Consider the following 121,896-nt stretch of genomic DNA (forward strand, 5'->3'; position numbering starts at 1 on the left):
AAAATAATCCCCTGTATTCTTTTGACAAGTCAGGAAAATTTAATTAGTCTCTATGGGATTTTCATGTTCAATGATAGTCAGGGAAGCTGACACGAGTGTACCATTAGAATAAAGAGGACAATCTAATGGAGAGATTGTAATATTTTAAGTAGCCTAATGCCATACAAGAATATAATTTCTATTGTACTGTATTGCCTGTGTATGTGAATATTGAATTAATTTTCATTCCTGCCATAAAATACTCATTGGCTAAATTTTCTTTCTCGTGCCAGATCAATACCATCTGTAAATAGCAGATTAGATCAGAATCTGCTTTCCCAGATTCTCTGAATATATACATGCACAATGCCAGGGGAAAAAGGAGCATATTTCTCTCTGTGCAAGGAAGCAGCTTGCTTAGAAATCTGCAAGATTACCTGAACATCCTGTTTTAGAAATTCCAAATTTAGAAATTCTTCAATTTTCTTCCCTTTAGCTTTTTTTCCATGCTTTTGCTGTTTGAATTGGGTTTGTTCCTCTTGACACTGGTATCTGCTGATACACAATGCCCTGCCCATCCATTGATCACGGCTCGTTGTGAGGTTCCTTCAAATAAATGGCAGATCCTTGTTTAATGTACAGTGCCATATCACATACTAAATACAACTTTTCAAGAAAACATCATTAATCTTGGACTTCCATTTCAGTTTTCTATCTTGATCTGTAACAGGGCAATACCCAATCCTTGCTCAGAAGGCTCGTCCTTGATTCTCATACTTAGAGGTCACAGAAGGTTTCTCAGACAGGATGGTTTTTTTACCTGCACTATCTGGACTGGTATTGCCAGTCCTCCTTTTCTATGGTTTGTAACTACCAATTCCAAAACAGTGTAACTGGGGCTTCAGCTTAGATGTTTCTCAGCATGTAAAATGACCAGTACGATTTATTTTCACTTTCTGCCAGCAACTCTACTTACATGGAAATGCTGGAGAGCTGGTTGCATGAGACAACGAGCACAGTTTCAGCTTGGGGACTTTTTCATCTCACTTCTTTTCTCTCTGCTTCTCACATACAGCGAGATTTGGTTTGTTGACAGTGCTAATAAGGAAGCTGCAGAACTGTTGAGTGAAGGTAGTTGCTCGTTAAACTGATAATTGCATAAAAGAAAATGCAGAGCTTAGAGTCACAAGTAAACCAGAAATTAAATAAATATATATGTTTATGTCTTCAGAGAAAACCACTGACAAAATTAGTGACAAATATAATGATATAGTGACAAAATTAGGGAGAAGTGAGGAGCATCATAAATCTTAAGTCGGTCTGCCAAAACTGTGGGGCTTTGCGTGGTTGGAGGCGGTGGGGATTAGGCTCTCCAGCTGTTCTCCCTGTTGTCACATACACCAATAGCTGGTTTTCTCTAGAGACTTTGCAAACGCTAATGTTATTTTTGTTCCATAATTTTATACCCTCGAGTTCACACGTAAGGAACAAAAATGAGTTTGATAAACAGGACTTATTAAGGCTCTGCTGATCAGCGAAGATGAATGTGGTTAATAATTTACCATTATTTTATTATTCAAAATAGTGTCTTTAGTATCAAAGATTTATATGATATGTTATGGAGATTTTCCCAATGGTAAAAAACAAATGATGTAATTTAGGCAAAATTACTCGTGTAACTCAAATCTGAGGTTTAACTGACACAAGGCCCTGTGACAGTCCTTTGTACTGGAAAGAAATTTGACATGAGAGCAGAACTGGGATTTCTTGTATGACTGCTAACAACAAAGAGGAGTTTGAGGTATGCTTGCAAATGGAATCTTCAAAGGCAATGTCCAAAAATAGTTTCAAGGCAGTGCTTCTTTTGTGGAAATTCTTATTTACTGTAATCAGAACTGGTTTGGACCGAGGTCTCTTCCACAGACTGTTCTGACACTAACTAAAAGAATATGCAGTCATTCTGAGGTAGAACTGAAAAGTAAAATTCTTCAGGATGTTAACATTCTGAAGACATTTGTTTCCAAGCTATCGTGGCATGGATTTTAAAGAGTGAGCTTACTATTAGTGCGTCAATAACAAAAGCTACATTCTGCCAACTGTATTATCCTGATTAATTTTGCTAAGACTTTCCATAAAATTAATGTTTCAGATGCCACATATCTGCAATATTCTGTTATGTATTATCTGTATTATTTAATGCAAAATACAGAAGATAATGTACACAAGAGCCAGTATCAAGCAATAACATCAAAAGTAGTTGTATTTTATTAAGCATTTCTACAGGATCACAAAAAAGAAACCCTAAAAGAGTGAAAGGTTTATGTCATTGAATTCAAAATTGGGAAGTGACAATTTTTGACAAAATGATTTATCTTGACCAAGCTATGTTTTGTGCCGACTTTATAGACCTCAAGCTCATCATCATCATCATCACCAACCTGACACCACACTGACTATTAGTGCTGCATGAAAGATCTTTTTAAGAAAGGTTTCACTCTTGGTCACTCTGTTATGGTCAGATTATTCTAGCTCTTTTAATGTACTGTTTCCAGTGTGTTAAGATTGCAAAGAGATATGAAAGTGAATGCTAAGTAATTCATTCCAAAGGTCAGGTTTTCTTCTGAATGCAGTGTTTCCATCAACATAATCCTGTTGATTTTGACAGAGTTGCTTCTGATTAAGACATGTGGGACTGGGGAGTCTTGAGACCATACATTTGATTGCAATATGGCCATAGCAATAATGGTGTACTCCATGATTTCTGCAGTAATTTTTCGGGTCTTTTTTTTTTTTTTTTCAGCTATTAGAAATTGTTTTTGAAGTCAAATGAATTCAAAAAGTATTTTTTTCACAGAAAGTTATTTGCTCCTGAGTCCTATATGAGTTATCACCATTCAATGAACATTAACTGGGTATTGAACAAGATCGTTGTCTGAAGGGTATACCTGCAGCATTGCTGCATCCGGATCCATTCAGCTCACTGCAAAGAAGTTACAAAAGGCACTAGAAAAGCTTATGGATGGTAACTCTGTCTGTGATCTCGTATATAGGTAGTCTACTGAACAGTTATAAGAGTTGACAGGCTATATTTGAGGTAGGATGACCCCATACAGAATCATAGAATCACCAAGGTTGGAAAAGGCCTCTAAGATCATCCAGTCCAACTGTATACATACATTTTACATACATACACATACACATACACATACACATATACATATACATATACATATACATATACATATACATATACATATACATATAAGCAGTCTGACAAAATGGTGTCTGACATGGAAGAGTGTTTGAAACAAAGGTGTTGGAATTTAATTCCTCCATGCAGAAAAAATGGCACTCAGTGACATTGCTGGACACTTGATGAATATTTATGGAGACCAAGCAGTGGGATATAAGAACAGTGGGACAGGAGGTGGTGTGTTTCAGCTGTGGTGACAATGACATGAAAGACAAACTACGTTCCGGACAGCCATCACACAACTGGCACAGATTTTCAGGAGTGCAGCATGAAGATTCTAGTTCATCACTGGTGAAAATGCATAGCTAATAGTGGTGACCATGTTGAAGAATAGTGTTTCGTAGCTGAGAATTCGTTCTACCAAAGAGTGTTATTGTGCTCTTTGTACCTGTTGTAGTTTCCATGGAAATAAAAAGGAGGCATTACTTTCAGAGTGACCTACATGTTTAAGTGCAATTTCCTGTACTTCAATTTGTGCTTCTTGTCCTTTCCCTGGATGCCACTGAGATACAACTTCCTGGATACTGCTATGGCACCAAGCAGCATGGCAACTAATCTTGGTGGCATCTGTGGGTGCCCCTGTAGTCCAAATAATCTAGAGGAATAACAGTAACAGTCATGCAGGATTTATCTCCCTAGCATTCCCAGAGTTTTCTAGTACTTTAGTTAAATTGAACGAATTATTCCTTCAACACCCTAGATGTTGGTCAAAATGTGGTCTACAATTGATGGAGTGGTAACTGGCAACATCACCGCGGAGGAATGACAGGACTTCCTTGGATCCTGGAGCTCATTCTGTGCCATCAAGGGGGGGTTGGCAGTGAGAGAAGGACAAAATGAGACTAGGGCACTGGGGTAACAACACCTGTGTGGAGCAGGGCACCTCCTGCCAGATCACAGCTGTCCACTGTGGGAGCTGTGGTGCTCTGCAGAACTGAGTTGGCTCACTAATCTTCTGTCCTTATCTTTTGCCTGAAGTTTGCCATAAAGATGAAACTGAGCTTTATCTGTCAGGAAAGAATGAAATCATCCCTAAGGTTAGCAAAGTGCTTACAGACCCTTTGGGAAGAAAAGTGCTACGTAAATAGAAGCTGATTCCTACAGGTTATTAATAGATGTATCTCAAAAGTAATGTGCAAACTACAAAGGAAAGATCATTCTGAATTAAATTACCATAATTTTTTTCATTGCTGTCTCTTTTCAGGAGACCTGGATAATACTGCTAACGATGACAGGTTGAATAAAAGACAGGGTTTGTGTGGGCCGGAGGTGGGAACAGAGCAGACTAATTATATCTTTTTTAACCTTTGCACGCATCAGGGACTGGGCAGGATAAAAAATGAATTATGTATCTAGCAACTGAGCTGTTATCCCAGTGGAGGCTGCAGTGGTGCCCAGGTCATTCAGAAACATGATTGAAGCTGTCCTATTTCTTCTGGATCTAAATATTTAACAAAACATTAAGCAAAATGGATATTTTCTGCATACTTAACATAAGGCTCATGTTGTTCTTCCACAGACAAACCAAAACAGATTCATCTTAATTGCTTTTACCTCAACAATGCAGAAGGTGAAAGGCAAGCGCTGCACTGGTATAGCAGAACTGGAAGTACTATTTTTCGGTGTATGGTTTGAAACATCCTGGGTTTAAAAGGTTAAAGAAGATGACACTGCTATTACAGTCACTCAGATGTGTCATTTGAACATTTTATCATGTGATATTTATTCCATGTGTTGTGACATGAAGTTTTGTTCAAGGGTTGTAACCTGATGGGAAGGTGTGAAGGGGCCTTGCATACTTGGATCTCTCAGAAGGCAGCGGGTGTCTGACTGGGAGGAGGAAGAGCATCTTTGTCAGCAGTCATTATGGACACGTGGATACATTTGCTCCCAGGAAATAACAAGTATTTTCTCTCTGATCGTAACTTTCTTCCCAAAAATTCAAACTGTAACTCAAGCTATGTGATCTATTATTGATAGCCCACAGCTCTACCTCTGCAACGGGTTTATGACAAAAATTGAATTCATATCTCAAGAAAAGAACTTGACCCTCCAGTGCTGAATTTTTTCCAGACTGTATTCCTACAATTTTGCAGCACCATCTGTGCCCCACGACAAATCAAAGTTCTTTATAACATGCAGAGGGCTTGTCATGAGCAGAGCTTTTTGTGTTACCTCGTCACCGTTCAGCTAGTCAGTCCCTTTCCCAGCTGAGCTTTTGGGAGCTGAACTCTGGAGGGTGAATGAGGTAACATAAGAATCTGAACCCAGATTTCACTCAGCTTGTACTGGTTTCCTGTGTCTAATTTGTCCAGTCCAGCATTTATTAACTGAGTAATCCTAGGCAAGGAAGAGCTTCACAACTTCTGCAGCCTGAGCTCATTTACCTAATTTTATTCTTTGTTGTCACAAGGAAGTAGCTTGAATTCTGTCAGTGTTTTGAAAAGAGGTCACAGAATGTGTTGTATTTGGTTGTTACTGACTTACAGAAGAGGAAGGAATGATATTTCACTGGAATAGTTTTCCGTGATGGAGTGTAGAAGATTCTGTTAGCTTAGATTTCCTTGTGGTTAACCTGATACCTCAGAGATGAGTAGCCATAATTTTTTTAAGCAGTGCAAAAAAACCCACAGAAAATGAAGTGGAAATACTGAGTTGAGTATTTAGCAAGATAAATTATGTGTCTGGAAGGTCACATTTTGCTGAATTGAAATTTCCTCCATTTCTGATCTTTTTAATCTGTGGAGCCTTCTATATTTGCAGTAAAGAACTTGTAATTTTGTAATTATTTAAACACTGAGTGTTGGATAATCAGCTGCCACCTGAGTGACTCCTCACTAAGCTGCTAATAATGGCCAAATTAAGCAGTAGTCAGTGCCAGTATCTGAAAGAAGGCTAAGTCAGTTTTTATAAGACATCCTGATAGAGCAGATCTCTCTCTCTATATTTATATATATATATATAATTATATAATTGTAATTTGGATAATAGTGCATAACATAAATGCTCATGTTAGGAATTAACCAGTCTTAATGTCATTATTTCTTCTGTAGAGGTATCTGCCATGCACCTGCTCTCATGGTCTTCAAAAGAAAACCTGTTCTGGAGGCCTCATCACCACTGAGAGAGACAAGCATCCATGATGGTACCCATATCTCCTGGATTTGGTTGTAAGTCATGTATTTTGTTCATGTATCATGTTTAGTATAGTGAACTGAATGGAATGAAACTCCCGAGCTTGTCAAAATCCATCTGTTTAAACATCTATAGCCCACCTGCCACACCAAGTATTTGAATACAGTCCAATACTGCACAGTATGATGCTTTATGACTAGAGATGTGAGCTCAACCTTTTATGTAAGCCCTATTTTTTAAATCTTCACTGGACTGGCTTAACCAGATTACTTGAGAAGCCACTTTGGTACCTTCTGTGATAGCAGTGTTCTGCGGGATGTGGAATCAGGAGGTGGGAGGGTGGTAGAGCTGGTGAATGCAGCCATCTCCTCATGAAGCGAAGGGATTCGCAGGTAGTGACACACTTGTGTCACTGATACACATAGTTCTAGGGAAAAAAAAGCAAAGAAAAATGCAGTAAGCATGCTTATCACAAACCTGATCACTACTGCCCACAGGTACCAAACTTTATAAGATAGATAAACAGATAGAAGCAACACAGGAATCAGTGTCACATCCAGAATGACCTGACAGCTTACCTGTGTTATCAGGTTACTGTGTGCCAGCAGAGGGGAGTTGTGACTGTTGGCCTTAGCTATAGAGAAACAGGTGATAGCAGCAGAGCAGATTTAGGACAGAAATCACCAGAAATGTTTAGGGAGACTAAGAAATCTGAAATGCATTTGACATTCTTGAAAGACAAAATACATAGCTGTTGTTGCCTTGTCTGCTCTTCAGAGGTCTTTTAGATGACTTTGCTGCTTGATTCCATTGAACTGGCACTCAAAGTAAGCAGAATTGTGCTAGCTGTTCTCCATTCCCAGACAGATGCTTGTACTACCCAGAAATATCACATTTGTAAGTGAAGAAAATTAGCCCCCCCCCCAAAAAAATAATAATAATTATACTGTATATATATCGTAGATGGTTTGAGTGGGGAGTTACACTGAAATTAGATCACCAGGTGCTCCTTTCAGCACAGGTACAATTTCCCAGACTTGCAGGTTACTCCCAGAGCCTGGTGTTGCTTTCTTTGTAGGGGCCAACCTGTCTCAAAAAGACACTTGAGACTGTACGATGCCTTCACTGCAGCTGCAAACTGCTGCAAAGCAGGAGCAGGCTGTGTAGGTAGAGCAACTTGGTGATGTAATGTGGATGTGATGTGATGTGGATCAGTACAGCTTCCTGCCAGTACCAGGGATACCACTATGGCTGGCACGCAGTAATTGAAACCACTGGGTTTTTTTTCAGCAAGTTTTTTTTCTGAATGGGAAGTTCAATCCTGAATTTCTCCTTAAAATAAATAAACATAATTCCAGTTTACAGTTCCAAATAAAATCTGAGAAAACAACATATAAACCACACATGCACAGCTCTCTCTTGAAGAGAATGGCTTTTCTTTTTGGGGCACCAGTAGAGCCTTTGTACTTCAGCCATCTTCCCAAGCAGCATTTTTAATTAAAGTTATAACTTGTCCCAGGGAAGAATCCAGAAAATATCTGAACCTTTTCTTTCTTTCATCAATCCTCTGCCCTAGGAAAGAAGATAATGAACTTCAAAAAAAAGTGGTCATTGTGAACTACTTCATTGCATTTGGGAGCCTGGGGTTAGTGCAGACAGGGGTTTTTGTCTAGGAACAATATTTTGAGCTGATAAGGAAGGCAAGCTTGCTTTCTACATCTATTGAGTTCTTAGGCAGAAGTAAAGACATCAGTAGCACTGTGGCATTTAGTCAATATTTGCTGAAAGTTTCTAAAAATGGGTGGTAAATGCAAAGGTGCAGCTGTGGTACATGGTCAGCAAGATGTGTGCTGCCTCCTATCTGCAAGAGGAGCTCCTTGTCAAAGTAGCCATGACTTGCAGCATGCATGGGCTGCCTGTCAGCAGCCAGAGACTTCGCTTTCAGTACCTCACAGGAGACATGCAAAGCATGAACACCTTTTTCTCCTTGCTTGGCTACATCACCACTATTCAGGAGTAATTACAACCCCCACACAGCCCATTATGGTACAGAATTTTAAATCCAATCAGATTGTTCCCCCTGTCAAATTATTTCTCGCTCCTAAACTTCCTAATCAACTCTCACAATCTAAATTAGTTCCTATCGCTTCATTTTCTTTGATTGCTTTGCTGCTGCAGAGGGGTCAGATGGAAGAAATCTGTGGAAAGAGCAGGGGAGCTGAAGAGCCTCCTTTTATCTTTGCCCATCAAGAAATGCCATCGTTGGTGGCCTGAGACTTGCAGACTTTCAGCAGGCCCTAGCTGCAACTAGGGCTGTTTCCTTCCTTTAAGAAAAAGGAATCATAAAAGGAACAGGAAAGCTGAGGGGGCTGAGGAGATGAGAAGTAAACCAGCTCACACAGTTGCCAGTTACTATATATATTTGGACTAGGTCTTCTCCACTTGTCCCAGCATAAATCAGGCATGGCACTGGTGAACACAAGAGGAGGAAGATAATAGTGTATAATTCTCTCCCTGCTGAAAATGAAAGACCTGCTAGCTAATTTCCAAGGATTGTTTAAGTACTTGTGGTCTCCTGCTTTGTGCCTGATACTCTGCAGCTCAGCTTTCTGTTTGCTGAGCCACTAGTCACAGCTTAGACCTGCCTGCCCTTGCCATGGGTTGGCATGGAGCATGAAGAGGATCCACAGGGCATGGTGCTCCCACCATGCAAGGCAGTGGGCTTCACAAAAACAAAACATGGCCAGAAATGGGCTTTGGTGGAGATGAAGGCTTATGGTTTGAAGAGCTTGCCTTGTCCCCACAGGAAGGAGAGGTGCCTCCAGAGAGCAGTTCTTTTCCTGTTGATGGCTCAGAACTTCTGCTGAAGTTAGGGGAGTTTTGTAGTGGAAAGAGGGTTAAAATAAAACATTGCCCAGGTATATGAACTTACAAGTAAACCCTAAATTCTGGTTTACGAGTCTCATAGAATTTCAATGTTTCTATAGCTTATCCTTTTTCATATGACTGCCATTTGTTGTGTTTTCGTTGTTTGTTGTTATTGTTCTTTAATTTCACATGGAATTCAAGGATATTAAACCCCCACTTTAGTATGGCAGATATGTTTACAGAACATGACTTGCTGATAAAGGGCTTAGAGTTACCTACATCAGCTGACATGCTGACTTGCCCTGAATGGCTTTTGTTTGAAGTTTGGCTTGATGCTTGAGATCTTCCTTTCCTTCTCAAGAAATAAGAGTATTGAGTCACTGAGGGCGCTACAATATTGGATTGTTAAGGGTACACACAGAGACATCAAGTCACAGGTGATTGCAGAGAGAGTGGGGTTGGTCTCTTCTTAGTGGTGACAGGTGACAGGATGAGGGGAGATGGCCTCAAGTTGCTCCAAGGTAAGTTTAGGTTGGATATCAGGAAAAATTTCTTTACAGAAACAGTTGTTAAGCACTGGAATGGGCTCCCTGGGGAGGTGGTTGAGTCACCATCCCTGGATGTGTTTAAAAACCATTTAGATGTGGTGCTCAGGGACATGATTTAGCGGAGGGATGTTAGGGCTAGGGTAGTAATGGTTAGGTTGCATTTCAACTTGATGATCTTTAAGGCCTTTGGGATAGTTAATTTTATTCATAAAGGCTCATATAATGCTGAGTTTTGGATTTTTGATGAAAATAGTGTTGATAATACATCAGTATTTCAGTTGTTGCTGAGCGGTGCATGCACAGAGCTGAAGACTTTTCTGCTTCTCGTGCTGCCCTGCCTGCAAGGGGCTCAGGGTGCACAAGATATTGTAGGGGAGGAGAACCAGGATAGCTAACCCAAAATAGCCAAAGGGATATCCTGTACCATACAGTGCTCTGCTGAACAATACAGCTGAGAAGTAAGGGAACATTTGGAGTGATGGCGTTTGTCTTCCCAAGAAAAGCTTGATAGACCCTGCTTTCTTGGGAATGGCTGAGTATCTACCTGCTGATGGGAAGCAGTGAATGATTTTCCTGTTTTGCTTTGTTTGCATGGCACCTCCAGCTTTATCTAGTAAACTTTCTTTATCTCAACTCATGAGTTTTGCACTTCTACCTTTCTGATTATCTCCCCCACCTCACCCAGGGGGAGTGAACAAGCAGCTGGATGGTGCTGAGCTGCTGCTGGGTTGAAGCACAACAGATGAACTCCTAAACTGTAGTCCCTTTCTTCAGGATAGGAAACAGTATCTATAATAAGCTCAAATTCAGTTCTGCCATTGGGCATACCTTGTGTATCGGCAGATCCAGAAACAAAGAAGTAATCTAATTCAAAATATGCCTATATTTGTACATTTTTGATGGGCACATCTAGAGTTTTCCTACATTGTGAGTCTCTTGTTGTGTATTTATACTGTTCTATGAAATTTCCGTTAATACCACCAGTCATTCAACCTTGAGCAGTTACAGTAACTGCACAGGACACAGCAAGGAAAACTTTCTATTAATGTATAGTAAGTTGGAAACATATGTGGTAACATGTTACAAAACAATAGATTTAAAACAACGCAAACCACAAAACTGAGGAAGCCAGTCTAAAATTACACTGATTCTGGTTAAAGACAGAATATGAAAGGACAGGGAAATCAAAGATGGCCTGTTGTGTTCATTGTAGGTAGACCTTAGTTTTGAAAAACCAAACAAACAAGTGAAAAACAAACACCAATAATTGCTCAACATGCTTTGTCTGTGAGGAGAATCATGTTAAGATATTGCCCTTCTGATCCAGAACCAGGGCTGAGTGCAAGTTCTCAGTCTCTGCTCACAAACAGATCGGCAGCTTGTTACAGCAGATGACTTAAAGGACTCCAAGTTTGACTTGGAGAAGATTTCCAAAAGGAGGTCATTACTGTTGGGTGGTCACGCTGCTACCAAGTATACATCTTCTGTGTCAAGATGTTCTCTCCTGTCTCCAGCCATGCCACCCAAGGACAACATTGATTCTCATAGCTTTCCTGGGACTCTCAGTTACCTACTATCTGGAGGTGTCTGTCTGCCCTCTGCTCTGTTCTGTCATTTCATACTGCATGTTTATGGCAATACTCCCTCAAAATGTAAGGAGACTTGCTAAATACTGGATGCATCTCTTTTACAATTTCCTGATCATTTTCTGAAGTTCAGCTACTGCTTTTTATGTTGATTCTTGCAATGAACATCTCTCTTTATGCTGTGACTTCTGTGGTATATATAAGCAAATATTTAGTGTACATGTCACAAATTATTTTGGTTTTATTCAGTGATTAAATTGTTGAATTGGATGGATACGACAATATCTCGTTTTGCCATCAGATTATGTTCTGCTTGTATTTTCTCTCTCCATTGTAATAGTATTTGGAATATTTTTGGCAATATGCTGCAACCTCTGCTGGTGTTACTAAATTTATAACATACACTTGATATATAGTGGCCCATTAGACAAAGGAATATCTTTGCATCCTCTTTCACAGAAAAATTATTGCACAATTTGAGTGTCTTTATTTGAAATGTTCTTCAACACTAGCCCACACAGGACATTCAGTTCCACCGATCACACACCCATGTAGAATCTGGGTAGCTATGCCACAGTGCTTCATCTTGTGCTTAATTTTGAACATTAACAAAAGAAAAATATGAATCTTCTCATGCATTTACTATCCTTATTTCTGGCTTGCAAAAGGAGAGACAACCAAGAAGTGCCAAAAGCAGGAATATTTGCTGGATGCCAGATGTATTCCTGCCAAGAACACAGATATATAAAAAGTAGACAGTTGAATAGTTATGGACATCTTAGCTCGTATAATAAATAAATCACAGAATCTTAGAATCAGAGAATCACCAAGGTTGGAAAAGACCTCCAAGATCATCCATTCCAACTGTCCACCTATCACCAATATTTCCCTCTGAACTCTGTCTCTCAGTACAACATCTAAACATTCCTTGAGCATCTCCAGGGGTGGTAACTCCACCACCTCCCTGGGCAGGCTGTGCCAGCACCTGACCACTGTCTCAGAGAAGTAGTGTATCCTAGTGTCCAACCTAAACCTCCCCTCGCACAGCTTGAGGCCATTCGCTCTCATCCCATCACTGTTACCTGGGAGCAGAGGCCAACCTCCACCTCAGCACAGCCTCCTTTCAGGCAGCTGTAGAGAGCAATCAGGTCTCCCCTGAGTCCTCCAGACTGAACAATCCCAGCCCCCTCAGACGCCCCCCATAAGACTTGTGCTCCAGACCCCTCAGCTTTGTTGCCCTTCTCTGGACACGCTTTAGGGCTTCAATGTCTTTCCTGCAGTGAGGAGCCCAAAACTGAACGCAGCACTTGAGGTGCAGCCTCACCAAGGAGGCTGAGTACAGAGGGATGGTCACTTCCCTGCTGCTGCTGCCCACACTGCTGTTTATGTTACTGGGACCATAGCTTTGTAAAATAATGTAAGTGTAAAAAACATCACTATTCAACAACTTTAGGACGTATATGAGCATAAAATATTCTTATTCCTTTGATAATAATGTGTAATATCCATACCTACATATTGATATATACATTATACATGTTGAGCAAAACTAGTTTTTGACTAGCAGCTGGGGCATTTCATTCTGTTTCACTACCTTTTCGAACAAACAGATGTTTTCTTAGCAATGCAAGCAAGCTACATTGACATTCTGTTCAGAGGTACAGTTTCTCAAAGATATTTAGGCAACTTTGATGTCCATGGGAATTTGTTACTTAAAATATGGTAGAAGACATGGACATAAAATCCTCTCAAAACAACCAGGGTGAAGCCATGCAGCCTTTCTTCAAATCCACTAAATTTGGAAACAGCATAATTTTGTCTGATAACTATTTTCCATATTTGGGGGGAAGAAAGTAATAAAGAAAAACATGGGTTTACATGGGTGGATAGTGACAGTACAAGGGGAATGGTTTTAAACTGAGGCAGGGGAAGTTTAGGTTAGATATTAGGAGGAAGTTTTTCGCACAGAGGTGGTGAGGCACTGGAACAGGTTGCCCAAGGAGGCTGTGGATGCCCCATCCCTGGAGGCATTCAAGGCCAGGCTGGATATGGCTCTGGGCAGCCTGGTCTGCTGGTTGGCGACCTGCACATAGCAGGGGGTTGAAACTAGGTGATAATTGTGGTCCTTTTCAACCCAGGCCATTCTATGATTCTATGATTCTATGAAAATTGAAGGAAAAAAAAAAAAAAAAAACACACAAAAAAAAAAACAACAAGGAGAAGGGAAAGCAGAGAACAAGAGTGAAGAGTACTTAAATGCCAAAGAAAATGGAAATCAATTCTTGCAAGACAGGAGAAAGCTGCAGAGGAAGATGAGATCAAAAATATGGTCAAAGAAAAGTCCCTAAAAAACAGAAGCTGCAAAATAAAATTTCAAATTTAGCCATTACTTTCAAGATGTTATCAGCCACTGCTAGTCTGTTGTCATGGGGAGAAAAAGGCATTACAACATCAAAGGAAACAAGGAATGTAATAAAGAAAGAAATTAGAAGAGTAATTTGCATCTATTTGGTGGTATAATCTTCAGAGGCACTTTTGCTAATTAGCAGGTTTGGGCGGTACATATCAGAGTATTCAGAGACTGGTGGAAATCTCCTGAGATGTTTCTAGGCAGCCATTTGGATGGCCACAGAACAGTTTTGGAACCTCATAACTTATCAGCAAAATGAGTTATTTTTTTCTTCATCACTTGAAACCTGACAGTCAGAAGGAAAAAAGAACAGTCTCTTGCAGGAGCATGTTTCTTTGAGCAAACATAATACAGAAAAGCTCATCTTCCAGAACGTTTGATAAGAGGATGGTAATGGCACACCTCTATTCACTGTGTGACTGTATTTGAGTGTACCTAGTTTTGGCTGTGACCGTTTGTTCTTCTCGTGTATTGTGCTTTTTATTCCTTTTTCTATTTTACTTTTATGGGTGTTTAGAGGTCTAGATGTCTGTTCTGAAGTAAGTAGATAAATGAATAATACATAAAGGGACAGAGAAAGTAATTCCCTGCTTCACAGAAGTCATTGGAGACAGAACAGCAGCAAATTTAGTGGACCTTCTGATACTCTTCATCACATCAGATGTTATTTAGATTAATTTTTATTCATCATTAGCATCTAAAATCTCCAGTGGCAAAAGTTGAGCACTTAAATGCTTATGTGAATCCAAAAAGAGGTCTTTGGTATTCAGAGACTTCTTTACATGTATCAGTTCCTCTGAAACTGAGGTTCGAGTGAAACTTAATTTGTTTCCCTATCTACTTTTTTCTTTTTTTAACCAGACATAGAACCTTTCTTCCTTTGTGTAGGGACTTCAGTTCAGATGCTTTTTCCTTCCTTTCTGTTTTGTATTTCCTTCATTTGTGTCTGTCTGTCTCTAGATTGTCCATCTCCCTGGGTGTGTATCCCATTACAGATCATACCTTGTCTCTGCCCTTTCATTAGGTGGATAATTCCCTGCTGCCGTTTCACCTGAAAATGGTACCTTCTTCCAAGCCAATCTCTTATCCCTGCTGGAGTCAATTTGAGTCAGAAGGTCTAAAATCATCCCAGAGGACAACTCCACTGAGGTAAATACAGTGAATTTAACTCTGTTTCCCTTGTGTTTCAAAAATGATTTTTTTGTTTGTTTGTTTAATCTCAGATGAATATACTTGTTTTGAAAATGTATTTTCATTGAAAAGTATGATCAGAAGAGCTTGTTCATTCCTTTTGACTAACACCTATTCTTTTCACACAGCAGCTGTATGTACCAAATGCAGGAATATTTTTTTGAATCAAAGCAAGCAGACTGCTTTCACAGTTTACTTGCTTTTCCCCTCATTACTGATCTTCTGCTGTAACCACGGATCTGTCTGTAATGCTGAGTTTTATATGTATTACACTTTGTATTGCTGAAAAAATGCTGAACAAACTTGCCTGAGTATCAGACGGAGATTGTTCAAAGGATATGACTGAAACAGAGGTAGGTATACACCACTCCATAAATAAACCTTCCTGAGCGTAAGCTGTGACCATTCCTCTCTCCATCTGAACACTTCAAGCTTTTCAGAAAGCTGCTTTTATGTAAGATTAGAGAGCTGTCTCCATGACATAGTGCTTTGCTTCTCTTCACCATTAGTTGGGCGTTAGTTGTTCTGGCTGTAAATAGACAGGCACAGATGGTACCACAACTCTCAGAGCCTCCACACATCTTGCACTGCAGGGATTTTTGTTATTCTTGTTATCTCTCTAGCAGCTCCTACTCTCCTCTAACAGTTTGTTGAGAAGAAAAGTGAAGGCTAAAGAATAATCGGTCCTTTTGCTCTCTAGGATTGCTGATGTCTTTAGACAGGACTGCAGCATTCATCTCGGCTTTATCCTTTGTTAGGGGAACCCAACCGTGGACTCTTCCATGAAGCAAACTTTCTTCCAGCCTCACACCAGGTGGAGTCAGTCCTCCCCAAGAGGCAGATGCCCCAATGGCCTTAACCTGCAGCTCTCAAAGGCACGCAGCCTCTCTGCACATCTTCCCTCAGTGCCCTGCAGCTCTGATCACCACACTGCAAAGAAACACAGCAGGCTTGCATCTTGAAAGAGTGCCTCAGTGCACAAGAACAGTGTTTGCAGGAACAATTAGCAGCACTGAATCTAGAAAGGATAAAAAAGACATGACAGAGTTGTAGCTCCCCAGTGCGCTTCATGGAGAAGGTAGATTAGGTGACCCTCTTTAGTCTTTCACATAACACAAAAACAAGATGTTAACTTAAAGCAACAAATTGAAATCAGATAAAAGGAAATCAATCTTATAAAGAGTACAATTAGCCTCCTACTACAGGAGCCAAGAACTTAGCAAGGTTTTAAAACAGATTGGATGTTTGTTTAAATGATTAAAGTGTTTGCATGGTACTTTCTCTGTTCTCTCTTTTGTAAGCTGATTGGATTCTGTTTTTCTAAAAAGGCAAATAACTAGTGCCTGGGTAAGAAGAAGGCAAAATTCCTATTTGTTTAATATTAGGTTTTTCATCATCTTCCTCTATAGCATTGGAGAATACAAGCAGTCAGAGACATGGCAATGGATGGAGTTTTCACCTGCTTCTGGATAGTAGTTTCTGCATTGTCATATATAAGGCTACTGAAGAGTGGTCAAGGTTAGCCAGTGTGTTCATAAACAGTTCAGCTCAGAGTCATTGAATGGCTTAGGTTGGAAGGGTCATTTAATGATCATCTAGTTCAACCAACCAGCCTCCACTAGACCTGGTTGCCCAAAGCCCCATCCGGGCTGACCAGAGACACCTCCAGGGATAGGGCAACCACAGCTTCTCTGGGCAGCCTGTGCCAGTTCCTCACCACCCTCATCATTCACCTTTTTAGTAAGACTCACTCAGTAAGATTCACTCACCAAAGGCCTTCAGTGTTACAGCACACTCGTAAATAGCTGCAGGTCCAAAACAAAAAGCCCTCCTTTTACACTGGAGTACATCCATGTACATCAGCCCTCAGTGTTCCTCGGAGACCAGTGGGCAAGAAGAAGTGGTGTCAGTGGGTGCTCCTGGTGGGCCAAGACTTCCACGCACAGAGCTCCTCTTCTGTGCCACTCTGCTCTGGTCTGGGGAGTTTATCTACATCAGTTTTTATCAGCCCAGCACAGGCCCTGGCTTCGTTGAGACTGCAATATCCTGTAACAGAGGACAGGTTTGCAGGAGAGGAGGCCGTGATGAAAGTACTGCAAAAAGGAAGATCATGGCTCACCCCTTTTTTAATGAAAAGACCGATGGAGAACTGTCCATCAAAAGGATGAGACAACTAAGTGATAGATGAACTTCCCAGAATCATAGTGTTTCAACAGGAAAAAAAAACAAACACAAAAATCATCTTAAAATTAAATACGAGCCGTGAATGCCATGCAGAAATCTATGACAATTGGAAGAGGAAGCAGTTGAAGGCATGAAAAGCCTGATGAGATTATAAATAAAATGATATATTGCATTATACCACGCTCCTGCAATTCATGTTTCCTCAGCTATTCAGTAAAGACTGCTGTCAGCTCACCACTTATCTGCTGCAGACTTTGGCTGTCTCTCAGTTCCCTGATAAATGAGACAGTTTGGACAAAGACATGCAGAAATAGAGTGTGTTTCATTTCTTTGCAGATCCCAATCTCTGTGGCAAAGCGGGGTGAAATCCTGATGGTGTGAATGGTTCAGGATATGCCAAACTGGGCTGGAAAAGCCAAGTTGAGAAGCAGGTCTTTGCAAATGTAAAGACAAACAAGGATGCAATTCACTTGATTGGTGGTGATAGGTTTGAAGTGCATGGAATAATCAGTTTGGAATGCCAATAATCAGTTTGTTCAGGCTTTTCTGCATCAGTTTTGTTGGTGACTGTACAGTTACTCTCAGGGAAGCTCACCCTGCTGCACAGCTTGGGAAATGACCAATCCTTCTGTTCCTGGTGCCTTCAAATTATAACCAGCTGCCTTCCTAGAGCACGTGCACTAGCTGGACACACACGGTTAGGATCAATACAGAGTTGCAGAGAGAAATTTACGGATATCAATTCTCAGTGCAATAAAAGCAACAGTTAAATCTCTTCTTTATCGGTTTGTCTCACCAGCGTGTCCTACTTCATCTTTCAGAGTTAATTCTGTTGTAGAAAAGCCTGCCTTTTGCTGCACTACCAATGGGCCTGCAGTGAGGTTAGCTTTGGAGACTGTGATGGAGGTCTTCAGTACTTCTGTTTTCTCTCTGATTTATACACACCGATTTCTGCTGACAAATAGAACGGGGCTTTAGAGCCAGGTACGTGCCTACTGCTTAAACCCCAATGCTTTGCTACTGAAGTGAGCTGCTTGCAGGAGTTGCTAGGTAACTGTACCCTTCTCGTGGCTTATGGGAGCGAGCGAGAGAATTCTGGTGATGTCATGCTTCACATTCATCTTTCATCTTTTCAAAGAGTTTTCTCTCAATTTCTACAGGAACAGGTGCATGGGGGAGTTTTTCAGTAAGTTAGAGCTTCCCCGCTCCATCGTGCTGGTGCAGCTTAATTTCACTCTTGTGCAACACTGCAATAATGCAAAATTGGCCTGAGCTCCTGAAAGTGTGATTTTAAGAGAGCAGTTCTGTCTGTTCAGGCCTCTTGAATCTTCTAGACACTGATTCAAGAGCTAACTCCTTGGAAACACAGACATCTCCAACAGCTGCTCCGCTGCCTGTATCTGAACAAAATGGTGGCTTCCTCAGTAAAAGGCAATGGGAGCTTTGTGATTATACTTTTCAAGAATGCAAAAAATCCAAATATTAAGTACTCAAAACAGACTGAACCTGTGACTTCTGCCCCTGTCAGTACTAACCATATGCCTAATTTGTATTAGTAGGAGTCAAGTTATATTGATATGTAGCATTATAAGTGTAGTTCATCTTTAACAAGGCAGATGAGAATAGATAAACAGGATGGTTTGAACGTGGTGTGGTGAGTACGGGATGGATGAGCAGGAAATCACGGAACTGTGGGAGATCTAGTGAGGTGTGTGCATCCAGCTTCCCTAGCCTGGAGGGGAGGTACATTCAAAATGTGGTGTGTCTGAAGGCTGTCCGGGTGGCTCTCTGACCTAATGGGAAGGCAAGGCATGGAGGCAGGGTCTGGTCACAGCTGTGTGTCCAGTTTTGACTCCCACTGGGGCTCTGCAGAGATATTTGTCGTTTTTCCTGGTTTGTTACCTAGTCTGAGCTATCTGTGCTGTCCTCTCTGGTAGTCTTGTCACCTTTCTGCAGTGGCCATCATGCACATTGGCATTGGCAGGAGTATCACACTGCAGCAGTAGCTGGTGAGAATAGCATTAAGAGCAGAAAAATCAAGCCCTCCAGCTTGTAACAGTTGTGCATCCTCTTGGTGCCGCTGCCTTCATCCCCGCCAGTCCCAGCTGGATCTACCAGTTGCTCTCTCTGTTTGCTTGCCTGATTCGATCTTCCTTTTCTTTCTCGCTGCCTCTTGCCATCCTTCCCCCACACTTCCCCATGTGTGAGAATTTCTAATCAATGCAGAGCACAATCCCAGGCGAGCGCTGTGCCGGGCTGCTGTGGCAATTAGCTAACGTTTGGAGTGTGCTGAGCGGCACTATCTCCAGCATGCTATTTTAAGATGCTGTCTTGATCATGTATAAAGGTCTACCTGGCAGGAAAGGAACTGAGACAGAGAATACAGCTGACGTTCCCTAGACGCCGAGCAAATGCTGGGCTAAATGTGTTGTTTAGAACAGGGAAGTCAATTTTCTGCAGGTAAAGTGCATGCTGTCATTCATTAGGATGGGCACAGACCACTGGGAGATATGCAATGCCCCACTGACAGCAAGTGCCTCAATGTCCTCGCATATTCGGTCTGAATGGACAAGGACCCCCCTCCTTTGGAGACGAACTGTAAGACACCTTTCTGCTTTGTGTCACTTCCACAGAAGCCATCAGGGGTGATTTGCATAAATATGCAAATGGTAATCAAACCTGGGTAGTTCGGCTGGTTTGTGATACATTTTTTGTGCATGCTACGCATACAAAAATACAATAGGTGTTCACTCTGTTTAGACCTGCTCAAGGTCACCAAATTGAAGAGGGACCAAAGAAACAGAAGGCAAAATTGTATCCCAGTTTTTGGTAGCATACCTCTCCGGGGACATTATACTGTTACTGTAAAGGCCAGAAAGAGTGCAAAGAGATCTGCTGGTCCTCTGATAATTGTTCCCTTCTCCTGGCTGCAGTTTTTTAACTAGTTGAGAGCAGTAAGAGAATAAGAAAGACTACAGTTGCTGATGGAATTAGTATTTTTTACATACCAAGTCGCTCCAGTAAATCTAATTTACAGGCAAGCTGGAGTTTATCAAGAATTAAGTGACCAAGGTCCCTTGCACTTTGGGGAATTCATCGTTTCTGTCTGATTCTCTGCTCATTTTGATGGTTCCGACCAAAGATTAACACACACTTCACATGGCTTTCCATTGTTTTATAGAGATTACAGGAGGTTTTTCTGTGGCAGTCCTACAATGACAGAGTAGAGAGCTCCAGATTTGTACAGAATGGTAGCATATATAACTTCAGCGATGCCTGTTCACATATCTTCAAAATTGGGAACTAGAGATTTGATGACTTTTCAGAAGAAGTGAAGTAAATGAAGGCCAGTGTAAGAACTGAACCAAAATGAGAACTTAAATATCATTCTCTTAATTATCTGACATAATCCTGCCAGTTTTGTTTTAATAAATTACTTAAGTGCCAGCTAAAAGACAGTCAATTACCTAGAAATCTGGTAATAATTAATTGAGCTCTCTAAAAAACAGCCCTCACCAGTGATACAGTTAAATATTTATGACTTACGACTCGTGGTGATACGTTCTCAAGGCAGATGATAGGATCATACATAAAACAAATCAGGCATCCGCAGCTCAGGAAGTTTCTATTAAAGCCCACAGTTCTGAGGGTCTCCTGACTGAATTTCTAACACCATCACTTTCAGGAATAGAGTTTTTCACTGTTTGGTCCTTCCCTGAAAATGATTCCTTTTGGATATTCAGATTCATGCCAGCTTCATATCTTAGTTTGAAGAGTGCATGTATCAGTGTGGTATCTGCTGATGGGGAAAGTGCAGCACTACTGGTGAAGGCATTGAGTTAGGAGGGTATAGGCAGCACAGAATTTCAAATGTTGAGGGCCAACAATAAATGCTTCACTGTGCAACTTAATGATGGTGTTCAGACATATTCATAGGCATTCTTCATTAAAAGATAAATTTCTCTCTTACGCTGGTTTGAGTAATCTGATTTTTCCAAACAAATGACATGTTAATAAATGCTAGATAACCTACTGCAGAAATTAGAAGCAGTGTTTAATAGTACCCTTTCTTGGGATTAAGGTTTAGAAAATTGTCTGCCAAGTATTCTGTTCTGTTCTCATTTCTTCATACAGAGACAGCTTGTAGAAACAGCAACAACTTTTTATGCTCCAGAGCAAACAACTTATCCCCACGACTGCATATTAGAATCAGCTATTTTTAATAGTTCAATTTGTGCTTCCATCATGACAGTTGCATTATTGCTTTTGTCAAGAAAGCTATGCCTGCCCTTCAGGATTTTCAGTGTTGCAGAGGTGGTGCTATCAGCCTGAGTGCCTCCAAAGTGGAGGTTGGAAGTAAGATCCACGCTGTTCTTCCCTAAGCTGCAAGTTACCCAGATGGTTTTTACTACAAAAGTATAACACTGAGATGAAAACAAAATGCACCATTAAGTTAAGAAGTTAAGAAGTTAACTGGAGTTAAGAAGTGACTGGGCAGCACTCTTGACATAAGGTCTGATTTTTGGGTGGTCCTGTGTGGAGCCAGGATTTGAAGTCAGTGACCCCTGAGGGTCCCTTCCAACTCGGGTGTTCTATAATTCTGTAATTCTCAGTGCCCTTCCTCCCAGCCCCAAGCATTGTTCCCAGCTGTTTATTCAGCCCTTCCAAACAAAACCTTTCGGCAGGGGCGACTGCCCCAGCCCCACACATTCCCCAGGAGTGCTGCAGAGCAGCAAGGCTGGGGGACACACGCCCAGGCCCCCCTGCAAACACAGTGCAGTAGGCGAGGATGCTGCAGCTACTTCCTCCAGCAAGAGCTGCTGCTGGAGTGGGTTACAGCCCCCAGGGAAGGTGATGATGGGCTGCAATTTATTTTTATACCCTCTGCTTCATCTGTATCCATCTGCACACTGATAAAAGAACAGCTGCTTTTAATCTTACATTTGATGCCAGGCCTGATGGGGCGACCACTCAGGAGCTGTGGGTGCTATCCTTATCAGGCCGATGACACCCAAAGGGCAGCTATTATGCTTATGTGCAGTGTGAGCTGTGGGTCTTTTTGTGGCCAATTTGTGGCAGTAGCAGTTGGGGCCTGGGAGACAGAAAGGCTTTAGTCAATTCCCTTGCTAAATGCTTCGATCCGCTCACCGGAGGTGTGCAGAGGGCTGTTTGGATCTGCTTCGACACCAAAGGTTTTATTTCCAGAGACTGTCGCACAGTGATACAAACTGCCAGGGGAGTTTAGGCACAGATGATTAATGCACTATAAGGTAACCTTTGGACTAGCAGAGCAGCTATTCCCCTGGAAAGAGTGCCTTGTAGTAGCTCATTTATATAAGAGTAGTAAGACACTCTGGCCTGGGACGTACCACGATTTGAATTCACTGTTTTCATTAAAAAATGTGAGAGGGAGTGGGCATGAGGCTTCTCAGCACAGGATTTGAAATGCAGAGCAACACACACTGCAGAGGAGACTGTGCAGCCCATAGAGATGAGGCTGTGGGCCAGCTGTCCGCTCTCCCTGCAGGTAGGCCAGCAAAGAAAGCATGTTCCATAGACTAATAAGCCTGTCAGCTTATTTCAAAGAAGTGAAGAGGGGAGTTTCATTAAAATTGAGTGTAAAAACATTCAAACAGATTTACTGTGTAGAAAGGGGAAGAGGTAAATGCAGGAGAAAAAAAAACAACTACTTCAGTCTTCCCTGAGATGTGTAGATAAGTATGAAAAGTTGTTCCTCCTTCTTTCTGCTGACTTCTACTAGAAGTTCGTAATTCCTTCCTAAAGCTTGCCTGCCACATAGCTCTGTGTAGGACTGTGGAGGCAGTGCAGAGTTAAGCCAACTCCAATGGACAATGGGCGAGTGGCTGGGAAAGAGACAGGTGGAATGTGTAGAGCTAGTGTGATATGAGAGACTGGAAAGGAGCTACTTCCTTGTTTTGTCAAAAAAAGAGAAGTTTTTATAAGGGCTGCACAGTCTGAGCTTGTACCTAGGTAACATTAGTACATATTCTTTCTGAAGGTAATGGGTTGTATTAGGAAAACGATCAGAAGAGGTCCTTTTCCACTCATAATATACAGAAGGGTTGAATGGAATGTTTTCTGGACAAATAGTAAATGTGTAAGCTGAGAACCACTGGTTTGCTGACTTAATTTTCCTTTTGAAAGAAAGACAATGTGCAGAAATGAACATAAGCATCCTTCAAGCTAGTGGCAATGAAAAACAAGCTAGTGGCAATGAAAACATTGGTAAGAGGGATTCGCACTTAAAACACAAGTTCTTTTATTTCTCTGCTACTTTTTTTCTCAGGTTGCTTGTACAATATTTTTTCCTACAATAACCTTACAGAGCAAAGGCTAATCTGAAAAAATTCTGCTCGTCAAGCATTGCTTTTCTCCAATAAGTGCGTCCTGTTGGAGCTGCAGTGTTTCTCTCTGGTTGTTTGATTGCTCATCTATGAAAGCATGTAGCCAGTCCTCCCAGCTTAAATAAGGTTGACAGGAGGCCCTTCAAGATCCTGTTCTTCTGTTCTCTGGCTTGCATGCTTGCTCTGGACTAGTAATTCCCAACAAAGCTATATATCTTATTTTGTCTTATTACTATAGAGGTTCAAAAAAGGAAAGAAAGAAATCAGAGGGTGTTGAGCTGTGCCAGTGAAGAAACAAGTGCAGTCATCAAAGAACTTGGTCATTAATTTCCACTGCAAAACAATGTTTTCATTACTCTGCTTTCCTTTTGCAGCCAGAACTAGCTAGGGAAAGATCGAGCTGTTTACGTGGAACTTAAAATGGATGGCTGAGGCAGTGCTTTTTTAAATAATTGTTGTGTATTGCTGACTGATTTTCTACTAAACAGGCAAGTTACTTAAATGATGCTGTGATATTCACACTTTGTCTTCTGTTTGGTTCCAGGAAATTTGTCTCATGAGGATTAGAAACACTGCCATCTGCAATACAGACATTTCTATCAGTGGATGTGATCAGGAAAACCTAGTGTTTGTCAGTAATTGCTTCTAAAAATAGGCACTGTCTCTTAAAAGTGAAATAGGAGGGTGACAAGAAGCTTTAAAACAATTCTTCTTGTTAGTGGGAGAGAATAACCCACATCTGTGACTGTGTTGCCAGGCCAGTCCTATGGCAGTGGCGGAGGATGCTAAGCCCCCGCCAGCCCAAATGCAGCCTTTGTACCTCAGTCCCACGTGGCACCATGGCTGCAGACCCTCCCCCCATGCTCCATTTTCTCACACGACAGAGAGGAGCTGCATCAGTATGGGGCAGGGGAATGGCACAGGCACACAAGTTGTTGGGCTGGGAAGGGCAAGGTAGCATGGACCAGGTCAAGGGGCAGGATTAGACCTTCTCTTCATCCAACCCATTGGATGGTTGGGAGGACCAACCCATGCAGCCTTTACCTCCTCCAAGGGGCCTTCCAGATTCTCTTTTGTAAATGCTAACAACAGAGTTAATCAGAGCTTGTTGTCAGTGAAGTAACATGGGATAGCTTTTTCCTGTCTTTGCAATGGGTCTTCTGTGCTGCCAAGAGACAACTGACACTGACTTCTTAATACACTTGCTCTGATAATAAGGTTTTTGTCACTATTGTCCAAACTGCTCAACTCACATTTCTGATAGGACAAAGAACATGTCACTCAGCCTCTACTCTGTGCTCACTCTACATGAGTAGCACTCTAAAATAATCCACTTCTATTTCACAGCAAAGAAACTGATGGGAGTGAAAAAAAAGTGCTTGCAGCTCTCTAATAGGGCTCAACAAGGTTGTGAGCACAATGTGGGTATTCCTTTATTTCAGGGAGCAGGAAACATACCGACTGTCCTTCTTTCTGTATGCATTTCTAGCTCCAATCTCAGAAACAAAGGATGGAGGAGTTTTCATGGTGGGACTCTGTGCAAAGCAGGGGGGAGCAGCCCTGCTGCCAGCTGAGGCAAGCAATACTGGTGCATCACCTGTGCTTGCTTCACTGCATGCACTGCTGCTGCACACTGCACAGCATCCTCTGGGCAGCAATACCAAATCAGAGCTGTGAACTATGGAGGAAGGGCTTCTGATGGCAGATGGCAGACTCTGAGCTGTGCACGCTTTTAAATTAGTGTAGTTTCAAATCACTTTAATCTGCTTTGGTTCTCGTGGCTTGCCCAGGCTGCAAAAGGTATGAAAACAACAGAAAGGCAGCTGCCTGCACATCTGGCAAGCACCTGCATGATACAGTGCAGGAGAGAGCTGAGAGTAATTGGTGGGAATTTAGCAGAAGAAAGCAATGACCAGTTGTCTAAAAGAATGTCCTTACAAAGCAGTGATCTAATCACAGAAAGCAATAAGACACCACTCGCACCAGGTGCTCTGGGTGAAGAGAAACAGTCTGCATTGGCTGGATCCATTTATCAGCCTCCAGCCCCACAGTGCTGGGGCAGCCATTTCATTTCAGCAGCCCTGCAGCCTGAGGCCGGCGTGGTGACCGTTTCTGTCTCTAGCAGCCTGATCCACTACAGCCCATATAAATCAGTGGGAATTATTCTCGTGGAAAACTGAGGTCTTGGAAGAGGCTCTTGAAATATAGCAGATATATCAGCAGCAGTGTTGGCACCACATAAAGGGCAGAGCGAATAATAATAGCAACAAAGAACTCCCAGCATCCAGAAAGCGCAGCAGAGGTCAGGCTGTGCATGAAGACAGTTGTTATGAGAGATTTAAATGTTTTGAAGGAAAGCACAGCAGGGCAGTCACGTCTGCTGCAGCCGCAGCCCCTGCTCCTGGGCGCTGGCTGAGGCTGCTGCTGCCCACTGCACCCATAGCACCTGCCCACCGTTCTCCATTCAAACTGTGTTTCCAGGGTTGCTTTATGCACTCCCCATAGCCCATGGCCCCGCTGTACGTGCTTCACTCTGTACTGATGGGCTGTGAAAGCTGAAGCCTGCTCCTAAGCAGCCTGTTCCAAGGGCCCCAGCAGCCTGTGCTCTGCTTGATCCTGCTCCCCTCTCCAGCAGCTGCCTCAGCCAATTTTAGCTGGGTTTCCTGTGGAAATTCAGCCAGAAGTTGGGAATTGGAGCTGCAAGTTGCCACCATCCAACCTCCCCCTCACACTCCAAAACCCCCAGTGGCATGCCAGAACAGATAGCGACCAGACACAAGAGAATGGAGCTGTGTCAGGGGACGGGCAATTGGGGGTTAGGGATGGGGTCTGTGCCAGAGGCATGGACAGTCTGCCCAGGGCAGTGGCCCCAAGTACCAGAGTTCAGAAAGTGAACAGCGGCTCTCAGACATTGCATTTGGGTTTTGGGTGGTCCTGTGTTGAGCCAGGGGGTGGGCTCAGCTATCCTTTTAGGTACTTTCCAACTTGGGATATTCTCTATTTCTGTGAGCTGAGAGCCCGGCCCTATGCCTATTGGTCACCTGTATTCCACCTTTCCCCCTAATCCTTCTGTAGTGCTCCAAGCAAGCCCAGATGAACACATTAACATAGCTATCTTCCCTGCACAGTGGCTCTTTGGAATCTGAACAGACTGCAATGTTCTCAAATGTGTCTGTGCTTCAGTGGATTATTTTTGAATTTATTCAACAAATAATTCCTGGTCTGTACCCTGACTCACTGAGTGCTGAACTTCTCTTAAGTAATGCATGCTAATCATCATCTGTTCTGCATTTTATAGCTAGTAGTGGTGAAAGATGAAAGCCCAGCACTGCCTATTATACTGGGGCTACAGTCAGATATAAAAAAAAAAAATCCTCCAAGATGACATCTGTTGTAGCCAAAGTTCATGTATTCCTTCATGAAAATTCAACTACATTAAAAAAAAAAGAGATTTGCTATAGATGGAGGATGATTCATGCTTAAATACACAGCAGAATGTCACTCACTCTTCCCCTTAGTCCTTGCTGTTTTGTGAGTCCAGCCAGGGAAGAACTATGATCAGTGCTAACAAATGTACATTTTCTCACCTTGCCCTTCAGCATTTCATCAGAGATAACACTAAAGTCTGGTGTTCTTTTGACATCACACAAATTGCATTCTCGGTCTCTGTACTCTTCTTTCCCGGCCTGTTTTATCTTTCAGTGCTCAGCAAATCTTTACATGAAGCTAGATGTTTAGCTGCAAAAAATGAAGTGTATGGAGGATATGCATGAATACAGAAAGTAGCAGGTCTGTCACTGAATGGTCCTTTTTGGAGAAATTGGCCCCATTTCAGTGGGTAGTGAACAGCTGCCTCCCAGCTGAGGTTTATCAGCTAAAGGCACAGTAACAACAAATCTAACAGAAGGAAGAGGGAGAGCTGTGAAAACTGGAGGGCTTCTTTCTGTCTGTGTTCTGGCAATGACTTGGCATTATGGACCAGACGAGGATGCTCAGGCCCATGCAGCTAGCAGGCCTACTCCCAGCAGCATCACCTGCTGTGAAGGATTGACACTGTTGGTGCCAAGTAGTAAAAGAAGCCAAAGCTGAAACACTGAGATGAGTTCCCAGGCTGACTGATATCTGGCACAGCCTCCTGTATCCCTGAGCTGCAGAAGTAGGTGAGAAATTTATGCAAGAGATTGTAACATTTCTGTCCAGGTAGCAGGTGCTTGATTGGGCAGATCCTGGCTAATAGCTCCTGGACAAGAGTGTTTTCCCATTGATTTTGGTTGCTGCAGTCCCTTAGTACCTTGGCTGGGGTCTCCTGCTCCACCTGTGCAGTGTCACCAGCTGACATAGAAACTGAAAAGACGTGCTGGATAGGGGAGGAGAAAAGGTGCTATTGCAGGCTTTGCCATCTTCCTCTTCAAATACCTGCAAAGTGAGGTGGGACTGTCTTTCCTTTCTTCTTCATTACATATTTCTGAGGACTACAACTTACTGTAATTCAGAATGAAGCTATTGAAGTTTTGTGGGGGAAGATTAGTATGCTAAAACACGAGCAGACCTCCAAGACATTTGCAGCAGGATTGTCAGTGAGCTGATGATAGGAGACACCAGGTTGTGAGAATGAAACAGGAAATGTGACAGCTGTGGAGGTATACAACAGCAACTGTGGAAGAAAAAACCTGGGCCTGAGATCTCACAGATAGAAGAGCCAGTGGGAAGGCATTAGGAGGAGAGTACACAGAAATGGAAACCATCCACCATTGCCCAGAGGAGTTGGGCTGAGATCGTGTGAGACAATTTTTTAACATCCTGCCTATCTCACCACTTAAACTGAGAGTTTTTGTCTGCTGGAAGCAAAGTGGCACTAGCATATGCCCAGTTGGTTGGTTTGGTTTTGTTTTTTTTTCCCTAGCCATGTCAGATTTCATGTACGTGTGAATTTCACAGCAGGACTGGATCCTCAGGGGGACACCTGAGCTGGGATTCCACAGAGCTCCAGTCAAGGACTGGTCAAGGACTGCACCACTACGCACTTCACGCTGTGCAAGGGAGCCAGGGTGCTGCAAAGGAACCATGGAGACTACTTTGAAGTTAAGTTCTGATCTTTTTTGTCCTTTCATGACTCAGGACATTCTGAGGTTTGTTTTGTTTTGATTTGATTTTTACATAGTTCTGGTAATTTAATGATTCTTAGTGGGAATGAAAATGTTATTTACAAAAATTCCATGCAAAAAAGTGACAATTAACTGCCAGCAATTTTTATAAGGTACACTGCAGTCAGAGCTACCAGAGGACTAAATAAAACTGAGGACTATCCCTGCAGATACATGAGGAAAATCATTCCTGGCCTCTCACAAATTGCAATTTAGTGTGCTGGCAAAACACCAAAGTGCCGGTGCTCATACACAGCCAGTAAAAGCACTGCAACAGTTTTTCATGTATTTCTCTAGTAAGGGTTGTTGTTAATGGAACAGGATGTTCTAGTAACCTTTTAAAAGGTTAGACTAATTCAGTTGTTTGTCTTTGTGAGGACCAAGCTGTGTTAGTCCAGCTATGGGGGAGTAAGCAAAGAGAGGCAGCATAGAGTGGAGCTGAGCAGTGTTTTAAGGTGTTTTCATTAAACTGTCATTTTAAAAAACAGGTGAGTTGACCAGTGTGGGGAATTTTGACTGCTGGTGGGACCAAGGGAGCAGATGGATGCAAGGTTGTTGTCTCACCCCAGCATCCCTGAGCCAGGCCATACCTGCACAGCCCTCCTACCATACTGGGATAAGAGGGATACAGAGGATGAATAATTCAGCTGCAAATCAGCTCTCCAACTGCTTTTATTTTTTCCCCTAGGTATCTATTTTTAATTTAGATACTCCCACACGTGTTTTTGGTAGATTAGAGACAAGAGAAATAAGAGAAGAAGGCTCTGACGCAGGCAGGAAATAGAGCCTGGGGGTGGTGGAGGTTGAACTGCACTGGCCTGCCTGGAGCAGGGCTGGTGTGGCCATCCTGCAAAGGACAACATGGTCCTGTGATGGGCTGAGCACCCCTTGGTCCTTTCTCCATCAGTGGGAGCTGAAGGTGCTCAGCTCTACTTACCTGGATTTAAACCTTTATGGTGGCAGTTAGAAAGAAATAGTGATCAGCAGAGATGCTCTGCCATAGGCATGGACTTCAGGGGAGCTGGGTTCAGTTTTGAGGTCTGCTACACATCTCTTCCGTGTAGACCTCAGAAATCTTCTATCTTGTAGTTCCAGATTTGTTAATGAGAAAATCACTACCACTGCTTCTTTTGATCTGCCGTGTCTAGCTATAATCTCGGGGGAAGACACCATCACTGCTTGTTTACAGCTTTAGATTATTCATGAGGGAGCCTATTCTGCTGTGTGGTAGCATCTTCCTGTTGTATTTTTTAATCATGAACATCAGAAGGACAGAGTCATTGGAAGGGTTTGAGAGCACAAAAAGATTTAGTGCAGCATGTCTTAGTTTCAGCTGGGAGAGAATTGTTTTCTTCAGTGTCTGGAATGACGCTGTGTTTTGGTTCTAGAAGAACAACAATGTTGATAACACACCTCTTTTTATAGTTGCCTGCTAAGCAGTGTTGTACAGAGCCAAGGCCCTTCTCAGAGAAGGGCCAAAGAGCTGGAAGAAAACAGAATTAGGACAGCTGAATTAAACTGCCCAAAGGGATATTCCATACCATATGATGTCACGTGGAAGGAGTTTTGAAGGGAATTCGAGTGCATGTGGCTTTCTTCTGCTGACTGGGGGGCCAGCTGGGCATTGGTCAGGGGGTGGTAAGCAATTGCTTGTGCAGCCTTTGGCAGGATCTGTTGTGACAGGACAAGGGGAAACAGTTTCAAACTGAAAGAGGGGAGATTTAGATGGGATATAGGGAAAAAAAATTCTTCTTGGTGAAGCATAGGAACAGGTTCCTCAGAGATGTGGTAGATGCCCTGTCCCTGGAGATGGGCCTCTGAGCATCCTGATCTAGCTGTAGATGTAGGGAGTTGGATTAGATGACCTTTAAAGATCCCTTCCAACTCAAGTGATTCTATGATTCTATAATTGTAAATTTAATGACTAATTGTTCACAAAGCCTGATGATGAGTTTTAACCATGTGATATCCAGGAGACCAGAACAAAAAGCACTTTTACTCTCTTTTCAGTGGATAGGTAATTAGTCAACCAGCTAAATAACCAATAAACTCTAGTTACCATGTACCTGTGTCTTCCTTACTTCTAGGAAAATGAGTCCCAATAAACACATGCCACATGGTAGCTTCTCACACCAACATTTTACAAACACTAGCTACAATTTGAAAATACAGAACAATGTGCCAGACATTCAAAAGATTTATCTTTCTTAAAACATGAATTTTATCTCCACAAACTACAATTACGTGCAGCCCCTGAACAGTAAGTCTGCAGAACTGAAACTGTCTAACTCGAGGCAGAGAATCCTTGGAGGCACTAAAGCAGGAATGGATTTGTTTATATCATTAGAAAGCGAAGACTGTCTAGTATCCTAAGGGATATAAAGCATTCAGTGTGCATCTGGTATTTCACAAGATACTGAGCCATAGGACTGCCCAAGAATCACCTTTTGCATATGCATTATGGACCATTTTAGAGTTCCTAAATTTTCATTAAAAATTGAATTTCATTTCTCCTCTCTAATGGCGCGTCTAAAGGCATGCTGCAGACTTCCTACACACCTTTTTATCTTCCTATTTCTCCATCGCTCTTTCCAGATTTATGGAAAGATAGGCACTAAAAATCCTGAAGAGTCCTTAAGGAATCTGAGCATGCCATTAATGTAAAAGCAGTGCTAATGTGTGCTGGAAATTCTAGGTATCAAGCTGCTTTCTATTTGTTACTCGTCTACTGGACTTCCATATGGTAAAGAGTAGAAAACAATGTTTAAATTAGTGCAAGGTAACAATGTAAGTATTGGGTTTGCAAAATGTCAAAACTGTAAACATTATATGCATTGCTTAGTCTTAGCACTGCTAGAAGGAAATAATACAGCCAGAAAAACCTGCAGAAGCATGAAGACTCAAGAGTAGGAATCTGTATGTTGTTATTTACAGAGTATCTGAATGGTGTCTTGGCATTTTGTTCACTCTGAGCAAGTTGTTTTTCACAGGGTCAGGCTGAACTAAAGAAAGTTTGATTTGATTGCTGAAGCAATCCTGAATTCCTTACACAGGACACAAAGCAGGACACTTCGGCAGGTCACCTGAGCATCGCTGTGGGTCTGCACAGCTAGAGGCAAACTTGCCTTGAATTCCAGACTACAATTTGTCTTTGTTTATTTATGAGAACAGAATCTAAAATGAGCCTTGCTCTCCAAAGAGACACTCTCAACCATTGAAAAATTGCAGCCATGTAAAAAGCCTTTGGTGAAATACAAGTGCTTAGGATTTAAAATATTCTTTTTTTTAGATATAGCAAATAAATCTCAAACATCTTCTATTAAGCAGCAATATACTCCATTCTCTTATATAGTTTCTGTGATATCTTTATTTTCAGCTAGAAATAGAGTGGTGGGTTTGATAACATCAAATCCTGAAAATGTGGAGTCGGTATGGAAGCATTACAGTGCATTTGATTCTCTTAATAGTCTTATCATTGGGAAACAAAAGGATTTCTATCTAGTACCAATGGATTTGAATAGTGCATGTATTGTAGCTAACAAACACAATCATTCTGTGAAATGAACTTATTATCTCCATAGTCTACATGGCATCAAGATAGATCTGTTTGATAGCAACATCAATAAATTAATAAAAATAGCAAAAAAAAAAAAAAAAAAAAAAAAAAAGATTAAAGTTAAGTCATTGTAGATGATCATTAGGAAAAACTACCAGACTTCAAACAGCATGTACAATGCCTCACCAATCCTTTTTTGCTTTCTTTCCAAAGAAAATTCAATTAAAATTCCTTTAGCAGTGCTCAGAGGTGCAAACAGTGCTAATAAAGAATAGAAGGTATCTGTAATTGTATGAGACAGAAGGGGATCATAATAGCATCATAAAATTTCCAGCTGTAATATCTGCAATAATCTAAAGCAGCACAGTGGTCTCTGGCCTCGCAGCTAAATAGCTGTCACCATTCCCAGACGTGGGATCCTTGAGGCTTTCAAGCTGTACAAGTTGGAGCAGCCATGTGGCTGCCTGGGTGGCCACAACTGCAGGCTGCACCACTGGTACAACCCCTTTCTGAGACTTGGACTCTCAAACTGGCATTTGTTTCCCCTCTCTTCTTTGCTATTGGGCTGAGTCTGACAACTGATTATTAGCACTCCTCCTGGAACTCTCACATTTTTCATTTATTCTGTTTGTTGATCACAGAGTCCTTATTGCATCAGTAGTGTGGCACACAGACTTGCACTGAACATCACACCATTTTTCACCAAAAACATTCCTTCTGCACTGCTGGCCTTTCTGCAGATTCTCCTCCCCACACAGGCACGATGAGAAGCAGTAGATTGGTACATAAAATAATAATTCTAAAATGCACAGGTATCCTGCAACCAACTTTACAACAGTCCATCATGTCCAGAGGGCACAGCTGAAAACAAAAGCATTTACAAAAGCGATCCTTAAGCAAGACTAGTTCCCTGAAGTCCATGAAGAGAAGAAGGCTCTGACTTAGTTGCCTTGCATTGGCACCAGATGATCTTTCCCTTTTAGTAAGCAGCCTTCCTCAACTAAAATAAACCCTGGACAATACTGCTTCCAGAGCAATGCCCAGCATGGGCTCCATGTGGTCCTGTACCTTCTGTGCATGCCCACGGAGGTGAAGCTGGTTGTCTTAGGCAGAAAGCGGGCACAGTGTCCTAGCACAACAAAACTGTTTGCTTGCCTTCTGCTGCATTTCAGTGCCTCCTTTATTACCCAACAGCAAGGTGTTGCCATGATTCAATTATTAAAAAATGCTAATAGGGAAAGGCGTTGAGTCCATGACCACTGTTTCCAGGCTTAGGTCATTCTTGCATGAACGAGTGATTTTATGTTGATAAGGAATGAATGAAGGTACATCCTCTGCTGAAATTGCATGTCCTTTGCTTGAATCTTCTTTTTGGGACAAGAAAGTACAGAACATCCTCTCCTGCCCATCTCCATCACATCATTTCAACATAAATAAGGAATGCTGAATGAGCTTATCTGGTACATCTGGTATGCCTGCAAGCTATGCAGGCAGGTTTTTTTATCTGAAAAATATGCTAAGGAACTTTCCCCCTTTCAAAAGTTAACTTTTTTATTAAAGCATAAGCAGTTTTGAGGGGTCAGAAGAACACAATTTACAGCTTTGCACCTGTAGGACCTTCAGGCTTCCCACCATACTGCAGGATGAATAGCATGGCTCTATCTGCTTTGCTTTGTGATTCAAAGCTTTGTGATTTGTGTGCCTATAGAGCAAGGTCACTTCAGAAGGTAATTCAGAATTTTTCCAGGGAAATAAGTTACAGTACTTCAAGGAGCATCCTCTATTATAAACATGGACCAGGCCCTGGCTCTCCAAAGGGATCATGTCACATCACCTTTCCTGCTGATGGGTTGAATTTTGTCCTTAACAGTAGTGCAGACTATTGGAAAAGGGAGGTTGTTTCCACCCTTGTAGGAAGTTGTTACAGGACCTCTCTGATGCAGTAGTGAGAATCTGGTTTTCTTTCTATTCTAAATGCAGTATGTCTAGGTTTTATTATTAGTTTCTTTAAATGGTAACACGCTTTGTGGTACCTCTCTGCACTCGTTGCAGATTAATTCATCTTTCTTACAGAAATGTGACAGGCTGTATACTGTGTTGCAGGTGTGCATTCGTCCATGCCTTTACAATGAAACTTTTTCTTTCTGCTGGAAATACCCTGTCTGAAGTGTGCTATGAGTATGTCCACCTATTTCACAGCTTCATTGCACAGTTGATTCATCGTTATCTGGTGATCACCTATGATACCCAGCATTCTTTCTGCCTGAGTCATCTCTCTTCTCACTTAGAGAAGAAATGTCTCATTAACCCTGAAGTGCATGCCCTTACGTTGTCTTCTAATCAAGCACTATTTCCTATTTACGCACCTGTCCAAGTCAAAAAGGTTTTAATAAACGATTGTTGTCTTCTGTATTAGCTGTGTTCCTTCATCTTCAGATTTCAATAGCACACCTATCATATTCATATTCCACTGCAGGTAATGAAAATATTACCAGCACTGATCCTAAAAGTGACCCTTGAGTAACTTTTGCAGTTACTTGCTTCTTGGCTCTTGATTCTTCTTCCCTTTTCTCTGCTCTTTTCTATCAGTCAATTCCTTCCTGCCTTTCATGTCCTCTGTAATCTCCAACTTCTTTTGCTTCATTAATATTTTGCCATTTAGGAGTGTATCAAGTGCTTTACTAAGGTCCAAATGAGATTTACCACATTTTCAATTTTGGAAAATCCATTATCTCATTAAGGGAAAGCTATCAGATTATTCTAGCGCTGTTCTCCCCTGGTAAACATGGGCTCCTTTCATCTTGTTTTCAGTTCAACTAACAAGAATAATGCAATCATTCTTTCTCCTTTAGTAATTACACTATATGTAGAAATACAGGGAAATAAAAACTGAAATCCCATTTTCTTCCATGTGGGGCATGTTTAAATGTGATATGTCTGATATATTTTTATATATGCAGGCAGTATCTATACACATACTTAAGTGTGCATGTTCAACAATTTCCAAGCTGCAATGAGCTTTTTAGTATGAATAAGTATTTTAACTTTTCCACACAATAACAGATCTTTTTTTTTTTTTTTTTTTGCTTATTAATTTTAAGACCTTGAGATATTTTCATCCTGTTCTACTGCAGTCCTTCCTGAAGCCCGCTAACAGCTGAAAAGACAACCCTGGTGTGCAGGATGATTTTATCCAGCACTCAGATTGTTTCCTGCTGTCAGATATCATTAGAAAGTTTAAGTGCAGTCTAGATGTTGGATAATTGCTATGATGAAGTTTGGCCATCAGTGTAAAAAGCAGGTTGTTATAGTGAATGGAAAATGTCCATTCTCTGCCTATTTTAACAGGGCCTGGTCCTTAGCAAAAGAAACATCATCACACAACAAGGAGTTCATTAATGCATGTCTTCCTGTTTACTCTTTCTTCTCTGATGCAGTAGTGCACACTGTTGTAAAACACAGCTTTTCTGTGAAGGAGGGTGATAGGGACTGAGATAGCCCAACAATTTCCCTGCCATCCCAAAGGGGCAGGTTTCATTATTTTTCTCCTGCTCCATTTACATCCCTACACTGCTCTCATCTGGATGATCCCTGGCTTTGTTCTGGCCCTGACAGTCATTGAGCCCTTTGCCAAGCCAGTTCACCTCCCTTATGGGACAGGCAACTGTTTGCTTTCCCTGCTGTCCTACTCTGTGACGGGACTCCAAAAATTATGCTCCTACACGTAAAAAAGAGAGGCTATCAGTCCCAGATGCATCTGGGTCACGGACAACTTACTGACAGTATATCACCACTAGCAGTCCACTGGTTCACCAGGACAGTTTAGAACTTTAACAATCTTTAAAACATCCTGTTTTTTTTCAGATTGAAGGTAAGAAACATCAAGCTCTGAATGCTGCATAAGTGTAGTTTTGCTCTTCACTATATCTAACTAGCTTTGAACAACAACAAAATTGTGCCAGTGAATTAGCAGGTGGCCAAGGTGGATAAACAGCATGGATTACTTTGCTTGAAAATTGGATTGTTGATGAAGGAAAGAAAACAACAACCAAAAGTGTATTGATTTTGCAAACATCACTTACAGGTACACATTTAACTTGTGAACTTTGGTCTGAATAGGTAAGAAGCTCTTGACTAGCAGAGATACTGATCTGAATAAGCAGGATGTACATTTTGGGTTCAACACATCCCCTTGCAGACACCCACCTCAACGTAAGTGCTGAACAAAATGGGCTCGGAATGAGGCTCGCTAGAACTTAAATAGGGTTGTCTGGGGCCAACATCTGCCTTTCAAAACAATGCTGCTAAATAGGATTCCACTAAGCCTTGATCTTGCTCAATTTCAAAATCCTTCCTTGTCACTCTGTGGCAGGACAAGTGGCACTCAGACAGGCCCAGGTTGGTGGATTTTCCAACTAGATGGGACCATCCTGTTTGCCAAGCACAGCCCCCTGGATGGGAGGAATGTATTTCCTTGTTATTTAGCATCTCTCTTTTTCCATTTGTGCGTTGTGTAAGTTATCCATCTTGCAAAATCAAGAGATGAATGAACCTGTGTTGATTTAAATGCTTTGCATGAGAAGAACCTCCTTCATGACTGAGGTCAGTCTCCCAGCAGAGCGAGCACCAAGCATATCACTTAATACTTTTATGAACAGATTAAGCTCTAATCCTAATATTGTGTCTTATCCAAATCCATTCCCTTCTATCCCAAAAGTATAACTCTACCTTTCTGTATTTTTCAAGATTTATTCTTCCATTACTGCAATATTTGAGTGCCCTTTAAGTAAACTCTATTGGAAAAATGAAGGTTGTATTTATTTATCTTCATGGAGTCATTTGGAATTCTTCCCTTTGAGATATGGTCTCTGATGGGAGATAGGGCTTTGAGAGAAAGTTGTGGGGTTTTTTTTTTCTTCTTCTTTATATTATGTAGTCTATTATTTTTTTTTTTAATATTCTCTAGTGCTACTCTTTACACCTCTGCAATCCAGTCACCTGTGTTTATCTGACCTTATGCTTTAAAGCAAAACCTCTAAATACACATATATGTTAATAAGGTGAAAGTGAAATTCATAAGCAAAAGCTGTTCTAAAGGAGTCTAATGAAGAAAAAAACAACAACAAGAAGCAAACTAATTACATGAAACAAGGCTAGATTTGAAGTATGCAGGCAATAAACATTATTTTTTACTCCAAATACTGCCTTTTAGTCCTCTTCTCATAGGAAGCCAGAAAAATACCAGAAATATTTTTTATACTGGAGCAAAAGAACAATGCCAGGAAACACTAACATCAACTCCAGTAACTTACACAGAAATGTGGGAAGTATGTCTATTTAACTGACGACAACTGGGGCGCTTCTGCAGATTCCTCATACAGGAACTAATGAATTATCTAATGACTAAATTATCTCCGGGCTTTGTGTTGATTAATAAAAATGCTAACAAACAAGGCAGTGCAAATGCTATGCAGCTCCAGCATGAAAAAAGAAACAGAAGAATACCAGCCACATAGAAAATAACTTACTGTTAAGGTTCACATAAAGATAAATACTAGTGTCATTGTATCACTAATTTCTCATAATGAAAGGAGTCTATGCAAGTGGCCCAGATTAACAAGCAAACCCAAGGTTTTGTTTGGGAAGGTGGGGATAATGGGAGAGTGGGTAGGTAGGAAAAGTCTGAGGACCTCTTGGATTCATTACAAGAGTACATTCTACTATTTGAAGGCTTCATAGTTTGATATTCTGGCTGAGTCCCTGGCACATCTGGACATTGAATGTAGCAATGTGCTTGGTATAAACTCTGCTACTGCATTTATTCAACTCACGTACACAGAAATTAAAGAACAAAGCAGAGGTACAGTAGCCTCTAAACCCTCTGTAATCTTTAGCAGTATCTCAAGCCCTCTAAAAGCATCACTGCCCTAGTCTTTTTCCTTGACTCTTTTTGTGTTTGTCTTACATGTAGCAGGTAAATTATTCTACATTCACAATTTGGCTAACCTTACAGCCATCACAACATGCAGATAGGGCACAGAAGACAGAAAGGGCGTATCGGCTGTTGGCAAGTGAGGAAAATGTATGTTAAAAAAGTTAGGAAACGTTAGTATCAGCATTTGGAAGAAAGCTTTAATGTATGTTTGGCTTTTCTTCTTAGACCATATGTAATTTTTTGAACTTCTCAGTGACACTGGATCTCAACTTTTAAAATGGTGATTCCAAACAATTAGTACTTAGCAGATTGGGAACTCTACTAATCTTATCATGACTAAACCAATGAGCAAGCCCAAATGCCAGATAACAGCATACATATGTGCATGTGTTTTTTATCTCCCTGGATTATCACGCTGCTCAAAACAGCTTTGCTCTTCTTTCTTTCTGTGTCTGTTTTTGATTGATCTCAGTTTACCTCACTTCTTTTTAATTTGTTTACAGACAATCGTGCATCTTGTTTAGTTTCATCTGATACTGTCTACCTTCCTCTCTATCAGAATCCACATGCAGCAGAATGAGCTTCGGTAAAATCAATGGGAAAGTGACACAAATGAAAAGGCCAGTGTATTCTTTGAGTAAGGTCCCAGTAGTATTTACTGCTCACAGAAGTCATCTTCTATCTGTCCTATCTATAGGACAGATACTACCCGTTAAACCTGTGTTGAATGTTTTTCACTTGTTTTTCATAGAATCATGGAATGGCTTGTGTTGGAAAGGATCATAAAGATCCTCTACTAACATCCAACCCCTACCTAATCAGAATTGTATGGGAAGTGCTGAGTCACAGCCTGAACCACTGATTGATCACCTGAGGCAAGCACCGAGTCAGCCATGGAGCACAAGTGAAGGCAATTCAGCTGTGTGACGAAGAGGTGGAGCCAGGCTGCACCTCTCCTAGACCCCATTTAAGGGGAAGGGTCTCTTTCTGGAGCATTCTCTTGGTGTGGCTTTCCTTTGCAAACTAGAATTTTTTGGTGCAGGTGAGGAATTTTCTTTCCTTCCCTTGTAGCACCTTTCTATTGTGCTGGTCCTTCTGTTATTGCACCTTTGTTGTAAAGTCTTTCCTATTGCAGTGATCTGTCTAATTGATACAAGAATCATACCACCAACTCCTCCAGAGGGATCTAAGGAGTAATTGAAAATGATATTCATTTCTTATTTCTCTTTTTTTTTTTTTTTTTTTTTTTTTTTTTTTTTTTTTTTAAATAGTGGCTGCTAAGTGGTGGATGTAGGCAGACCTCAGTGCAGTGTTGTTATTCAAGAGAACCTCCATCCATTTGCAACCCCTCTCCTGTAGTAGCACGCCAACCCCCTCCTTTAGCAGCATGCACATCTCAACAGTATTATGATGAATGTCTGACCTTGACCCACATCCACTTTAAGTTTCTGTATAATTTGGTGAATGTAGAAGTGCTTGAGGCTCCATGTGGGCCCAGCCCTGAGTGCTCCCAAGGTATGGTAGGTCTGCATTTCTGTGTAACATCCTTCTAGCTTCCTTGGAGGCATTTAAGATTGCAATTAATTTATATTCATCTAAACAGATTATCCTTAGCTTCAAGCAAATGAAATCTATAAGCAGATTGTGAGGATGAGAAAGCAATTTTTTAGTGAGATGAATGGATTAAAAAAATAAGACAAAGGTCTGACGACTCAATCAGCTATAATCTTGATGGCAGACCTTGAGAAATATAGGTCAATATGTTTAACGTTTGGTACTTTAACATTCCAGAGATTTAGATAATTCTAAACTTGAGAGCAATTGACTTTCAAAATGTTTTAAAGACAAAATGGAATAATTCTCTCATATCTTGCCATTTCCATTCAGTCTGATCTTTACCATATTGTGTCCCAGGTTGAGGTGAGAGGTGCTTCATGCGCAAAGTAAAGAGGCTTCTGCCTGCAAGGACTGCCAGCTCTTTTGTGGCAGCTCTTTTCACTTTAGAAGTGGGAACCAGCTGAATCCAGCAGAGATCACAAAGCAGGTCTGTCTACTGTCATAGTTCATAGCCCAGTATGCACCAGAAGATTCTAGGTTTGTTCTAGGACTAGGTGCAGTATGTATGAATGAGAATTAAATTCAGCTATGGTTCATCTTGATAGGCAAGGCATGGGTTGGGTTGAGTGCTCACTTATCTCTCTGTCCAACAGGCAGTAACCCTGGGCAGAGAACTAGGGGATGTGAGCTCTTGAATTAACCCAGGTGAATCAGGAGATCAAGGACAGACTTCTCAAGTCTCACACGCTGCACAGGTAAATAAGGAGCCGATCCCTGAATGAACTAAGCCAGCTTCAGGCACCAAACTGAAAAAATCACTTGGATCCTAAATAGACAGTTGTTCAGAATATCATCCTTCAGCATGCAAACATGTCGCTGCTGCTTACAAGATCCTGGAGCAAGGTCTCAGGTGAGGACTGACCCGTGTCTGTCCCCTGCGTACCAAAATTATATGTTCAGCTCTGGCAGAGCTGCAGTAGTTTATAAGCAGTGCAAGTATCGGAGATGCTCAGTTTGTTTTTGTGGCAAAAAGCTTACAGCATAAACAGACTTGACAGGTACACACAACCAAGAAGAAAGTTTATTTGGTAAACATGTATTTTTAGTCACATAAGAAGGCTCTGGCTCTAGCAGACAAGAAGCTTCATCGTAATGTAGGCATCACATTGCACAAACAGAATGTGTTGATCTAAACTCCAGCAGAAAAACAGTGCTCAATAAAACACTTTAAAGACTTAAAGAGCCAGTTGTTGCTGGAAGCAAAAGGGCACAAATCCACAGGACTAAATAAGTGTTTTTCTTGTTCCTGGTACGTTACGACGAGCAACTTGCAGTAGTTGCAAACAACTCTGAACTGTACAGTGTTGACAGCTGGGTAAGATGTTTTCCAGCCAGAGCTAGAATTAATTATGCTGCTCTAAATTGTCTTTATTGACTTCTGCTTTATTTTTTTTCCGCATTAGAAGAAAAAAGGGGGCAAACAAACAAACCCAGCACTAGAACGTCCCGCTGACAACGCAGCAGCCACAGGACCAGGCAGCGTGGGACAGGCACAGCCCAACCCCGCCCCCCACACGCCACCCCACTGCGCATGCGTATGGAACGGCGCAGGCGCAGAGCCGCCGCCCCACCCACCCCAAGATGGCGGCGCCCAGTGTGGGAGGCGATAGCTGAGGGCGCGCGTGTTGCGGCCGCACCTTCCCGCGCGCAGGTAACCGTTCCAGGCTTCCCGCCAGCACGTCTCCAATCTCCGCCCGGCCCCGTCCGCCCTGCGCCCTCCGCGCCTCAATCTTCCTCTCCCCCGGTCTCCCCGTTGCTCTGCTGGTGCTCCTAGGCTCCCTTGCCTGTGTGCTACAGCATCACTGCTATGCAGAGTCTCGAGCTGCGTTCCTTTCCATTTTATCAGTCCGACCTCATGCTCTTTTCAAACTACTGCGGTGTGCGGTGCGTGTCGCGCAGCCTGTGGCACCATGCTTGTCCTCAGCTGTGCGCACACCAGGGAAGGCCACGCCGTACATGCGCTGCTTGTGCTGTCCTCCTGTGTCCTGCACGGCCTGAGGAGTGCATGAGAGGGGTTGGGGAGACCCCAGCCCTTATCTCAGTGCTGAAAGCGGCTTCTGGAGGGGAGGACAGAGCTCCGTTCTCTTACAAAGCCGAAGTAATAGGATCGATAAAGAAATAGTAAGAATTACAGTGAAGTAGGCAAGTACTAAAAAGTTCTTGTTGATTTTGTGCTGCACGTATAAGTGTCATCACGCTGTAGAGGCTAGGAAATGGAGTGGCTTCTGAGTAACTCGTACACAACTGTGCTTGGAATCCTGAGTCCAGTTCTGGATTTGTTATTACAATTGAGAAAGGTTTTAGAGATTTAGCAAGGAAAAAGTTCAGGGCACTGCCGTGTGTAATTAAAGAGTATTTAAAAGAGACTGCTAGTTAAGGAGGAGAGAAAAGTGCAATTCTGGAGGCAGGCAATGAGGCGGACAGGGAAGGCATGTGTATGCATATATGTGGTGTACAGTAAAGAAATACAACGTGTAATGGGGGAAATATAAAAGTTGGTTTATTCATGGTGGTTTTATTTAATGCCTTATTTTCTACTGTAGGAGAAAAAAAATCTGGTAAAATCATTAAATGCTTCGTATAAGAATTAGATGTTTTGTATTAGAGATGTGGTCAGTGCGCATGGTGGGGTGGGTTGGCAGTTGGACTAGCTGATGTTAGTGGTCTTTTCCAGCCTTAATAACTTCATGCTTCTGTATCTTATTGAGACTAGTCATGAGCTTGAACACTATTTGATCTTTTTCACATCTGAGTAATTTTTATTTTGGAACACTCATTCTGAAGCACATGAGGAGTTATTTTAATTGGGTTTTCAGTTTACGGAGAATAGATCTCTCTAGAACCAATTTTCTTACCTTATACAATTCAGGTCTGATTTAGTAAGTTTCCCAGGTAGTTCTAGCAGGAAGCGATACTGACAAGGAAACCCTTAGCACAATATTCTATTTAGAATGCCTAGCTGAAATCTACTAATTATAGTAATCCTCCCCCATCTCTTATCCTTGATGACAAATTCAGGAGTTTTACTGAATAATTTCATCCAACTTCCTCTTCTCCCTGTATTCATCTAAATGATTACTAACACCGTTAGCCCACTTCTGTTCAGTCAGCTGAGTTCCTTGGATCTTCAATGACTAATGCTGCTTTTATGGGAGTTGGAGTGCTAGAGAAGAAATCTATCATAACAGTGTTGCTCAATGCAAGGTCCACAGTTCATTCTCTTAGATAAAACATAAATGCTTGTATAATTTAAGTGCTTGGGAATAAAATGCAAATAGAAAACAAAGTAGTCTAAACTGAGCAAAAAAGTATTTCAGAGTTACCAAGTTTCTGTATAATCTTAGTAACCTCTGGAATACTGCTCTGTATTGGAGACTGAGCTGTGTATTTTGATCTTTTTCAGGATGGACACGGTAGCACTAAGAATGCCGTTGGTTTGTCAGAGAGTTGGTGCCTGTTCCTCATGTTTGAACAAACAAATGAATGGCTTCTTGGCACTCGTTAAACGGCAGAGGAATCTGGTTCCTGTTTGTATCAGAACTATTTACAGCGAGACGGGGAGATGGGAGAAAAGCTATGGGCAGGAGACAAGGAGAAGAGTGGAAAATTGGTGGTTCCCAAGAATAAAGGAGCAGTTCTGCAGAATTTCAGAAACAGATGTAAGCGTTGTGGGAAATTTACAAATTATGTTTGATGTTTTTGTATCCTTAAAATAAAATTAATTTAAAAATCCTTAAAGCAATTAGCTCACAATGATGAGATTTATATTATAGTTGAGAGGGGAATATTTTTATAAAATAGTAGATTATTAAAAGCAAATACTGCAGTAGTTGGGAGAAGGAAGGAAGAACATGGTGTTCAGCAGAGTATGAGCTTGTAAATGTACACAGTGTTTACTCAATTATTTCTTCCAATTTTGTATTACATTCAGAAATTATTTAAAGCATTAAAGCATTTCACTTTCATAACTTTTTGAAGTAATGTTCTGTGTGCTTATGACAAGCTATTATATTGGGCACTGTGATCTTTGTTGCAGGAAGTTGCTTTTTTTAAACAATGTGTTCTGTTTTAAAGTGAGTTAGAAGTAATGAGTAACTTACAGAAAAAAATACATTCCCATGCAATGAAATATGTTGAAAACAACTGTAGCCTCTGTATCTGACTCTTTGATTTCTCAGTTACGCTCAGTCACATAGAGATCAAAACTTATTTTTGGCCCCCTCTTGTTTGCATGTTCTTCTGTCCTAAAAATGTGCCCCTTCTCCAGCAAAACAAATCAATGCTATCCAACTGTCAAAGACAGGAAGGAGGCTTGCTTTTTCTGAAAACTGAGATGAAAGTAGCAGGTATGTGTACGTCTACAAGGGAAGGCATGAACTTAAGCCTTTTTCCTTTTATTATGTGCTAATACATGTACATGTATGGCATTTTAAAGTGTGTATTTGTTTTGTCCTGACTGTTAAAGTAGAAAATCTCTTATTAAGAGGCAATATGATAAATATGAATATAGAGCAGAGTTCAGAATAGTAAATCCCCATCTTCTTTTTTTTGTTGTTTGCATCGTTATTAAAAGAAAAATAATGTAATAGCTTATCAAGCATGTATCAAAGATAAATTCAGTGGCAATCAAAACATTTTACGAAAAAGTTATGGGAGATACTGTGTTTGATTTCCTCTGTAACTTTTGTCAGTCTACTCAAGCCTGACTAAATTAAATTTCAGAATAAGGATTTTAAGACTACTTTGTATCTGAGTGTAAGAGTAAAGCTGAGGAGTTTCACTTCAGAGGGTGTTTGTACCATTAGAAGTGAGGTAGTTTCTCAGTATGTTACACAAACTTGGCCAGGTGTGAGCTCCATATTCATTGTAAATACAATGTAAAACACTTACTGAAACTTCAGAGTTTATCTATCGTTCTCTTTAGTTGACTGGAAGCATTAGCAGTATGCAGGTAACGCCATACAGCTGCTATGGTACAGAGTGCTGATTGTTAAGCTGCTGGCAATTTATCTTTAGTTAAGTAAAAGTTTATTAAAAATGTGACTTTCAAGTGTCATATAACCATCAATATAAATTGATGAGGGGGCTGCGAAGTCTGGTAAAACATCTCTGCAGGCCCGAACTTTGGAGTTTGCAGGACTTTTGCTGAGGATCTGGATTTTGTTTCTTTTCATGGTAACTTGTAGTTTGTAATGTACACGTGTATTTATTCCAGGAAATGCTAACTTGTGGTTAAAACTTTCTAACAATTCCTTTTTAGAAATCAAGACCAAAATTTTATGTGCTTTCTATGTTCCCATATCCTTCTGGAAAACTTCACATGGGTCATGTTCGTGTCTACACCATCAGTGATACCGTTGCTCGGTATCAGAAAATGAGAGGGATGCAGGTAAGACAGGATCTGCAGTAGGGTTGGTTTTTTGTTTCCTATTTGTTTTCTGTTTTGTTTTCTGAATGTGTTAATATAATTGGACAGGAAATTACTGTTTTCCGAAGTCTAGAGAGACTTAGTTGGATTATAAGCTATGAATGCTAGGTAGTGACTTTTTGACTTCTGAATACTGAAATTTGAGACTGTTAAAAAAATGTGATCTTCAGAGCTCGCTGTTGCTAACTGATCTTCAGAAACTATCTCTAATGGTGTAGCTGATGCTGTTTTCTGTTAGTGTATGGCACAATGTCAGTGAGAAGTGTGGGCCATACTGTTTATGAGAGAAGACTGGAGGCCTGAATGAAATCTGTGCAGAAAATTGAGGGAGAAGTTTGTATCCTGTAGCTGAGAACATAAAACTGATAAGCCTCAGAAGTCAGCACCATTCATGTCTCTGCTCCCTTCCTCCTTCCTCCCTGTCCCTTTTCTCTCTGCCCTGAGCAGAAGGTATGGTTGGGAGCTTGATCCCTGCAGCCTATGGATGGGATCATGGTTGGTGCTCTGCCATGAAGTCTGGTGGGTAACATTTGAAGGATTTTGGTAGAATTGAGGCCTGAGTGACAAACATTTTAAAGGGAGAGAAGACATTTGGTAGGGGGAATTTGTTGAGAATGTGGGAAAGAGGAACATGGAAAGGGGAGTATCCTATTTTGGAGTGGGGGGGAAAAAAAAGAACAAATCACTTTAGGCAAAAATCTGAGTCTGAAAAAGGAACGTATGAGAGAGATCAGTAAAACAGGAATCAAAACCTCATAGTGCAAATGAAGGTGAAATGTAGAAACAAATGTTGGTTGTGGTACTAAGTGCATTCTCCTTGCTAGAAGTTCATGGATTTATTACAGTCCATGAGACTCTAAAGGTGTTGTCTCTGAATTAGTCAGTGTGTTGTCTTTCCAAATACTGTTAATTTGATGCCAGTGATGGAACTACCATGCTCTGAATATGTCCTATTTTACAGGAATGCATTCTCACACTTTTAAAATTATGAGAAAAAGGAAAATAACACAGACTTTTAAAGAGGAAAAAAACTACAATGTCTCTTTTAATAATAATCTGTCCCAACTTCTCTAGATGAATAATTCAACTCTCTTTAAAAAAAATAAAATAAAATAGCCAACTGGAACCCTGATGAGACCTTTGTTCAAGACCACTGGACATATCCTTTCAGAACACAGGTTATCTCTCAGCAGCAATGGCAGAGATATCAGCTAATTTTCTGTTCAGGAAATGAGAACATGCCTCCTCTTGTTCTAGCTAAAGCAAAGAAAATGATTTAAGCATATTAGAGTGCCTGTAGAATATGCTGAATTTCTACTAGAAGTTCTATCTTCCATTGCATTAACTACTTGGAGCATCTGTTTATGATTAGGCTGTGACTAGAGGTGGGTAGATAAGCAATACAGCCCTCAGGTACTATCAGAAAGCATTTAAGACTCTCAGATGATTTCTGAGTATGTTGGGCTAAGAGCTGTTGTACTAGTGGTGTGCATTAGCTTGTTCAGACTTCTACTTAGCCTAAAAACTTGTGTTTTTTTAATAGTCATGCTAATTTCTCCATCAGCTAGATTTAGTTTTCATAACTTATTTTCTTCACACTGTTGATCTATTTGGCTTTTGGTGTTTTGTCTGGATGCTTTTGCAGTTATCCAATCTGTTAAAGATTTCCATTGTGATGGTTATAGGCTGTGATGTAACTGTCTTATTAGATACAAAATGTGATATGCCCAATAAAAGTAGTTTTCCCTGTGGTCAGGGAATTACTGAAATTCCTCTGTACACAAAAAGGGAACTTCAAGATGATACACACTAATACATATTTTTTAAAGTAATTGTCTTGCTTTTTTATTGCAGGAAGCTCAGCATTAGTATTGCATATTTGAAAATTGAGTGGCTGCTGATGTTTACATAGCAAATGTTTGTTATACAGTGAAGAGTGAGCAGTTACAATGAAGAGCATAGGTGGAAACATTCAGACTCACAGTGCCCAAGGAAAGCTTCAGACTAAGGCAACTTATTTGTTGTCCAGCAACAGCAAGGGAGGATAGCAGGGAGGGAAGATTATTTCTACGTTACTTTATATGGCTGAGTAAGACAGTAATGTATGTTGAATGAGGTGGGGTTTTTTTTAGAGAATGCCTTCATGAGAGAACAGTTTCTTTCATATTGATTAAATCTGAACAGGCAAAGAATGGGCTTATTTGATATAATACTTAAGGGTAAATTTGAATGGCTTTGCAAGTGGATTAGAGTTCCTTTAGTAAATTGGAACTGTTCTTTGGAATGTGTCCGTGGAATTTCTTTATGCTGGAGGTAGTTTGATATCTTAGCTGGGAAGATCATTTAGTGCTGTATTCACTTTTTCAAAAATGGAACTTGAGTATTTCTTTTTCCTGGCAGTATAGAATCTGTTTTTGTTTCAATAAAAATAGAGAGGTGATACACTCCTAGCTGCCAGAAAGCTGTACTTCAGCAACTTGTGAAGTGGGAAAATACCTTTTTTTTTTTTTTTTTTTTTTTTTTTTGCACTTCTTCCTCAGCTTTTGAGATAAATATTGCTTCAGCATAAAGCCATAGATGATACTAGTGACAAACAACACTGAAAACGGACAAACAGATCACCTAATGAGCAGCAGCCTTATCTGTGATGCATGAATGCTAGTGATTTATTAAGTGGGGGGGGGGGGGATTGAATGCAAATGTAGCATCACAATAGGCAATCACTTCTTCAATGTCCTGATGAGTGATGAGCTTTGCAGTGTTTGCTGTAGGAGCTACAGGAACGTGTCTGTGTCAGCACTGAGGTAATCAGCAGCACTGTGCCTTCAGGGTCAGCACGTTGGGTTGTGCTGATGGACACTGAAATCCTGTTTGTTTTACTGGAAGATCTGACCGATGAAGCGCTGTCTGTTAGTCCAGCGCTCCTCAAATGCCTGTGGGCAGTGTGTGGGAAGCAAACTCCTTAGTGCATTTGTGTTAGGATGCTGGCTAAATACTTAGTAGGGTACATCTGTTAGATGATGACGACTTTACATTGTAATTACTAAAGGTGAAGTTTGGAGACATCATGCAGGGGCTGTAAACAGTAAAGGTTACTTAGCATAAATGCAGTGAGCCACGCTTTTCCCAGTAAGTAGCTTGCGAATTTTAATTTACAGTTTCTTATCTGTTAGTAAACAAATATGGAGCTAAAATATGGTTTTCTTTTCTCTGTGAGCATACGTGTGTGTTGTGAAGTCAAATGCAAGGGTTTTGTAAGAAGTTAAGAAAGTTCCTATTCATTAGTTGAGAGTGCCAAGTACAAATTATAGATAGTCATGGTGATTTTCACCATGGCAGATATTTCCAGTCAGCCACTGCTCAGGGAAAAAGTATTTACCATTACTTTATCATGCTATCATTATCATGTCTTTGATAAATTCCAAAGTGGATAATTTTTGCCTCTCAGAGGATTGAAGATAATTCTCTTAGCAATCAGTAAGCAGAGTGATTCAGCTCAATAGTTCCTGTGATATCTTTTTAATAAAATTTTGAATTGAAATTGATACCACCGTGAGGCTCTCGTATGAGTTGTACAGAAATGAGAATGGTCATTGGCCAGTACTGGTGAAATTCTGGTACATTGTGATTGGATTTTGTCACTTCTACTCAAACTGCTCCTGATAGATGAGGTTGGAATATTTTCAGTAATATTTCCACAATATCCCCAAACGACCTAAGGAACATTTTCTTTTTGTCCAGAATATCTTTTTTTTAAATTGGGTGTATTTTCATTAGTTGTTTTCCTTTCCAGCTGTGAATCTTAATACTCTTGAAATTGCAAAAGTGAACGGAGAGGCAAGTTTAATTAAAACTTCATAATGAATTCATCAGTAGGATGTGCTATTTCAATACATTCCCACTTTCCAGTCAATATTAGCTGGTATTCTATACCACTCTTTGTGTGTTAAGTCGGTGAAACTATTTTCTGTAGTACAAATCACGTGGAAAATATAGCAGATATCCTATGTGAATTGAGCCTTAACAAATACCAAAGGTGTTAATTAGCTCACACTATTACGTTTTGAAAGGAGAGAGAAAATGAGATGCTAGCTTAAATGCAATTAAGTTAGACAAAAATGTGAGAGATTACGGAGGAGAGAGACACCTTCGTGTTCTAAATGTTAGAGATCGTGTGTGGACTTGGAATAAGTTTTTGTATTTTGTATCTTGTGGGAATGAGAACTAAATGAGAGCGTTATGTAAGCGGAGTTACTGTGTTTTGATTAAAATCTGCGTGGGTTGATTATTTTTTAATTTCAAAGTGCTTTATCAAAATGTGCCGCATTGTGACTGCAGAGGATCACTGAAATACTTCTTGCTAGACTGTGCACACTACTCAGATTCATTATTTTAATCTATTTCCAGGTGTTCCCTATCTCTTTGTTCTTCCTGGTGGTGGTGGTGGTTTTTGGCTGTTGTCATCAAAGAATCATAGAATCATCTGAATTGGAAGGGACCTTTGTAGATCTGGTTGCTCACAGGCTTGTGCAGCCTGAACTTCAATGTCTCCACATATGGGGCATCCACCAGCTCTCTGGGCAGCATGTTCCTGTGCCTCAATACCCTTATTGTAAAATATTATTTCCTTATATCCAATCTAAATCTCCCCTCTCTCTCTCCTGTACTGAGGACTCCACATCTGGGTGCAGTACTCCAGGTGAGGCCTCACCAGCACAGAGCAGAGGGGCAGGATCACCTCCCTCACCCTGCTGGCCATGCTTCTTTGGATGCAGCCCAGGATACAGTTGGCCTTCTGGGCTGTGAGAGCACATTGCTGGCTCATGTCCAGCTTGGCATCCACCAGTACCCCCAGGTCCTTTCTGGCAGGGCACTCCATCCTTACATCCCCCAGTCTGTACTGATAGTGGGGGTTGCTATGACCCAGGTGCAAGATCTTGCACTTGGATGTGTTGAACCTCATGAGGTTCTCTTGGGCTCACCTGCCCCAGCCTGCCTTGGTCCTTCTGGATGGCATCCTGTTCCTCAGGTGTGTTGACTGCCCCCCACAGCTTGGTGTCATCTGCTCACACTTGCTGAAGGTGCTCTCAATTCCTCTGTTGATGTCATTCTGACCCCTGAGGGACAGCACTTGTAATCAATCTCCGCCATCCAAACATTGAGCCATTGAGCACTGCTCTCTGGGTAAGCAGTGTTTACTACCTAGTGCAGTTAAAAGTCAATCTATGCTGCATTCAGTGAAGGTTTGATTTTACAGATTTTACACGTTTTTCAGCCTGCTCAGTGCAGCCTTATTTAGGCAGCCAGTAGAAGTATCAGCTCTGCTGTCCTTTGCCCTTGCATCCTTCCTGTCTCACTTGTGTGTGCACTTGTGAGATCAAGTGCGGGGAGAATGACGAGAAGTTGCCACTGAAGCCAGGGGTGGTTTCTGGAAGATGGAACCTGTAGGTGTGGATCATCTATTTAATCAGCAATTGGAATTAGTTCACGTCAGTTGTGTCAGGACACTATAACTAGAGGCACGTGTGCAGGCTTTGTTATATTGATGCACGTAGTCAGCAGCCTTTTCATTTTCAAGTGTCTTATCACGTACTCTTCGTAGATAAATATTTATTGACAGACATTTTTTGATGCTACTTGTGCTTGCTTAGAGTTTAGAATGCGTTGATCTAGATTTAAGCAATATGCATCTGCTCTCTGGTCATAGCATTCGGACACACTGAACACTTGAGGCAAGCAGTCAGGTTCTTGCTTCTTTACAAACATTAAGAACAATTCACTGCATAATTTTTTCCTAGTTATGCTGATGGAGGCATAGAACTGAGTGTTAAAAGATCATTGTCAGCTTTGTGTTATGTCATGCTTACTGATCTCACCCACTAGTGTCAGTGTGATGGGCTGACTGTCATGGCAGATGGAAATCTTCTGAGAGGAAGAGCTGAGCCCTCAGAGTGAATTCTTCTGCTTACTCCCACAGTCACACTGAGAGCTCCAGACATTAATGGCAGATTTCTGGCTGTATTGTGAAATGATCCTTACTCCTTTGCTACAAGCCAGTATGAATTCAGAGACTTTGGGTTTAGGTGTTTCAAGATGCAGCTGTTTTCCTTTTTAATAATCTGCTTGTGAAAAGTTCTCCATGTGCCCATATATCACTTCATGGTCCTGTGCAAAATGTAGAGTGTTGAGTGGCAGAGAATATTCAGTCCTGCCTGACTGTGCAAACTCCTGAGGATCTTATGGCATGTCATTGGTGTGAATAACTAAGCTGGTGTTTTTAACCAGGCAGAGTGTAAGTAACTGCTTCTCTGTGAGGACCTACCAGTGCCTGTGCCCACAAAGGGAGAATTCATGCAAAGAAGGAACGACTGCAGAAACACAGCTAGCTGGCTGTGGGGACTGTGCTGGCTTCTGCCATCTTAAAATGGCTGTGAGGCTGTAATCTGCCTTCTTTTACCTGGTACAGACATCTTCAGGTTACGCAGGCTTTTCTCCTACAAGATAGGTTCATTATTTGTCTTTTTCCAAGTGATTTGGAGAGGATCTTGTCTGTATGAAGAAGTGATGCTTGGAAGAACAGTCACTCCAGTGAGCAGGATTGATCCTGTGATTGCATGAAGTTTAAAGGCCACTGTCAGAATCAATTTGTCAGCATTTAAGAAAGTTGATGACTCTCTTTCTCCTTTCCTTCTGTTCATCTGTAGTATTAGAGGGAGCAGCCATGTTTTCTACTAGTTAGAACCTTTGGCCAAGCCCTAGAGATCTTCAAGGAATACCCTTTGGTCTTCCAGATTGCTTTGTTACTATTTTTACTTTGTTTTAAGCAGGGCAATTGAACTGTTCCTTTATTCTTTGTGCCAACTTTTGACAGGTTAGTAGTTAGTAGCGTATTTTTTTCTTCTCTTCCATGTCTCTTGAGATTTTTTTGTGTTTGTAGGAGCTATATAGTTTATCTCAGCCTTGTTTTGTGTTGGCTAAGTCAATTTAAGACATAATGCCAAGTACTGCATGAAGGTGGGTAACACGCTTTGCAGCCAGAAGCGGACCTGTTGTTTAGGCAATTGCATTTCACAGACCTTTCACATCTATTCACGGTACAGAAGACAATGAACTTGAAATCATTTTTTTAAACCACCGTGCATGTTACATTCATCTCTATAGCAACTATATAAATAGATCTATCCTGGAGATTAATCTGAGGATATTTTTAATATCTCTTTAAATTCAGGTTTCTTCCTGAAACTTGTAGTATATTTCTTCAGCCCTTCAACTCAAGGAATGCTATTGGTTGTTAAATTGAACTGTGTTTGACTGTGATAAGTGAGTACGCTGTGTGATATTTTTAATATACATGATAGAATTGGGAAGATCTGTGTGAGCAGATAACTCCTGCTAGTGCTGATGGTACAGGGATAAAATGTGTGCATGCTAGCTGTCTGAGCATCAGTCAGCCCAGTCAAGGAGTCTGCAGCCAGGAGTGAAGCTGTCATTTCCTCATCCTTTTGCTCATGAGTGTGAGAAATGGCTTTGTTGTGCCTTGGCTTTGGCTATCCATCTGTACCCAGCAGATATTCCAAAGCCAGATTTTACAGACATTTGCCAGGAGTAATTTTTTTATTCAGTCTCACTTAATGTATATCAGTAAAAGAAAACATTTCTGGGGATGCATTTGTTCAGCTAAAGAAATGGGGCTTAAAAAAGAGGAGGTCTGTATACCACGTGGAAAAAATACCTGGCTTGTGTGGTCATTCCTGTCCTTAGCCAGCTGGCCAGCATGAGTAACGATCAAATTGAACTATACAAAGTAATACTTTACTGTGTCCTTACAAAACTCTTTTGAGATTTGTAGTTTCCATAAGGTTTACCTTTTTTTTTTTTTCTCCCCCTCTTTTATACCAGTGACTTTGTTTATGGTGGGGTTATGGAAGGGGAAAGGGCTGGGGGCAGGTGTGCATCAGCAGGGCATGTCGAGTAGCTTAGGCTCCAAATGAGATGTTTCCACTGAATGCTTAAAATGCAAGGAGGTGAGAAGTTCAAATTGAAGTCTGACATTTTCTGACATTGTAACGTGAGGAGTAATATCTCTGATAAAGGGGGGCATTTCTAAGACATTATAGCATTTTGATTTCTATTAGATTTTTACACCAAAAATGTGGTTTGTATAGGCACTTACTGTACTGCCACGAGAGGTGGCTGATCACAGGTTAAAACCTGTTTTATTGCTGCACTGTCTGCATATAATCATATGCTGTAGGTTTAGTTTAAGCTCAGCATTGAAAACTAGAATACTTAGGAGTCATATTTGTTAAATTATCTTGCTTTTGTGCTCAGTGGATGCCAAAGGCACCTTTATAAACATGTCTATAATAAACGATTTTTCTGTATGGAGTTAGCTTATAAGATTAGTATTGCTGGGCTTGCTTTCTTACTGCTTTTTGCTTACATGCTACTAAAGAACAAGTTCTTTATGTAAGTATGTATTTGAGGGGTATCATTAAGCTTGTGTAACTACAATTGTATTGGCTGAATGTGTTGCACGTTTGTAGGTATAAAAAGTGCGATTGGCTTTTACCTGACATGTGTGTCTAATGACAGTAGATCAAGCACTGACCATTCTTGTCCTAATTCTTAGAGTTTTTTTGGATATATACTTTTTTTGCTAGAGAAGTTGTTTTTCTAAATAGTTCTCACCTTAACAGGAGAGAGTGACATTTCAATAAAAACTATACAGTATATATTTGTTAAACATTTTTAACCTTCATTTATTTGAGGTCCTGAAAAACATAGTGTCAGTCTGCAGTCTATATTTACAACAGATTTTTAAAGTAAAACTTGACCAAAATATTTTTCCTCATCATCTCATTTTTATCTGACAGACGTAAGGTTATCATAGAGCATGCTGTATTTTTTTTCTCTTCAGCAAAAGGAGAAACAATTAGTAGTCTGCACATCAGGTATAGTTATAAAACCCTTGGTTCAAATAATTCTGCTCGCTTTCTTCTTTTCCTTCTGTGAGGTGAATATTTGATTCTGCTTAGCTGTAACATCCGCTGCTAATTTTGACCACCATACAAATTACAAAGGTTTGATTTTTGTCACTGCCAACTCAGTATTGAAATAGTCTTGAGGATTTATTGCTAATACCATGAGCCCCCTCTAACATCAAATTGTTGATAGCGAGTTTGTTTCATATTCATCACTTAAAACAGACGTAGCCCTCGTGGGCATGCTTTGAAGAAGTTCAATTCAGATAAAGCAAATGCTAAAATGCAAACCGTGGTTGGTTATTTTGAGGCTTGTGTGTGTTGCTAATGTCATTCCAGAAGGTTGCATAAGATTGTGTTTTTCATTTTTTGCTGGCAGGTGCTAAATCCAATGGGATGGGACGCATTTGGTTTACCAGCAGAAAATGCAGCAATTGAGCATGGTCTTCACCCTGCAAGCTGGACACGAAGGTGATTTTTAATGAATATTGGTAGTGTAAAAGTTCAGATGTGGAGCCCAGAAAGAAACAAAACAGAGCAAAAACAGCAGTGTAGCAAGAAGGCTAATTTGCTGTTGTTTTGTAGAAGTGTGCAGGTGACTCAATTTCATAAGCTTGATGTGTCAAGATGATTTTCAGGGCTTTCTTCTCAATTACTTGTAAACAGCTAGAGTATTGGAAAAGTGACATTTCCCAAATGTCTAAAGTGGTGAATAAGAAATAAATCAGCATTCTGTTAAAGTGAGTTAAATCTTAATGTCGAATACACAGTTAAGAATGAGCTATGTGTTTAGGTTTACTGACAGTTTTCAGTACTGTGAGAAAGAAGTTAATTTTCTCATTTGAGACTGAGTCTTTAAAAATGATAAGCAGCCATTATTGCTGAGAAATTTTGAGAAAATTTTGTGCTTTAGACCTCAGAATTTGTTGTTGTATGAGGCTCAGAAACTAGTTTTCCAAGTGGAGTTGTTTGTTGTGCTCTAGGTGCATTCCTGAAGCTGTGGTATGTTTTTGCACCTCGTGGCTTATCCCTGCACACAGCCAAGCACCACACAGCATCCCCCCCCTTCTCTTGCCCCCCAGCTGGTTGGGGTGGAAACTGGAAGGATCAGGAACTTGTGGGTTGAAATAAAAACAATTTAGTAAGGAGGGATAGAAAAGAAAGAGGACAAAAAGAATAAACAAAGCTATGACATGCAGTACAGTTACTTACTACCAGCCCAAGCAGCAGCCCCTGCCAACCAAGTCCCCCTTGTTTTACTGTTCAGCACAACACCACAGAGTATGGGACATCTCTCTGGCCTGTCCGGGTCAGCTGTGCTGGCTCTACCTCTCTCAGCTCCTTGTGCACCCCCAGCTCCTCACTGGGCAGCAAGAAGCTGGAAGGACTTTGCCTTAGTGCAAGTGCTGCTCAGCAATGACTAAGATGTCAGTTATCAACATTGTTATCATCCTAAATTCAAAACACAGCACCATACCAGCGTCTAGGAAGAAAGTTAACTCTACCCTAACCCAGAACAGACCTTGAGATTATGCTGTTTCTGTTAAGGTTTTGCATGCTTCTGATTCTTGGTTAAGATCATTTGCTATTTTTCCTACTAAAATATGGTGGCAACTGAATTAGCTTAAGGAAAATGCATGTAATTCAGTGTAGACAAGTTCTGTGTCATTTATGCTCAATTTTCTAAATTTCCTTCTTGTTGGCTTGCTATGAAAATATCTGTTGCCACCAAGAAAAAGAAAGAAAATGAAAACCAAACCACCCAAACCATTGTTGTCATTTGTTGACCAAGCCTGGAAAGCCACTGTGCACAGTGTGTTGTGAGACATCAGTTATACCATATGTGAAGTTAACAAAAAGGAAATGAGAAACCTGTGGCTATGTAGAAATGTTGCCTGGACTCTCAGCAAAAAAATCTGCTACCAATGTGTGTTGCTTTGGACAGATAACACTGCTTTGGTTACAGGAGCTTATTATTTTTCTAAAGAGTATGGTGGGTAGGCTGGTGATTTCTATCTTCATTTAACAAGCCTGCTGTAGCTAAGCTGTAAAAATCAATGTATCTATTATATCCAGATGGCTCATTTTTAACTCTATTATCTTGTCAGAGTCTTCACCAGAAGGAGCATTACTGTGATCTGTATTTACATGTCAAATGAGGCACAAAGATTGAAGTTTGTATTCTGGAGAGGACTAGGCTGACATGTGTACTTGCTGACTACAAAAAGGCCAGGGTTTTCTCCTCACTGCCACGTGCTCCCTCCTCACCTATTATATTAGCTTTGGTACTCAGGACATCTTGTTAAACTGCTCAGAAGAAAGCTGTTCTGCTGGCTAAGTGAGCTGAATGAGCTCAGCAGAAAAATGGTGAGCCTGTGGGGCAGAGGCTGGGCAATAGTTGGCTGCCCTGTCAGCTCAGCTTGCTTCTTCCAAGCAGGATCACGTGGAAACGTGTGGCAGGACCCTGCTTGAGCAGTGTCTTTTTTCTTGTTGTTTCACATGTTTAAACCAATTTGGCTAGTAGTTATATGTGCAAGATATTTCATAGGGAAAAAATTTTCCCTTTAAAATTTAGTACTGGAAAGAACAGTTGTCTCAATTGTTGTTACAATATTGCTAGTTAACTCATAGACAAGTTAGCACATCATCATTGGGACTGATTGTAACATCCAAGCAAGAAAATAATTTCTGTAGCTTTTTTTTTTTTTCTTTTTCTTTTTTTTTTTTTTTTTTTTTTTCTCATGTGTGATTTTACAAAGGAAGGAAATTGGTTCATCGTACAGGCAGGATAAATTCTGACCACTCTAGTCAGTGCATCTATCTTATCCACTGTCTCCTGCAGCAGACATGACAGGTGTATGTGGAGCTGTAATATGGGACACGTTTTAGTCATCCATGGAATAGAGGCTGACACCTCTTTGAAAGGGGGAACATCGTATACATCTCAGCTTCCTTGATTCAGCAGTGAGCAGCGAAATTCAGATCATCATCATGTTCTAAAGAGGTGACTTAAAAATGAGCTTCAATTGATTATTACTCCTTACATTCTCGAAGTCAGGGAAAAAAACTGATGACGGTGGAGTTGCTTAAATGAAACATAAAGAAGCCTTTGTTAGCAAAAATCAGGGTAGAGGCAGAAGCTTTGTGAGAATACCTTGGAATTTGATATTTTTAAGTAGGTAGTTTGAGTGGGAATTTACTGTAAGCAGTATTACTGAAGGTACAATTTCTCCTATTGGAAGTTGTGACTCTGTAAGATTTTCTTGTTTGCTTGTACTGATATTACTCTTCTGGGAAACCTTTTCAGGTTTAAGTGGAGCTCTGCACTCCTAGCAATACCAGACAGAAGATGTGTTGTACAGAAAGGAATTCTTGGGTATATCTGAAACCTGCATCCAAATATGTTCAGAACAATTGTATGCACAGCCATTGAAATGGAACCAGGATACATACCAGAATAGTGATTTTTAAAATTATTATTTAAGATGAATATTCTGACAGTTTATTGTACTTGATTGGTAGAGAGATAATAGTGTGTAGATGTTAACTGGTACTTTTGGTTTCTCGGAGTTTTACAGGCACCTGATGTTAAATGCAGTCACATGATGTGAGTAATTGTAAATGAATACTTCTCTTTTTTCTTTTTGCAGTAATATTCAACACATGAGGGAACAGTTTGATGCACTAGGTCTGTCTTTCACTTGGGAAAGGGTAAGATTTTCTTTTCTAGAGTATGCTGTTTTATTTTTTTGTGGTGAAATACTGCAAAATCTGGAACTTTAAGATTTTGAACATGACAACATAGAAGCCTTGAAAGTGAGCAGGTTAGGTTGTTGCTGTAAGCTGTAAAATTGCATTTGATTAAAGTGGTAAATAGACCTTCTGTGATACTACTTATCAAACTTGTCACCTTTGTTATATTGACATAATCTGATTATGTGGAACTGTAGGAGAATCTTTCTTCTCCTTAAAGTGATTTCATGTTTACTTTGTGTTTACACTTGGATATTTCTCCACTTTTTTGCTGCTTTCAGAGTAGCACTTTTCTTTGTTAGGAGTTTAAGTAATAGTCTAAACAGATGTTTATGAAGCAGAATACTTCTGTTAAGATGTACGTGTGTTTTTTTGGAGGAGTGCTTCTTTCATTGCGTATGTTTTATAATACAGTCAATGGTTTAAAGCTAGTGCCTTAAAATGTGAGTTTGGTTATGTTCTTTTAAATGTGAAGGACAATCCTGCGTTATCACTGTTGTCCATATCACGGCCGCTTTGGAAAATAGAAATTCTATTTAAAACACTAATGCTTGAGGGTCAGACGTTCACCTTAAAAACCTTCCCACCACAACCAGACATAGCTAATCTCACTTTCAAGATAAAAATGAAAGAAATTAATTTTTGAAGCAATCATAGTAGGGTTATTGCATTAACTGGTGAATCAGCCGCAGTCACTAACTTTATATTCTTAGCAATAATCGTTACTTATCACCTTAATATGATTCTGAATAGCCTGATGGAGATGCTAATCTTGATTTTTTTTTTATTTTTTTTTTTTTATTACAGTTTTGTAGCTCTGTAAGGGAAAAGGATTAATTTTCTGGCAGTATGAAACCTATCATCTGTTGTAGTTAATTGAGAAGGTGAAGTTGTTTTTTCTTCTGTGTGTTTCTACATTAAAATGAAATAGTACTTTGTCATATCTTATATATGGCAAGATGTTCAGTAAGAGCATTTTCATAAAAATTTTAGTTTTCTTGGTAACAAAGGTTGCTCTGAAAAGAAATCTTTTTTGAAGGTTCACTTCACACATTCTTGGCAATTATTTTCTTAAGTTTTTAAGTGTTGTTTTCTCAGAGGTTTGCTTTATATGTAATACAGCAATAGCATGAAATAGTGAAATCATGTGTGCGTATCAGTATGTGCATATGGAACACACAGGAGCTGGATGTCCTAGAGTGCCTTTGAAGAAAATTGGGAAGTTCACTGGTGTATACAGACCCTTGTGTGACCCTTATGTTCTGAAGAAGAGGTGGAGAACTGATAGTAATGAAAACCATGTCAGGAAGTATAGGTGTACAAGGAAAGCTCATTTGTCATCCCTGTGCCTGTTCTTTGAGACCTACCTCCACTTTCCTACCAAACCATGTTATAGTTAATGAGCTTTCAGAAGCCTCTGAATATATTTGGAATGGGCATTAATACTGTACAACTAAGCTCATTTTTAACAGTTGTATAATTAAAACAATTCAGAATGCTTCAGAGGCACGTAGTCTGTGTTTTTGAAAGATGAGTTTTTAAAACAACTGACCTGTGTACTTTGAAACACAGTGAAATGGCTGCATTTTTACTCCTTAAGTTTTATTTTACCTGGAAAGCTTGCCTTATTAACTGCAGTGAGAGTGACCTAGATGGTAACCATTAGAAACAGAGATTTTTAATCAAGGCAAAAAATGTATGATGCCTGAAACATACCTATTGTACCTTGTATTACAGTATACTATTAAATTAAATGCACAGATGTTTAAGCTAGGTCAAAGAATGTCTTTGGAAAGGAATGGCTTAAGTTACAGCAGTGTATAGTCCAGGCTGCTAAAGCCTGCTTCTCTGCAAGGCTAATTAAACTGAGCAGAGCATCTTACTGTCTCAACTGTACTGCTGCTGGGCTAACTCGAGCATCTTTGCACAGCAGTGCACCGTGCTGTGCAGGTACTTACCTTAAAAGTGAGCTCCTTGAGGTAAGGAATATTTTCTTATTGTTATTCTATATTTGTCTGGCAGTAAATCAGTGGCTTGCAAAATACTGTGACACTGCAAACAAACCCAACAGTGTTAGTGACGCCTATGAAAAATGAGAGAAAAACATCTTTGATATGAGTTAGTCTAATTAACTGAGACTGTTGTGCAAAACAGGAGTTGGTTTTTAATCAAATTCCATTGGTCTTTTTCCAGCGTGCTCCTTCATTTTGTTCAAGTGCAGCACCTAGCAAGTACCTGCTAGGGGAAACACAGCCCCTATTTAAGTGTGGGGTGAATTGTCTTTGTAAAGCATAGAAATTTTGTAATAGCTGCCAAAGAATCCTGTAGGGCCAGCTGAGATAATGTGGGCAAAACTTAAGTACGTTTTACAAATGTTGGGGGGGGGGGGGAAGATGAGAAAGGAATAAAAAGTGCATTTGGAATATTTAGTGCATGGAGCTGTGCTGAGGAAGCTGACTGTTTAGAAAGTCATGTCCGATGTTCAAGAAAGTTCTGTCTAGGAGTATGAAGCCTTGTTTTTTTTTTTTTTTTTTGCTTGGTAAAATTACTGTGAGCCAATCCCAGCTCTCCTGGATAATAGAAGTTTCTTGTTATCCATCTGTTTGTTCTCAGTGTTCTCTCTTAAAAATGCTTTCTCATTTTGATTTGTGTGCCGTCGCAGTCAGTGAAATTACTTAACCAGCAAAGCTCCACAAAGACAGCATAAAAACTTGTGAGATTGTTTCAGAAAGCCAGGTTACAAAGGCACTTGAAAATTTTTCTGCTAAATAGAAAACATAAGGCAAACTACAATGTAATTAAATGCATTAAGAAGGCTCTGTAAGTACTTTGCTTTAGAGAAGGCTTGAATACTGATACTGCTCTGACGTTATTTCCCTGAAATGTAGATATTTTAAGTGTGTCAAATAGTAATTTTTTTGAAAACAGTGTTATTGTGGAGAAAGATTTAAAGTGATAAAAAGCTAAATAAGAGAGAGAACGTTTCTATTGTGAACCTGCAGATCCAGGGTTAAAAAGATGTAGTTTAAGGATGGAAAAAATGTCTTTGAGAGACATTAAAGCACTTGGAAAATAAAAAACGTTTTGTTTTTAAGTCAACAACAATTTTGTCTTTCCTGCTGATCAAATTTCCCCAGAATACCACCCCAGACAGCGCTGCAAGCTGCCTCTCACTTCTTGTGAAGATTATTTTCAGAAGAATTTTTACGTGCAGTTGTTGAAGGTTTGTATCATCCGCACCAAGGGCAGGCAGTGTATGACTTTCCCTTTCTTTTGCCCAGCGGTGCCATCAGGCTGAGTGCACGTTACCGCTCATTCATCACTTTACCGGCCTTTTATATAACTTTCTTCTAAAAGGCAGCTTGTACTGCCAGCATTTTTCACTATGATCAACACTGCCCTTCTGCACTGTGCGTTTTAAAAGAAGAAACCTTTGGTAAATTGTCACTGTTCAAACATTTTTCTGTTTTGTTTTGAAGTTATCATTCTGCCCGAGCACACACAGAAATGTAACGGCAGGCAGGGATTTAACTGTTAGATTTTCCTCTTATCCACCCCTCACTGCTAATCAGTCACCCTACTTGTAATTGAATAGAAAAAGGTGCCATTGATATGAGGCTACTTTTTTTTTTTTTTTTTTTTTTTTTTTGCAGGATAGATATTTGTGCTCTAAAATGTAAGAACTGCATGATGTTTGTGGCTAATAATGCATGAAACTGTGGGCCTTTGAAATACAAATATTCAAATGAATTTAGGAATGTCAGTTGAACTCTAAGCGTTCAAAAATTCAATAATTATACTTGCAGTTAGGTGATATATGCCATATTTAAGACCAAATCAGAAAAATGGGAGATTAAAGATATTTAATCTTCTCAGATCTTGAAAAAATCCATTTCAGTTTTTCTCCCTCTTGTCTTTTTAGTCAAGTGTAACATGGCTGCCTTCAGTCTAGTGTAAGTGCTAGAAACAAAGTGATTAGCAATAAATGAGGAAATTATCTTTGTTTTTAGTGTCACTGAACAGGTGGATCTTATGGCAAATAAACACTTCCATGTAGTCTGTAAATATTACTTATATTAAAAAAAGAATAGCTGTGGAAGTTGCTTGAAGGTATAGCCTTTTTCTTTAGCTACAAAATAGGCAGTTGTAAGAATGTGGCAGATTCAGAACAAATAATGAATTTTAAGACAGGGCATTTGAACAATTTTATTAATGACAAAAATTTGCCATGCAGAACTTTATTTTCTTTATTGAAAATTCTGTCCTGCTATCTTTACCATTGTTTGACAGCTGCAGTTTTGTATCAGCTCTTCCTGGTGATTGATTCTTTCACTTCAATGGAACCAGATGCTTATGGAGTTTCACTGCTGTCACAGTAAAAATGCCTGTTAATCTGTAGCTGAGAATGTATTTGCAGAAAGAAATATACCTTTGTATCTGCATGTTGATACCAGCTTGTAACATTGACCCCTTCCTCACGCTGTCTGGGACAGATGGCTGTGCCAACAGAACAGGATTAAGCAAGGTAGTTGTTGGTGTGGGGATAAAGATTCTTTCTCAGCATACCTTGGCAATATCTGCTGATCTTGGATGCAGGCCACTTGTAAAGGTGGTTTGTTTTAATTGTGTCATTCATGTTGGGTGAAGGAGAAGTAACAATAAGTAGTGGTCAGCTTAAAAGATCAGCTTTGGTGACAGCAGCAGATACATATTTTAGCTAGCAACCTGACAGGAGGAAAGGAGAAAATGGGTGGGAAGGAGGGGGTAGATGCCATCACTCCTCTTTGTGGTTTTGTGGTACCTTCTCAGGTGCTGTGGTGATGGGTTGCCACTCAATCCGACACAAATCTCTGAAGAGCACATGCAATTGACAGCAGAGCAATGTATTTCATATTTGTAAGAAGGGTTCTGGGTTTTAGTGTGTATTTAATCTTTGGAATAAATGAGCTAATATCCTTTTTATATATATTCACTGATCTGCTTTATGATACAGGACTATAAATGTTTGTTGTTTTGCTAGTGGTCAGCACACAGACATCTTAAAAGGCTGGATGAATCCCATCATGCTGTTTTGTAAAGCCCTTACACAAACCCTTCTCTGCATTTCTCAGCTAGGTCAATTCTGTTAATGCATTGCAAATGTTTGTCATGCCTATGAAGCTTAAATGGAATCTTTACCAGTCACTTGAACTTAAGATGATGGCAGCCAACTGGAAGCTTTTTACCAGGCATTATCTCTTTAATCAAAATCCAGAATACATGGGAAAATTATTTTTCACTGTACATCTTGATGTGATAAATTGTAGGAGAAAAAAAAAAAAAAGACATTCCTAGGTTGTAAGGAGGTTGCTGACTTGTTAACAGCAACAGTCACATAAATGCTTGCTCATATTGCTTGGCAATGTTGTCATTTCTCTTTCTGAGTCAACATCTGTTGCTTTGAGTCTTCATAGCTGTAGATCTAAGTAAGTGATGAGCTTGAGTGATCTGCTTGGACCTTTGGATATTTTGCAGCGACCAGACTGCAAATTAACTTTGGTGATATATTTCTGCTGCATTCCTTTCTAAAACGTGGGTCAGTTTACAACTTGTGAGAAAGCACGGACTTGTGATTCTGTGTACCTCAGCCTGAGAAATGCCATCTCTTACACACATCTGTCCGCCAGGACCAGAAGGGCGAAGCTCAGTTCATCTTTATGTGACAACTCAATTTGGCTCTCTTCTCTGTTTACCTGTTGCTCACATAACCTTACGTTGTACTGCAAGGAATGGTCTCTGTTCTTTTGGATTTCTGGTATTAAGAGATGAAACTCCCTTGCCTGAGCAGCATCACACTGACAGAACTAACTTTGCAGAGGCAAAATGTGTGCATAACATTCGTGTGTGTGTGTGTACGTGTACATATGATCAAATGGATAATGCGTAGTTGAAAAGGAATAAGCTAGATTTCTTCATTTTTTTAAGCGCAGAGAGCAGGGTTTAATCAAGCAGCTGCTTTTTATGGCTAAGCCTTCGCATGCTGTGCTGAGAACTTGCCATTAAATGTCTCTCTCTGGTCTGGAAAGCCTCTTCAACTCACTTTTGAGGCGTATCTACTCAAAGGTCATAGTAATTGTTCAAAGCAGTGTTTTAGCAGTTTTTCAGAATATAAAGTTGTAGACGTGGTGAAATTTTTATACTAGGGTGTCTCAGATGTCATTTGAGCCGCAGAGGCTATTGCTGATGTCATCTGTCACAGTGGTGGGATGCTTAGATGATGGGAAAGCCTAGGTGAAAGATGCTGTAGTACCATTTGTTGATAAATTTGTTGATAAACGTATTCAGTTTGCACTTAGTTAGCTGGCATACTGAAAACCCTGTAAGCCTGACATCAAGGTATATTCTTGTTGCCTTGAGCTTCAGTACAGGAGTTATCTTCAACTTCAGTAAGTGCCAATGAGTCAAAATTTGTCGAAATATTTCTTCTTTACAAAAGCACAAATTAAACGGAAAAGGTGTTGACAGGAAAAATGTGTTTTGGTTATTGCTGCATATTTAGGAGGCAATTAGGACTTCAGTGCTGAATTACGTGGTTGTTTTTACTTTGACCAAACTTTAAAGCACGTGGGTGAAGGCGTGCACCTGTAAAGCACTGCGTTAATGTACACAGCATTGAGTCAGTGATCACATCGTGCTTTAGTAAGCTTTGTGTACTTGTGCTTATTTGAAATGCATTTTGATGCTTTGTATGTGTTGGTAGGTAGATTGTTTTAGTTATTAATATTTACAACGAACTTCAGAAATGTTGGCAAGTTAAAAGAAAAAAAAAGTACTATCTGATATTTTTACCTGCTGTTTTCTCAACGCCCACTCCTCTTTTTTTATGCTGTCATTTATTTTTATCCGTCTTTATTTCTCTCTTACACTTGTGACTTCTTGTGAGATACCCTTCACAACTCTTCCATCTTGAAGTTTGGAGTCTTACCCCCTGCTCCCTGCCTGCCAGCCCAGCATTATCTCCTGTCAGCACCTCACTTCCTCAGTGCTGTTCTGTCCTCTACAGGCACAGGTTCAGCTGCAGACTGCTCTGCTCTCTCCATAGCCAGCTCTGAGCTGTCTCTGAACAGCCAACAGCTCTTCCTGCTTTTCAATACTTAACAGAGAAAAAGCCATCATGCCTGAGATGACTTCTTGAATAGCTCTGCTTTTTTTTTTTTCTTCCTAATTTGGCTGTTTCCCTCTTCAGTCAGCTGTGGTCAGTTCCATTCTAGTGCTCTCCTATCTATCGGCATTGATATTACAGTGTTGTTTTATTCCGTGTCAACAAGTAAACCTTGCTGTGCAATGTCAAACCTGCCCAAGGCCCATGCACTCTGGTTTTGTGTACAGGTGAGTATCACTCATAATAAACATTATCCAAAAATGCATTTTGTTTTCTGTTTGGCATTTAATGTACATTGCTGAGTTAATTGCTTAAATTGAAATGCTCCAAGAAGATACTGAGTAGCTTCAGCTATTTTTATTTCATTTCTACAGGAAGTAACCACTTGTTTACCAGAATACTACAAATGGACACAATACCTCTTTCTTAAGCTTTTTGAATCTGGGATAGTGTATCAAAAAGAGGTAGGTACAAACTTTGGCCTGTGGTATTTGTACTGCACTAGCTCTAGTCACTTATTAGATCAGTACTTCTGAATGCATTTCTGGATCATCCATTTGCATTCATTAAGTGATTAGATATTTATGGTGCTCTGTTTGGTTTTAAATCACTGCAGAATATAATGAATGTTATGCGTCATGAACATGAGTGGGTATTACAGCATGTCAAACCAGAAATGTTTACACTGAAATGCAGGATCAGAACCTAACTACCATTAGTTGATTTTCTAGCTTCAGTACAGAATTTTCTAGGTCTTAACTTCCCTCTCCTAAGATGTAAAAGATAACGGGATCGTGAAGAGTCTCTTCAGTACTGAGATTGACTGCATTATAGTACTGTGATGCTGTCTCAGAACTGGTAGAATTGGATAGGAGAATAGGACATTGTGTCTAACCATCTAATTTCTGAGCCCTGTTTGTGACCTGTAACATATTACAGAAATACTAGATGCTGTAAGAATCACAGCTGCTTTTCAGCTGGAAGTGCATTAATAAATTCTGGACTTTATATTATTTTTATGAATTACATGAGATTATCTCAAAAGAGAAGAATTCAGTTAACCTTTAAGCAGGAGGTGAAACAAAGGTGCTAAATTAAATCCTGAAGAATTATCTAGCCAAAGAAACTCAGTTCCAGAATACCTGAATCTGAAATACCTGAATCTGAACTACTGAGCTGCATCTAAACAAAGCTACAATTTAGTGAATGTTCCTAACCTAAAGCAGAAACTAATAAATTAGCTTTAAAGGTTCCACTGTATTGTATGGGAACCAGAAAATCCTACAGGGTATAATAGAGGATGTAATCTAGTTATGCTGTGAACCCAGAGATGAAGGTTGATGATGAACTGTTGCACTTGGAAAGATGAGGTATTCCTGATCCACTTTTCCTGTTTCTGTCAATAAGATATATTCAGAGATCCTAAATGACAGCTAGTAAGAAGATTGAATGTTTGGTGTGTCCTAGCATGCAGAGTTTGGTTGTTTTGGTTCTTTTTGTTTGTTTTTGTTTGTTTGTTTTTGTTCTGTATTTTCCTTTACCTTTTTTTTTTGTAATAAAAAAAGTTTGTTATCAAAAAGCTAGGATTTACGTTTTTTTTATCTATAGATATATATTTTTTGAGGTGAATCTGAAAAGCTCAGGGCTTGCAGCTTTTTTAGAAGATACACAAAAGCAGTTTTTTGTGCAGGCTCCCACTGTTGAGGGATTTTGGTGGTGTTTGAGTACCAGTGATTGCATGTGCTTTGAGGACTTAAATCAGCATCTGTCAACCTGTAGGGAATGTAATCTCTGTTGGATAGAAACCGGTTGCTTTTTGGCAGAAAACAGATGGCAGAGGTATAGCCCATAACCCTTGGTCTCTTCAAGCTGTCACGTATTCTTGAAGCATGCATCTATCGTGTGTCTTCAGCATACCTGCAATATACATTAGGCAGTACTTTTGCACAGCTTGAAGTCTCCTGTTTTACAATTTCTTTTAGGCGTGAGGAGATAATTGATAGCCTTACTATAGAGATAAGAATGATACATGTCAAGTATTAGTGTGGTTAGCACTCCAGGAGTATGCATGCCTGGCAAAAAAATTTTCTGGTTGGGAAATAGGTTTTGCGTGTCTGGGAGCTGGACTTAGTGAGAGCTAACAGTGCCTGTCTGGATGCTGCAGCTTCTGGAGACAGTGTGTCTTAATTCACCACAGCAAAATACTCTCCCTCCTACGGTACAGATCTGATCAATGTACTGTGGAGAGTATTGACTTGGCCAAGTGTGTCTCATTTCATTTGAGATGAATTGCTGTCTAGACTGTATTGATTATTTTGATTAGGTACCTGCAGTCCAGTACCATGGTCACCAAACCTGGAGATGATACTTACGCTGTCTGGGCTTCTGACATCTGAGGTTAGATGAGATGAATCCTATCTTAAAAGCTTGTGACCTGGTGTAGAGAGCAGATCTAAATAAGTTGTGTGAGATGTGCACTCTCACACTGTGCTCTCGTTGTATTGGTGAAATGTAGTTACTTCCTGGAGCTACTGTTTGAGGCTGTTGTTTTCACAAGGTTGCCTCTGTGAAGTACAAGTAGGATCTAAGGATTTAATTTAATATCCAGGTTTTGAATATTAGTCAGAAGGCTCTGAGAGATGGAAGGACCAAAATGCAAGCCTAAAAGTTCATGGTAAGGCCATTCAGCTGTGTATTTTTTACATGTGTATTTGCTTTATGCTTTGGATTATCTCTCTAGATAAATTTTGCTATTATGAATCATGAGAATATGTCATGCTGAATAATTATACTTGCATAAATACTTGCATAAATCAGTTTGGTTAATTTCCAGAGTTTTCACAAGCTTACCTAGTATCAAAACAAAAGCAGTATTTTTTTCAACTTCTAGTCATAACCAACTTAATACAAGCAAATGCTGATATTACCTCATGCAGCTGACATTTTATTACTTCCTGATGTTATTTTAACGTAGCATGACATTTTTTAGATCTTTATAAATGATAGGATCCTAACTTTAAAGCCAACTTCATAATGTGTTGCATCATTACTGAAAAAAAGCTTGTGTTCTGAAAGTTAGGAAATAGGTCTACAATAGCAGAATATATCGATCATTTATAATTTCCCAATAAACTTCTTGAAGACTGTTGTAAAAACTGTATAATGTTATTGACAGGAAATAAGTGGAAGGTAGACAAATTCAAATTCCGGTGATAATGTTGAATTCATTCAAGCTTGATTTGAAAATGAGTTCATTTTTATTAAAAAAAAAGACTTTAATTCATTCTTTCATAATTAATTTTGTGTAAATGAGTGTAAGCTATACTGATAACAAAAATAGCAACAACGTTCCTCAGAAAGATAGGGTTTGTATATCTGTTTTCTCTTCTGTCCTCAGCAAAATGTTTGTGAAGTGATTGTTGTATTTACTTTTTCTAAGAGTGCACAGCAGAACTGCAATTAAGCATTGTCAGTTTGGAAACTGACGTTTCAGAAGGTCATCAGTAATGGATGAAACGTGAATAATACCAAAGCAGAGAATGTGCATAGGTTGAGATAGTAAGTTCTCCCAGTACCCAAAGAGTGTAAACATTTTAAATAATATGTAATGTATTTCAGTGCTCTGGAGCTGGTGCTAATGCTTTTTATTTAAGCTGATTTAACTTTGATTTTGTTCGAATAGTGGGTAAAACTCAATTTAATAGACCATCACTTCTATCTGTTCATTTTCTCTAGTTAGTGTCTGTCATTGATGCTACATCTGGAATGACTGTCAGTGCTCTGAGGGTTTTTGTGTGTGATTTTACACCCTTTATCATAAATGATCAGCTAATTTGTTCAGTACTGCGAGAGGAAGGTTTTGCTTTTACTCCCTCCCCACCATGTCTGAATACAACACTAGTATTTATTTCACTTTAAATTTTCTTTAATACATTTGCATTGGTAACTGGTAAGAAAGATGATTGCAAAAGTAATTCACACAACTGACAAGAAATGTGTGGAAAATAACAGGTCTTTCACTACAGTGTAATACTTCTGTGACAATCTCCTCTCATGTTGTATATCCTCAGTCGTCTATCCCCTTCAGTCTCACTCTCAACACCTTTGGATTAGTGGTGGACAACTTTTAAGCATCAAACTTTGTAATTTGCAGTATAGGAAATTGGAATACTTAGCCATCAAACCAGGCCAATGCTGCAAACTGCTTTTTTCTTTTAAACATTCAAAATACAGTCGCTTGAGTCTGTATTGCTGATGCAAATGGATGTTATAAAAGTGTAGAAAATAGGAACCCAAAAAATGTTTCTGGATAATCTTTCTGTTATCTAAAAAGTAAGATTCTGTTTTTGAAATAGCGGCTTAAAATATTTTTTCCTGAAATGATTTCAGGCCTTGGTGAATTGGGATCCAGTAGATCAAACCGTTCTAGCTAACGAACAGGTGGATGACAATGGTTGTTCGTGGCGCTCGGGAGCAAAAGTGGAACAGAAGTACCTCAAACAATGGTTCATTAAAACTACTGCGTATGCAAAGGTATGAGGATACTGATTTCGGAATTTATGGTAGCATTTAAGGAGATGACTCTTTTCCCAGAAATATTGATTAAGCTGAATGTGGTCTTTTATGTCTACATGTTTGCATAATACGTAACTATATAATAGTATATGTGATTTGTCCCTTTTTGTGTGTTTTTTTGCTGTGAGCTGAAATCTGGACTGCAGCGTACAGCATATCTTCCACATCTGTGAGTTCTTAAAAAGAAAGTGTCACCTTCCTCTTTTATCTGGATGAAATCTTTATGCCATTCAAGTGCTCTGTGTATTGGGACTTCAAGTATAGATTGAGAAAATTATGTCCAATAAAATATTAAAAATTAATCTTTAAAAAAGCTCATATTCAAGAGACCTAATTTCTACCATCTTTTAGGGAGTATGCATGTCAGGTCCATTCATAATCAAGAGAAAACCTCAGATCCTTTGATTCTCCATGTGCAAAGAGGATAGTTTGAGATGTACTTTTTCTGATTGTTCTGGCAGTAAGGGGGGAACATTTGCTGTATTTGAAGGAAAAATTGAACACGTCTGCACAATCACAAAATGATCACAAGGTTCTGAGCTCTTTATCAGTGCTGCTGTTGTCAGATTTCATGATCACTGTCATGTTTCAGGGTCTGCCCCAACTTTTTGCCTCAGTTTGAGGTTGGAAATTCTCCAGAGTTTCTATTCTAACAAATACATTTTTGTCTATTTCTTTATAGAGGTTATAGGAAGTAATGACTGATATTTCTGGGTTGTATCCCTGCTTGACCAAATTACCAGACTTTTATTTCCCACTGAGAGAGGTGAATCAGCCTTAAATTTCTACTAAAAAGACCCCAACCTTGAAGTGGAAACCTTTCAGTAACCTTAAAACACCTTTGGTTTACAGGATTATTACTTTTTGCTCATCCACCTTTCTCTAGGGAGGAGGATCTACCTTTTTGCTTTAGTCTCTAAGTTAAGAAATACAATTATAGGTAAGACATAAGCTTGGTAAATGATCAGGTCTCCCAAATTTCATTATCCAGTAAGTAAGCTTTACTGAAAGCTGAGGACCTTTTACATCCACAACCATTTACCTCCCTGCAAAAGATCTCATCTTGAGAGACTACTGTATGCCCTACCTACAAAAGAAGGAGGAGGGTTATGGTGCAAGAAATGCTCCTTAACATCTGATCATGAGTGAGAGCTGCTTCTATTTCTTATTTAGGGATAAATGTTTGGGTCAACCTCCACCAAACCTTTAATCATTAATACAGAGGACAGTGAATATTCTACAGATCTCTATAAAGCTTCCCAAAAGTTTGTGCTGTGCTTGATTAATATTCTGTAGTTGATACAAATAAGTCAATGAATTATGCCATACTGCTCCCAGCTCAAGTGCTTTGGCAAGCATTGCCTTCGTGTGCTCCTGCTTCTCAGTGCAATGACAGATGCTGCCAGTTACTAGCAGGTGGTTTGGATTTTCCTCTTCACTCACTTTTCCATTTTTTTGCTGTTTTTGCTGTGGTCCTGGCAAACTTTACACAGTCTCTGTTTCTTTTGGCAAGGGTTTTGTACATTTGGTTGTTCAGGGGAATTTTTTTTTTATCCAATAACTGACATTAGATGGGTTTCACAGCTCAGAAGATTAAGATAAAGAAATTTCATTTTTTATTACTTATTTTTTTCTTTCAAGTTGCAAATGACTAGCTAATATGGTACATTGTGTCTTACCTTCTAAATGGCCTGTGAACTGCAAACTGGAGATTGCCCATGTGAGGAAGACGGTCTCTGAGCTATCACTGTCAAGATACTTCTGTCTCCTGGAGACAGTGTGTCCACACTGACATAACCAGGAAGCTTCACAGTAGCATCTCAAGAGAGAATGCCATATCACAGATTTTATATGCTACAACTTTGACTCCTCTATCTGAATATATTGACTAATTATCCCCAAAACTCAACTTTCCACACACTTATTCCTTACAGTAGTCACTCCAAGTACTTTTTAAGGCACTTTTATGTGACTAGTCCTTTTATGAGTCAAAGATACCTCTTTGACTCTAAGAAGCTAAACATTTTTAACACCTAAACGATTTTAGGATGATAACATTAGTGATGAGAATACCTTCACTTCTGAGGGGGGCATTATTTGTTGTCTCTTGTTCCTGAAGGCACTCATCTGTGTAAAGTATTTACCTGGCTTACATCATGGATGAGAACTACTACCAGAACAACTTCCTTTTCTTTAATGTTCAGAAACTCTGGGTACATGGCCTCTAATCATAAATGAGTACAACAAATAGTTTTCGATCTTTATCTGAGAGTTTATCAATGAATATACCTCTTTAGAAAAATAGCAGGTTCTTTATAGATATCACTTCCCTTTTTATTTCTTCAGTTGTTTGGAGCTCACAATTAATATGTATATAGTAACTTTCCTGCAGTTATTTTCAGGAACCTGAAGTGAGCCTTCATACTCCAGCATACTGCAATAGCAGAAGGTGTTTTTATACAAGCTGGCCTGAGATTATGATGATTACTTGTTGTACTTAATGTGCCGTGCTGCTGTAAGAGAGAAATCTGAGAGGACGTTATAAAGATTATCTTTAATGGAACTAGTCATTTTCTATGGTTAATCTCTTTGTCTCAAAGAACAAAAAACAAAAACCAACACAGAAATAGAAATTTAGTTTTCCAGACCTTGTCTGGACTTGAGATCTTCATTTCTCATTTCTTTTCCAATTGTTTGGTATACTTCTGTGCATTTCTGCTTCTTTTCAGAGTGACCAGAAGGCTAAAGCAAAGTAGTTCCAGATTGATGATGTCCAAATCATTCTGATCTAAAGACCTACAATTTCTGTCAGCAGAAATTGCTGAACTATAGACTAGCCTCTAGGTCTTTGAGCCATGCTGCCAGAATTCCTATCAGTACTCACCTGCTCCTGTATTTCCTATATCTTGCAGCTTGAACAAATTCATTGGCACAGCAAAGATTTGTTGTGTAAGATGTTCTTGCTATCTCTTTGTAAAGCTAGTGATGTGGGGCTAAGTGGATCAGTGAGTTGTATCCACAGAAGTTTCACTACTTTTTATTCTGAAATTTTAAAATGGGAGATGCAAAGAGAGTAGCAGATAGCAATTTAATCCTTGCACATTTCTTCTCTATGTTAGTTACTTTTGGATTCGGATGGTTAGTAATTTTTTTAGTGTGCACTGCTTTCCCCTTCCTCTTTCTCCAGTGATGCTTAATCTGGTTTTGGTACTCTGCTCACCTTTAGCTTGCACCTTCAATGATGACTACTATTCCTTTAGAAAAGCTTACAGAAATTTAGGACCAAATGCCAGAAAGCTCCACCTTCCTTGACCTTTTCCTGCAGCAAGGCTCTCTGCAAATCACTTGTTTGTTCCAGAAGTTATCCCTGGGTTTTCTTTAACTTAACACAGTGAGACAGCACACTGAACAATGCTTTATTTCTGCTGTGACACCTTACCATATGGATTAGAGGAAAATACAAGTCTTTATACTGCAACCATTTTTTTGTATACAGGGATCCATTTAAAATATATTTAATGAGTCTGTTATTCTTTAGTTCTTCATGCAAATTACCAGCTAGCAATAATAACTGAATGATATGGATGCCTACAATTTATTTTCTATTTGGAGCATCCACAAATTATCTTGATGTAACTATACAACCTATTTATATTGCATATTGATGATCTTTCTAGTCATCTGTGTTTCTCTTTCACCCATTTGTCTTTCTGTTTTTTTTTTTTTCTCTGTCTCCCAACTTTAACAAAAATAAATTCTGTGAACATTAGTCTTCATCTGCATGCTTTATTTACAACTCAGGTAGCAACAAGGCACTACTTGATTGGTGATGGGTGATGAAATCATTTTCTGTGCTTGCAGTAGTCTGTGTTTAATTTATATGCACACAGTATCTTAGATTCCTGTTGCGTCCAAAGGAACCATCTTCAGTGGATTTGCTTTGAATTCTTTATTTTTTTCTGCACCTGTTCCTAGTCCTTCTTTGAAACAAAAAATGCAAACAGACAAAGCAGTGTTTAGTCACATAACGTACCATTGGCAGTGTGGTTTTTTTTTTTTTAAAGGGCAAAAGAACTGACCATTCTTTAAACAGTCGGCAGGAAGTATTTTGGTTACCTGAAGTTACAAAGTAATTGTGACCCATTTCTTAAAATAGACCTAAAAAGGTCTAGCAGCTCGGATGGATATTCAAAGGACCTTTTAATTGTCATTTTTCTTTTGACAGACTTCTTTGATAAAATCATAATGCCTTAACTGTGATTATTATTCAAATTGTTGTCTGTGCATTTAAGATGTTTTAAGCTAAAACATTTAGTTGCTATGGTTACTCAGCTGAATCTGTAGGCAGATTCATTGGAAGAATCGATCTGGAAATGTTAGCGTGTTCCCTGTGTTATTTGTAAATTGTTATTACTGTGATGGTGATTTCTTTAAAGCACAGGCAGCGTAGTCCACAAATCAGAGCTTGTAAGGGCAGTGTTTGCATTGCACCTGTTCTTCCACAATTAATTGCATACAATGCATGTTTTGGTATTTTACTGAAATTTCTGGATTTTTCAAAAGCAATTGAAAGAATTGAATGATTCAAATAACTAGAGAATACTAAAAATAAATAAAGTAGGAGAAACTGTGAAACTTCATGTTTTGCCTTCAATCTTCTCCCATTTTGCACAGCATGAAGTTTAAATACTGGGGAAATAGACAAGGCCTACAAATTTGTCTAAATTTTTACAGTTGCCATACAGCAGTCTTTTCTTCATTATTCAATTTGTGCAGGCCTGTAGAGACAAATCCTTCTCACTTTCTGTAACTGCAAAACACCAGAAGATCTATTAGTTCTTTTCCAGCTTTTTTTTTCCTGTTACCACTTCATCTGACAGCCTCTTTGGTCTGAATATAATTTGAATTTTTACATAATAGTCTTTTACTTGATTTTCTTTTTTTTTTTTTTTCCTGTGTTATTAAAATGGTTACTTTTTTACCCTGTAATGAAACTGAAGTACTGCATTTTAGAATGTTAAGAATATTGACAGTACTTTGCATTTCACAGTGAGAGGTAATGCCTCATCGTGATGAGGAGAACAGAAATGCTGGCTCCTTAGTTCTTCATGTTGGATGTGTGATTTTTCACTTCCTGTACTTGGAGTCTAGCTCATAGTTTTCTACTTCTAACAGAATGGGCTTGATAAAACTTGCTTTGAAACTCTTCCCCTTTAGTCATACTGAGAGCTCTCCTGGCCAGGGACCAAGAGCTCCATCTCTTAGTGCTTCGTTAATAAAGAAATGACACCTGTTTTGTTTGCTTGGCAACACAGGAAAGTGTTCTGTGGATTTCTGGGCCAGGCTGTGTTTTCACTCTAGTACAAATGCAGCGTATCATGCAGCGCTGCAGTAATACGAATTTAATTTCCTTTTGGTATGAGATTAATGCAAACAGTAAGAGCTAAGTACTGCTAAAAATGATAGCAATTCTTTTAAAGAGCTTTTATATTTACAGAATCAGTTTGTTTGTTTGTTTGTTTGTTTGTTTTTTCCCCGAAGATACACCTTGTTGTGCTAGAAAGAGAATGTTTTCATTTAGGCATTGCTACAGTGAGACTGAGAAGAACTGTAGAAGAGAATACTGGCTTTATTTTTGGCATTTGGGATGTCAGTTATTTGCCTCAGCTACGTGTAGTTAAACCAGAGATGTTTGTTGACCACGAATTATATAAGAGAAAAACTGCTGACAGTTCAGACATGCAGGAGGAAGGACTGGAATCACACACAGTTTCTGTGTTATTACTCCTTTATATATGTTTTCACCATACTTCACACTTGGAAGTAAGAGTTGAGAGTGACCTGTGACATTGCAGAGAGTAACGGCTGAAGGTAGAAAGAAAACAACCACCTAAAAAAAACCACCACCACCAACCAAAAAAAAAAGCAGAACAAGAAGATTTAAAACTACCAACAGAAGCTGTACCACATAATCCCAACTGGAACCGAGCAATAGAATGCAAAATAAAGTAGTGGGCATCTTAAATTTAATTTCCTGTACTTCAGTTAGTATGTAGCATTTTATTAAATGATTGTGTGATCTTTAGTTTATATTTGGATATTCTTTTGGGAACTTGGTCAAATGAAGTGAATAATTTTGTTTTAATCCAGACATCTTTAATTTTTTTTTTTTTTTTACTTTTCCTTAGAAAAATGCTTCTGCTTTTAATTTTAATTTTGTTTGGTAAAAGACAGTTTTGTTTTGCTATTTAATTAAATGCCTTTGAAATTAAGCCTTTTATGACATTTTTTTAGTCATTATTTAAGAAGCTTCAGTTAAGAAGCAAATTTGTGAAACTTCATTAGAATGAATTCACTGAAAGCATAGTAAATTTTTAGCTTTAAACTTTATATCTAATGTTTCATTTTATTGCATTTATTACCACAGAGAAGCTGGAATACTGTTACTCAGTATGAAATGAATGGAAGGCATTGCTCATATTAAAAGTTTTATTTCCCAGGGCTAGAAAGTGAACTTTTTAGGTGCTGATCAGAATTCACCCTGTTTGAACTACAAGCAGGGGAACTTTTAGGAAATGAGTTTCTCTTGGGAAATTGTAAAACATTTCTGTTGTTTGGTTTAATGTTTTCTCTTTTGTCTGAAGATTGCTAAACAACTAGAAGTTGTTTCTCAATATATCTTCAATTGACCAACCAGTGGGGTGTGTGAAATAGGTTATCTGCATTCAGATATTTCTAGTTTTAGACTTGGCCACCATTATCCATGATGAATTCACAGTGAGCTTCTCTTGATTTTTATGACTCTGTGATCATCTGTACTGGTTGACTTTCGTCTTATAGCTACAGCACAATTTTCTAGCTGCTTAGAAAGAGTAAAACAGTCCTGTGGAGCATTAGTTTGTCTTCAGCTTCTTCAGTACCTAAGTCAGTCTTTCTTGAAGGTGTAGGAACCTTGAAAAACAGAAATGCATCATGAAGAGAACAATTGGGCTCAGGCAAACTATAGCCTATAGCTTCTAATCAAGCCTGCTAAAATGGAGTTAAAATGGTTAACACAGTGGTGTTAAGGATCTTGATGTAATAATCCTACAGTGAAAAATCCAGGCGATTTTTCTGGCAAATAATTATAAACCATACAGCTTCAGTAGAGCACATGCACACTTCAGCATTTCTGCCAGCAAAAATGAAATGTAGATTAGGAAGGATATCCAAGTAGAGGTTTTGTAAAAATCTGCTTAGTGTGTCCAGCCAGTTCTGTGTATTGGCCCAATTTCATACTTTCTAAATTGCATTAAGTTCTTCCAAAGAATGTCTCCAAGTATACCGTATATAACCAGATATTTCTTATTGTTTGGTAGATACATTTATACATGGATTATTCACAGCAAATACATCTCAGTTGTCTCTGGAACCTTGAAATTAATGAGAATAAGGAGATTTGGGCAATCTCTGTGATTCAGTACACTTGCAATTGTGAACTAAAGCTCATTCAGGTTACAGTATGATTAAAAACCTTCCAAAATTTTACCGTACTTTTATTTATAAACCATCAGAATTTATTTATTCTATTCTATTAGATTATTCTATTATTAATCTATTTATTTAGAACCATCAGAAACCAGAGAAGGAATTTGACTCTTAAGGATGTAGAAAGCTATATTAATCCCAAATGATGTAATAGTATGTTTTATGAAGCTATGTCCTTTATTTTACTTTGAGCGATGGATATACAACAGAGTATTAACGAGAATGCAATCCTTTTAACATCTTTTATGCATCTCGTTTTACTAATACGAATATATTCTCTAATTATCCTCCTTCCAACAATTTAATTTGAGCAGCATGTTGTACGTAGCGTGCACCTTTGTGGTTTGCTAGCAGTTAATGAGATAACAAAGAGCATGTGTGTTAGATGTTGGAGCCGCAGCTAATGAAAAAATTCCTCAACATATTGCCTTATTCTGAGATTTTAACTATAATTGTTCAACATATCTACCATCTGTCCTAGTGACTCATGCCTCTGGCTGTACTTCTGCCAAAGGAAAGATTTGGGACATTTATGGAGTATTCATAACAAAAATTTCAAGTGCTTTGAAGTGAAAATTGAGATGAACTTTAAATTATCCAACCCTTTGTACTTCTTTAATTTTCTATAGACTTCTTTTCCTAAAAACATATTGGCTCAAATTCTTTAGGCAAGTACTACTTGGAGTAGTTCATTACGCTTCCATACCATATATTAGAAAGCTCATGAATGTATGGATCTGTCTCTTGCTGAGTGCAGATGGTCACAGACTTTACAGGTCTGGCTGTGGGATATTCTAGCTAACAAAGGAGCCAACTTTTCTTTTTTTTTTTTTCTGCTCTTTATTTCAAAGCTGTTCTAATGTAGTCATATTTTGAATGTAATGTAAATCCTTATTATTATGGTTTGATTTCTTCTCTGTACATCACATCATCCTGAAGATCCTCCTCAGTTTTAGAGCCTATTGTGCTCAAGAAAAGATGAGTAAAAATGTTTAAAAGTGGATAGGCAGCTGGAAAATGTCTTGCCATTTTAAAGCTCTGACTTAAAATGTTAGGACGTATAAATGTCTTTTTTCTGACTGCCATCTCCAAACTGTTGTCTTGAACGACTAATCCATTTGTAGCCATTCTACCTGCAAGCACATGTCTTATTTATCTGTAGTTGTGTTGAGCTAATTAGGTTGCTCACAGCTTTTACAATTTACACCCATTAGGAATATTTTCTGTGTCTATTTTCACTCAGGGGTTCTGTGTTTGAGATTCAGTCTGTTCAAAATTGTGTTCTTTCAGTAACAATAGGATATCTGTTGGACGCGTTGTACCTCTGATGTGTGCTCTGTTAATTTTTCTCTGAGAGAGATTAATTTGAGTCAGTATAAAAATATCTCCTCCCGTCTTTTACCATCACTGTATTGTTTTTCTGTTAGTTATAATTAAACCCATAGTCTTAATTTGCATGCTTGTAAGACCTGAACATCGTATTTTTTTCTTCTATTGCATCAGGCTATGTTTGATGCTTTGTCTGACCTCCCTGAGTGGTATGGTATAAAAGAAATGCAAGCAAATTGGATAGGTGACTGTGTTGGATGCTCTATTGACTTCTTGCTGAAGGTGAGTCAGAAATTTCAATACTGCAAGCTTGGCTATATTGAATGCAACCCCAGAAATGCACGATGGGATGGATTTTCAGATATAAAAACCTTGAAACCTACAAAAGGATAATATTATATGTTCATGCCCAGACCCGCACTGATTCCTGAAGAACATTGTTTGTTGAAGTGATATTTCTTGTTGTCCTGCTTAGGAAAGCATTTGTGTGTTCAGCTGAAAAATTGGATGAAAATTGTCTGTATTAGTACAAAAATACATGCCAGCTACTAAGTTATATTTTTATTATTTCTGAAAATGTGTATCAATATCTGCTGTAGAAGAATCTCCTTCTGAGGCCGCCGTACACTCCACAGTTAATTCACATGGAACATATCAGTGTAGTGATTTTTAAGTAGCCTTCAGGGTTCTATGTCTCACATTCTATGTCCAGTTGCTTTAATGTAGTGCCACCTTTTCCAGCTTTTATAAATCTTTTCCTGTACAAGTTGCAACATGGACTTCATCAAAGAAGTGTGGTAGAAAGCCTAGAAGCTGAGAAAGTCTAAAATTCTCTTTAATTTTCAGAAGCAGCATCTCATTTAGGTGAGCTTGGCTATTGCCATTTGTCAGAAACAGGGGCTGTACATTAAAAGTGAATAGGAAGACTTAACCAGGGGTTGAATCTGGCTCAATAGTACAATGAAATATTACACACGATTTTACTTATATTTAAATAAATTATAAACAACATTCTCATTCTTAGAAGTGAATTTTGTCAGAATTTAATCCTGGAAACACCATGTAGTAGGAATGTGTCTGGCTTTGTTATTTAGAATTGCACATTTCTTTCTGTAGGGTGTCGTAAATTAGTTAATCGCAGAAGTAGGAAGGGAAATTTAAAACCACTGTACTTCTAATGGAGAAGAAAACATCCGGGGCATTTTTGGTTCTTTTTCAGGTTAATGGTGAAGTATCAGGAGAGAAGCTGGCTGCTTACACCTACACTCCTGAAGCCATTTATGGAGCTTCCCATTTATATATCTTACCAAGTCATAGACTGCTGCATGGAAACAGCAGTCTGAAGGAAGTCTTTCAGAGGGAGTTCATCCCAGGGAAAGGTGATATTTTTCTCATTCTGCACCTTGTTACAAAAGAGTATCAGTCTTAGAGAATGATCTTTAGAAAATGTGAGTCCAGCTGAGCATAAACTGTTCCTGTTGAGAGGGAACATTTCCTTTTGATCTTTTGTACATGTCAGATAGTATCACAAAAGCCTCTCTTGACTTCAGATATGGTAACAGTAGCTATGCTTGAGTTCTTACTCTTTATAATGTCTGTAAAACTTCACAGTATAAAAGTAACGGAAGAGATTCTTGTTTCTTCACATAATGGAAGTGAATAGTCAGAATCTGACCATGTGAGCACATTGCAAATCTCACTGCTATACGGTAATTTGTCATTAGCACAGACTGGAACCAGCTCTTGCACAAGCAATGATCTCTTCCCTGCATAGAGAATATATAGAGGACTTCAGATGATTAGTGTGTAGCAAAGTGGATCACTAATATACAGCAAAGTAATACTGTGCTCTAGAGATCCACATTTAATACAAGATTCCAATTCAGTAAATTCAGAGCAGCCCCATAGTAGGTCCTGGCGTACAAATACAATCAAGTGGTAATTCTTTTCACCAATTAGTATTAATTGGTCTCCTGAATGTGGTAATTCTTTTCATTAATCAGTGTTAATTGGTTTCCTGTATGTTCCTACCTTATACTCTGTACTCAGCATCCTTGGCCTACTTGCTTTGTTATTTGAAAAACCTGAAATTTTTAAGAATTATCTCAGCTGAGGTAATCTTGCTTTCTTTCCCTTTTGTTGCTATCTTGCCCTTTCTTTCTTGACAGTACATTCTTATGTAATCAATTAGAATGATATGTTTTTGTTTTCTAGGTGAGAAATAAAGGATGTAATATGCCAAACTTTCTTAAGGTTCTTATAGTTGTGCTCTTGGAATATAGTTTTGTATTTTATTAGAGCTATCCTTCTCTATTACATGAAGACAATTATCATTTAAATAGAAGTGAGCAATCAGTTTTCAGAAATTCATTTTTTAGCCAAGAAAAATATATTTTAACCTTAGAATGCGGTAAGTCTCCTAGTTTTACCAGTGTGAGGTGTCTGAAATAAAGACACGACCCTTATATTTTTCATTAGCTCATTATAATACCAAACATACATTCTTTTACATTTGTAACTGTAGTTTCATTCCTTTACTGCTATTGTACTAAAGATGAGAGCAGGTGAGTAGAAGAAAGAACATCTTTGTAAACTGGAGAATCATTATTTTGGGTTCCAGCATAAAATCAAAATTATTGCTGTGTGGGAGAGAGAAGTTATTTTTAAAAGCAGACTGCCCTACCCACTCTGCTTCCTGTTCATGATGATTTTTGTTTTTAAAAAGAGAAAGTACTTCTGTACATTTTTTTAAGCAAAGCAGGAAAGCTAAGTGCAATGATTTGAACATAAGAAATTTTGTCTAGAATATGAATATCATAGAGACATGAAAAATTAAAAACCACTAGTCAAAGTAACTATTTTGTTTGTGTTAAAAAGACAGTTGAGATATAGTAAGCCTATTCTTAAAGTACTGTTATTTTATTTCAAACAGACTTTGTACATAGCAGTACAAGCCTCAGACTTTCTTTGGTTTTCCACAAAGATAGGTGAACGAAAACTCTATAATGGTCTGTATTTTTGTTATCACGTTGAGTCAGATCCCTGAAGCAGCAATTTTGTACCTCATTCCTGCAAAATAAGAATTAATTTCATCTATTGTATGCAAATCTCTAAAATTAGATCTTAGAAGTGAGGCCTTCTATACTTTCACTGAGCACTAAAAGTTCTGAGACCCTGTTTACCAGGAGCAGGCGTATTGTGACACAGAGCCTCTGGTTTTCTTTGCTGTTGCATATCATGATGTGCAATTGTTAACACGCAACTGAGTTTAAAAAGCATTGGCTCTTTACATATTAGTTTGGGATCTGCTTTAAGCTGTGGAGGCGCTACAATTTGTGTCCAAATTGAGATCTCGGTTTTGAGTCCCCCCAATTTAGACTATTCAGATTAGATTTTATTCTTAAGGCCAGCAAAGAAACACGATGTCAGTTTAGCTTATCACTGTTCTCACCTTTCATTCTCCTTCTCTGTCTTCTCCTTCCCTGTAGACGTTTGATTCCAAGATGTTGATATAAGCCTATCTCTAATATCGGTGTGAATATTCTGTTTTGAAATCAGTGAGTTATTTAGGTTTTCATCTTACATTGGTCACTGCTGTGTAGAAGAGCAAGTCATAAGCATATCTGTGCTCCCCATCTGTACCAGCTGAATAAGTGAATGGTTTTGCTGAATTTTGAAATGATGCTCGTGACTCTGCAATTCACAACTTAGTAAATTCTTACAACTTTGAAGCAAACCTGCGTTTTGGTCAAGGACTTGGGTTTTTTGTTTTGTTTTGTTTTTTGTTTTTTAATTTCAGCCCAAATCTCAGTTAGCTTTTTATTCAGATTCAGATGTTTGGTATGTTTTCTAGTCATGAAAATGTATCAATTAGTGAAGATTTTATTATCTTTCTAGAAATGCATGAGGTTTTTAATTTTCTTCTTTTAAAAATTAATAATATAGATTTTTTTTGTATAAAATAAGCTGAGTTTTAGTAGTGAGTAATGTTCTTAGCATATCTTGTGCCATGTTACTTACCATGATCATTTGTTTTCAGACTCACTCACTTCTGTGACAGCTGTGAACTTGCTTACCAATCAAGAGATTCCTGTAGTAATCTCAGCAAGAACAAGTTTTGAGAATTATCTTGATACTAAAATAGGTATGCAACAATTATTGTGTAACTGGAATACAGCAGCTTTCAACTTTCTGTGTTGGAGCACCAAATGCTTCTGTGATAAATCTTTGGACATGGTGATTCTCTTATGGACTTTGGAACTCTGTTCTTCAATAATGAAGAAGTATGGGTAAAGTAGCTATGTAGAATCTGTCTGGGAGAGTGATATGCAAGATGATATATTTTAATGGAAATATCATAAAATTAGTTCATTTAACAAACTAAATTTAAGGATCTGTATATTGTTGGAGGGCTGATTACTTATAGGACACGTGTATTTGATTCTCACCATTCTTAATCAAAATGTAACTGTACCATTGTTTGACATAAATATTGTCCAAACAACCCAGATTATTTCCTTTAAAAAAAAAAAAAAAGTCATGTATTTATGTAAATTACATGAATATTTAAAGAGGAATGTTCAAAGAGATTTTGCCCAATAAACATACAAAAGTTCCGAGTTTGAGCTGTATCTGACAATATTTGTGTAGAGATCAGAAGAAGAGTTCAGAATAGGTTAGAATTCCGTTCAGGTAGTCCTGAGTCCTTAGGCCCTTTCTCTAAAGGAGCTATTCCCATAACTTTAGACCCTTATTTAAGACTGGGATTCCTTCCGTAAACAGAGAAAGAAGGGCATTGGTAGAGGATAATCTGAATTTACTGAAATGGTCTTCTCAGAGTTGCCCTGTGAAGCAGCCACTTTTACTCCTTTCCTGCACAGGAAGCCTAGTACTTCAATCTAGACAAGTAAGTACATATGATTAGATGACATCAGTTCTAAGTAAAAAATTTGAGATTGCACTAAGTTTTACTTGTGTCCATTTTAATCTGCAAGGTTTATCTTGAACAACAGTAGACACCAAGCTTTGCGCTGACTGTTGGGTTTTTGCTCCCCCTCATTACACTACCTTCCTAATTCCTTAACTCTCCTTTGTTGCCTCCCTGTGGTTGTTACTTCTGCCCTGGTTCTACTACTCTTATTTCCTTTACACTACTGCCAGTGTTGGCTTTTGTGGCACATCAGCTGAACCAGCTGACTGTGGAGAACCACTATGGTGTCTATGCCATGCCACTAAGTGTTTTACTGGAAACGTTGTGCAAAAGTGTCTTGGATGACCCTCACAAGGCTGATGGAAATCCATCCACTTGGGCTGTATACCTTCCTTATAATATGTCCACATCTTTCACTTTAGGAGTTAATCTGTTTTTGAAAACTAGAACCTTCCCTTGCGTATGAGAAGCAAAACAGTTGAGGTACCTAATCTTATTTTTCTGTAAAGGCTTCCAGCTTGTTCACAGGCATGTACTCTGGCCTTATGTCTGTTGGAAACAGACCAGATCTTTGCAGGAAGTTCTGGATGCCAGCTATTGAGCTTTGTGAAAGTACATTAATGCATCATCATTTCAGCAGAAGGAACACCAAAAAGTGGGATATCCTTATTTCCGCTTGCAGAGCATATTGTGACGCCAGCTGTTGCAGGCTGCAGGGCTCTTTGTCAGATTAGGATACATAGATTGTGCTGTAACAGAGCCTTTAAATTGCTGGAGCTTATTTCTGAGGAAGAGATTAAGTAGTGATTTTGTCTTTTGTTAGTTAGGGAGTTACATGCCATAGGGGAGCTTTGTTTGGTTTTCTTGAGTTTTCTGCTTCCAAATTCCTGTGTATTAACAGAGTTTATGTATTTGGAAATTTACCATAGCAAACATTTCACTGCCTAAAGAAAGATGCTTGATAAACTGGTTTTCAATCAAGTAGCTTGTATGTTTATAATTCTAATGTGTTTAGCAGTATCTTGAGAGTTAGTAGTTTTCACCAACCTGATGTTTGCACTGGATTGTTAGAATAAGCTTCTTTGTCTTTTAAAGATGACAATAATTGTGCAAGATTCTTGAAAATATTAAGTGAATTATCACCAAATTCAAAGGGAAAAGATATTCAGAATAATATATCTCAATTTGGAAATGATACATCCGACACTAACACATCTATTCTGAAATAATATTGAAATAATGAAGTTAAGACATTTCTTAACTCACTCTGAAAGACAGTCCTCCAAAGTAGAAAAAAATATATATTTTAAAATACCTGCAGCAAAATCGGAGGAAAGATGTCCTCATCAATCAATATGAGTGAGAAATATTTAAAGATAATATGTCATTTGGTGATGCTGGTGAATTACTATAATAAAAAGAAGTGAGTTAGGGGAACGTGTATTCAAGATGTGTGGCCAACCTGAATAATGAGATGTGAAAAGAAATTAAACATCAGGTGCTTTAAATACAGTGACTGCTAGGACTTCGTTTGATGACAGGAAGTGCTCTCACAAGCTACATTCTCAATAGAAATTTGGTGTTATTCAAATTGTTTTATTGAGAGTATCGACAAATCGTGTGGTTTCTTAGTGGGTTCAAAGATAATAATGTTACAGACAATTGATTTCTGGTAAATTTTAATACCATACTGCAGAAGAAAGAGATGACATTTACTATTAAAAGAAGAGGAATGTTTAACCTGTTTAGTGTCTGTCATTTTAGCAAATTGAATTCAAATTTATATTATTGAAATACATTTTTGTTGTATCTAGCAAATATAACTGTTTAAAATGTATTATTTGTCTAAATTGTATTGCTTTATTTTTAGCCTCTTTCTGAACTATATGATTTTCAGTCTGCTCGGAGACAGGACATTGGTTAACATTTGAAATACTGAGAAAATGTGTCTATAATGATTGCTGCTTGAATTTTACTGCTTAAAGAACAAGAAAACATTTTTACTGTTCTTACATTTTCAAACTCTTGAGCAAACATAAATCATTATAAGGAGAGTTTCATAGAGATAAAATGTTTTATCATCAAACTGGTGATTGATATCCCTGTTAGTCAATTCCAGGTATTTTTTTCCCTAGGGATTCCTAGTACTAGTGCAGAAGATGCTGCAGTAGCAAAGAATCTGAGCATTTCTTTCACTGAGGTCATTGAAAAACTGCCAAATGGTTTGGAGAAAGTCATTAATTCTGGGCAGGTGAGTATACAAGTTTGGAATTCTTGCCAACTTATATTATCAGTGTAAACTGTCTTCTTGAATGTGCCAAATACTGCACGATTAAAGAGGTTTCTACTTCTTAAGGCTCAAGGTAGATGTATGCTATCAGATTTCTAAGAAGAATTTAGTCATATAATCACAGAATAGTTTGAATTTGAAGGGACCTTAAAGACCATCCAGTTCCAATCCTCCTGCCGTGGGCAGCTATGCCATAGAGTAGACCAAGTTGGAAAGATGCATTTGGTAGAATATGAACTTTGTGTCTATTGTTTGATAAAAGGTAGGATCTAAATGTTTAGGATGTGTTTGCAAGTAATAAATACAATAATCCAAATTGAGCACAGAAAAGTGGCTTACTGTTCACATTTCCTCAAACTATACCTTGTGTTGGTGAACCTCTGGAAGTTTCAACCTAACGCAATTGATTAAAATATCAGCAGTAAATGTAGTTATGTGTATAATATATAAATGTATTTTATCTGTAAAGGCTGAAGAGGTCTTTCTAAGCACTGTTCTTTTCAGACTGTCAACGTTATCATTAGAGCAAGAGACTTTAAATAAGTTAAGTAGCTGGTATGTGAATAGTCTCTTGGATAGGAGGATATTAAGAAATTAGAAGGGAGACATCCATGTGAGGTTCGTAAACATTTTTCTGAAATTTCTTTTGTGAAATTTTGTCTATTCCTGCATTTTCACTGATAAAATGTATGATTTTTTCCATGTTCTTCTGTTTCTCCTTTTTCTCATCAGTTCACAGGCATGACTCGAGAAGATGCTTTAAAAGCTCTTACCCAGCAGGCCAAAAATAAAGGAATAGGTGGAGACCTAATGAGTGACAAATTAAGGGACTGGTTAATATCTCGACAGCGGTACTGGGGAACACCTATTCCTGTCATCCACTGCCAAAAATGTGGCACTGTTCCAGTGCCTTATGAAGACTTACCTGTGGTGCTGCCCAATGTAACCACTTTTACAGGGAAGGGAGCGTCACCTTTAGAAACTGTTCCAGAATGGGTGAACTGTGCTTGTCCAAGGTGAGAGAATGCTGCATGTACTGCAGGCTGGGAGAGATCACTTTATACTTGCATGTTTCACGTGCTCTTTCTGTGTGTGTTCACAACTTAGCACTCTGACACAGAATACTGTTCCGGAAGTACAGTTTATCTGACCCAGTGCTGTTGTTTTTTCATCTTTCATACTCTGTAAAACTCTGTATTTGCAACAGACACCACTGGTACTTCTTTATAAGCAAGCTGAAACAAACCTCAATCTTCTTATTTGGAAGAAAGGAAACAGGGAAAACAATTATTTTGTCCATGCCCTCAATTTCTTGACAGTATCTCTCACTTCATTTACTGCAAGAATTTCCATTATCTTTCACCAGCAGAGCTCATATACAGCTTGTGGTGTTTATTTAATTGTTTCCTTTGGTAAGGGAACTAACATCATATATTATTACTAAGAAAATGAATACCTTATCAGCTATGTAATTCTTTACCACAGAGGATCGCGTTCACTGTACGTTACAGATGACAACATGTAATTGACATTGAAGGAGATATTATGTGCATCTTGTCTGTGTTGTAATATTTATTTGTAATAGCCCAACTGTAAAGGAAATGAAACAGATCAAATTAAGCAGCAAGAAATATGTCGTGAAAATCAGATGACTGATCTTGAGGCCTGCTTAAAATGCTGTGTCCTTTGAGATGAGTCTATATGTTCTGCTGGAGGAACTTTTAGAATATGCGTTACCCCAGAGAAGTTTTTCATCAGCGGTGTAATGCAGTATTACTGCTCACAGACTGACCAAATGGAAAGTACGTTGTCAGTCTGCCAGGCAAGAGGACCAGACATAAATGGCCGTAGGGCTCTCATTGATAATGCAGCAGTTTCACAACATCTCACTTCAACATTTGCAGGGTAGAATGTTGATATGGTTTTCATTACTAACTAGGTAGCTTAGGCAAAGCAGCTCTGTGGTTCTCTGGAAATGTGTATTTTGACCTTTGCTGTTAACGAGTATTTTAAGTCAAACGTGTTGATTTTCATGTTTCTGCACAGAGCATTTCTTCTCAGATACACCTCTTTAATAAAATTTCATATAGTAAGGCCTATTTTAAAGTGTGACTCTTGCAGGGAAGCCTTACTAAACAAGATCCTCAGGTTTAGTCAAGTCCCCAGGAATGCACAGGTCTAAAATCCCCAATTTTATCTAAATTTTTTTCTTGATCTAATTGAAAGTTATTGTCTACGCTCCTGGCTTCTTTCTGTGCTCAATTCAGGTATTATTTTATTGCTGACTTTGCAACAGTGTCAGTTTGATGTATAGCAAATCTTTACTGCTTCTGTATAGTTATTGTAGCCACCCTACCTTCAGGCAGATAATCAAGGGCTTTTGTTTAGTTGGAAATCATGATGTAGAGGATCAGTTTCTCAGCTTAGAATGTGGTGGTTTACTGAAATTAAGTTCTAACTTTTGTTTAGCTTTGTATTTTTACATAACTGACAGCTGTCTTCAGTATCGATCATCCATTTGTGTCTGCTGCAGTTTCAGGTCCTTCGATCTATTGCCTTTGTGTGCACAGTTTTCCATACCTCCTGTTTTCCCTTGCTCTGAGATGTTATGTCATCCCTTCCTTTAGTCCTCCTCTCCACTAATAAGATCTTTTGTCATTAATTGCATTTAATACCTCAAATTAATACGGAAAGCAAGATGGAAAAGTAGGAGTCTGCGAGTAGTCACATCTAAGTTACAATAATGTAAGCAATTACAAATGGAAAGAAATGTCTAAGTTATTCATTGTTACACAAGTTCAGGTAATTGTGTTAGGTGATCTTCAGACAACTAATCTGATTACACTGCTGTGCCTGTTGTTTGAATTCTGAAAGATGCCCATGCTGCTTCTGTGTTGACGAGCCACGTCCATTTAGAGTACGAGCAACAGCAGAGACAGCAGAGGCATGAGACAGATACAGCTGTGATTCAATTACTAGAAAGTATTCTTGATTTTGACTGACAAGCCCGGCTGCTTCCAGTCTAATTTTATGTTGGAGAAGTCCCTGCTCATATGTACAATTTAATACAAGGGCTATTCTATATTAAAAAGTAAAATTATTTTGCTGCATTGTTCCTGTTTAAAGAAAATCTTGCTGATAGAGATGGATGTGAGGCAGAGAAAGGGGAGGAAAATACTGAAGGATGATAGTCTCCTCAACTTGCCCCGACAAGCAAAGCTGAAGTATCAAGCAGAAAGGGAGATACAAGTTGCTGCAAAAACATAAAGCTTGATGATTTTGACTAGAGATGCAGCTGGAAAAATTAAATAGAAACAGCTCATTTATTATGCATATCTATTCTGTTAAATTTGCATGCATTTATAAATTGTATATGTTTGTTACATATAGCCACATAGGTATTTATTATGCATATTGCATACAAGTTTGCCATGGGCTGCAAAATTTTGTTTTAGAGGAATCTCATTCTTTTAGCATTACAAGCTGTAAACAGAGATCATTTGCAACAAATGAAAATTGAATGTGATGATTGATGATTATCGACTCCTACAAACAAATTATTTTTTTGGGAGAAATTATAGGAAAATTACCTGAGCTTCTAGAATATCTTTTAGAACTGTTTCTCACTGCTGTCAGTATAACTTCTTGCCAAAAAAAAAAAAAAAAGATTATTATGAATTTAAATGTGCTACACGTTCTAGAACAGATTTGATGCATCTCAGTGAAAGTTGAAATTGAATTAAGTTATTTTATTTTTACTTGGAGATTATGAATGGAATCTGAAAAAAACCTTTTGTAAAAACAATCACCTGCTCCTTCTGCTGATTGCTTTTCACATGGTTTGTCTGCTGGTGCCTAAGTAGAGAGACATATATTCAATTACACATTAACCCTATGGCAAAACATTCTTGTCTTTGCTGTAAGACTTGCTTTTTTTTAATAACTTTTCTTAAAAAAATTACAGGAATATGTGATTGAGAAGACTTTCATGTGCTGTACAGTCTGCTATTGCTTCATCTTACAGCTGCTCAGGCTTTTGTTTTGCATTTTGTTTTGTCTGGGAGGGAAGGGGAAGGAGAGTGTGCACCTCTTCCTTACATTGAAGTTTTTCTGAACATATCACTCTTCAAGCTGTTCAGACTCTTCCAGTTTTAAAAATGAATTTCTCCATGACCATCCCATGTGTGTTTATTCTGGTGACACGGTTGACGCCTTTTTAACAATAGCTGCTGTCTTTCTTTCCTGCTCAGATGTAAGGCAGAAGCTAGGAGAGAAACTGATACCATGGATACCTTTGTGGATTCTGCTTGGTATTACCTGAGATACACTGACCCTCACAACACTGACAGGTAAGGGGTCCAGATACAGAGCTGCCTGGTGGGCAAGCCTGACTTACTGAATAGAAGAGCAGAAATAGGCCGGATCCACTGGCGCTTCTATCTTAACTGCCATTGCAGAAGTCAGTTTAAACCTGACTTAGTGCAGTAACCTGAGTAAGCTGATTTTTTTGTCTGCAATATGGACTGAGGAAAACAAAGGGTTGACTAGGGATTGCTTCAAAACTCTGGTATTTGGTTGTTCCTACGCCAGGAGATGTACAAAAGCAGTATGTGTAGACACAGCTTGTGTAAGTGCAGGATGAAAGGGCTTTTTGAGCCAGGGTATAGTGGAAGTGTTCAGCTAAGGAGCTAAAGATGGTTGTCAGAGGAGGATGCTATCAAGAGTGACAGCCTACCACAACTCTGAGACTGTGGTAAGTTGCTTTGAGCCTGTCCTCCACAGTAGTACGCAGTAGTATTCTGGTGTGTAGACAGGTAGTTCTTTTCCACTGGGAGGAGGAAGGATAGTATGGTGCAACTTCCAGCTGCCAAGAATGACACCTTAAGGGACACCTTAATTCCTTTCTTTTAGAGCTCCAGTAAGTCTTGCTGCTTTGTCATGCATACAGCCAGAGTGAGGTGGTATAAGAGGAAGCTTCTGTTGTGTGTTACTTTGACTTAAATGCATAATTAATAAAAAGAGATTTTTCATGTTCTGTGTATTAGAGAATGCAGCGTGGACACTGTGGGAAGATAGATGTAGTTATTTAGCCATTTATCTGCTTCATACAGTCTGTCTGTTTTAGTGTGACTGATACTGCTTTGTGTTGTCTCACCAGCATTAAAGCAGCATGCACAGAGGCTGACTAAGCTGTCCAAAAGCATTTTACACACACCTGTCAAATTAGTTTGCCACCTACCATGGCTGAATGAATGTCCATTACTGTTTCTGGAGTATTTTGAGGGCCATTCTGTAGGGCAGTCTGATGGTAGCAAATCTTGTGTACTTTTCATACGTTGTTCAGTTATTGCACAGATAAATGGAAAGCATCAGCTAGATGATGTCAGTCTTCCTGACAAATTGTGGGAGATAACGAGCTTCATGTTGGTGAAGGAGTCTAGTAAGGTGTATTTTGCTTTTGTTGTTGACGTTTCCATTTTAGTATTCCTGATGTCCATGTAAACTGTGTACATGAAGTTTGCATGCTTTGAGAAGGTCACGTCAAGAATGTCAGATTTGGCTGTCTGATTTTGTGTGAAATAAGAGTAAAATATGCAAGTTGGTTTTTTCGGTTGTTGTTGTTTGTGTTGTTTTTTTGTTTTTTTTTTTTTTTTTTTTTTTTCCCAAAGAGGAATTAGTGAAACAGTACTGCATTGTAATGATGACAGAAAGAGTTGCATTTCTTAGATATTGTTACCAAATATAAGGCTCTTAAGGGATTGACTATTTATTTATTGCCCAGAGCAGTGCCTGGATACATACTATGTACCAAGTGATTTGGACAGTTATTTTTTTGTATTGGCAGCACTCATTCAGTTAACCTAAAGAAAAGTGTTCTGTGAACACTTCTGCTTCACACTGATCATCTTCTAGTGATTATTGTTAATAATATCATTTAAATTACAGAGACTGCTTTCTCTCCAGTGACAGTTTAAAATATGCTGTTGTGCGTGAACAGGAGGAAACTTTCCAGCGGTTGATGAAACGGGCATATGCAACATCCAGCTGTCAGAGTAACAGCTTAGTGTAGCCAAATCTGTTTTACATTGAAATAAAAGCATTTGTGCAGATTTCTGTACTAGGTTTCTACCTCCACTTAATTTATTTGTTGGGGGTTTTGTTTGTTTTTGTTTTTGTCAGTTAAGCTACGTATCCTTAAACCTGTATTTCTACAAGTCATTTCATAAACCTAGAATTTGGGAGAATTATTCTGTTGATTTCGGAGCCACGTGAACAACGTTAAATATAGACTTGCTGCACTAAAGGTGTGAATTTCATATCTGTGGTTTGTGTCTGGGCTCATCTGTGAGGAATAAAGTATTGCTGTCACAAGAATTACAGTTGGAATAATTGAACAAGAAGACGGATTGAGTAAATTTGTTAGAATGCAGCCATGAAATATAGCTTAAAGAATGTACAAATAGTCTGTATAGGAGCATTTAATAAAGTATAAGGTAATGCTAGGATACCATGCAGGTGGCCTCAGATAATTCAAATAACCACCAGCATTTCCTGTAAATTCTCAGAGCATCCTTAGGTTTGAGGACGACGACCCATCTGACTGAATGTTGAGCGGTGTTGTATTAAGCTGCTACATTGCCCTCTAACGGCAACAATGCAGAACTCTACTAAAAAAGTTTATTTTTTTAATCAGGCATGTCTTTCGTATTTCATAGCAATAGATTTTTATGTAAAACTTGATGTTGGTAAATAATGAACAATATAAATGCTAGCCACAGGATGTTGATGAAATAAAGTGCTATAAAGAACAAGAAAATATTTTCATCACGTTCTGAGGTGACAGGTGAAATCTTAGTTAACACTCAAAATACATGAAAACAATACTTCTGTGGACCTTTTTCTCAGTTGAAATTATTTTTTTCCATTTAACAAGCGTGTCATTTCTCATAAGATTAAAAGGATTGTGAAAGAAGTTTTATTATACACGTGTAGATCTCAGTAAGTAGCGGTGTCCAGTCAGATATGGTGAGCTGCATTAGCAGAGCTGATCTTCCTCTTTCCTGCTGCATTTTTCCAATTATTCTGCATTTTTTTTCAGGCCCTTTAATCGTGACTTGGCTGACTACTGGATGCCTGTGGATTTGTACATTGGAGGCAAGGAGCACGCAGTTATGCACTTATTCTATGCTAGGTTTTTCAGCCATTTTTGCCATGATCTAAAGATGACTAAACACAAGTAAGCCTTATATATTTCTATAAAAATCTTTCGGATCTCATATACTTTGCAGGAGTGTTACTGGACACTGTTGTGATCACCTTGAATAAACCTGTATTTTTGTGCTTGTCAGCCTTAACCACTAGGCTAACTACTTTTTTTCTTACAGCTTTGTTGCATTTTCTGTATGCATGCATACACAGCATTTTTTTTTTTTTGCTACATGGATATGAACTGGCTTAGAGCAAGTGATAAAATGTTACTGTAGATTTTCAGCCTGCAAAGGTTTACATAAGCTAGAAACTTCAGGCATTCTGAGTAGTACTCTTATTAAAAAATTAGGTAACTTTCTGCATGTTAATATCATTAATTTCAGTGTAACCATGTATACATACTCTTGTAATTCACTGCAGTTTTGGGGCTGAACAGTGCAAAATAATTCATAATAGCAAAATAAGTATATTTTTCCTGCTGTCAATTAATCTTTATTCAGTTACTTAATTACTTTTAACAACTCTTGTTACTGTTGTATTGTTGTAGTGTGCCACTGTACTGTTCGTTACCCTTTGTTTTGGTTAGGGGTAAAGTTTGAGGCAGGAACATGAGTCATTTGACCTTTCTATGCTTTGTCCTGCCTGTTTCCCAACTTAATGTCCCAGTTTCCACTCAAGTTCTGGCCTGTTTGTACCCTAAAATGCCATCACAGGAGTGCCTCAACTGGGAGAGTACAAGTGGTGGAACAGTGAAATACGTGTTTTCTGTCTGTTACCCCATCAGCAGAGATGTTTGAATAGATTAAGCCAGAATGAGTGATCTCGTGAGAACCACTGCTTGGTAATTTCTGAGCTGCCAACTCCTTCTCATTCATTCTTTACAAGTATCCACTGCTCAAACTTTATGTGGAAGAGGAACATGACAAACACGTGACATAGTGATTTCACTACAATACTAGAATTTAAGTAGCTGAGCACCAGAAAAGGGTGGAATAGGTAGGTAATGAGCCACTGGAATATTTCTGTGAGTTATTTAATAATCATTTGATTAAAATAGACTATTAAGTTTTTATCACTCATTCTTTTGATTTCATTTGTTTCATTTCTTTGAAACTTTGGTATGGATGATTTCTGTACCTATGTTTCACTCAGTTGTCTCCAGTTTGCATAGTTGCAAGCAGGAAAGCTGTTCCTTTGAGAGTATGCTTCTGAAAGTTGAGCCTTTCTGTAACTATTTTAGCAGAGAATTTCAGAGCTTTTTTTTTTTTGCAGGTAATTGCAGCTTTATCAATGCTACAAAGTACTTTACAATACTGGTCTATCTGCCATCTAGTGGAGCTCTAAATACAATAGTTCTTCTGCTGGTCAAATTTTTCTACCTGTTTAACTGTGGTGGCTAAAGTACTGTTACTACAAACTGAGATCACAAGGAAAAAGAGGTTTGCTTGCAAAGTAAGCAGTCCTCCAATTTGATGTGCAAGGAAATGAAAATACATGAAAAGAGCACAGCTTGGCTGAAAAGGGTTGTCTTGATTGACCTCGAGCACTAAAAATAAGCACATGGAGAGTAGAAGCAGGCATTGTGGTGGGACAAGAGGGAACGGTTTTAAACTAAAAAAGGAGAGATTTAGATTAGACTTAAGGGTGAAGATTTTTACTGAGAGTGGTGAGGTGCTGACACAGCTGCCTAGAGAAGTTGTGGATGCCCCATCCCTAGAGGTGTTCAAGGCCAGGTTGGATGGGGCCCCAGGAAATTTAATCTAGTACTTGATATAATGGTTGACATCCCTGCCTGTGGGAGAGGCGCTGGAACTTGATGATCCTTGAGGTCCCTTCCAACCGAAGCCATTCTGTGATTTTCTGGTTGGCTGCCCCTGGAAGAATATAAAAGCATTGACTGGGTAGGCCCATGGTAATTGGGAAAAGCCAAAATTTATCTAGAATTGAAACTTGTGAAGAATGTGAGGGCAGTAAGAATTTCTGCAGATATATTGATGGGAATATCAAGGAAAATATTGGCCTGATACTAGAGCAGAGTAACAGCCTAACAAACTAGTAAACAAAGGACAATCATTTCCTTGGTCTTTGTTATTGAGGTCTGTGCTTAGCTGATGTATTCACCCTGGAGAATAGAAGGCTAAGGAGGGAATATAACTGCAGTCTTCTGCTTCCTAAAAGAGGATTATGGAGAAGACGGAACAAGATTCTTCTCCGACATGTACAGAGAAATGATAAGGAGTAACAGTCACAGGCTACAATAAGGTCCAGAGCTGCACTGAAGGAAGAGATGTGACAGTAAAGGAGGTCAGACACTGGAACAGTTTGCTTAGAGGGTTTCTGTGATCTCCATCATCAGGTATTTTCAAAAATCATCTCAGTGGGTCCATAGCAACCTGTTTTAATTTTGAAGTTAGGTCTGCTGCGAGCAGGAGATTTGACCAAATGATCGCCAAAGGTCCCTTTCAATCTGCATTATTTTAAGGCTTTGCAGTCCTACAGGTTTATAAATTTGGAATGCTGTGACAGAGCAGTAGCACCAAAACTGTGTAAAATATGTTGGTCTAAATATGGTAATTTTGAGAGGGAAAACTCCAACTTTGATGCAAAAAAATGCACGAAAAGCAGTGATCATGTTTAGTGATGAGCAGAGAAAATCAAAGCTGCTTTATGTAGAAATAATTTTCAAGACTGTAGAGAATCCCACTGAGGTAATACACAAACTTAAGAACTTAAATGTGTGAAGATATGTTACAGCATTGCCCCCAGGATATGTTGTTTGTACTGCTTATGTATGTATTTAGAATGCAAGGTGACTAACAAATTCCTTATCATACATAAAATTGCTTGCTTGCTTTAGCTCTGCAGAAGTTAAAGCATTAGGTGTTTTTAAGCCACGTAGTCAAATTAAGTTGTTTTGATGTGGAAGTTGCAACTTCTCTATCAGTACTACAATATGTTTTGAACATGTTTTAGATTTTGTCAGAAGCTCAAGGGTGGGTGTCAGACACCAAAAAGGTGATCAGAAAAAAAAAACAACAAGCTTACTAGTAGGAAGCTTAAAGTCATGGCATTGAAGCCCACAGCTCTGAGGGAAAATATATTAAAAGCATTAAAAAAACATAAAAAAAACCTGCCCTCTTTTGCATTCTTGACTTCTTTCTAGCTGCTCAGTTCTGTTCACTGATTAAATTAGTAAAATTCTGTGACATCTCCGTTAATGAAAGCTGTCACCATTTAAAGTGTTAACTAGTATTCAGACAAATTTTTGAGATTCCCCCATTATTCTGTAATAGTTTTCAGGTTGATGGATTTTCCTTATTAAAATCTTCATTGTTTGGCTTTTAACCTCCTTTCAAATTTATTGTCATTTTTCCTGTTAGTCTTTAATTCTATACTGAGGACCTTTAACAAAATACTGAGATTGAAAACAAAAGTTAAAAATTTCAGAGTTCAGATTTGAAAAGCCATCTCCTCCATGATACACATTATTACAGTATAAATATTATATGCCATTCATTTACAGATGTCACAGTTGCTTTCATATCAAATGCAACATTTGGCATCTATAATTGTAAAGGTGTAAATATAGTTTAAAGAGGCCCTGGAGATGGAGCGTGATCTTTTACATATGTTTTTAATTCGTTGAAATGGAGCTGAGAAGTCAGCATAAGTAGCACCCTCTGGGTACTGATACAAATGACAGATTAAGCTCAAATTATTCCATTTTGTTTTAGCTATCTGTGAACTGCAGCAGATCTGGAATTAATTCACAAGCCAGTCAGCCCTTCCTGTTGTAACCAACACTGGGAGAGGGTCCAGGTAGGCAGCTGGGGCCAGCAACTACCTCATCTTAATCCACCATGATGAGTGTGTTGACACACTCGCTTACACCTGTTCAACCATGTTATTGCAAGTAAATTTACACAGAATTTGCCTCTTCCCTTAAGTAATCAGTTCTGTCAGATAGATAATTGCAAGTGGAATCTAACACATTCTTCCCGAAGGATTATAAACCAATAAAAAAAGTTTATTGTTGCCATTAACTCAGAGGATTTGACTCTGATAGAGAGCAAATGTGTGGAATAAGAAGGCACTATTTTTACATAGCTGCATTATAAAATAAAAGAAGATACCTGTATGACAGAAATAGGTTATTCTCTAAAGGAAGTGTATCTCACCTTTTCAAAGTTCATCAGGGACTTTATCACAAATATTGATTTTCAGTAAAAGCACTCAACTATTGACTGTGTAAAGTCTAAATGTCCAATATTATTTGATCTTTTTACAGTCTGAAATAATGTCCCTGCAACGCCATCTTTCATTTCTATTCTGGCCTACTGCAGTTTTGCCAGTATGTATGATTCTAGCTAACACATTTCATGACCTTCTGAACTCAGCTGCCAGTGACCAAGGTCCTGTCTTAGCTCTAGGACATGGTATTGGGCTCTCCCAACCTTTCTGAAGATGTGGGTTGCAAACACATTCAGTAAGCTCCTTTTCTAGGGCTATCCTTCTGAGTCTAGTAATAGTGCTGTTGTGGACTCGCAGAATTAAAGTGATTGTAGGGGACCTTTGGAGATCATCTTGTCTAACACAGTGCTAAAGCTGGTTCCATGAAGTGGTTTACACAGGAAAGCATCTAATGAGGGTCTTGAGGTCGTGGACAGCCTGTTGCAGTGCTCTGTCGCCCTCACAGTAAAGAATTTTTTCCTCGTGTTTGCATGGAACGTCCTAGGTTCCAGTTTGTGCCCATTGCTGTTGTTCTCTTACTGGGCACACTGTTGAAAACAGCCTGACCTCATCAATTTGACTCCTACACTTCAGATACTTATAACAGTGATGAGATGCCCTGTCAGCCTTCTCTCCTCTGGGCTGGAAAGATGCAGGTACCTCAACCTCAGGGGGATGCTCCAGGCCCCTAACATCTTCGTAGACCTCCTCTGCTCTCTCTCTAGAAGTTCCCTTTCTTGCTTGAACTGAAAGCTCAGAACTGGACGTAGTACTTCAGATGTGCCCTCTAGGGCAGAGTAGAAGGGGAGGAAAACCTCCCTTGACCTGCTGGCCACACTCTTTAATGTATCCCAGGATACCATTGGCATTTTTGGCCACAAGTGCACATTGCTGGCTCACAGCCAACCTGTTGTCCACCACGACACCGAGGTTCTTGTCCACAGAGATTATCATCCAGCAGGTCAGACTCAAACCTGTACTGATGCACATAGTTATTTCTTGAAAGGTATAGGACTGTGCTCTTGCCCTTGTTGAACTTTGTAAGGTTCCTCTCTGCTCAACTCGATCAGCTTGTCCTGGTCGCACTGAATGGCAGCACAGCCTTCTGGTGCATCAGCCACTCCTCCTAGTTTCTTATCTTCAGCAAACTTGCTGTGGGTGCATTCTGTCCTTCCATCCAGGTGTTGATGAAGGTGTTGAACAAGTCTGCACCTTGTACTGACCGCTGGGGAGCACTGCGAGCTACAGGCAGTGTAACTCTGCGTGTGACCGTGTGATGGAGCCATCACAACACTGACAAAGGCACTCTGCACCTAAGGGAAAACTGCTTAGTTTCTGAGCTCTGTGTTTATGAGACAGGCTCTGGTTTTCTTGTTTTGGCCATTTCTCTATTCTCCTGTGGTCTCCCACTAGGAACAAATGTTGTTTTTTTTCCTCCCCATACTTGGTAATGTATTTTGTATTGCATTTTTGTAGCCTCTGTCAGCATAAACAAAAATAGGAAATGCTCATTTCTCCATTCAGCCTTTAATAACTTGGCATATGATCTGAACTAGCAGTTTGTCATTGAAAATAAGTGTTCCTTGAAAAATCACTTCCAATAGACAGTCTTATCTGACTTTGATGTTCTGGCTACCTCATTAGCTTTACTTTAGATTGTAACAAGTGTAGCTATTTTAAATTGAGTTATTAAACAGTCTGATGTATTCAGTTATAGGAGAAAAAATGTTTTAAGTTTTTCCTTAGTGTAATTTATTTAGTTTGTAGAAAAAGCACTATGCCGAATAGTTCACTCCTGAAATATTTCTATACTCTCTAATCTTGGATAGGATGCAAGACTTTTGTTCCTGATTTTTTCATCATTTAATTGACTTAGATAATTTTAGGTAATTATTTGAGATCTGAGTTGATGACTGCTTCCTATTTTTAAAATACATTTTTCTGTTTCTACTCTTTAAATTTGACTTGAAATTTTGTCTTCCGAAGATCCTTTAACTTCCTTACAAATAACACGATTTTTCAGGCAACCTATGTTTAAACCTGAGTATAAAAAATATGTACAGAAATGTTCTTGCTTCGAATCATCGATAAAGCCAGGCAGCATAGTAGAGACCAGTGCTGCTTGGGGACTGAATGATGCACTTGCCAGTAGTACTTGCCGGTACTTGGACAATATTTGAAAGTATGAAAAATATGCAAGCAAGGAAACTCCTGTTCAGACATGAATATGTTGAATGTTAACTATGAAGACTGTTGCTTTTTTTAAGGAGTAGAATTTGGAAGGCAACTGCTTCAGTACTATAAAATCATACGTAAATGTTGTATTATTTAGTGATTGAATACTATATTTAATAAATAACTGTGGTTTAACAAGATAAATTTTCATACGTTTTATATTTTGTGAAAATACAACAGTGACTCTACAAATTGGTAGTGTTTCGTATTTTGATTTTTTGGTACATGGAAAGTAAAATGTGGAAGCCTATTCTTACTGTTTCTTCCTTAGATGTATGAATTTATTCCAGCTTTTGGAAAAAATGTAAATACAAGTGATGCATCCTTTGTTCTTAAGTGTTTTGGTAACTATGTGGGCCTTTGTTAGGAGGAATTGTGGGTGATTCAAACTGCTGCATGTTGAGCACATGAGAGCATTAGGAAGTACAGGTCCGACTGGTATGTCCTCCAAAATGATGGTAACCAGTGTCTTTTTACCGGAGGATTCCTTGAGGAAACTCCCCAGACTCCATGCCCTCTGGGTCTCACTCCTACTCCTATACTCCTACACTCCTAGCCATCTTGGGGTTGCTTTTGCTTTCCTGATCAAAACCTCTAGAGATTAACTTTGTTGTACTTTCTAAGTGAAAACCATGACATAAAGCTGACTAGGTGAATTAGAAATGCAAGGTCATTGAAAGAAGGTGACAGCAATAATGTATCTGCCAACTAGGAAAGTGTTTACTTAGAATTTATTTCTTGCTGAGTGAACTTCTGCCTTTGGCACTGGTGCTTTTAAGGCGCTTTTTATCTCTACGGTACACACATTTAATGAGAACTTACCTTTGCTGATGTAAATTAGAAAAGTAGAGCTTTACTATTCAAGATGATAAAAATATAATATAAAAGATTTGCGTAAATATAAATATTAACCATAAATAGATCCATTAAGGTGAACTTTTTAGCATTGCCCTTTTCTTCATTTTCTCCATTGTTTTCATGTCTGGAGCTGCAAATGCTTGTGTTGGAGAAACTATCTTCTCAGTTTATAGAAAGAAATGTGCAGCAAGAATTTGGTTTGTTCCACAATACTGCATTTCTCAGAGAGAAGCTAGAACTAAATATTTGTAAAAAAGTGACAGTTCATACTTGCTCACTTTTACAAATGGGGGTTTTAGAGTTAGGGAACTTGCCCAGTTGGCAAGGAACTTTTGTGTATTATCTTTATGCTAATTTGAAAAGTGACAGCGTAATAATTCTGTACTAAATTATGATGCAAGAATGTGTACAAAATGCAAATAAGTATTTACACTTGTCAGCGAGGCACCATGCATAAATGCAGAAAGTGCTTTTTCTAAGGTGCCAGTTATGCAATGAACTTGAAATTCTGGTTTCATTAAGTATCTACCCCTGACCGTCTGACATTTGAGGCTTATCATAAGTATCCTTTAACAGCTGTTTTCAACCTACAAGTTTGTTTTTCCTTCCATCCTTAGGGAGCCTTTCCATAAGCTTTTGGTTCAAGGTCTTATCAAGAATCAGACGTTCAGACTAAGAACAACAGGCCAATATTTGAAGAGAGAGGAAGTTGATCTCACTGGTAAGAGAGGACGCGTGAGAAAACCAGTACAGGTGTGCCCTGAAAGTCAGAGACTATTTCAGTTAGAAAGGGACATAGAGATCTTAGTGCTGGGAAAATTAGGTGGGGAAAAAGAAATCCTTGCAATATTTAAACCAGAGTGTCTCTTCCATGAGACTGGGATTCATATCCACTGCTGAGTGTGCAGAGACCCTACTAGTCTGGCAACTTTTAATGGCAACCACATACAGCAACAGTGCTATGATACCATTTTAGCTCTACTGTAGTCCAAAGGATCCAAAGTTTTATAACAACAGTGCTCAGCAACTTGCTGAATGAAGTTAGCAGTTCCAGCAGACAGACAACCTACATGAACACTGTGGCAAAGTTAACATGGTTGTTAGTGTATTCAAGAAGAATTAGACATATATGGGATGTATAATGAGAATAGGAGAAAATACTGTTTCTCAGTTCTTCCCAGTGCCCTCACTGCATAAGCTGGACCAGCAGCCCTTGTCTGGAGAGCTGCAGCAACAAGAGAGGCTTGGTTGCATTTGCCCTCCCTCAAGAACCTCTCACACAGCCATGTCTTTTCACTACTTTCTCATGCATACAAATCCTGTAAGATAGCAAAAAAACAAAAACAAAACAAAACAAAAAAAAACCAAAAAGAAACCCCATCAACAACCAACCAACCAATGAACCTCTTACACGTACCGTGGTCTGTTATCCTATTTTGTTCTAGAAAAGTTTGCAGGTGTTTTTGCAAAATTTTCTTGTTATGCTGTGTAAATATCCCTATTTGTCCCTAAATTCATGCAACAGTAGGCAGGTTATTGTCAGAGTAACTTACTGCAGTTAAAGTTATGAACCTGGGGTCTATTTAAGCTAACAGTAGGCCAAAGCTGTCCAAATAGGTACACCCACGTATGAGGTTTTAAATGGTGTGGTTATAACAATGCTTAAATCTCAGCGGAGAAAAATTTGGCAGGGAAAAAGGTTGTTACTTCTTTATATTATTTTTCTTTTTAAACTGTTTGGAAGAACGAAAAGCCAAACCAACTCACCACAAATAGTTTTTTCTGACTTAGGAAACTGAATTGTTGTTTGAAATGAGCAAAATTCATTTTAATATTTTGTGTTTGTCATAATATCTAGGCACTGAACCAGTTCACTTAAAAACTGGTGAGAAAGTCCACGTCACTTGGGAAAAAATGAGCAAATCTAAGCACAATGGAATAGATCCTGAAGAATTAATGAAAGAGTATGGCATCGACACCATACGACTTTACATTCTGTTTGCTGCTCCTCCAGAACAAGATATTTTATGGGATACTAAAAGTAAGTCACACTTTATGTAGTGGGTTTTTTTTTTTTCCTAGTGCATCTTAACACAAAAGTTAAAGTAACAAAAAATTATAATAAACAATTTTGATTGTTTTTTTAAATTTTATTTTATTTTAAAAGAGGAATCACAAAACTGTCACTGCAAAGCAGACTTGCAGGAATAGTACAAGATGTGAGAAAAGAGAGATGTATGAAACACGTTTCTCAAACGGTGTTTTCTTCTGAACTAGAGTGCAAATCTGGATCTTATTCTCTTATTTTTTTTTTTTATTAGCTACTGTTGATTGAAAATAATTGTTTATTTTCTTTATTCTAAGATGCTTTCCTTTGATGGAATTGTGTCAGATTACAGATTAAACTTGGCACTTCTTTTCTTATTTATTATTTTAGTTTGTTTAGACATGTGCAATGTCTTTTGTAAGATGGACCATAAAGTACCTCCTGAAATAATCTCATTTATCAGAGTCCCTAATAACTAATATTTGTACACAGGACATACCTTTACGAGCTCAGCTCTTAAATAAGATAAGATTTATCATCCTTATTCACTTATTCACTAACATGCAATTTGTCATACTGACAAGTCTTAATTTCTCCTGTGGCTCATACATTTTAATGTAGACTTGATGCATGTATTTTAATGCAGTTGTCTTGTTGCACAAGGCTTTTGTAAAACATCCCATGCCTGATTTAAAACATGCATATATCTTTATTCTTGCATTATCTTCTTGCTACTTAGTTCAGTCTGTAGTAAGCACAATTTCAGTTGATACCTGTCACCCATTATATTCATACGCATTCATTTGCATATACTGGCAGAGTGGACTTAACAACTTCTTGGTTGGCTTTCTGCCTCCATCTAATCACGGCAGCACAGATTGAGGGAATGTGAAAGATGTGAAAGGATAATGCCTATTAAAAAAAAAACCAACTCTGAAAGCTCTAATTTCTGTGTCCCTAACAGTATGCAGATGAACTCCTGGCCAACCCCAAAATTGTGTAGGATTTTCTTTTGCAGCTGGATGGGGCCTGGTGGGATTCATCCCAGGACACTGATGTCATCGTGAGACTTCTGTCAATTATCTTTAAAGGATCTTGGGAATCTGGAGAAGTCTCAGTTGGCTGGAAGCTGGCAAAGTCCCAGTTTTCAAGAGGGGCAATAAAAGAAGATCCTAATATTTACAGGCCTAACTGTCTCATTTCTAGTTCCTGCTATTATTACAGCAAAGTTTATTCTAGAAGTTGCTGAAAAATAGCTGAAAGAAAAATGTAGTCATTGGTCAACAGCTAACATTGGTTCATGAGGGGAAAGTCTTGTTTAGCCAAGTGAATCTCCTTTTATGACAAGGTTACCCATCTATTTGACCAAAGGAAGACAGTAGATGCAATCTTTTTTGAGTTCAGCAAAACTTTTGATACTATTTCTAACAGTATTCTACTGGACTAAGTTTCCAGCATACAGGTAGACAAAACTTAATGCAGTGGCTGAACAACTTGATGATGTGTGTGATTACTGTGTGGTGCCCAGGACCTGGCTGGCTGGAGCAGCCAGAGCAATGTCACTGACCAGCACTTATTGCTGGTCCTGCACAGAGCCACAGGTGTTTGAAGTTGAGTCCAGAAGCAAATATAACTGTATTTAAAGGGGATCGTTCCTCACCTCGACTTTGCTTCCCCATCCCTGTGTGGTCCCTGAATAGTTCCCTTCTAGTCTCCTTGGTGTCCCTCTGGTTCTCCAGGCAGAAGAAGGGTGGGGAAATCCTAGCATAGCACATACAGTGCAAGGAAAATGCAGGTAGTCATTCAAACCAAGCTGTTTACCACCTGAGAAATACGAAGATTAGTGATTTGTGTCGTCTTAAGAGTGTTGTAAAACATGGTACACAGTGAGATTTTAGCAGGCTAAAGATAAATTAAGGAAAAAAAAAAAGTGACAAGGGTTTCTTAAGTCTCCAGTAAGCTTTTGATCTTAATTTATTTACAACATACAAACAGTTTATTACAGCATAACTACAGCCTGGAGAATACCAAGCCTGCAGTGTTTAGATGGTGTACAAGATTCCAATATGAACAGGAGATTAATAGTTTGGAGAGAGCATTGTATTCTGCATCCCACCTAAGAGAGTTCCTGAGGATCACAGGCATAATCTGTCAGGTTGTATTTTACTGTCCAGTTAAGCTTTTACCTAGTGCAGGATAATGCACCTGTGTTAGAAACTTGTGCGGTGTGACGTAGTGATGTGCAGTCTAGCAGAACTCTGATACATCTTGAAGCTCAAGCTGTACCTTCCCTAGTGGCCCAGCATCACTCAGCACAAACAGCTAGCCATGAGCAGCATTAGCTTGGACTTCTCTATACCACAATTCCTAGGTTACGTTCTTTGAAGAGCCATGCAGCAGGACCAGTACTTGCAAGCTCAGGATGAAGAGCTTTATAGTCCTCCCAGGTTAAGCTCTGGTACCAGGAATCATAAAAGTAATCATTAGCATGGTTGAGTCCCTGAAGCAACAGAAGTATATGTACTTTTTAAGCTCAAATTTTAAAAGAAATCTCTCAAAAAAAAGTGTGCATGTGTGCATATATGTATATATGCTTGTATTCTTCCATGAGTCTGAAAAATGAGAGCTTGTAGATTTGTTTTCTTGAGTCATTAAAACACAAGGTGAAAATTCAAGTGGTGACATAACCATATGGATTTAGCAAATATTTCTGCTACATGTATGTTTTAAAGCCATTGCAGGTAATACTTTTGTTACTTATTATTGGTTTCTTTTCATTAAGACAACACAGCATTATTTTTGAGGGCATTCTTAATTGCATTTATATTTCTCATGTAAAATCTAAGGGTTTTCAGGTTGGTTGGTTGGTTTGTTTGTTTAAATTAAACTCTAGCAAACATTCCATTTTGCTTCCAAGTTTTGGCTTCTTTCATTGCAACTGATATCTGCTTGTTTCTGCCATCTTTCGTTAACCTCAGCTGATGCTATGCCAGGTGTTCAGAGATGGCAGACTCGCCTCTGGACACTTGTAACCAAACTTATTGAGGCAAGGACTTCGGAAACCATACCAAATCCTGAGGTTCTGAGTAAGAAAGAGAAGGCTGAAGCCAAGAGGATCTGGGAGCAAAAGAATCTTGTAATTTCTGAGGTAAAAAGAAACAGTTTGTAAATGAATAAATGACTTATTGCTTGTGCAAAAACCATGCTTGGCTTAGAGGGCCAAGAGTTTTCCCACAGATGAGTAAGTCATGAAATCATTCTGAAATAAAATATTCTCCATGTAAGTAATTTTAATAAGATACAGATTTCATGGGACAGAACTCTTTTGTAAGAGTGCGATTTAGACTGGCAAAATTTATCTACTCTATGCCTTATTTAAAGGATGAAGTGTTACGGCATTAAAATGTTACCAGCCTGGGTGTGAAATAGCTACGCTTCTAGCAGCATAGCTATAGGTGAATTGTGCAGAATATCTCTAACAACCTGCTTTGAACTGTTGGCTTCATACCTCATTGTCATGCCTTTAGTTTCATAGAAAATGAGAAGAAAAAAAAAATTGTGGGAAAAAATAGATTAGTGTTTCTTAAAAAATTATTGAAATGATTGTTCACCTCTTCTTTTGTGCTAAGTCTGATACTGTGTTTTAGTGTCAAATCAGTTATGCAAGACTCAGACGGAGATAAAAATATCTGCAAAATTAGCTTCAGATACTTTCCTTAAACTTTCCCTGATGTAAATCCTGTGGCCAGGGACCTTCACACGCGTATGGTTGCATCTATGACTTGTTTGCATGCCAAAGTGATTTCCATATTGAAGGTAATATTCAGTTTTTGAAAATTACAATTAATTGGTGACAGAACTTTTCTTTTAATTCAAGGTAACAGAGTACTTCACAAAGGATCATTTGTTCAATGCAGCTATTTCTCGACTGATGAGCCTTTCTAACGTACTCCATGTAAGCATGCCATATGAACAGAGGTATTTTTCTGTTAGTCATTATTCCTGTAAGCCTTTCTAGAAAGCAAGAGCTGCCTGACCTCTAGGTTCAGAATTCCAAAAGGCATTAAATGTCCTTACCATCACTACTGACTCAAGAGCCTCATGGACACATATTGAACTATTCAGATTAAAAGAGGTATGTTCTAATATTGCTGTATCCTTTGAATATGCAGTGTTTTGCAGGAAGAGCTTGGGAGTATTAGAGGCAGTAGGTTCTGATGGTCACATCTGCATCATGTAATTTCAAAAGGATACATTTTCTTCTGGTTTTGTTCTGTTTTTAAACAATATGTATATGTAACTACATAAGTAGTGCATTATAGGATGATCAAAAACATTCTGATTTAAAAGATTTATTTTTTACAGGGAAAATAACCTATAATCTTGTATTCCTCTGAGGTGGTTTTCAGCACTGAACTGTCAGTGAGACAGTTTATAAATTCCCCTTTCTAAAGACAAACAAAAATAACAATTCTTTGGTTTGTTTTAGTTTAGATTATGTGTTTATTGGTTCATAATGAAAGATCAAATATCCTTATCTTTGCTACTAATCTTAAATCTGTTTAAGCAGTTCTTCAAACATGTAACGGTAATGCAGTCTAGACAAGAAATCAAATTAAGATTTGGATTTTTTTTAACTACTTCATTGATAAACCATTTTATATCTTATGGATTCTAAGGAAATTATTGGCAAAGTTGAGGAATATAAGAAAATGTTAAGTAGGGCATGTGCAATTGCTGTACTAAAGTAATGAAAATCTGAGATCATGTGAGGTGCTGGGAGGGTGATGCCCAGTTCTCTATTTCCAGCTCAGTGATTAATAGGCATTTTGAGCAATTGGGGAATTAAAAAATAAAAATCAGTGTCCTACAGACAGGTAAATATTTGAACACTGATCTATTTCTGATCACTGATCAAGGAAGTCAATGCTGTATGTTTCAAGAGCAAATTTCATTACAGCATGCTCACACTTCCTCTTTCAGTCCCATTTCAGAGGAGGAAGTGAAGAGATGGGTGAAAATTCTATATAGAAAAAACAGGTAGTAGTTACTAAAACTTATTCAGTTGAAGTTTGTGCTTTCCTCAGGAGTATCAGTGACAAGACATTGCCATCTGTCAGCTCTCCTGTGGTCCGTGTTTAAAAATCATTGCTTTTGGACAGTTTTCCAGTAGGCGGGATGTGGGGATCGTCACACCCATAAAGTAATCCTCATGAGCTGACACGTACTGACATTCTTCTGCGCTGTTTCATTAGGGTGATGAATCATAAATTAAACGTGGAATCCGAACTTACCAGGGGAAGTAGTTAGAGTCAAAACAGAGGCAAAGAAAGAAAGTTTTTCCAGCTGCTTTTAGTGCTGTTCTTTTCTACTTGGATTGAAAGAGGAGTTCAAGTTCAAATTTTGCCTGCCTGGCACCTTTTACAAGAAATGGAAAACTACGTTTACTAGAACAAGCTGAAAAGCAATCTGGACATCAAACCAGAGAAGGCTGTGTTGTGCTTGTTGCTCCCAGGGCTCCTCATGTTGACACTAAGCTCAGCCTTACTTAAACTGCTCTAGGATCTGACCTAACTGAACCTCATCCCAGCAAAAAAGCATGCTGTATTCATCACAATCTGGGTTTTTTGTACAGGCAGTTTACCTCTTTAGGTAGCTGGGATTTTATGCAAGATTGCACTTGTTGATGTGGCTGCACTGAATGTTACTCACAGCCGCAGATCAGTCGACGCAGGTCAGTGTTCAGATTCCCGTGCCAGAGTAGAGCCCCAAGGATCTATCAGCACTATTCCCTTCAGGATTAGAATCATTAGCTTCCCAGCTTGTCTGGCTTTTTTATAACAGTGTCAGAGAGCACTCTGTGACCAAGAGGTCTCTAGAACTGCTTGTAAGTTCATAATTTATTGTAAAATTATATTGTCCTGAACCTAGACATTGATTTTAGGTTTTGTTACATAGAATGCATACATTGCTCTAAAAATAATACCTCCTATTTGTTTCTGTGGAAACTACAAAGAGCACAATAACACTACTTGGCAAAGCAAGCTACAAAATGGCATTTTTGAAGATACTCACCACCATTAGCTATCTGTTTTCACCAGCAATGAACAAGACGCTATGCTGCACTCATAACAATCTGTGCCAGCAGTGATTTTAATGATATGTTACTGCATGTTATTCTTAATTAACCTATTTTACTTCCCACCCAAAATATTCATATTTACAATTCATTTTCTTTTTTTTTTTTTTCTTAGCAAGCTTCTTGGCCTCTTGTTCTTCACAGTACAGAATATGAAGATGCTTTGGCTACGCTCTGCATTATGGTTGCACCTATGGCTCCACACATTGCGTCAGAGATGTGGAAAGGTATTTATAGAACTGCTTTTTCTATTGCTGTCCAGAGACTGATGATCACTATATAGCAATTTAGCTTCCTCTGGGAAGTGGGAATGATAGACAGAAAAGCCTTTTTTTTTTCTTTTTTTTTTCTTTCCTCCTTATATTCATCACAGTTGTAAGCCTTGAGGTCTGAATCCCAAGTGGGCTAAATTGCATAATGCTACTATAGTTAAAACCTGTGAAATAAGGGATGTAGGTGCCAGAGTTCAACAGTTATTTTTAAGGTTTATTGGGAGAAGTTCCAAGGTGTTTGTGGGAAGATAGGAATATATTAATTAATAATATATTCTGTGTAAGGCTGGCCACAAACTGCTATGTGGTTTTGGACCTAATATTAGCTTTTAGATGCTGTTTTAACAGTTCTGTTTTTCACAGTCATGTTAGAACTTTGCTTTCAAATGTTTACAGAATAGAGCGATTAAATGGCTCATATTGCAGAGCTGCATGTGACAGTGAGCTATTATTAAATGCCAAAGAAAGGCTGCTTTTGTTGATAGTAGTATCATAGGGGCACAGACTGGAAACAACAGGACCCCTACTGGGTGGGGTTCTTATTTTGTTTTCATTTCCAGTATTTTTAAGATATTCAGAATAACCTAATTGCTCAGAGTGCCTAATTGTTCAGAATAGAGGGGGATCAGTCACAATTCACTTGGAAAATGCTACTTTTAGTCAATGTTGTCTTTCAACAGAAAGTACCATCTAGTTGAAATTACATTTAAATTGAAGTAATTGCTCTGATTTTATTTTCCACAATGTTTGAGATGGAGTCAGAAGTGATCTGGGTTAATTACCTAAACATGCAGTGCCGCGTGAACTGTGAAATTCAAATGCCTGTTAGGGATACTGAATGATCAAATATGTTTCACAGTATGACAGTAAATCACTCAGATATCTTAATTAGCATGATTTATTAAATGTTAAGCTTAATCTTGTTGATCGTTTTGACTGCAACAGAAGGGACTCTTTGTTTTTTTTGCTAAAATCATTGGAGAATGAGAATATTGAACACTTACTGGATTGCTCTCTGACTTAAGAATGAAAAGAATGTATAATAAAAATTAGGACTGTATTGTCCTCAGCTGCTGTCTGCAATTAAAAATGCAATTCTACTTGTGTGGTCCGAATACTGCATGTTATAATTCAGTGCACCTGGCAAAAAAAAAAGCAACATTTTTGGTGATTATTACCTGAGAAATATTATGACTGAACATGAGAAATACAGTCTTTTTTAGCAAGGTAATCATTACATTACATCAAAATTATTTATCAGTTTTATCAAGAGAATGTATGTACATTTAACTACTGTTCTTTGTAAGAGGGCAGTATTACTTAGAAATCACCAACATCTAGCATTTCTGTCCTGGGACTGGGATTGCTGGTGGAAAATCTCCGACCATGAAGGCTACTTCAACAAGTAATACCTCCTGTTTTGTTGTGTTGGCCCACAACCTCGGAGGCAGATATTGGTGGTATGGCTGGCAGCAGAGGCTGAACCTTCCCACCAATATCCCATTACATGTTGTTGCTGTGTGACAGATGGCAGCAGACGGGCAGTGACAGAATGATGTCTGACATGGAAGTGCAAGTGAATCAAAGGTGTGGATTTGAATTTCTCCACAAGGAAAAAATGGCATCCATTGACATTCACTGGCACTGACTGACCGTTTATGGAGACCAAACCATGGACGTGAGCACAGTGAGGCAGTCGGTGGTGCATTTCAGCAGTGTGACAGCGCCATGAAAGACGAGACGCATTCTGGATGGCCGTGCACAGCTGTCACACTGTGAAATGAGCAGTGTCTGAATCAGCTCATCCATGTGAATTGGTGGATTACGGCCAGGGAACTGTGTACAGAGCTGAACATTGGCTTCAATGCATTGGAAACATGGTGACAACACTGGAATGTCACAAAGTTTGCATCACGTGGGTGCCACAGATGCTCACACAGGAACAGAAAGAACACCATATGCAAGTTTGCCAGGACCTATGCAGCCTATATGAGGCTGAAGGTGACAATTTTCTGGATCACATCATTAGCAGAAATGAGACATGGTGTCACCACTTTGAGCCAGAGTCAGAACGGCAGTACATGGAGTGGTGACACGTGAATTCCTCATTGAAGAAAAAGTTCAAGATGCACCCCTCAGTGGGTAGTGCACTGTTTTTTGGGATAGGAAATTCTCCTGGATTTCCTGGAACCAGGACAAACCATCAGCTCTGACCACTACGTTACAACACTGACTAATCTCAAACTTTCTCTTTCAACCTTTCTCTTGCAACACGATGACACCAGGCCCCGTACCAGTTTGAAGACTGTGGAGGACATTGCCATTCTTGGCTGCACTGTCCTACCACACCCCCTGTACAGCCTGAATTTGGCACTTTCTGAATTCCATCTGTTCAGGCTGATGAAGAATGGGCTGCATGGGCAACATGCAGTTGATGCAGTCGTAGCAGCTGTGAAACAGTGGGTCACCTTCATGGCTCTTATTCATTGCTGGTGGAGATGCGTAGCTAATGGTGATGACTGTGCTGAAAAATACTGTTTTGTAGCTGAGAGTTTGCTCAATCAAATAATGCTTGTACCTGCTGTAGTTTCCCTGGAAATAAATGGCAGGTATTCCTTTTGGAGTGACCTACATATAGTTTATCCTCTTAGTTACCACAAAACTTCTCTAAATACAGTTGGATGTAACTGCAGATCAGTCAATCTAAAGGATTACCAACCAATGACAATATTAGGAAAATGTAAAAAGTAATTTTAAAGTGGTAATTAAAGATGCTTTGCTTGACATTTTAAATAATGACTAACTGGCATCAGTGAGGTACGCTGTTTTGATTATAATAATGTTATCCTTGTTTGTAAGAATTGCATCAGAGTTCATTTGAAATTTTAGCATTTTGATCCAGTTTGTTTTCTTTATTGGCTGGTTGATGAGCCTTGCAAACTCAACTTCAATTTGATATCCCAAGGACATCATGTAGCACTTAAGTTTTAAATATAATTAGAGTAGAATTAGGTAGATTCAAAATACAGCAACTCCTCTTCTGCATCTGAAGAGTTATTCTCCCATGGGATTCAGTTTAAACATGACCACCTTGTTTTCATGCATCAGGTTGCAGAAAGAGTTTGATCGTTTTTGTGAGCTGTTTGAAGCTTGAAATTCAATACTGGCAGCAAATATCTCTAGTTTGAAGGGAAGGGAAGAGCTGCTTGGATACGGTTTCATAAGTACCTCACTTTATAGCAGCCAGAAAGTTGTAACTGAGTGTTTTGATTTTGTGTGTGAAGTAGTTTTTTCTGCTGCTTAGAGAAGGACATTGTCAGTATTTTGGCGTGTCACCCTGATGGTGTTAATTGTACAGTGTATGCTGTGCTACAACTTATTAATGTCAAAGCTACCGTAGCCCCTCAGTGCGGGAAGAGTTCATCCGCCTGATAGCTTGGCAGTTCATGAACAGTAACAGGATGAGGAAATCTGTTTCCTTCCTGAAGCCGTGTATCTGAGGAATATACAGACACCATTTGAGTCAGGTTTTTTTTGTTTGTTTGTGGTAGTACAGTGTTTTGCTGCCCACACGAGGATATGAAACTGCTTATTGTGCGTTATTAAATTTTTATTAGTGACGGTGCATGAAAGACACATACTCATGATAAACCCATCTTAAGATATATTGAGATGAAACATAAATATTGGAAATTGTAATGGTATAATTGTCTTAGCAACATTAGAACTACCATTGCAGTTATTCTACCACAAGAGCCTGTGAAGAATGAAGTAAAAGCTAACAGTCCTTGGAAGGGACTGCAGAGGCCAGGAAGACACTAATCCAGATGATATCTCTACCAACTGCTAGAAGTTCCTGCTCTGAGCTACTTATAAGCTGAATCTGTTTGCCTGCTAGTGTGGTGGATTTTTACTTAGCGTAGATCCTTACTGTTTCAATTTTGCTAAATCCAAAGGTTATCAGCATTTGGGTAATGTGTCCTCATAGTCATCGTCTACTGTTGCTCTGGTCTTCTATCCCCTGTTAGAAAGTAAACTCCAATAGTGGTGTAGTTTCAGAAGCCTTAATTAATTTCCTTTTATCTCCCATAAAGACTTCCGTCCTCCTTGCCTTTTTTCTTTGTTAAGCTCTCAGTGCTGGCTGTTGTCCCTCACCACACCAGCCATTCCTCAGTCTGTTTCATAATCACGTCTTTTTCTCTTGCCTACATCATTTCATGTCAAACTATCTGCACCATTTCCAGAATTTAACAGATTCATTATGCCAATGTTTTTTTCCTGTAAGATTAGAAGTACTTTACTGTCCTACCTTGTCTTTATGATAGACAACTGCTTCCACTTCGCTCTTCTTAAATCTCTCCTTATTTTGCCAATCAGCTCCTTCACCCAAACAGCACCTCAGGGGAAGAATTATTTTAATGAAATATTAATGACTCACATCATGCTAATAAAACGTTGCCGTGAGCTTAGATGTTGTTAGACTTGTCCTCTCTCCTCTTCCTTTCAACTCACTCATTTACAGTAGCATAATATGCTGCAGTGTTAATGAAGGCTTCCGTCCAGTGAGTTACTGGCTGGGGAAAGCTTGGCTCAGTGTTAGCGTGCCAGTTAGTGAAAGTCCATTGACACATCCAATTGCAGGATCAGGGCTTTGGATTGAGCACAAGATCTGTCCCCAGAAATGGTGTACATGTAAGCTCTGTGGAAAGTGCACTCAGCTGGCATTTTGACCTGTGTTTGCAAGAGAAGGTAGAGCTGAAAAATCAAAACAAGACAATAAATAGGAAGCAAAATGCACACTGCTTCATAATATGCATTTCAGTAGGTGCTTTCCAGTACAAGAAGACAGTATCCCAAGTTTTTAATGTTTTTGCAGCAAGGGCCTGTGAAATTGTTAGTTCTTAAGATCTCAAATGGTGATTTTGTTTAATGTATCAGAATCAAGTGGAAGGGCAGGAAGAAATTCTGTCCAGGGCCTGCTCAGTGTGCCAGCAAATCTAAATTATGACAACAAACTTTCTGGTCCTGCGTGTTGCACTTTGAAAACGCCAAACAAATCATGACTGTATTTTCTGTGTCGTACAGCTTGCAAAATGTGAATTTAAGGCAGGAAGCCAAACAGGCAACCTAAGTAAAACCTTCATTTTGGTTTCCTGTCAAGCTGTTTTCTGAAACTAGTTCTGTTGACTTTTGCACTTTTTTTTTTTAATACGGGTGATCTCATAGCCCATTTTGTAGCAAGAAAACTAACCTAGAGATTGACACAGTGCTTAATCATGCTTTATCTGCTTCAGAATATGTGTTAATTATTTTTTATTAGTAAGTTTACAAGACAGCCTCCACAGGGATTAAACATGGGTTTCTGCCCATGTAGATGGGGATTCTCAACTTATATCAGAAAGTGGTTTTTAAAAAGCTAGAAGAATGCACTTCAACAGGAAAATAAGGAGTGGCCAGTATGCATGCTTCTGCCACGAGGCATGTGATCAGTTGGAAAGAAGTGAGCTCATCTGTATGTTCAAAAGCCAAAAGGGGAAGAATTTAGCAGCTGTCATCTTTAAAGTCAACGTGATAATGAATCACCAGTGTGAAGGGTGTTTTTTTTCTGTTTGATTTCTTATCTTTGGCTCTTTCAGTTTCTGAGCAACTGTTACAAGAGGGAAGAAACACACAAATCCAGATGCACTGAAGAGTTTAATCAGTTATTTACCTAAAAAGATTGCGGCTTCGTTGTTATTCTTAGGAAGCGTGCACATTCTGTGTCATTCTTGCTTGCTGTTAGACACAGCTCCCAGCAGTCCACCACACTCTCTTCTGAATGATTCAGAAAACAGCAAGATTGTGTCGCTTTACAGAAGCGCTTTGTCTGAGAAAGCACTGACAAGTATCTGGTGGATTTCATTCCGGAGGAAGTTGCCTTCTTTTTATGTTTGTGTTTGCTGTTATTCGCCCTATTAGTCTAAACAATCCAGCTAAATAAATTGGTGCATTATGCATGGTGTATGTTTCTGCTGCTGATGTCTGCTATTGTGCTGTGTTTTCTTTATCTTCTGGAGTTTCCTTAAACCAGATGAGTTGTCAGATACTCTTTGGTTGTTATGTTCTGCAATTCTGAAGGAAGCATATGCTCTAAAAAAAAAAAGCACAAAAAAAGCTTCAATCCTTATTCTTACTCATAATTTAAAAATCTACTGGCTTTGTAGGAAAGAATCACAACAGCTATCCTTGTCAGTACTGCATATTTGACAGCATTTTCAATGAAATCTTTTTATTTTGCCCAACAGTTGGAGTAGACAAATATAAATTCCACTCAGAAGCTTTAATTCAGTTAAACAATGTGGCTTCAAAATGAATTACAACTAATTCTACTGCAAATCAGGAATGAATCGTCTTGGAGTGCAAAGTCTGTTTAATAGAAAGAGATCATTTATAGCCATTTTAAGAGTATTTTTAAATAAAATCAAAGGGTAAATTATTTCAGCATGTACGTGAAATAAGAAAGAAAGCAAGCTCTGCAAGGTATACTTACATAAAACCTTTAATTTGTGAGCAAATAGATTATTTACATCTTGTGAGTAGATTGACTTGCAGCTGAAACTACCCAGCACATTGCAGGAAACCACCCAGCATATGACAGACGATAAAATATTAAGCCATAATTGTGCCTTATTTTGACTGAGTTCCTCAATTGGAAGGTTTTGTATGTTTCCCTGCTCGTTTTCTTAAATTAGGTTGATATTTCAGTTGAATTCTTCAAGTAGATTTTTAAAAAATACTAATTCTAATCTAAAATGTACCCCCAATGTTCATGTTAGAGTTGCTATACATAGTGTAAGGCAAATGTTTTCACAGCTGTGTATCTTTCTGTTTAAAATGTGCTGTATGCTCATCTAAACAGTGTTATTTCCTCCTGAAGGAACTTGCTTTCAAAGTAAACTTTGTTCTCATCCTATTTATCAAACAAATCCTAAAAATTGAATGATCTGATGATGATGATGTGGTTGAATGTGTTTCATTTTCCAGGTTTGGCGCATATAGAGAATAAACTTTGTACTCATCATAACTGGGGTGCTGATGTGCTGCATCAGTCCTGGCCCAAAGTAGACCCAGAATACCTTCAACCACCAGATGTAGTGGAGATGTCTGTTCTGGTAAGAGCTTTTCATTTATTTTCAGTTGGGTCAATTAATGCATTGTAAGAGAAGGTGACAAAATCCGTGCTCTTGTGGAAGTCAGTTCCCTATATTTATATGGCTCAGTGAAAGGTGAAATAGGGTGGAAGTTGCAATTAAGTTGTGCTGAGTAATTAAAACGGTTTCCTAAGTGAAAGGCACATAGTATGTTTGGAAGGAAGACAGTCTAAATACACATCTTTTTCAGTGACTGGATATTAGTATGTGGAGATTGGACAGACTGCGGGCAAGGCCAGTACAGCAGAAACCGTGACCAAAATACATACAGGTTTCTCCAAATTTTGTTCCCTGCCAGACCATCTAGAAATCTTAATTCTGTACAAAAATGTAAAATGAAGTGATATTTCTTGTGCTACCTGTAGTGCTGTGGTTGCCTAATGCAACCAATCACCAAGCTGGTTATTTTTGCCAAACTATGTTTTCTGTCTACCTCAAACAGAACTTATGGCAAATATCAACAAAGCACATTTCCAGGAATTAAGTTTAGGAAAAACAGGTAGTTTTGCTAACGTTAGAATTACATCCCAGATCCTACTAGAGCTCTAAAGCCTCCGAGGTTTATGGAAGGAGCTGGCAGTTCAGTAGAAGAGTTGACCTGTAACTACATTTAGCTAACCTGTAATTTCCCAAAATGTGTGTATGCTCACGCAATGTGGTTTACCATCTTTTTTTTCCTGTGTCTCCATCTAGTCAGTACTCAGAATGCCTGCAAGCATCATAAAGCTGTATTTTTACATGGAGTACAGTAGCAGCGAGTGCCACTGTAGGCCTTGGAGCATCTGTGGCACTTGGAGTCAGGTGGGTGGGATTAATGGGTAGCGTCTCAGCTGTTCTGTTAGCTGATTCTCAATCAGTTTGAATTCAGGTCCTCCATGCTCAGGCATTGATAGTCTGCAGCTACGTAGCAGCATCTTACAAACCAGCAGTGCTCCTTTCTTTTTCACTGCTCACCAGGGAAATCTTTCATATATCGTGCCAACATTCTCAGCATCAGTGCTTTAACATAAACATTTGTGTGTTTGTGTCTCTGGATATTCTGTACTTTGAATGAGATGTCTCCAGAAGAAGTGACATTCTGTCATTTAAAACTGCGTGCTCTGAATGTGTGTGTATGAGAAACAGAAACAATGCATTTTATTTGTTTTAACTGTTGTATTCTGTTGGCTCGTTTGGGTAAAAGAAGTAGGCTGTGCAGTTATTTGTGTTTAGCTGTTTTGCCTTTTTTATGAAGGAAAGAAGTTGGTCAGATTTAGGGGAAGCTGTGTTTCTGTAGGTTTCCTTAATCAAAAGTATCTTTGCAAACAGTTTCACGTCTTGCCAGTCCACTTGAACAGAATGGAAAATGCTGCTAAGAGCACTGATTTCTCTAATGTTCAATGTCATCCTTTGCAGTGGCCACAGAGTATGTCTGTTGGAGGAGATTTTCAGTTGTTGGCATCTTTTCCCAAACCAAAGACTCATGTGCTGTCTGGGTTAACAACAGACTTCAGGCTAATGTTCATTGTCATTTTTCTGCTTTTTATTTTATTTTATTTTGCAAGTGGTATGTAGTTTTCAAATACCAGTAAAAGAGTCGTATATCCACCAAATCTTCACTTAGATATAATTACATTGCTCAAGATTAAAATAAACCTTCGCCTTCCAGTGCAGCTAGGAAACACCTTAAATTTCAGTTTCAATTTAGGATGAAGCTATGTATGAGAAATTGTGTAATTGTAGGAACTTCTTTGCAGTTGTGTTTAAAGCAAATGTTTTAAAATAGATTTTTGAAGTAAAAACTGCAACAAAGCACAAAGAAAATTCTGACCTGAATGCTTTCAGGGCTGTACAACTGAGCATAAGAAAGCCTAAACATTACTAATATTTTTCTGCTTACACTGAAACTTCCTTCTCAAAAACAGAAAATGGAAACATAAAAATAAATTTTGCTTTAAGCAATAATTGTGAAAATTACTTTTGTTTCTTGTCCTCATTGACTTTGTCAAAGCTATAGCCTCGTGTAGAAGTCCTCTAATAAGGGAATGATCAACTTCTGTATGCTCAATTCATGGAAGATTTTGATGTGTGTAAACACCTTTCCTAGGCCTGAGGAAATAAGTGAATGGAAGAGGAGAGAGACAAGTTTCTGTTGACTGAGAATGTTTCTTAAAAATAATGACTGTGGGAGCGCCTGGTTTGCTACATTAAGAGTGAGGTAACGGGCCATACAGAAAAGCAGTGACAAACCATTATAAATGTGAATATTTTACAGTCATGTGACCACTGCAGGCTTTTGTATGGCTGTAAAAATAAACTGCCTTCTTTAAAACAAGAAAGTCAAAGTACGGAGGAACTGGTTTGTTGCAAAGAGCCAGTGTCTCTTCACAAGGCTGCACAGTCAAGCTGAGTCTTTGGGCCACAACCCTATTCTTCTCAAGACCTCAAACTGCCTCAGGCTGCCAGCAATTTGCCTGCTGAGACATGGTTTTATTTCTCTTGACACAAGATACTTCATTATTTCCTGTCTGTGCTGGAGTTATGTCTTTCCATATTTAACCCAAGGCAGCAAAATGAACCAACTCTCTGCACCCTTGACTGATGCAATATAGATTGCGTACAAGAATGACATTTAAACTTCTCTTAATGGAGATGCATGTGTACTTGTTGATCTAAATACTATCTTGAAGTTGAATAATTTTCGTTAGCCTGCACTTACATTACATCCTAACATATATTGTTAACGCTGTGAAAAATCTGACCCGAGTGTGGAGTCGCAGCATTTCATCTTGTCAGCACACTTGTAACACGTTCCTCACGTTGTGCAGGTGGTGCAGAACTGTCAACAGCTGCAGTCTTAAAACTACTTTTTTGAAAACATAAGCTAAGTTTGCCTCATTGTACTGCTTCCTACTGAGGAAGGCCTACAACTGTATAGATACTTTCCTTTTTACTTCTCCAAAGATTGTGAATAAATGGGGCTGCTCTAAAAAAACTCAAAAAAGCAGAAGGGAAATCAGCAGCTTCCTTTCTCAGCAGAAGAAAGGACTCAGCCTCATTTGAGGTTGCATTTTTCTGTGAAAGTTTTTCAGAGAAATAAGACTGCTTAGCACCCTCATTTTTTGAGCAGGCACTTTTACCCAAAGTTAAGGGATACGCTGCTGATCTAGTGAGATGCAGAGAGCCAGACATGTTTGTCCTGAGGAGAATCTAACGCCTCAACTAAAAGAGTATATGAATAGGGTGCTTGTTACAGCGTGTGATCAAACCTGCAAACAAGTTTTTAGGAACACTGTTGATATATTTGACTCTGCACTACGATAGCTATATTATAATGAAAACCATTCTGCAAATATGTGCTGAAATCAGAACCAGTCTGCTGTTTGATGCAATTCACAGTGCCATGTGTGGGAAGGTGTGGGCAGATACTGTGGGAAGGCACACACAGACAGGCTGCTCAGGCTCCTCAACATTTCTGGGAAAACACAACTGCTAGGAGTCATTTATTTGCTAAGTTCACCTAACCCAGTTGTCTTGTCTCTTGAGAACAGCACCAGCTAGGCTAGTTGTGCCAATTTTCCCCCTGCTAGCATCTGTCCACTGGAACACAACAGTGTGCATCATGGACAAAATGACTGACATGTAACTGACCAGGCTTAGTTTTTAACAACAGGCTGTGTGACCTGTACAGCAGTAAGCCCACAGGCTTGCCTCATCTTCTCACTGAAGCTGTACCAGGTTTGACTTTTACCATTTTCTTTTTTCTTGTGGAATATTTTTCTTCTCTGAAGCGTCAAGTCAAAAGGAACTACTTGTGTGTTTTTGTCGTGGTAGCTCTAAAAGTGAAATGCTCTTGTTTTTCACAGGATTTGTTTCTCAGAAGGTACCAAAGGCAAAGCTTAACAGACAGTCACACTTTTATGATAGCAAGTTACGGATGCAGGAAAGAATAGTTGAAGGTCTACTTACATTATCACTGCAAATCAATGTCAAGGCTAGTCAAAAAACAGAAATGACTCATCCCAGCTGCATTTGAGGCTTCATCTTGCTCCTTAAAAGGCTTTCTCATCTTCCTCTCTCAAAGAACTGCACAGATTGTTTAGTGTTAAATAAAATACAGATCAGGTAACTGAAGCAGGTCTCTCCCATTGGTGGTATGTTGCATCCACTAATCCTGGATATAAAAAAAAACAAACAAACAATGAGCTGTGTGCATTTTTATGTCCAAGATGTATGAAACAAAACATAACTACTTTCAGGTGATTGAAAAATAGTTACAGTGATGTCCAGCTGGCAAAGATCTGCAGTATCTGCAGGAGATTCTCAAGCAAGAGAGTAATTTGATTGAACTGGATTAAAAATTTCACATTATTTAATATGCTAAAATGGAAGATTCGTGTTATTTACACTGATCCATAGAAGGTACTTCATATACACCTGAAAGCTTTTTTAATTGTGAATTTTATGTTATCTCCAGAAAAGGTACTCAGTAGGACTCAGTGGACCACATACATTATGTGGTCTGAATGGATGACAGAAAGTAATCATGAGATCACATTTTGCATTGAGATGATTCCTACTGAAGGCCTTACTCAGTTGTACTTAAGTGGTTCTGCCTCGCTGGTGCAAAGCTAGTGTGGGAATTGCTCTGAAAACAGCCAGACACAGGAAAGCATTACCTTAAGAAGGGTTGTCATCTTTGTGGTTGGGTTGGCTTAATGAGTCATGCTTTTAGTAAGAATACAGTATTACAATGAGCTAAAGCCTTTTTTTTAATTTTTTTTTAATTTTTTTAGTGAGTTATGAAGAATCCTTTGGATATATCTTTTCAGCCACAAATATTTTTAATATATCTTGCACTTGAATAGAAGGAATTACTTAGCTGTAGAGAATCCCAGCTGTTCTGTTCGCTGTCTGTTCAGCCTGTGCAACTATCTTGTTTTCAAGCTTAAAAGATCACCACATTACATAGTCACTCAATGCTTGCTATCTTCGAAAAATTACACTTCCTGTGTCTACTTCTTAAATTTTGCTTGAGTATCCTGAGTCAAATTTTTATTCTCTTATGCTATTCTCGAGGGCCAGGAAGTACGAAAAAATTTATCCTCTGCTTAGAAAGTTTCGTACTGAGGCAAAAGACAGCTTGATCCACTTTTTTCACCACACATAATGAGATGGATTGCATTCAGGAGATGAAAGTGTATAAATCAGCCTGGTAACTTCTGTCTTTTCTTGTTCTCATGTTTGTGTTTTCCAGATCAATAACAAAGCCTGCGGCAAAGTTTTTGTGCCTCAGCAAGCAGCCCGCAATGCTGAAGAAGTCCATGCGATAGTTCTTCAAAGTGAACTTGGAGCCAAGCATCTCCAGGGACGAACCATTAAAAAGGCCTTTCTGTCTCCAAGAACTGCCCTTATCAACTTCTTAGTGCAAGAGTAAGACTTTGCTGGGCTATGAAAGAGAACTGGAATCTTTCAGGATGAAAGCAATTCAAAGTACCAATGATGGCTATTTAAATCTCATATAACAGTGGGGGAAAAATGTGAACAAAATTAGGTTGCTGCTGAATATTCATTTCAATAGGAGGAATGTACAGAATTAAAGTTTCGTATCAAGTCATGGTAAGATGCTATTTGTCCATATTCTCTGGGTGAATGAGAAGGAAATAATAAGTAAGTAATTGTAATAGAATGTAAGTGTTGTAAAGCACGTGGGGTTTAGGTCAACTAAATAGGAATCTATCCTATTTGAAATTTGGCTTGGACAAATGCAGAGGCATGATTCCAGAACTAAACAGCTGCCATGAGTGTGTGCTACACCAAATGCTAGGTGTCAGGCCATCTTTGCTCCACCTATCTCACATTTAGATAACCTACCATTAATCAGCACTTTTCGTAACAACATTTTCTTATAACTTAGTGTAAATTAGCACTGGCTAACAGCTTTATTCATAATAAATAGCCAAAATGGAGTGATTTGATCTATTTCACATGCATTTCAGAGGCAAGCCA

At 38.9% G+C, this 121,896-nt stretch overlaps 1 protein-coding gene across 1 annotated transcript; it reads left to right on the top strand.

Moving 5' to 3' along the window:
* Nucleotides 1-43,175: 43,175 nt before the first annotated feature.
* LARS2 (leucyl-tRNA synthetase 2, mitochondrial) lies at nt 43,176-121,324 on the top strand (the record flags this gene model as incomplete). Its single annotated transcript, XM_079538594.1, has 20 exons — nt 43,176-43,430; nt 45,032-45,160; nt 54,563-54,654; nt 57,834-57,894; nt 65,452-65,541; nt 69,467-69,610; nt 78,683-78,790; nt 79,728-79,887; nt 82,548-82,652; nt 85,574-85,689; nt 86,461-86,744; nt 89,979-90,077; nt 92,828-92,965; nt 100,878-100,981; nt 102,119-102,301; nt 105,286-105,455; nt 106,185-106,262; nt 108,562-108,673; nt 115,742-115,869; nt 121,145-121,324. 20 exons carry the CDS (start codon nt 43,176-43,178, stop codon nt 121,322-121,324), a joined length of 2,736 nt encoding a protein of 911 aa, XP_079394720.1.
* Nucleotides 121,325-121,896: the final 572 nt, after the last annotated feature.

This window comes from Tetrao urogallus (genome assembly GCF_951394365.1).
Source record: "Tetrao urogallus genome assembly, chromosome: 7".
Taxonomy (NCBI): Eukaryota; Metazoa; Chordata; class Aves; order Galliformes; family Phasianidae; genus Tetrao; species Tetrao urogallus.